The 132,812-nt window shown below is 51.9% G+C and overlaps 5 protein-coding genes and 1 long non-coding RNA gene across 18 annotated transcripts; 2 read left to right on the top strand and 4 right to left on the bottom strand.

The window, feature by feature from the left end:
- Positions 1-14,013: 14,013 nt before the first annotated feature.
- On the bottom strand, positions 14,014-32,956 carry LOC117979516 (forkhead box protein D4-like 3). Of its 7 annotated transcripts, none has more exons than XM_055109336.1 (3): positions 32,827-32,956; positions 26,600-26,740; positions 14,014-16,221 (listed from the first exon to the last, which is right to left on the bottom strand). In XM_055109336.1, the coding sequence occupies exon 3, from the start codon at positions 15,983-15,985 to the stop codon at positions 14,711-14,713; it is 1,275 nt and encodes a 424-aa protein (XP_054965311.1). In that variant the 5' UTR covers positions 15,986-16,221; positions 26,600-26,740; positions 32,827-32,956; the 3' UTR covers positions 14,014-14,710. The 7 variants fall into 7 exon arrangements, with proteins under 7 accessions (XP_054965311.1, XP_054965312.1, XP_054965308.1 ...); XM_055109337.1 differs by having other exon boundaries at positions 14,014-16,101; XM_055109333.2 differs by having other exon boundaries at positions 32,683-32,951.
- Positions 32,957-38,673: 5,717 nt separating this feature from the next.
- On the bottom strand, positions 38,674-88,255 carry LOC117979518 (uncharacterized). Of its 3 annotated transcripts, none has more exons than XR_008624631.2 (3): positions 88,154-88,255; positions 87,033-87,108; positions 38,674-41,056 (listed from the first exon to the last, which is right to left on the bottom strand). It is a non-coding gene; the product is annotated as an uncharacterized LOC117979518 (long non-coding RNA). The 3 variants fall into 3 exon arrangements; XR_008624633.1 differs by lacking the exon at positions 38,674-41,056 and adding an exon at positions 43,397-46,358; XR_008624632.1 differs by lacking the exon at positions 38,674-41,056 and adding an exon at positions 52,227-54,791.
- FAM240C (family with sequence similarity 240 member C) lies at positions 59,260-75,251 on the top strand. Its single transcript, XM_055109339.2, has 3 exons — positions 59,260-60,031; positions 71,163-71,311; positions 74,900-75,251. Exons 1-3 carry the CDS (start codon positions 59,921-59,923, stop codon positions 75,024-75,026), a joined length of 387 nt encoding a protein of 128 aa, XP_054965314.1. The 5' UTR covers positions 59,260-59,920; the 3' UTR covers positions 75,027-75,251.
- A 6,747-nt stretch (positions 88,256-95,002) lies between the features above and the next one.
- RTP5 (receptor transporter protein 5 (putative)) lies at positions 95,003-102,453 on the bottom strand. 2 transcript variants are annotated; one of them, XM_034951222.3, is made up of 2 exons: positions 102,305-102,453; positions 95,003-97,020 (listed from the first exon to the last, which is right to left on the bottom strand). In XM_034951222.3, the coding sequence occupies exons 1-2, from the start codon at positions 102,328-102,330 to the stop codon at positions 95,460-95,462; spliced, it is 1,587 nt and encodes a 528-aa protein (XP_034807113.2). In that variant the 5' UTR covers positions 102,331-102,453; the 3' UTR covers positions 95,003-95,459. The 2 variants fall into 2 exon arrangements, with proteins under 2 accessions (XP_034807113.2, XP_034807112.2); XM_034951221.3 differs by lacking the exon at positions 102,305-102,453 and adding an exon at positions 98,828-99,693.
- A 1,196-nt stretch (positions 102,454-103,649) lies between these two features.
- On the bottom strand, positions 103,650-109,640 carry LOC134728769 (uncharacterized). The gene is made up of 2 exons (XM_063595668.1): positions 108,655-109,640; positions 103,650-107,751 (listed from the first exon to the last, which is right to left on the bottom strand). The coding sequence occupies exon 2, from the start codon at positions 106,376-106,378 to the stop codon at positions 105,176-105,178; it is 1,203 nt and encodes a 400-aa protein (XP_063451738.1). The 5' UTR covers positions 106,379-107,751; positions 108,655-109,640; the 3' UTR covers positions 103,650-105,175.
- PDCD1 (programmed cell death 1) lies at positions 108,348-117,770 on the top strand. Of its 4 annotated transcripts, none has more exons than XM_055109328.2 (5): positions 108,616-108,781; positions 114,674-115,033; positions 115,301-115,456; positions 115,671-115,705; positions 116,357-117,770. In XM_055109328.2, the coding sequence occupies exons 1-5, from the start codon at positions 108,706-108,708 to the stop codon at positions 116,594-116,596; spliced, it is 867 nt and encodes a 288-aa protein (XP_054965303.1). In that variant the 5' UTR covers positions 108,616-108,705; the 3' UTR covers positions 116,597-117,770. The 4 variants fall into 4 exon arrangements, with proteins under 4 accessions (XP_054965306.1, XP_054965303.1, XP_054965304.2 ...); XM_055109329.2 differs by having other exon boundaries at positions 108,629-108,781; positions 116,360-117,770; XM_055109331.2 differs by lacking the exon at positions 115,301-115,456 and having other exon boundaries at positions 108,348-108,781; positions 116,360-117,770.
- Positions 117,771-132,812: the final 15,042 nt, after the last annotated feature.

Below are 132,812 nucleotides of genomic sequence, written 5' to 3'. Positions count from 1 at the left end.
TACTCTGGATCTCGCAGTGGGTGTACACCCCCAAGCCCCCCGGGGTATTGTTCCTAATATCTAGGTGGGAAGACGGTGATATTGCTGACAATATCGAAGGGGTGTACAACTCTTCTGTGATGTGGCTCCTGATATCCAGGGGGTGAGTGGATGATATTACTCTCAATAAAGTAGGAACTGTACACCACCCTGTGATTTTGTCCTCAATAACCACATGGGGAGAGGTGATATTACTCCCAATATTAGAAGGGGTGTACACCTCGTCTGTGATATTTTTTCTTGTATCCAGGAAAGGACAAGATGATATTACGACCAGTATCGAAGACATGTACAGCCCCATGGGATATTGTTCTAAATATACAGCTTGAAAAAGGATCCGATGACTCCCAATATAAGAAGGGGTGCACACCCCGCCTGTGATATGAATCGTAAAATCTAGAAGAAGAGTGAATGACATTGCTTTCAAAAACACACGGGGTGTACACCCCGTCTCTGATGTTGTTCCTATCATGTAAAGGAAGAGATGATGATATTACTCCCAATACCGCAGAAGGTATATACCCCCTGTGATACTGTGCATCACAACTAGTGGGGGAGAGCATGATATTACTTCAAATATGACAGCGGCTTTACACCCCATCTGTGACATTACTCCTAATTTCCAGTAGCAAAAGTAGGATGTGCCTCCGAATAGGCCTGTGATATTTCCCCGACTATTTAGGGAAACACAGGATGATATGACCCCAAATCCCGCAAAAAGTGTACACCCAGTGTGTGATATGGTCCGTACATGCGGAGGTGCAGAGGATATTAGTTTTCATATCGCAGGCTGTGTACACACACTCTGTGAAGTTGTTCCTAATAGCAGGAAAAAAGAGAATGCTCACAATGGACACAGGTCACATCGCAGGGGGTGAGGCACCTCCCGCGGTATGGGGAGTAAGGGCCACCCCCTTTCCCCCCCAGCTATTTATTATGATCCACATTGCAGGGGTGTGAGGCACCCCCTGAGATATGGGGAGTAAGAGCCACCCCCTTTCCCCCCCCCCCGGCTATTTATTACGATCCACATGTCAGGGGGGTGAGGCACCCTCCGCGATATGGGGAGTAACAGCCACCCCTTCTCCCCCCCTCGCTATTATGATCCACCTCGCAGTGGGGTGAGGCACCCCCCGCGATATGGGGAGTAAGAGCCACCTCCTCTCCCCCCCGAGTTATTACGATCCACGGTGGACTCACAGCCTGTTTACTATATTGGGGGTAATATCTCCCCCTCTGGAAATTATGTGCTGTTTGACAGATGGGTGTACACCCTCGGTGTGCAGAGGTTGTACACCCGTCTGTATTGGGAGTAATATCCTCTTCCACCCTGAATATTAAGAACCGTATCACAGCTGTGTTTCTACTCCCTGTGATATTGGGTGTCATATCCTCTCCCACACTGAAATTAGAAACAATATCAGTGAGGGCGTGTACACCTTCTGTCATATTTAAACTAATATCATCCTCTTCTCTCCAGGATCATGGGAACAACATCCCTGGGGGGGGTGTACACTTTCTGCGATAAATGTAGTAATATCAACCCCTCTGCCTTGGAATATTATTAAACCATCTCACACGGGGGTGTACACTTCCTGCGATATTGAGAGTAATATCGACCTCTCTGCCTCTGAATATTAGGAACAGTATCACACGGTGGGTGTACACCTCCTGCTCTGTTATGGGGAGTAATATCTATCTATTACGGGGAGTAATATCATCCTCTCCCTTTCAGGATATTTATAACAATATCACAGGGTGAGTGAACACAGCCTGCGATACTTTAATTATCATCATCCTCTCCCCCGCGGGATACCAGGAACAATGTCACAGAAGAGGTGTACACTCCCTGCGATATTGGGAGTAATATCCTACGCTTCTTCCGTGAATATTAGGAGCAATATCACCGGGTGGCTGTACATTCATTGCTATGTTGGGAGTCATGTCATACTCTACTCCCTGGATATTAGGATCAGTGTCACAGGGTGAGTGTACACCTACTGAGATATTAAAACTAATATCATGCTCTCCATCCCTGGACATTAGGAACAATATCTCGGGTAGGTGTACACCCCCTGCGGTATTAGGAGAAATAATACGATTAATTATTAAGCATCAATCTTAATAATATTATTGTTAAACATGTCTTAATAATTATCAATGGTAATATTAATTAATAGTATAACGTTATTAATCATTAATGATTATTTTAAATATGTTTATGCATGATTAAAATTAATTATTAGTATTGTCATTTTTCAATATTAGTTATTAATCTTAATTGTTTTATTACCAACATCACGTATTGATTTAATTAAGTAACATTAATTACCGATATCATTATGTTATTATTGTGAGGTTGCTATTAATTATTAATAGTAACCATTAATATTTTTAATCCGTATTAACTTTTACTATCTTTAAAGTAATTATTTATATCGATGATTACTATTAATTGTTATATTTATGAATATTAATACTTAATATAATTGTTCCCGATATCCGAGGGGTAGAGGATGTTACTCCCAATATCACAGAAAGTGTACACCCCTCTATGATGTTATTCCTAATTGCCAGGGAGTAGAGGATGACATTATGAAAAATATCGCAGTGGGTATACATCCCTTCGGTCATCTTTTTTCCTAATATCCTGGGTGGGAGAGGATGATATGACTCCCAATATCGCAGGGGGCGTAGACTTCCCCCGTGATATTGTCCCTATCATCCAAAGGTGGAGAGGATGATATTTCTTCCAGTTTCGCAGGGGATGTACACCACCCCTGTGATACTGATCCTAATATCCAGGGGGCGAGAGGATGATGTTAGTCTCAATATTGCAGGAGGTGTACACTCCCTAGGGATATTGTTCCTAATATCCGGGGACAGAGAGGATGATCTCACTCCCAATATAGCAGGGAGTGGACACCCCTTCTGTGACACTGTTCCTAATAGCCAGCGGGGGAGGGGAAGATATTACCCCCAATATCGCAGGGGGTGTACACCCCTTGTGACATTGTTCCTTATATCCTGTGAGGGAGAGGATGATACCCGTGGCAATGTCGCAGCGGCTGTACACACCCACTGTGATATTGTTCCGAATATCTCGAGGGGGAGAAAATGATATTACTCCCAATATCCCAGGGGGTGTACATCCTCCTGTGACATTGTTCCTTATATTCAGGGGGAGAAGACGATATTACTCCCAATATCACAGGGGTTGTACACACCTCCTGCGATATTGTTCCTAATATCCCGAAGGGGAGAGCCAAATATTACTGTCAGTATCGCAGGGGGTGTACACCTCCTTTGGAATATTGTTCTTAATATCCATGATGGGAGAGGATGATATTACTCCCAATATCGTAACAAGTGTACAGCCGCCTGTGATATAGTTCCTAATATCTAGGTGGAGAGAGGATGATATTACTGCCCATATCGCATGAGTTGTAAAACCCCTTCCATATTTTGCCTACAATCCCGAGGGGAGAGGACGATACTACTCCCAATATCGAAGAAGGTGTACACCCCCCTGTGACATTATTCCCAATATCCACGTTGGGAGATGATGACATTACGCCCAATATCGCAGGGGATGTACACCCACCCCGGGATATTGTTCCTTATATCGAGAGGGGGGTAGGGTGATATTATTCACAATATCGCAGGGGCTGTACACCCCTCCTGTGATATTGTTCTTAATATCCTAGGAAAGAGAGGATGATACTACACCCAATATCTCACGGGGTGTACACCCACCTCCTTCAGATATTGTTCTTAATGTACTCCACCTCCCCCGACCAGGGATATTGTTCCTCATATCCAGGGGAAGAGAGGCTAACATTATGCCCAATATCGCAGGGGGTGTACACACCCTCTGTGATGTTGTTCCTAGTATCCAAAGGTAGAGACGATGATATTACTGGCCATATCGCAGGGGGTGTACACCCCTCTTGTGATACTGTTCTTAATATTTAGAGAGGGAGACAATGATAGCACTGTCCATATTGCTGGGGTCACAACACCCCCGTGACGTTGTTTTTAATATTCAGTTTGGGAGAGGATGATAATAATTTCAATATAACAGGGGACACCCCCCGCCCCGTGATGTTGTCCCTAACGTCCAAGGGAAGATAAATGATATGACTCACAATATGTCAAGGGGTGTACATCCCCTGTATAATATTCTTCCTAATATCCAGGGGGGATTAGAATGATATTACTCCCAATATCACAGGGGGTGTACGTGACCCCTTTTATATTGTTTCTAATAACTAGGGAGGGAGAGGATGATATTACTCCCAATATTGTAGGGGTGTACACCCCTCCCGTGACATTGTTTTTAATATTTAGGTAGGGAGTGGATGATATTACTCTCAATATCTCAGAGGGTTTACACTCTTCCTGGGATACGGTTTCTAATATTAAGTGGGAGAGAGGATGATATTATTCCCATTATCGCAGGGGGTGTACATGTCCTGTTATTTTGTTCCTAATATCCAGGTTGGGAGAGGATGATATTACTGCCTATATCGTAGGAGTTGTACACCCCATCAGTGATATTATTCCTCATATTCAGGGGAAAAGAGAATGACATTACTCCCAATAGCGCAGGAGGTGTACACACCCCTTTTGATATTGTTCCTAATACGCAGTGGAGGAGACGATGATATTACGGCCATATCGCGAGGGGTGTACACCTCCTCTGTGATATTGTTTTTCATATCCAGAGGTTAGAGGATGACGTTACTCCCATGATCGTAGTGGGTGTACACCAATTCTGTGGTATTGTTCTTAATATCCAGGGAGGGAGAGGATGATATTACTGTCACTATCGCAAGGGGTAGACACTCCTTCTTTGATATGGTTCCTAATATCCAGGGGGGAGAGTATATTAATCCCAAAATCGCTGTGGGTATACACCCCTTTTTGATATTGTTCCTAGTATGCCGGGGGAGAGTCTATGATATTACTGCCCATATCACAGGGTGTGTACACCAGAACTGCTATATTGTTTCTTATTTCCAGCAATGAAGAAGTTGATATTACTCCCAAAATGGAATGGGCTGTAAACCCCCCATAAGATATTGTTCCTAATATCCAGGGGGAAAAGGATGATATTACTTTCAATGTTGCAGCAGGTGTATAATCTGCCTGTTATATTGTTCCTAATATCTGGGGTGGGGGCGGCGGGGTGAGAACGATATTACTCGCAATATCTCAGAGGGTGTACACTGCCCCTGTGATATTGTTCTAAATATCCACTGGGGTAGAAAATTATATTATTCCCAATATCGCAGGTGGTGTAAATGCCCCCCGATATTTTTTCTAATATCCAGGTGAGGTAGGATGATATTACTCCCAATATCACAAGCGGTGTACACACCTTTGATATTTTTCCTACTATTTACTTGTGGAGAGGATGATATTACTCCCAGTATCGAAAGAAGTGTCCAAGCCCCCTGTGATATTGTTCCTAATATCCAGATTAAAAGAGGATGACATTACCCCCAATATCACAGGGGGTTGGCTGTACACTCCGCCTGTGATATTATTTCTAATATCCAGGGGAAGAGAGAATAATATTACTCCCAATATCGCAGGGGCTGTACACACCTTGTGATATCGTTCCTAATATCAATGAGGGGAGGAGATGATATTACCACAAATATCAGAAGAGGTTTACACCTTTCCTGTGATATTGTTCCTAATCTCCATTTTGGGAGAGGATGATATTACTCCCAATATCTGCTGGGGGTATACACCCCTTCTGTGATATTGTTCCTAATATCCAAGTTGGGAGAGGATGATCTTACTCCCAATATCGCTGGGGGTATACACCCCTTCTGTGATATTGTTCCTAACATCCACAGGGGAAGAGATTAATATTACTCCCAATATCCCAGGGGGTACACGTCCCCACTGTTATATTGTACCTAATATCAAGGGGTGGAGAAAATGATATTACTCCCAATAGCGCCGTGTGTATACACCCCTCCTGTGATATTGTCCCTAGTATCCAGGGGCTAAAAATAGATATTACTCCCAATATCCAGGGGATAGAAGTTGATATTAAACCGAATATCACAGTGGGTGTACACAACTCCTATCATATTGTTCCAAATATCCAGGCAGAGAGAGGATAATATTACTCAAAACATTCCTGGGGGTGTACACAGCCCTCTGTGATATTGTTTCTAATATACAGAAAGGGAGAGGATGATATTACTCTCAATAAACAGAAGGGTACAATTCCCATGTCATGTTGTTCTGAATATCTAGGGTGAGAGAGGATGATATTACTCCCAACATTGCAAAAGTTGTAAACACCTTCTGTGATATTGTTCCTAATATCCGGGGGAAAGAGGATGATGTTACTCCCAGGATCGCAGGGGGGTGTACACCCCCCTGTGATATTGTTTCTAACATCCAGAGGGGGAGAAGTTGATATTACTTCACACATTGCCGGGGGTGTACACCCCACCTGTGATACTGTACTTAATATTTAGCAGGAGAGAGGGGGGTGATATTACCAATAACGTAGGGGAAAGTCAACCCCCTCTCCCCCGCTGGATATTACGAGCCATATGACAGGGAGGTGTCCACCCCCCACCATATGGAGAGTAATATCACCCTGCTCTCCCCCCACCTCCAGCTTCTTTCTGCTAAGGTCCCCTTGCCCCTCCAGGTGGCTTTCTTGGGCAGGGCATAAAAGAAATTACGTGGTTTTCTTGCTCAGATTTGTTCGCAAGTCCACGAGAAATACTCAAGGAGTCTTGCAAAAGTCCGGTGTTACAGCAGCTAAGTCAGCCAGCTAGCCGTGCCCTACAGTTGAGATGGCATGTCATGATTCCCCTCTCTTTTACTTGCTGACTCCTCCTCAGCCTTCCGGACTCTGCTTAGGTGCCTCTTCCTCCAGGTTGTCCGCTCCCGTCCCCACCCTTCCTTACCTGCTCTCCTAATACCATGGGCTGATCCAGCGCAGCATTTGTCACACATCTTACAGCTGCCTGCCTCCAGTCTGTATCCGGACTCCACAACCTGAAGGTAAGGGCTGCATCTGCCTTGATCATCATTGTATCCCTTGCTCCTACAACAGCACCTAACACAGAGTAATTCCTCAGTCAACATTTTCTGGATGGGTGAACAAAAAATAAATCTACACATCAAGTGAAAATTAGGCTGAGCAGAAATGAAGCAAGTGATAAAGTACAAGAGAAGCTTCTACCTGTTATTCTAGGCATGCTAATTCTAATTTTAGAATTGCTGTGGTTACTTCATGTTACTCTGCCAGGCTTCAGTGTTAGGCAAGGGCAATTCTCTGTGTAAGCAGGGATAGCTTTCCTCAAAGGTCCTGTTGGTCCTGGGAAGTGATGGTACATGTGACTCATCCCTCAAACCAGAAGGCTAAGCTAAACTAGCAGGAGAGCTGCAGCAGGAACCTTCTGGCAGGAAAGAAACAGCATGCTCTGTGTACCACCCCTGTGTGACCAGAAATAAAGGATGCCCACCATGTGAAGACTGACCAGGACGCAGAGAGAAGGACGTCAGGCAAGATCCCGCCCGTGCTTCGGAACATAACATGTCTATTAGCATCATTAAGTACTAGCTGACATGCATAGAGCATTGAGTATGTGCCAGGCACTGTGCTAAGCACTTCACATTCACTATTTCATGGAATCCCCACCATGGCCCTATAAGGCGAAACTTATAAATATCACCATTAGATAGATGGGGAAATTGAGGCTTGGAGAGGTTAAGTTGTTTGCCTGAGGTCACAAAGCTGGTAAGCAGCAGAGCTGGAATCCAAACCAACAGAAATTCCATCTAGATACCCAACTCCTCACTGCCGTCTATCCTTGGAAACTAGACTAGTCTCCAAGGAAACATGAATCTACATTTTCTTTCAACTAATAAGAGCTCTTTCCTTACGGTAATTATTTAAATAGTTTTAATAAAAATTTAAAATCTATTTCAAGATTAAAGTTTCAAAGCCATCAAACATCAAATATATATGAAAATACATTTGTATACATTATAAACAGATATATGACGTGACATGAAGTGCTGGATCCAGTGCATCAGAAAATACACGCAAATATAAAATACCCGACAGCATTATGTAAAACATCAGCTGCTTGCCAAATCGGCATTAAATACTTAAGCACTGTGACCTGTTGCTTAAAGTATTACAAATCCAGCCTTATCTAAAAATCTCTATTTGTCCTAGGAAACTAATACTTTTTAAAAACAATAATTTGGTAATTTTAATAATATTTAGATCTATCTAAACTTAAAGCCTATATATTTACCACCCTTTTACATGCTTACCAGTATTACAGACACAATAAATTTTATCAGGTATGTTTGATAATGTGCTAGGAATTGTTTGAAATATAAAGAAGAATAAGATTTCGTTTTCACCATCTCAGAGATTCCAGATAGTGGTGGACACAGAAACCCGTGAAAATAACTGCAGGATGAAATAGATGAAATTATAGAAGCCCTATGTACCATGGAAAAATGGACATGGACATGGAAATTTTATTTCATATGCATACTCGTTAAAGAAAGAAGAAGCCTAAAAAAAGTTAGCTACCTTTGGTTTTTATTACTTATGTCTTACACTCAAGTGAACTTTTTTCTGTCTAATCTAATATCATTCAAATCCTGAGTCCTTTTAATTAAGTTATCCTAAAATGAATTTTCATGAACACAGAATTTGTGCTATTACTCTATCTGCACCTCATGGATATTACCACATTTTAGATTTTATGTTTTAAAACACAAAACAATATAAAACCTAAAGTTTTAACATAAAATGTCTTTGGATCTTCAACTAAAATACTAAAGATATAAAAAACTTTATTCTCCTCAAGATAAAACTAGATTTAAAATTGTCAATGAAATAGTTGATTGATCATTTATATTTCTATAAATATATGGAAAATAATCTATTTTTTAATTGTAAGACATTACAATTTTAGATTGTATTTGCATTTAGGAAAATTTCACATAATCTTTACCAGATCCATGCTTACTCTGATAAAAATTTGTTTTTTCAATAGTTGATTCTTCAAAATATCTTGACTAATCCTTCTCCCTCTACAAACAATATTATTATTTGCCAATATTCAAAAGTCTGAATAAACGACCTTATCCCTGGGAATATCTTGCCAAAAAACTATTACCTGCAGCTACAAAGTCCAGAATGTCAACTTCTTCAGAACAAACAGTTCAGCTTCTCCCATAAAAAATGCAAGGGAAACAAAAAAAAGAGGATTGAGGAAATCTAAAAGAGATATAATAGCCCATATCAACCAAACACAATACGTAACCCTTATTAGCATTCTAATTCAAACCGATCAACTAAACAAAAAGTTTTTAGACAATTGAAGATATTTAAATATTGCCTGGATAAACCGATGCTATTAATGGATTATTTAGGTGTGATAATGGTATTGTGGTTACATTGATGGGAATCTTCTTTTTTATAAATGGGGTCTTGCTATGTTGCTCAGGGTGGTCTTGAACTCCTGGCCTAAAGTGATCCTCCAACCTCTGCCTCCCAAAGAGCTGGGATTACAGGGAGGAGCCACTGCACCCAGTCTCATTGATGGAATTATTATCTTTTAGAGAAATATTCAAAAATACAATACAATGATAGACTATCTGGGATTTGATTCAAAATAATTCAGCGGGGAGGGGACTGTCAGCAGATAAAGAAGACACAAGGTTGGCCCAGAGGAGAAGTACATACAGGTTAATTATACTAATCTCTTTATAAACATTGTTTGAAATATGACATAATGTATCCTATACAACTGATACCTTGAGTAACACAATAATAGTCCCCTTAATTTTAGGAACTACTGGTCATAAATATGCCCTTACATATAGACATCTCCTCTATACATAGCAAAATCACATTATTTGACAAAAAGGAAATCTCTTAGGCTACGTTTAATCTTATTGTTCTCTTTGCCTGGATTTGGGAATAGAAACTGCTTCACTGGCTAAGTAAATCATAACTGTCCCAAAATATTCTTAATTACTGATTTCAATAAACATATCCCTTCGTTCTAAGAACAATTAAGAAAATGAAGTTTATGTTCAGGTAAACCTGACAATGTTAAGGTAGTTGAGTAACAGGGAAGAAATGATTAACTGAATTTCATACTGGATTCTCAAATCCTTTTTCTTTTTCTACTCTAATGTTTCCTTTGGATGGGGCGAATTCTAGTATTGTTAGCGATCACCTATGTAACTTTTTTGCAGGTGGTGTATATGGAATCAATGAATGCTTAAAACCAATTAAAAATAATTTCAGTGATTACATGAAAACGCAGCTAGAAAAACTAAAGTATTTTTGTAGAGATTACGAGAAGGTTACATTAACAATCAGAATAAGGTTACTATTTAGACTGTAATCGGGTGTCAATGTGGAAAGAAATTTCTGAGCGTTTTTCCGGAAGGCTGGGGAGGAATGAGAATCATGACTCTCCACACTTCCAATAAAACGTGGTGAAGCACTGGTGCAAACTCTCAGAAGCCACCATTTGCTAAATCTCCCCGCCAGCCTTGTCAGTCCTTACCGCCGTTGGATTCCATTATTTTTCTCGTGGTTTCTGCTGTTTCTCTCAATTGTCTAACGACCGTTATTAAGTAAAAATGAATGAAACGGGGCCGTGTGATCTAGGCAGCCTGGAGATGAGATTTTGGAATCACAAGCTACCTTCCAATGTATAAACAGACTTTATTCATTCTGGATACTCAATGTACACAGAATCGGCACTGTAGGATGTGACTGCCCTGCCAGAAGGCATCTGCTCGGGACTTGCTGGCAACCGACAGTCCCCTCTGCTTGCAACCCTCGGCCAGCCGCCGGGGACCCCTAGTCCACCGGTTCCTGGGCGTTCTCTCTACTCTCCAGCGGCCACCGCCTCCACTCCCACCCCGATAGTCCCGAGCCTGCCGGCCCGAGGGTTCGCAGAGGGCCAGTCGTTGCGACAGCCCCGCGTCCCGGCCCCCTCGTCTCTTGGACCTTTCCCCCAGGCCAGCGCAGCCCGCGTCCCGGGCAAGGTTCACGCTACCAGGATCCAGTGCGGGGCGACGAAGTGGAGAGCTGCAGCGAGACTCCGAAGAGAGATTCCGGCTTCGCGGGGCGGCGCGGAGCCCGGAGCTGCCCACCTCCGCCGCCCGGGGAAGGCGGCTGGGATTAGAAGGTGGCTTCGGGCCCGCAGGGAGTCCGGGGGAGGGATTCCCGGTACCGCCGGCACCGACGTCGAGGGGTGCCTGGGTTCTTGGGGACCACGAGAGGAAAAAGAACGAAAATCACACCAGGGAGGAAGGACGCGCGGAACGCCCCCCTGTGAAGCAGGTGCTCTGGTCAGGCGTGGGCCGGAGCGCGGTCTGGGGGAGTCTGGCGGCGCCGTTGCCCGCACTCGGCAGAGGCTGGCAAGAAACGCACAGCCCAGGGCGTGGGGAGGGGAACGGACCGCGCGACAAGAAAACGCACAGCCCAGGGCGTGGGGCGGGGAACTGACCGCGCGACAAGAACACGCACAGCCCAGGGCGTGGGGCGGGGAACTGACCGCGCGAGTCTTTCGGCGCGTCTGGGTCTCGGGGAGAGAAAAGCGCTTCCTGGCACCGGGGGCGGTGGCACAGAGGCCAGGAGGAAGAAATCCGGGCCCTGGCCCAGGTCAGGCTTCCACCCCTGTGACCCGCAAGAGGCCCAGGCAGGAAAGGTGGCGCGCGCGAGTGGAGTTAGTGGTTCAGAAAGCAAACCTGGCCAGGTGCTACTGCCTGAGGGTCGTCGGGCGAGTTTCTTAATTTCTCCGAGTTCCTTATTTCTAGTCTGGAAAACGGAGAATTCCATAGTGTCTTCTTCAGTGAGTGCTGGGAGTGCTGAAGGAGGATCCGGTGCCTGGCAGACCAGGAGCAGGGGGGAAACAGTTGGCCCATACTGTTACTATTATCAGCGTTATTAGCGGGCAGGACAGTGTGTGTGTGGGGGGGTCGGGGGTAAGGGGCCTCCCCGCGCCTCCCAGCCCTTCGCGCTCGGCTCCAGCTCTTTGGCTTCCTTCCCTGGGCAGCTCTAGGCTTAGCTCTCAGCCATTTCTCAAGAAGACGATCCCGAGGGTCGAAGACCACCCTTGACCCTTGACCATGGACTCTTCGTGTAACTTGGAAGAGCCGTGATTTTAAAACCCAGCCTCAGGGTTACGGAAGCCCGAGATCTGGGAGGCGTCCGGGACCTCCCTCCCAGAACCGCAGGGACCCGGCCTGGGATCCAGAGTGTGGCCTCTCGCTCTGTGCAGTCAGGAAGGCGGCCAGGTCTGGTCACCGCGCCAAGCACTACGCACCTCTGGGACGCGTCGTTGCGGGGCGGTGGGGGGGCTGGGGCGCCTCCACGACGCCTGGTCTGCCCGGCAAGTGCTTGGTGTCGTTGGTGGGTTCGTAGCTGCGACACGTAAACGTCCGTTCCGCGAGCCGGGCAAGGCAACCCCTGCGGGTCGCACCCGAAGGCCGGACCTCTCCAAGCCGCCTGGGTGCTTCCAAACAGGTGGACCCGAAGCTCCTGTTTGATCGGAGAATAACGTTTAATTTACTCCGCCACTGAATTGATGGTTTAAATATTCATCTTTGGATATGGTTTAACATTAGGCAAAAATTAGGAGCTTGGAGGCAGTTCCGGGAAGGGGTCTGACCCTCAGTCACCCATGTTCGTAGCTGTGTTGGTCTGCCCTCGGGCAAGAGAAGGAAGATAATTGGGAGGGTGCCAAGAAAGCCTAGAGAAAGTCCCTTCTGGGTTCAGCGGCCGGCTGTAGCCGCTCTCCCAGGACGTTTGTTGACAATAAATGAAGGAAGGTCGGCCTGGAGACGTTTTCGCACAACGGACAGAGGGGAGTTGGAACGTAAACCAGCGAGAACCTGGCATGAAATAGGACCCCTCTATTCTCAGTTTGTTTCCAAACTCTTAGACTGCCCCAGCCCTGCCGGATTTGCTAAAAGTGGTCTATTTTGGACGCTGGTGGTGCTATGGGGCTGACGGCTACCCATGCAAAGAAGAGGGAAGAATTGGAAGCTGGGGTCTGGGCAGCTACCAAAGGTGGGGCTTGGGAACTTTTCAGAACGTCCTCAGAACCGCAGGAGCCAAGAGGAAATCTCCCGTAGGGGATCTCAGGTAGGGCATGCCAAGAAATTCCAAGAGACGGGATGGAGAAGAGAAGCGGGAGAAAAATCGGCCAATTAGACTACTGTAAAAATGTGTGTCTCCATGTTTGTCCTCCCTCCTGAAATAAGAAATTCATAGCTGGGGGTGGGGAGTAGATGGGGGCTGGGGGAAAAACTTTCTCACATTCACAGAGCAGCTTCCCTCAAAGCGGCACGGAATCGGGAACCCCACTCAGGACAGGGGAAAACGGCCAAGTTCCTAGAAATTTGTTTTCTTTGTGGGGAGCAATTCATGATGGGCGTTCTTGTCTGGTTTCCCCCCACTCCGTCCCCTGACGCCGAGTAACACTTAAACCTTTCTAGTTGCAAAGTCTTTTCAGAGTTTTTTTTTTTTTAAGAAATAAGTTTTGAAAATTCTAGTGCTTAAAATATATATATATATATATTTATAGCCTTTTATTTTCCCTGAGTACATGTTGGCCACTACATTCCAAATTGATCTCAAATGGTTTTCCAGCTTGTTGGGGGGTGATGAAAAATAAATGGAGAATATATTTACATGCCCTCCTATTCTTTTCTTTTAGAAGTCTCATAAATAGTAAATTTCCTATTTTAAAAGCCAGGACATTTTCAACCTCAAATATTTGGAATTTTTAAAGGCCATATTAAAATGGATTACTTCTGCTATCTATAATAAATATGAATTGTGAAAATAAATTGTTTGAGGGAAAATAATGTAGGTTTTAAAAAGTTCCATTTAGAAAGGGAAGAATGAGACGTAATAGAAAATAAACGATGTAGTGTAGTGACTTAGCATTTTATTTCGTCTATATAACTAGGCTTAATTTTAACACCTTAATTTTAACATTAAAGATGGCACGTCAGACACACAGATAAGAAATCAATGTTCTGAAATTAATATCCTACTTACATTAAACATCCCTATCAGGAAGACACAGAGAGTAGAAGCATTTTGCACTAGACTTAGGAATAATACTTCCAGTTCCAAGGAAGTGAAGAAGGGGGAACATGTTTGGCATCGGAGGCTGTGTTTTTGTTTGCTTGCTTGTTTTTCTTTTAATGCCAGAACAAAATACCCCACTCACGTTCATAGTACCCCAGGAAATGTGCAAATCGGGAAAGCCATAGAAGCCACAACCGAAGGCAAGAAAAGATGACTTGACGCCCTGCGAAGGTTACGTTCAGGTGGTTTTTAGAGGAACGTAATCCAGCTGTTTCTTTCTAACCATTTTGCAGCGAACAGAAGTTCGTGTTTGCTCTCCAGCGGGATTCAGATGCACACGCCCAGTATGGGCCGCGCAAGGTGGAGTGAGCAGCTGCGGGTCGCTCCCCACTCCCACCTGGCTCTAGGAGGGCCCTGCGGAGTTGGCCAGGGAACTGGGCGTGGGCGATACTAAAAAAACTGGTGAGGTCCCCTCTCCGCCCAAAGGGGCAGCCAGCGATGTCAGCCTAGAGCCCTCTGCCACTGCCTGATACCTCAGCAGCGCCGACGCGGCCGACAGGTGCCCGCCCAGCACCGCGCCCTTGGTGGGAGCGCAGCCGTTGGCGCAGTCCTCCTCCTGATGCTGCTGCTATTGCTGCAAAATTGTCCGAGCAGCGGCGGCGGCGGACACTTGCAGCAAAGGGGCAGCGGTTTGGGGATGCAACAGGCTTGATGGTCGCTGGAGCAGGTGGCAGTAGCTCCACGCGGTCGGGGACAAACTCTGCGCAGCCCCTGTACCCACTCCCCTGACCCCTTGCATAATACTCTCAATGCTGAAAGAGATGCATCCGCCTCCCGGTGGCGACGCCAGACCCTTGCCCTCCTCCCAAGGCTGAGGACCAAGTGAGGGCTGCAGCACGGGAAGGGTGCCGGGGTCGCCAGGTCCGCGCCTTCTGCTTTATTCGGTGCCCCGGCATAGACGGGGGCCGAGAGCAGTAGGTAGCGAAGAGGATGCGGGTGCAGCAGAGCGTAAGGGCGTCTCCCGGGGGCGGTGTTGGGGTAGGCCCCCGGGACTGGCTGCGGCGGGGCAGGGGCCCCAAGCAGAGGGCCTGGGCGGGGGTTGTGCAGGGCGGCGTGTGCAGCAGATAGAGGGAAGGGGTGGGGCAGGTGGGCTCCCGGGGTCAGTTGGTGGCGCTTGAAACGCTTCCTACGCCGGAGAAAGCTGCCATTGTCGAACATGTCCTGCGAGGCGGGGTCCAGGCTCCAGTAGTTGCCCTTGCCTGGGTGGCCCGGCTCGCGGGGGATCTTAACGAAGCAGTCGTTCAGCGAGAGGTTGTGGCGGATGCTGTTCTGCCAGGCGGGGAACTTGCGGCGGTAGTAGGGGAAGCGGCCGCTAATGAAGGCGCAGATGCCGCTGAGCGTGAGGCGCTTGTGCGGGTTTTGCAGGATGGCCATGGTGATGAGCGCGATGTACGAGTAGGGAGGCTTTGCCGGCTGCCGGGCATCTTCAGAGGCCGCCGCAGACCTTGGGGGTGCCCTGAACTTGGTGCCAAACTCTGAGGGGTCGCTCGGGCCGCCGCCGCCCTCGATGTGCTCTCGGGGAAGCGCAACCCCGCCCCACCGGGCCACCTGCAGCCCCGGCTGGAGCCACTGCTCTAGGAACTGCTGGCTCGCCTCCTCCTCCTCGTCTTCCACCTCGTCTTCATCTTCCTCCTCTCCCAGGACATCGATTTTACCGTCTCCCCCATCGGAGTCCCGGAGGCTGCGCTGCGGTGTGGCAAGTTCATGGAGGAGCAGGTGCTTCAGTCGCAGGGGATGACACACTTCCATGGCCCCCCATGCCAGAAGAGTTTGTAGTCTCCTCTCATCACCTTGAAGAGTACTGGTCAATTATTTTGTAGAATGTCCTTCAAATTGGGTTTGTCTGCTGTTTTCTCCTGATTCAGCTTAGGGAAAACCACCACAGATGATGTGCCACTCACACAGCACCACATCACAGGTACCTGCTGCCAATATGATGCCACCTTTGAGTTCTTGGTTGGGGCTGTGTCTGCCAGGTTTCTCCACTGTAAAGTATTGTTCCCTTTGTAATGAATAGCTATTTGGGGGGAGACTTGGCAGATATTCTATTTCTCCTAATTCTTTCACCTGTTAGATTTCACCTTGCTGCATCTGTCAAGGGACTGTGCTTATAACAATTATCATGGTGATTTTCTATTTCCCTTATTCCTTCTACATTTATTAACTGGAATTTTACAAGGAAGAACTGTTCCTTATCCCTCACTTATGCATTCATTTATGTATTGATATCAGCCTAAATGGATGGCTATTTCTTTTCTTTTTTAGGTTGTAATCCATTACTACTGTTGTCTATCCTGTGGCTCGAACTGCTCCAGCTTTGGCCAATGCAGCACTTTTTGACGGACATCTACCCTTCTGATATCTGACAGGCTGCCATCACTCACCTTTCGTTTGCCCTACCCCAACCCTGGAACAAACCCCTTCCCTGAGGAGCCCTTAGGATCCACCATCTCAGGCTGGCTCTGGTCACTGATGCAGGTGTCACTGCTCTAAGGCCCTCTGTCGACAGACTTAGAAAACAGATGTGTTACACTAACTCACACATGCATAGACCCACATTTCTCTCTCTCTGAAAAAACCAACAGCCCTAGTTCATGCTGACACCTCCAACCCTGATCCAGAACCACAGGATAACTCTAGCACCATCCTTCCTTATTTGTAACTTCTTCCTAGAATACGTACAGTTTTGAGATTGCTAACCCATGCCCCTATGAGAAACAAGTGCACTAACCAGAGGTTTTATCTTTAGCCTTACAGCATCCTGTCAAAACACTGTTTTCCAAAGTTACTGATAGGTCAGCTAATTCTACATCCATTTCACTATGGTTATGGCAGCATTCCCTAACCGTTTTGGCACCAAGGACCAATTTCTTAGAAGACAGTTTTTCCACAGACTGGGGCGAGGAGGGGGGATGGTTTCAGGATGAAACTGTGCCACCTCAGATCATCACTCTAACATCATAGTTAGAGTCTCAAAAGGAGTGAGTGAGCAACCTAGATCATTCACATGCACAGTTCACAACAGGGTTCATGCTCCTATGAGAATCTAATGCTGCTGCTGACCTGACAGGAGGCAGAGCTCAGGCAGTAATGCTTGCCTGCCCTCTGCTCACCTCCTGCTCTGTGGCCCAGGTCCTAACAGGCTACGGACAGGTACCGATCCGTGGCCTAGGGGTTGGGGACCCCGGATTATGGGATAAGTTTGTAATACCATTTGATTCATCTGTCACAGTTTGTATCACTTGGGCACTCCCCCCAGTAACACACACACAAACATCTTTGTTGATTTTAGTGAAATTTTGTGGTGCACAGTTCCATGGGTTTTGACAGGTGCACAGTCAAATCTAACACAGTCCCATCACTCCCCAAACTGCCTCTCACTCTCTTTGTAATCAACTCCTTTTCCCCAACTCTTAACCCCTGGCAACCACTGATTTGTTCTTCTTCCTTATGGTTGTGCTTTTTCTAGAGCATCCTTTAAATAGAATCATACAATATGGAGGCCTTTTAGGTTTGGTTTCTTTCACTAAACAAAATGAATTTAAGATTCATCCATGTTGTGGGAATTAATAATTTGTTCCTTTTGACTTTTGAGTGGTATTCTGCTGTAGAGATGTTACCACAATTTGTTTATTCATTCACCAGTTGAAGGATATCTGATTTTGAGTGTTGGCAATTACTGAATAAAACTCTATTAACAGTCACATGCAGGTTTTGTGTGAGCATGAATTTTCACTTACCTTGGGTAAACACCTAGGAGTGAGACTGCCAGGTCCTAAGGCAGTGTAACACAGTAAGAAGCTGCCACACTGTTTTCCAGAGTGGCTGTGCCATTCTGCATTCCCAGTAGCAGGGTTGGAGAGCATATTCCTGCCAGCACTTGGCACTGTCCTTGCCAGCACTGGGATGCTTCGTGATTGTTCTTTCATCTTAGCTACTGATGTAGGCCTGTGCTGGTACCTTATGAAGAAGGTGCACAGCCTTCCAAATCACCTAGGCCCACTGTGGCAGTCTCATTCCCCAGAACATACTGTTATATCTCTAGCTGGTCAGCTGCTTGCCCCAAATGGTACTGTGGCCTTAGGCTAGGTGCAGTGTTTACCTTCCGGATTGCTTGCATTTGTTTCCCTAACAATAAATTATGTTGGGCATCACATGCTTATTTTTCTCTGCTTATTTGCATGGGCTTCTCTGCAATCCATGCAAGTTGTTTGGTGAAGTACAGGTTCACCAAAACTATTCCCCAATTTTTTACTGGGTTGTTTTCTTATTGTTGAGTTTTAAGTGTTCTTTATTATTCTGGATACTAACCCTTTGTCAGATATGTGACTTACAAATGTGTTCTCTGAGAGTAGAATTTTAAAATTTTGATAAAATGCAAATTATAGATTTTTTTCTTTTATGGATTGTGCTTTTGGTATCATATCTAAAAACTCTGCCCAAGATCATGCAGACTTTCCTTTGGGTTTCTTCCATAAGTTCTACAGTTTTACATTCTACATTTAGGTATATGATCCATTTTGAGTTCATTTTTGTATAAAATGTGAGCTGTACAGGTTATTTATTTATTTATTTTTGCATATACACTCTAGTTTTCTAGTCCATTTGTTGACAAGATTACACTTTCTCCATGGAATATATTAAGAGGTGCCTTTACACCACTGTCAAAAATAAACCAACCATATCTGTATGGACTTATCTGGGGTCCTCTGTTCTGTTCCACTGACCTGTGTATCTATCTTTTCACCAATACCACATACCACTCTCTTGATTGTGGTGATTTTACATTTTATAGTAAATCTTGTTCTTTTTCCTTTTTCAGATGGAGTTTTGCTCTTGTTGCCCAGGCTGGAGTGCAATGACAGGATCTCTGCTCACCGCAACCTCCACCTCCCAGGTTCAAGTGATTCTCCTGACTCAGCTTCCTGAGTAGCTGGGATTACAGGCACCTGTCACCATGCCCGGCTAATTTTTTTTTTTTTTTTTTTTTTTTTTTTTTTTTGTATTTTTAGTAGAGACAGGTTTTCACCATGTTGGCCGGGCTGGTCTTGAACTCCTGACCTCAGGTGATCTGCCCGCCTTGGCCTCCCAAAGTGTTGGGATTACAGGCCTGAGCCACCACGCCCAGCCGTTGCTCTGCCTTTCTAATGATGACTTTAGGTATCAGTTTTTAATATAAAGTTTATCTTTTTTTTCTTTCACAGCTTGTGGTTTTTGTGTGGTAAGCAATCTGCCTACTTTACATTGTGAAAATATTGTTTTCTTCTTAAAACTTTACAGTTTTAGCCTTTTACAGTTCATTCTACAATCCATCTAAAATTAATGCTATGTCCACAGTAAGAGTGAGTAGCAGAGTTTCATTTTTCCTTGCATGTTTATCCAGTTGAAAAAATCTTTCCCTTCCCAATTGAACTATGTTGGTTGAAAAAACTTTGATTTCTCCTGTTGTTGCACTGTGCATCCTAGTGTTTTGTAAATTAACTATTCTTATCTTCTTAGTTTTTTATAAGTGTAAACAGGGGAAATATAATTATAATTTCTTTTAAAAGAGCTCTCTTACTTAATAAAGAAACAGGCTGGGCATGGTGGCTCACGCATGTAATCCCAGCACTTTGGGAGGCTGAGGCGGGTGCATCACCTGAGGTCAGGAGATCAAGACCATTCTGGTCAATATGCCAAAACCCTGTTTCTACTAAAAATACAAAAATTAGCCAGGTGTGGTGGTGGGTGCCTGTAGTCCCAGCTGCTCAGGAGGCTGAGGCAGGAGAATTGCTTGAACCCAGGAGGCACAGGTTGCAGTGAGCCGAGATCACGCCACTGCACTCCAGCCTGGGTGACAGAGCAAGACTCCATCTTGAAAAAAAAAAAAAAAAAGAACAAACGAACGAACAAAAGAAAGGACAGGAAAGGGAAAGGAAAAGAAATAAAATGTCTAATGTTTTTTGCCCACCAAACTAGTTAAAGTAATTACAAAGACAAGGCTGCTGTAAACACCTTGTGCACTGTCCCCAAAACGCAGATGGCATGGGAGCAGACAGCACCTTTAGATGAAGACACACATGCAGCCTACACAAGGCACACAGATGCATTTCAGCCATTATTCCCTCATGATGAAACCCTCCCCTTGTGCAGTGTGTAACCTGAACTGACACACACACATCTTGGGTGAAGTGTGAAGTAATGGGAATCTGTGTACACTACTATTCAGAGTATAAACTGGTGCAAAATTACAGAAGGTAATGTGGCAATACTACAATTTTAAATATATAATTCTATTAGGAACTTAGATTTCATAAATATTCACACAAGTATGCAAAGAGATATTCACAGATGACCCATGCTATACTACCAGAAATAATGAAAAGTGGGAAATAGCCAAAATGATGTCAGTGGAAGCTTGGACAAATAAGTTATGGTATACCTAAACAATGAAATGCCATCATTAAAATGAATGAGGAACTCAATGCACACTGACATGGAACAACTTCCAGGAAATACAAGTGGAGGAAAAGGATGAACATGCAATGCATTAGGAGAACATGCTGACACCACCTCACTGGAAAGGGAAAGAGGTGCATGACCTGTGACACTGTGGTTCTGTTCCTAGGCACAGACCCAAGGACCCTGTGCAAGGCAATGCAGATTTAGATGCTATTTCAGTTAATGGAACTCTACCTTCCAGCTGCTCAGGCCAAAGTCTTAGTCTCACCCCTCGACCCTCTTACTGCACCATACACATTCCATGTGTCAGTTCCACCTGCAGAATACACCCAGGATTTGAGCCCTTCCTCATCCACCACCTCCTTTCTCTCCAAGCCATGATCATTTCCCATGGGGGTTAACCCAAGCCTCTTAAGAACTGGTCCACTTGCTTCTGTCCTGCCTCTTGGAAGTCTGTTCTTAACACAGTAGCCAGAATAATCCTGTTAAAGCATAGGCCTGAACAAATCACTCCTCTGCTCAAAACCCTGACTCCCTACTTCACTCAGAAAAGCCCAAGTCCTTACTATGACAACAGGTACTTCACAGCTGGGACCCAGTCAGGCTGGGATCTTGTCTCCTACCGGCCCCGCTTCTGGGCTCCCCTTATCCATGCTGGAACCCTGCTGTCCCTGAATATGCCAGATGATGTACTCCTGCCTTGAGGTCTTTGCACTTTTTCTTTCCCTGCCGGGGAGGCCCTGCCCTCAGACATCCATTCATCCTGCTCTCATTGCCTAAGGTTTGCTTCCACAGATGGCTTCTTAGAGGCCACTCTCTGTAGATCTTCCTCTAACACCACCCATCCTTAGCATTTCTTATCTCCCACATACTATCACAATTACTACACTGCGGAACTCATCTTGTCCACTGCCTATCTGTTTCACCAGAATGCAAGCTCCATCAGACATGGGTTTTCATGTTTCATTTATTGCTGTATCCTGACACCATAGCACATAGTAAATCCTTAATATATTGTGGACTAAACAGGTGTAACAGTATGTGTAATAAGACGAGAGACATCTCTAAGTCTGGCTCCTGGGTAGATTTTATCTACCCAACAAAGGAGTAGAGGTAGGACTCCGGCCCATGCCATTTCCAAGGAAACCCTTTCTGGAGGGGTGGGGAAAGCTGTGTCCTTCCCATCAAGAGCAAAGAAAAGCCACTACCACTTATGTAGGAAAAATCCCTATGACTCTACCCCTGGGGGTAATCAACAGGCAAAGGGCAACACACTTACTGTTCCCTGTGAGATAATTAACAAAAATAAGCCTCTGTTCAGAATATCTCAGGTGTTCTGGACAAAAAATAAAGATTCAGGATAAAGTTAATGAAGATGAAAATTTTAAATCAACTTAAGGTTCTGAGAAAAAGTCTGATGGCTCTGGATTTCCTGGTGACACAAGAGATCCGGTTGTTTTGAAAAGATGGAGAAGGAGTATGTAGGGAGCCGAACATCAGAGGAGAGTGAAGGAGTTTGAAATATTGATAACACAAAGAGGAGTAGAGCAGGCCAACCAAGCAAACACAGTGGGGCTGTGGGCCGCATGGGGGCCCTACAGGCACATAGCAGATGACCAAGAAACATCAGTTTACAGAATGAGTGGAAGAATAAATGAGTGAGCAAGTGAAAAGAGCAAATAAATGAGTGGGTGAACAAGGAGGAGCAAGCAATGGGAGAATAAATTCAGAAGAAAGCAAGTGAGTGAATTGATGATGTCCCCACTGTGTTCCCTGGTGTGAATCTTCTTTCTTATATTTCTTAGCTGCTCATGTGTTGGTTCATTTAGGGTTGGGAATATGCCATTTGAGTGTGTTTTTTAAAAAAAGACTGGGATGGAGTTTAGGGTAACGGCAAGAGTGTTACTGAAACAATGGATCATGGAATATAAGCTGGACAAAAGGAGACATGATAAAAAGAAGGTTGATAGGATAGAAAAAATAAGGCAACGGTTGAGGTGGTAGTCAGGAAATCTGGAAGGTGAGAAGATTATGCTTAAGGACTGGGATGCCCGAATTCATGAGTCTGGACCATGGGAGTTGGTGGCTGAGACAGAGAAGAGAAGAGGAGAGGAGAGAAGGAGATCCTAGGAACAAAGAGGACAGTACTAAGGCCAGAGGCTGTGAGTCCCACAGGTGGACACTGAAACCACCAGGCAACAGCAGGGACTGGGGTGGAGAAAATGACCACGATTCTTTGCAGACTCTGACATCTGGTGAGCATGACTATGCAGGAGGTGACTGTGCAGAAAAGGATCTGAGCTAGAAAAGGGGAACTTCACCCTTCATGTTCTATGCTTCAGGACTGCATGAATTTTCTGTTGTTTTTCATTTACAAAGAGGACATGTTGCTTTATAATTGACAAAACCCACAAATTTGGGGAAGAGATAATATTAAAGTCAGAGAAAAGAGTTTACAATCCAGAGAAAATCATTAATTTAAGAAGCACTAACAAATACTGCTTGAAACAGTGCTGAGTCCGACACTGAAATTAATTTTCTTTTTCTTTCCAGTCACTAAAGAAAGGGTATCAGGAAGGCCATCTGGATTTTTGCTGAAACCTGTAACAATACTCTAAAGATCCTAAGGGGAAAATGCCAATGTGCTAACAAGGATATTTACTTAAATGGATACAGGATGTCTTCTCTCCAAGGTACAGTGGCTTTCGAGCCCAGTACACACTTCAAGGGCTAGAAGGATCCCCTGAATTCTCTATCCCTCATGGTAACCAGAGACTATGTTCACATTCTCATAAGGGAACCAAAAATGTAGCTTCTTCTATCTTGTTTCCTTGGGGGATGCACAATTTAAAAATGCTTTTTATAGAATTCCATTATCTTGGGATATCCTGGGAACTACTAGAGTTGAAGATAATTTTGGTAGAACCTTAAAATACGATGGCCCCCATTGCTAAGCCCACTGAGAACCAAATTACCAAAGTAAGTGTTAAGACATTCAAATTTGAATAGAAAATATAATGTTTTATGAGGTATAAAAAAATGCAATAAAAAAGATTTAGAAAATTCAATGCAAAGAACCCAGAAGCATCTCTGCCAAGACTGAGCTGAATGCGTTGTTTGACTACACACTCCCTTGTCAAATGTCAACTTCATAAAAGACAAGGAACAACTTCTTATATATCCTCAACAGTGCCTATACTTATACTGAAATAACTATAGGCAATTACAGTGCCCATAATAACACTGAAATCCGATGGAAAAAGTTAGAAATTCTTAAAGATATATAGTATCTAGACACTCTTCTTCAATATCTTTCCTTTATAGGAATCACACAATTTCTGTCGTCAAACATAAAACTGAGTGGCAGAAACACTATGCTGGACAGAAGACCCAGCCAGATTATTTACTTACACCATTTCCCCAGCTGAACCCTCAGAGTCCTTCTCAGGGCCACCCTTTTGGCTAGTCCAATCAATCTGTGACTCAGTCTTTTACTGATCCTGACCCTCTGTCCAGCTGTGCAGACATCACCATAGGCAGCACTCAACATTTCTCACCTGTCTACTGAAACCCTTAACTGGCTGTCCTCTCTTCAATCTGGACCCCAGCTGATCTACCTTCTATTCTGAATCAACAGCCTAATAAAAGGCTTCCTTAGGTCAGGGTTAAGATGAATCCTCTGTCCATCAAACTATGTTTAAACCTCAGTAATATCATGAATGTTGCTTGAAAGAGCAGCTTAATCAAGGATTCAGAGTATGAACTGGCTGGCTTCCCCCAGATCAACCACGTTGAATTGCTTAATTTCTTCCCTATGTTCTCTAAACTTTGAATACTAAAATGAGTTGAAAAGTAAGCAGAAGGATACTAAAGGCCTATTTTCCCGCACGTTCACAAAAAAGAAAATTAACAAAGTTACGTAGAATCTTGATTACCTAAATTATTTTTACTATAGTTCTTTTTCTAAGCTTTGAAAGCCCACCTTAAATCAAAGAATTAGGGGTACTGTGTTTCTCAAAGACATGTGGGGGAAAGAGAAGGCCATTTATATAGTGATTTTAAATGGTGATTACATATGGTCTTATCTTTTTAAAATCAATTTTAGGTTCAAAGTTAAGTGGTTTTTCCTTCCAGAGAAAGGATATATTAAACATCTGCTGCAGTTTCAGGTCACCAACAGCCTCTACCCACAGGTTTGGATTTGCATTTTTGTAGGAACGGACAGAAGTCCGAGGAAGATGAACGAAAGATGAACGAAATGGCAGAGTAGGAAGCCGGGGCAGTCCCAGTACTGCAAAGCAACTAGGTGGGGTAAAAGGTGGTGCTGACTGGTTCTCGCTCACTGTGCCCCACAGAAGGTAGCCAGGGTTGCTGTCATAAAACCTTTTTGTGCAGGGATGCTTGTGTTAGCAGCCATTGATTCAAAGGGGCGGATCTGTAGGTAAGTTTGGGGGAAGGGGAAAGGGAGACAGAAGGGTAGCCAGTTATGCAAAGAAAACATATCTCGACTGTATTCTCTAATTTTATGTGTGCAGTGCAAAAAAAACCAATTCTCAGACATTTAAAATGTGTTTGAGATGATGGGAAAAAGAATACATGAGGGAAAAAAACAAATTCCCACAAATTCCTCACCGCAGATGCAGCAGTAACACTGTACTTCAAGCATTACAGCTTTTTTTAAATTGACATTCTGTAATATATCTCCCCATCCTAAAATCCACATTTAATAGTGGCTATTGGGAGTAAATGTGAGACACCTAACATTTCTAGATACAGCCAACCAACTTTAAATTTTAAAAAAATTGCCATAATAGTAAAAATGACCTAGAGAATTCATAACTGTATAACATTATGCAATACCAACAGCATAATTACAAGCTTTAAATAAGTTTTACAGCTATCAACATTAAATACATCTTAGTGTGGCAGAGAACTGCTACAATATAAGTTTAACAAATATTATGTATTATCCTCACTGTAACTAAAATAGAAAATTAATTTCTGCTTCAAATACGGCAAAAACCAGTCTCTGGTCTAAAGTTACTAAACTTCTGTCAGAAAAACATATGGCCCATCAAGCACACAGTTGATAATTACACAAATGTAAAATAATATACAATAAATGACTAGACCCATGACATTCTAGAGGAGGCTATCTCAAGACCTTCCTAGCCCTCCAAATTCTCAAACACCACTGTGGTAGACACTGTAGTCATCATACGATAGCCACCTACCCTGGTTCTGTGCTCATGCAGTCTCTGGTTTTTATCTGGACACACGGCTGGGCCACAACCCCCAGCCTCCCTCGCACTAGTGCTCTAGCCAACAAGGTGTGGGCAACGTGATGCATGTAACTTTTGGGCTGTGCCACTGAAACACAGGTTGTATCCCACCAACCCCACCTACCCTTCGGCCTGAGTGCAAATGTGGCAGGTAATACACCGTTTTGGACCATGCAGGTAAGGCTGCACTCTCGGGATGGCAGAGCAACAAGACAGACTGTGCTTGGCCCCTTGACAATGTTACAAGCAAAGTCATCATGCCAACTCAGGCTTTCAAGGGAGAAAAACTGATTTGTCTTGTGTAAGCCACTATTATTACATTTCTGATACATGCCACCAAAACTGTGTATTTTAATTTCCTCAGGTTCCTCAGCTATAATGTGGGATTAATAATAATACCTCTCTCCCAATTATTGTGAGGATTAAATGTTTTAAATTAAAAAAAAAGAAAAAAGCATCTGTGTATGAATATTAGGCAATCTACTAGCCTCATTTTTTAGCTAAATAACTTGTTTCTTCACACCAGCCTTCTGGGTGGGCAAGTCTCAAAAGTTATGGAGCTTTGCAGGGACTTGAAAAATAGGTAAGGCCATACATGCTAAACTGGCAAATGGCATGGTTCTGCTCAGCTGTAACTTACATGCTGTGACTGATGTTACAATGGTTATTCTCTCTTTCAAGTTTCTGACTACAAGATTCACAACTCTTCCAGCCATCTTCTGTCTTAATCCAACTCCATCCAGGAGATCTCCAGTCCTGACCCAAAAATGGCATAGTTCTCCTATGAAAAAGTTAATTTATGTTAAAAAGTATATATAATTCATAAAAGTTTCTTTTCACTTAGAACATTTATTCATTAATTTTAAAGATTAAAGTTCTTAACATTTAAATGTCTGCTCATTAATTAAATGTTGGCTGGACATTGGTGACAGTGACAATAACACAGTACTTTGATTGTACTAAAGTGATAAAATGGGGTAAGTAAACGTAGTTTTACTGGCCTAATACTGCATATCCCACGAAAGGTTTACCAGAGGTGACATTCAAGCTCATACCTGAAAAACAAGCAGGGGTCAGGGAGTGTGGAATAGGGAATATTATCCCAAACAAGTATTCTCTCTTTACCAGAAGTTAGGAGCAACCAAAAATGAAATGTATTCATGTTCAGCAACTCTAAGTAGTTCAGTTTGGTTGAAGCTTAGAATAGATGAGAGGGAGTGGGCCAGAATTAAGGATGGAGAAGTCATTTAAGGCTGGATCAAGTCAGAGGAGTTGGATGCTATTCTGAGGGCAATGAGGGGCCAAAAAAGGGAAGTAAGCAGGTAAGTGATTCAATTAGATTTGTGGTTTACAAAGAACTCAGTATCACACTGGGAGAAGGTATGGGGTGAGGATCACCTGCAGGAAAGTAGTTGGGACTGGAGGCTTCTGAATGTTGATCTTTAAAAGGTGAGAGTGTACAGTGGCAAAAGAAACAGAAGAGCAGAGACTACAGAAACATTTAGGAAACAGAGTCAAACAGTACTTGAAGACTGGCTGGAAACATGAGGAGGAAATCAAGGAAGTTATCTAGATTTTGTTTTGTAGCCCCTGGTTCTGGGATAAGACATACAGAAGGAACAGCAGGGTTTTATTAGGAAAGGAGAGATAAGGGATATTAATTTCAGCTTTGGACATGCCTGTTCAGTTTGAAATACTAGACTCCAGGTATAAAAATTATGACTTAAAAAATGATGCAACTTCATGATTAACTTCATGAAGCTCACAATTTGATAAGAGTGAGACTTCAAATGCTAGTTCTTCCCATTAACTTGATTTCTGCTCCTCTTGATCAGTGATTTTCAACTACTGCTGTGCATTAACATCACAGGAAGGTTTTTAAACATTCAAGTGCTTAGTCCCATTTTAGTTCAGTTAAATATGAATATTTGGGGGTGAAGGCTAAGTTTAAATAGTTTTTAAAGGTCCACAGGTGATTCTCATACACAGTGAGACTGTGCATGAGGCTAAAAACCACCTCAGATGTTCACACTGCTGATTCAAAATGTCACATCCCAGAAAGGCTCCCTGACTCCCTGTCCAAACAGTGCCGTTATGCTGCCTCAACCCCATCCCTACCAGTCTAAGCCATTATCTAGTGCCTTCATAGTTGTAAGGGCTGTCTGAAATGATTAGCGTGTTTATCATCTGTTTTCCTCCAAGAAAATGCAATGTCTTGTTCAGGTCCGTATTCCATTACCTTGAACAATGCCAGGAAAACAACAGGAGCTCTATAAGTATTTATTTACTGAATGAATAAATATATAGATCCATGGTTCAGAAGAGAGTTGGACTAGAGAGAAAGAGGAAAATCATGAGCATTTAGATACTAATCAAGACCACACAAATAATATCACAGAATATGTCGAGAGGGAAATCAAGAGAGCCAAGAAAAAAACCCTAAGAAACATCACCATTTAAGGGACCAGCAGATATAAGCCAAGAAGAAAAACTGAAAAGGAAGAGCCAAAAAGGTACAGGGAGAAGTAGGAAGTCAGGAGAAAAATGTATTTCAAGAAAGAAATGATCGACAGAGACGAAAATGTTATAAAAACGCCAAGCATGGCAAGAGTTGAAAATATACGTTGAATTTAGCTACAGAAAGACAGCTGAATTACTCAAGCAAAAGTGGTTTCTGTAATGTGTTACTTTAATTTCACGTCCCGAACAGACTTGAGTATTTTATAATGTAGAATATTTATATCGTAGAGAATAATGTAGAATATTTACATCATGGAGAATAAATGAGAGATGAACATCTCCAAACACCACCTCCCAACTATATTTAGTATAATTAACAAAAAACAAGTTATTAAATGGGCACTTATACAATCCTAGAAGATACAGGAAAAAAAAGGAAGGAAATTACATAGACTTCAACAATATTCCTGGATCAACCACAAATGCTTAACTCTTGACTGGTGTAGGAAATGTATGATGAAGTAATTATTCTTTACACGAAGAAAATCTCAAACCTTGCTAAACTGACTTATAGTCAGAACATGTCTTTTTCAGTCACATAATGATTAATTTAAATTCTTGCTTTAGAAAATACTTTATTCCTTAAATTTCAGCACAATTTTGATAAACTTTGTCTCACAGAACTGCTTCACAACTACTGAACATCTTAAAATGCAAAACTCAATGCCCATGTTCAGTCGATCTAGAGTTATCTAAAACTGTCTCTAATAGCATAGAGCTGATTTTATGATTTTCAAGAACATTCCCACCAAAGGCAGAAAAGACCATGAAGTAGCAGATGACTGTTTAAGTGGCACCTTGAGTCTCATAAAACACATTCAACAGAAAATGGCTGCTAGGAACATCTCTGATAATTATCAAATTATCTCTCAATATCAACTTGAAACTGTGGATTCAGAAATATATATTTTTAAAAAAAATCAAGTGGATAATCCTGAAAAATACTGCTAACAGATTTTGTTACTGCTAACAAATACAGGATTACTTCAACGACAAACATTTGAGCACCAACTACATGTTATTATGCTAGGTGTTCCTGCCCTCAAAAGTGTGCAATTTAGCTAAGGAACTAAAAAAGAACAATAGCAAAACACACACAAATTCCATACAAGTGTACTATAATAAAGTGTGTTTACATGTAGATATGTGAGTGTGCATGTATACATACATACACATATGTCCACAATCTTGTAACTTGTGGTAAAGAGAGAATAAAGTTAATTTGAGCAGAAAGCAAATCAGCTGGGAAAGCTCTGACGAGAAACTAGGACTTGATCTTGGCCCTAAAGCATGGTTAGATCTTAAATGAATGGAGAGGCAAGGCAAAAAATATCAATCATGGGAATGGTGGGTGCATAAGTATAAAGGTCAAAATGTGTGCCACAGTTTGAGAAAAATAAGCAGAAAAGATTGGATAAAATGGAGAAAGTTTATCAGAGGCCTGGTACATAAGCTGGAAAAGTGACTAGAAGCCAGGTCATAGAAGAATATCAAAGAATATCAAAGGTGTTTAGACTTTATTCTGTCAGTAATTAAACGTTTTTCAGCAACAGATCAGTGTGAGCAGTGGTGTTTTGAGAATAATAATTTTCTAGGGCTTGTAGGATAGATCAAATGAAAAACATGGAGACAGAAAAAAACAACTAGGCAATAAATATCTTGCCAACAGAACCTTATCTGGATGACTGTCCTATGTACATCCCGGTATCCTCAGCTGACAAAATATTTTAAAACGTGATGACACACAAATATTGTACTTACCTATTTAGACACTATGCCCACTCATCATTTAATACACTTATCTTCTAGTTTCACAAACAATCTTTATAACATTTACATAAAGAGCCTGCCTACTGTTTCCATTAATATAACCAATTCTTTTACAACTACCTAAACTCTACAGTTAATTCATTTTGGCAACTCAGTGAGAAATGAATAGTTTGGTCTGAATTTCTCAGCTGCTAAGTTTGATTTTTTTAAGGGTTGAAAGGAGTGAAATGCAGCCATGGAAATAAAAAAATAGTCCATGCCCAAAGGCTTATTTTCAACACAGAGGAAAAGATTTGTTTCTCTGAAGATGTGTGTGCTTCACAGATTTGTTATGGTATGCTCTTTGGATCACAATGAAGTTTTTCTTAAAGCATAATCTATACAGCTCATGAACTAAAGCACAAACTCTGGATGCAGATGAAAAACAACAACAAAAACAAAAAAAGACAAGTTGCAATGTAAAAGGTCTGGGGTCTGGATCTCAAGTTTTCAAAAATACTCCCAAACTGAGGCTTCTGAGTTTGTAAATCAGAAAACAATGCTACTAAAGTTTTATAGAATGATGACAACCCACGGCTTTTAATGAGAATGTATTCGTTCAGCCAAAAAAATGTGAATTGTTAGAGCTTTGTATGCTTATTTTAATTAAAATTACCTTTATTTTGGGATTTGCAAATACAAAAAAAACTAGAAATTACTCCTGAAAATTATTAAACTTTTAAGAGCAAGCACTCAAAGGGTGTAGCTTGTATAATTTGCAAATTTTAAGCACATTTTATGCCAACTTATTTCAGACAGCCTACAATGATTAACTATTTTAAATCTTCCCTTAATTTCTATTTCATGTGGTAGGACATGTGGGTGGGGTACTTCAGTAGAAAAGGACTTCATGAAGTTCATTTGCTGGTGGAAACTCTTGGCATGAGAGACTCAGAACAAAAAAAAAAAAGTCTTTCCTTCAACAAGCATATTTTTTCTTTACAATAATAATGGCAAACATTTATTAGAGCTTACTATAAGCTATGCATTACTCTAAACAATCTACATATGTTGTCTCATTTAATCCTCATGCTGCCCTCCAAGATAGAAAACATTATTCTTGTTTTACAAGTTTCATTATCTATTTTATAGATGAAGACACTGAGGCAAAAGTTCAGTGGAGCTGGGATTCAAAATGATGGAGTCTCACTCCGGGATCCATGCTCCTAACCACTATGTTTATAATAGCAGTTCCTGAAAACCCTATTAAAACAGATGCCATTAAATTATAAGCCTTTTAACTTTTTTTTTACCGTCTATTACAGATCACTAATATGATTTCAAGTAATGATGAATCTAAATATAAAGGCACTAAAACAAGGAAAACAAGACAGGAAAGAAAACTCTAATCCATTTTAAAAGACCACATGTGTTTCCCTATTTGTTTTGCTTAAAAGTGTGGACAAATTTGATCCAGAAAGGACATTTAAAAAAATGGCACACTGAGGGCTGAGAGTCAGAAATAAGATTTACTGTAAGGACTTGCAGATAATCACAGATTCCTCATGGGAAAGGTAAACATGTAAAGACGAGGAGAAAACAGAATATGAAAGAGTAAACATCTTTTTTGATTAGGGCCGGATGGTAAGGATTTGGAGGCAGCAAGAGACAGCTTCATAAGGGAAGAAATGGTTCTCTAGATTCTTTAGTCTTTCACAATGAGTTTGAATAGACCCAAGGACAGAGGTGGAATCTAATTGAGAAAAAGGTCAAATTGAGCTTACTGTGAGGAGAAGGATGCAAAATTAGTGTCTGCTGCAAGAAAAATAAGCATGGAAAGAAATTAAGGGAGGAGACAGAGACAGAGCCAGAGCCACAGACCAGGAGTAGGAAAAAAAGGTAAGCAGCAGACGGGGCAGAGTGGCCTGGAGGAATGAGGGATCACACCTAGCAGGTGTCCACCGGCGAAGAGGCAAGGGCCGAGCCCGGAGGGCAAACGCCGGCAGGAGTCGTCCCCGAAACACCTTGCCCAGCGAGGCGGACACAAGCTCGGGCCTGCAAGACGGCCCAGGAGGGTGGGGGCGGGAAGGGGTCGCAGAAGGTGGGCAGGGGAAGCGGCTGAGGACACGCGATGCACCTGTGGGCGGCCCCCGTTCCCATCTGACTCGCCCGTAGCTCCCTGAATGAACCCTCCACACCCGCCGGCCGTCCCCAGACCCCACCTGACGCGCCCGCGGCCCATCGTCCCTACCTGACGCGCCCGCGGACCCAGACCTCAGCAGACGCGCACGCGGCAATCCCGTCCCCATCTGACGCGCCCGCGACAACCCCGTCCCCACCTGACGCGCCCGAGACCCCCGGTCCCCACCTGACCCTCCCACAGGCCCCGTCCCCACCTGACGCGCCCGCGACCCCATGTCTTCCCCTGACGCGCCCGCCGTCCCCGGTCTTCACCTGACTCGCCCGTGGCCCATCGTCCCCAACTGACGCGCCCGCGATCCCCAATCTTCACCTAAGGCGCCCGCGGCGCCCAGTCTTCACCTGACGCGCCCGCGGCACCCTGTACTACCTAGCGCGCCTGCAGCCCCCAGTCTTCACCTGACGCGCCCGCGTCCCCCAGTGCCCAACGGGCGCGCCTGCCACCTGGGCCGGCACCTGACGGCGACCAGGCGATTATCGCCGGAAGTGGGCCACCGCCTCTCGGCGCGCCTCAGGGAAGCCCCGCCCCTGGCCATGCTGATTGGCCGGCGCGGATTCGCGTGGCAGTGTTGCTGCCCGGTCCTGACGCCCGCAGCGTGCGCCTGCGTAGTAGGCACTGCCCCGCCGTCCGCGCGCGCCCAGAGTGCCGGGGCGCGGGGGCGCGGGGGCGCGGGGGCGCGGGGGCGCGGGGGCGCGGGGGCGCGGGGGCGCGGGGGCGCGGGGGCGCGGGGGCGCGGGGGCGCGGTCAGTGCCCGAGATCCCTGCGATCGCTGGGAGATGACGGTGAAGACCTGAGATTTAGGCCTGCGCGGCGGGTGACGACGCCGGTCCGGGTCTTCACGGGAGGACGCTGGCCGGGGCCTTCAGGTGTTCTCGTGGCCTGAGGACGCGCGTCCCTGAGAATGTGCGTGCCCGCCCCGCGCGGGTCCCACAGGAGCCTGGGCAGCCCCCCCCCCCGCATTTCCACCCTGCGGCCGTATTTCCACCCGCTGGGCGCCAAACCCGGAATGCCTGCACTCTAGGGCATCACTGCGCGCTGACACTCAGCATTCAGGCACAAGCACGTTCTCTTTATAAACAGTTTCGAATCTTGTCGGATCTTTCTAGAAGGTTGAAATGCCCTGGAGGAGCAGCGTGAATAGTTTTTTCCAATTAGGAAAAAAGAATGTGGGGCGGCTGGAGGGAGAGAGGCAGGCCGAGAAGGCCAGGTGCGTCCAGGAGCCGCAGCCCCCGTGCCTCAGTTTCCTCCTAGAAACATGGAGGTGGCGGTGCACGCTACAGGATTTCTGTAAGAACAAATGAGTTAACGTGTGCAAAACATTTAAAACAGTGTCTGGTGTGTAGCAAGCAAATATGAGTATTAGTCTTTTCCTTGTTAAAATGTGTGCATCTACATTTGGTGCACATTACAGGAAGTGTATAGTATGGATTCATATTTTGGAAAAGTAATTTTAGAAGTTATTTCTGATGTGCTTATTGTAATAGTGTTTCTTGACCACATGCTTTTAGATAATGTGAAGGCAATGAAGTAGGCAATATTGCTTGCACATCCCCAATTTAAACACCTGTCTGTCCCTCCTTCCCTCTCTCCTTTCTTTTCTTCCTTTCCCTCTCTCTTTATTCCTTCCTTCATTCCCTTCAAGGTTGCGGATTATTCCATTATATAAATGTATCAATTTATTAGAATAGTTTCTATGATGTCTATGATGGGCTTTAGATTGTTTGCAATAGTTTGCCATTATAAATAATGCCCAGTAGCGCTGTGGTTTGATTTAACTTGTGAAGGTATATTTCCAAATAAATCGCTATGATTGGATTGTTGTGTAAACCAAAAAGTGTCTGAGGCAGATCACAACTGATATAGAGGTTTATTTTGCCAAAATTGTGGATTTGCCTGGGGAAAAAGAAACACAGGTTACAGTAGGATTTTTGGCCTGTACTTTTTTCCAAATATTTAAGGGAAAAGCGCCGGTAGGAGGGGAAAGAGGGGAGAGTAGGCTATGAGGCAAGTGGTCACATTTTTGTGAGGCTCTGATTAGAGTACAGCAAATCTACATTTCACATGTGAAAAGAAAGGTATGGGGGAGGGTTATACATCTGTCTCATACTCAGTAGATCTACATTTCACATAAGATAAAGTAAGCTTTTGGGAACAAAAAGAAGGCTGTGTGTGTGTGTGTGTGTGTGTGTGTGTGTGTGTGTGTGTTGCCAATATTAACTTTTCCCTTTGGCATAGTAAGTTTGGAGGCCTGAGATTTTATTTTTCTTTCACTGATGTGTCAAGATTAACTGCATATGGAATACTAGTAGAAATTGCCAAGCCAAGACCGCACCACCACAATAGGGGACATAGTAATATTAAATTTAGCCCAATTGGCCAGCATCCACACAATTCCTAGTGAAAGAATTCCTGGCTGGATGGTAAAGAGGTAAACTAACTGCAGAAACTCACAAAGTAACAAAAGAAGTCCACAGAATAAGAGCAGGAATTCAGAGAGTAACCACAGAGAGATCCACAGAGTAACAGCAGGAATTCACAGAGTAACAGCAGAACCCACAGTGTAACGTCAGAACCCACAGAGTAACACAAGAGCCCAGAGAGTAAACAGCAGGACACACAGAGAAATAGCAGGAACCCACAGAGTAACATCAGAGTCCATAGAGTAATATCAGAACCCACAGAGTAAAAACAGGACCCACAGTGTAACATCAGAGCCCACAGAGTAACAGCAGGAATTCACAGAGTAACATCAGAACCCATAGTGTAATAGCAGAGCCTACAGAGTAACAGCAGGAACCCACAGAGTAATAGCAGGAACTCAGAGTAACAGCAGAAACCTACAGAACAGGATCAGAAACCCATGGAGTAACAGCAGGAAGCCATGAAGCAGTTCTGTCCAACTTAGGTCAGCATATTCATGGTCTTGGGTCTTCTTTGTGTGTGCTTTCTACCAGGACTGGGCTTAGCTCTGTGCTTGTGAAGAGTAACCCACTCAATGCCCTCTGGAATTTCGCCACTGGAGGAGGAGAAAAACCCCAGAGGGGCGGGGAGAAACGTTTTTCAAAACACATGGTGCAGCTGGAGATCGTGGTGCAGTTGCCCGGGCAGAAGGCTCGGCAGGGGGAAGTAGTGACCAGGAGGGAGGTGCCTCCTTGACCACAGAGATTTTTTGGCAACCAACTTATTGAAAAATCATGTTTTAAAATTTTCTTTAAGTCAAACCCTACAGTATCTAAGGAGCTGGGGAAATTTAAGCCCATTGTTACAGCCACTGTCCAGTCAGAGCTCCTCCTGGCAGGAAGCTGGGAGAGTGCTGGTCACAGTGCACCAGGTGCCCCCTGCCTCACAGGGGCTTAGGGTGGTGGTGAGCACAGGGGCCCCACACTTCTCCAATGCACACCACACAGTCGTCTCCTCTGACCTTCCCAAATGCTGCACAGACAGGTGTATGTAGTTCCTAACTCTCAGGACAATGTAGACTTGGTATACCTTCGGGCACGGGGAATCCCATCCTTCTTCCTGTTCCTGCCGCTCTGAAGCATGTGGCATATGTTTAATGGGGTCTTTACACAATATGGGAAGACCACTTCTGCTTTCTATGCAGTGATAATACTGCAATAAGAAAAAATGAACCAAGCCACCAAAACAAAACAGTACCACCTGATGCGGAACTGGGAGGGAAACACAGCAGTGTCTCAGAGCTAATGCAGCAGCCAGGCACCACGACGGTGTCATGGGTACAAGGAGGAGGTGTCTCAGAGCTAATGCTATGTGCTGACAGCAACCAAGCACCACGACAGTGCCATGGGTACAAGGAGGAGGTGCCCGGTTTTCGGGAGATTGCCATCTGAACAGACCCAAGGTGGCAAATACACAGTGAGAAAATGGGGCCATGAGTGCTGTATTTACCTACAGAATGTTTAGGGGGACTGGGAGCAAAAACAATCCCCTCTTTCAGAAACCAATCCTGGAAGGTGCTGGAAGGTTGTACTAGCTGTGAAAATCAGATGCCAGCAGGCAGCTATCGTGAGGCCAAAGGCAGTACTCAGCTCAGGCAAGCCGGTTTGTTTATTTATGTCAAATTCCTCAGTCTTCGGTCTCCTTATCTTTTAAATAAGGAGTTAGAATAGAATTTGAGGGCTGTTCACTCAGGCATCCATGGCGGCTGCAGCATAAGGAGTGTGTGGTGTCAGGATGGGAAGGGCAACATGGAGACTGCATGGCCATTGACGTCTGAAAGTCTCTGGTTGCCAAAAAGAATCTATCTACAACAGCATTCATCCTGACAGCAGCCAACAGGCAGCCTAGACCTGGCATGCCACAGCTCCTCTAGGCTCTGAACCCCTCTCAGCTGAGCCTGGTAGATGCCAGCTGACCGGCTGCAGCCCCTGAGTAGAGGTTGGCTGTCCTAGCAATAGAGTAGGGCGGGGGCACAGCAGACATGGGACCATCATCTGGATTCCTAGACGTGCAACTTCAAGTGAGTACATAACCTCCTGAGCCCCACCTCTCACCTGAAAGCTGAGTTAGGTGCACACACAGGAAGGCAGAGATGGGTCCAGGGCTGGGCTTCTGGTTCCTCTACTCAAACTCTGCTGCTCCCTGCCCCTCTGCCATCCCTGCAAGCTCCTCACTGACCTCTTGTCTCAAGCGTTCTCTCTTCCTCCTGACCTCCTGGGGACTTCATAAACCCAGTATCTTTTTTAAAAAATCTATTATTTTAGGCTCAGGGCTACATGTACAGGTTTGCTATATAGGTAAACTCATGTCTTGGGGGTTTGTTGTACAGATTATTTCATCACCCAGGTATTAGCCTAGTACCCAATAGATATTCTTTCTGATCCTCTCCCTCCTCCCACCCTCCAGCCTCAAGTAGGCCCCAGTATGTGTTGTTCCCCTCTGTGTGTCCATGTGTTCTCATAATTCAGGATATGAGGATAATGGCCTCCAGTCCCATCTATGTTCCTGCAGAAAACAGGATCTCATTATTTTTTATGGCTGCATAGCATTCCATGGTGTATACGTACCACTTATTTTTTTTGTATCCAGTCTATCATTTTTGGGCAATAGATTGATTCCTTGCCTTTGCTATTATGAACAGAGTAGTGTGGGCTTATAGTCCCAGCTACTCAGGAGGCTGAGGTGGGAGGGTTGCTTGAGCCCATGAGGTGGAGGGTGAAGTGAGCTGCGGATTGCAATGAAAAAACACGTGCATGCATCTTTACCGTAGAACAATTTCTATTCCTCTGTGTATGTACCCGGTAATGGGATTGCTGAGTGGAATGGTAATTCTTTTAGCTCTTTGAGGAATCACGATACTGCTTTCCACAATGGTTGAACTAATTTACGCTCCTATCATCAGCGTATAAGTGTTCCCTTTTCTCTGCAACCTTGCCAGCATCTGTTATTATTTGACTTTTTAGTAATAGCTATTCCGACTGGTGTGAGATGGTATCTCATGATGGTTTCAATTTGCATTTCTCTAATGATCAGTGATATTGAGCTTTTTAAAATGTGCTTGTTAGCCACATGTATGTCTTCTTTTGAAAAGCGTATGTTCATGTCCTTTGCTCACTTTTTAATGGGGTTGTTTGTTTTTTTTCTTGTAAATTTAGTTCCCTAAGGATGCTGGATATTAGACCTTTGTCAGATACATACTTTGCAAATATTTTCTCCCATTCCATAGATGATCTGTTTTCTCTGCTGATAGTTTCTTTTGCTGTGCAGAAGCTCTTAACTTTAATCGGATCCCGTATGTCAATTTTTGCTTTTGTTGCTATTGCTTTTGGTGTGTTCTTCATGAAATATTTGCCCTTTCCAGTGTCCAGGATGGTATTGCCTAGGTTGTCTTCCAGGAAATCAGCACCTTATGACTTGTTTCAGTTATTTAAATCTTAGCCCAGCCCTGCTCTCTACTTAAAACAAAACAAAATGAAACAAACAAACAAACAAAAAACTCAGTTCCCCATGGAGACTGAAAGCCCTCTGAAGGCTGAGATGAAAGTCTTATACTTTTTGGAGCCTTGAGTGTCTACCTCTAACTGTGGAGAAGGAATGGAAAGAGAGGTGCAACACACGGGCTGCACATCTAGCTGGAAATGTGCAATCCAAAGGGCACGACTTTTGCTGAAACCCCAGGAGGGGGCCAAGGCCGCAAAGTCAGTCAGATGTGGTATCAGTGTTTGCCCATTGTGTTAATGATTATTTCCATGGTGACATGGCTTTTTTGTTTCTCTGTTGCCTTACATGAGATCCAAGCAATGAGATGCACACAGCCCAAGCAGGGATGGCAGAACTCAGACCCGGACCAAACTCCTGGCTGCAATTTGTTCATACAACAGGTGGTGTCTGTCTCTGTTGTCATTTGAGCCTGGAATTCCTACAGCCTTCTCCCTATGTCCACCAAATATGAGGCCACTAGTGGCTGGGTGTCCAGGCAGCAGGACCTCTTAGCACTGGCAGGGCTGGCCCTCAGACAGCCTCTGACTTCACTCACCCTGATCTCCTGTCCACCGTGACTGGAGGGGAGAGGCAGCTCTCTGGGGTCTCCTTCTAAGGGCACTAATCCCATTTACAAGAGCTCCCCTCCGTGACCTCATCACCTCCCAAAGACCCTGCCTCCTAACACCGTCACACGGGGATTAGGATTTCAGCACAGGAATCTTGTGGGGGAACCAAACATTCATACCCTGGCCATGGCCCAGGTAGCCAAGTGCATTATGTCCGGGGTGAGCTGAAAACCCAGCTCTTCTGAAGAGGGGCAGGAGTGTGAGGAAGCCCTTACTTGTAGCATTTGCTAATTTCTGTTATGTATAGACTCCAACCATGGCTAATTTCACACTGCCCATGAGACAACACTGAATGAGGAGCCAGGAAGGGGTGCACTTGGTCCACTCCCCCAAGCCGATTCCAGCCACCTCCAGCACCCCACTGGGCCTATGCTATTGTAAACTATGAGAGCTGTTGGTGTTTTCTGTTCGTTAATGAGTCTTAATTCTAGCACATCTTGAGAAGAATGTTTCTATGTGCCAGATTGTCCAGGAGTGGGAATTTTCCAAGTTTCCAGTTAGGGCCACTGGTTGTACAAATGATGACAACTTGCCACAGATGGTTGGTCACCAGGGTTTCAGCAAAGAAGCTAGTAAACTGAAGATAGTAAAAGTGCATGTTAAACAGCATGGGTTTTTCCAAGCAGTTTTGTCAGCAGAAGTTTATTCCTTTTTGATTGAATTTAAAAATACAGAAAAAATAGAAAGGCAATATTTTCTAATGCAACTGGTCATAGCAAATCATTACGGTGATATGCTGCATGTTCTGGAAAATTAATTTGGGTTATAGAAATAATATGATGAAATGGTTAATGGGCATTCTTCCAATAACTTCTGGGAGCAAAAGAAATTAAAGCCAATTTAACTAGCAGAAATCCTTACTAAGTTAGAAGAGAAAGTGGAATTGAATAAGTGAAGATGTCAACACAAATGATTCTTATCTTTTGGAGAAAGTGCCTGATGCACACATGGAAAAGGTAAAATCAGAAGGTAGAAATTTAGCTTCTCTATTTAGGTGAGAACCTCCGCTCCACCGGGAGGGCTGAAGATGGCAAGATGGAAAGGGGGATGGATTCATGCCAGCTGGGGTCTAAGGGGGATGGATTCATGCCAGCTGGGGTCTGGATCTTCAGAACCAAGTTGGTGAAACAACTTGGCTTGAGGAATAAGTCTGTATAAAGGCCAAGGTTTATTTCGGTATATCCCAGGACCCAAGCTTGCCTGGACAGCCAAGTTCAGTGTCTCTGGCTAGTCGTAAATGAGGGAGGCACTTCCCAGCCTAGTAGCAGCCTCTTCTCTATTTGCTAGCCCACATTTTCCCCTTCCCAGATGTCTTTATCCACCTCCGTGGATAGGTGAAGCAAAGAATAGCAAAAATACCCACACTTCTGCCTGTTTTCCTAAAAATTCTCTATACTTTTACTCCAACATAACCAGGGCACTGATGGTGCAGTCCACATGTGCATAAGTTTGTTGTCTAAACTTCTAGGAGGGAGCCCTGCTGAGCAATTAGAACACAATGTAGGGTCTTCTAAAGATGACCTTAAAGGGATGAATAACAGTTAATACTAATGTCTCCACGTGAATCTAAGAGAATTATCAGTGAATTTACACAACAATTTCAAAAGGCAGAGACATTTGGGCACCAACATTGGGGTTTTTGTCTTCAATTAAACTCCAGATGAGCACTTCCTGGTGTCAGGAGTGGGCTCCATTTTCTAGTCCCACCAAAGCACTGGTGGGGATATTTCCTCCTGAGTCACCAGGTTCTTAATCCAATGCCCCTCCCTCTCATATGGGAAGGCGCTTCACATGTTCTGGGCCATGGTCAATACAGGGCTCCCTGTGTAGCTACCTAGGTGGGACTTGGCAATGTCTGGTGTCTTTCTGCTCTCTGATCCATGAGTAATGCATAGGCAGCTACTGATGAAAATTCCAAAGCTCATTGATGGGAGAAGAGCAACTAACGGGGCCACTAGGCGTGAGTGACTTGGTCAAGCTGCTCAAGTGGTGTTGCAAAGACTGAAGACATTAGCTTAATTTCTGTGCATTGATTCTGCTTCCTCATGTTGTACTGTTCCTGTTTGGGAAGAAAAAAAAGGAAAATTTACTCTTTCTTCCACTTTTCATTTCAGCTAAAAAAAAAATCCTACTTCTTTTCAGGGCAATGTGGATGCTGTAGTCAACTAGTGAGTGCAAAGTCATGCAGAAGGAAGTAGAGGAAAGAAACATAAGAATATTATTATTTTGAGATTTTTTTGCCCTACTGGGAGCAAATTACACTAATAGAAAAGATTCTGCTAACATTATGAGCCAGACAGCCTTAGAGGTCCATGACAAATGGCAGGTATTTTAAAGAAAGAGCCTGAGAAGAAAATAAATGACATACTTTGTGTAGATGTTTCTCCTTCCACTGAAGGACAACTGTACAGTCTACAATACTTGTTGAGCTATCAAACTTTAAAAGAGCACTTATAAGAAGGAAACACAGATTTACTGTGATTCTGGCTATGATGTGTGAAGTGCCTTCTGGTTTTACCTTTTATTATCCTGAGATGGAAGGAAAATTGCCCAGTAAGACAGTATCTGTGCAGTATCATACAAAAACTGTATCTTTTAAGTTGAAAAGTTGGCATGAGATGAGGCACTTCTCAACCTGAGGACACCTTGACCTGCAGGTGTCTTTTACAGTGTGAGTGGTTCCTCACCTTGTCAAGGCTTTGCTCAAAAGCCACTTCTTATTAGCTCTACCCTTACTATTTCAGTTAGAGCTGCCACTCCGCACACTCAGGGACCCCTCACATGGGCTTATTTCTCCACCTTTTAACATACTGTGTCTTCTACCTATTTATTCTCTCTGTCTCTACCTGCAGGACATAAGCTTCACCAGGGCAGAAATTTTTGTCTCTTTTGTCACTGCTGCATCCAAGGTCCAGGCACATAGCAGACACTAAACAAATACTTGGTGAATAAATGAATGAATGGACAAATTACAGAACACATTTCTCATATAAGCAGTCTTATCTGTGGATGTTATTGTTCTAGGCCAGAAGAGTCTATTCATTACACGGTGTAACTGAAAGAATGCACAAAGAAGGTTGGTAAATGGAGATGTGCAGATTCTGTTGCTGTTTTACTTACTAAAGTTTGACAGTCTCCTTGCTTGTTTAATACAGCTGTAGAACATTAAGATACTGATTTGCTACCATTGTCAGTACTTTGTACGAAGCTTTTCCTATATTAACTAGAGATTCAAAGCAGGGAAGATGACTAATAAGAGAAATGTGGTTATGAACAATATAAGAGGTTGCAGAAAATAAAAAGATACAGGAAAGGAACCTGAAGAAGAGGAAGCCTCACCCCACACATTTATAAAATAGATGGGTCAACTCAAAGGGAGCAAATAAAATATGTCAGCTTGCTATTGATTAAATAGGCTTTGACAAGCCCCTGGGAAGTGTATATAATGTGATTTCTATGAATGAGGAGGCCAAGAACCAAACTATGGAGGATAAAAATGCCTCTCTAAAATTATTGCTTAGAAAGCAGACAGATTTCTTAGTTGCACTCCTATATTAATTAGTATATTATTACATTATTAATTACTATCATTTTGCTGAAACAATATAGTAGGTGGCATATACTATATGCTTAAGATTTATTGCATCAATAAATGGATAAAGATAGAAAAAAACCCAGAAAGTTCAGACAAACATAAGGAAGACACATTTAGAAACCACTCATCATTCCACCACTCAGAAATATCCACTGTTCTTTTTAAGTGAAGCCCTATTTTTAAGCTTCAAATTGTTATAAGGGAAACCACCATCTGTGGAGCTGAAGCCATCATTTGCAGAACTCCAGCACGGCAGATGTGCTGGTGCTGTGTTCCTGTATTTCAGGGTCCTCTGCACCATGCTTCTCCACCTGTGGTCCCCAGCTGCTTGCACTAGAGTCACCTGCAGTATTGTACTATTTATGTCAAATATGGATGCTCAAGCCCCGTCGTGCCTACACAGATTTTCTGGGGTGGAGTCTGGGCATAAACAAGCAGCTTGTTGCCCTAATGCACAGCACCGCCTTCACCCTGGGTCTAGACACACGGCTCCCAAGTCTGCCAGGCTGTGCACCCAGGCTCACCTGCAGAGCTTGCTAAAGCTCTGGAATGTACCTCCACCAGGTGTCGTTCATTTTAATGGTGGTAAAACCTGTGCCCTCCATTATCAAACATCTTTCCAGCTGATCCTGGGTAGACAGGCTTGGAACCTTGCTACAGATCAGTGCATTCCTACCTGACTTTGAAACGCTCAAACTCTTTGTTCCAGTGACTGACTGGGCTTTCAGTTAACATGTAAAGCAAATAAAGTGTTATTGCTCTATTCAAATCAGAGAATCTGGGCAGACTCAGGCTCCCCAAATCTCCACACTAGTCCTGAGGGGCTCTGGGTGAGAGGCGGTCTTGATGGTGGCCTCACGTGGCTGGGCTGAACTGCAGCCTCTGAAGACAGCACCAAGTCATTTTCATGTATTTGACCTCCCACAGGGGACGTAACAGAGGGTCTGGGTGTGGTCAATATATCATAAACATTTGTGGAATGAATACAGCACAGGAGGAGGAAAGCGTAACGTACTCGGATGTCTGCCAACCTCCAGGCGTGGCCCAGCTGGATGCCAATATTCAATTCACCCTTTGCTCCTCCTGTGCTGAATGGCCAGGTACTGTGTGGCCCAGGCGGGTGCCGGTAAGAAGGACAAATGAAATGCTCCTGGCTCTACCATATAAACCCTGTGTGCCTGGAAAACATTGCTTGATGTCCTATTAAGAATGTTGGATTCCAAGAGCAAATAAGCATTTCCCGCAGATGCTATAAATAACAGAACGACCACAATTTCTGAGGTAAAACTAAATATTAACTATTTCTGTATGCTTGACCCAATGTCAGTTTCCAAGAGCACTTTTCATAGTGGGTACAGGGAAGTGATGAAAATATATTAGACAGCATTTTGGTTGAGAAAATAGGGGGTAGGAAGGATTCTTGGCAGAGCTGTGCCCAGAATTCCCTGTGGTCCTGCAGACGCTTGGGTCCTCATTGTGGTTTGCTGTGGCCTCAACATTCCTCTGGCCTTCTCCCAGGAGGAGGTGAGGGAGAGATCAGTGAAGTTGCAAGTACTTACACCACCCAAATTAAGACAGAGAACAGCAACCACGTGACATGTGTATCTGCCAAAGGGGATGGAAAGAGGTCTATGTTACATTGCTGATCCTCCTGTCCCTTCTCAGGGGTGTCAGTCAGAGTCCCACTAGAGAAGAAACAAAGAAACATTCAAGATGGGATCATTTAAGGAGTGTTTAATAAAAGGACAGTGTACAAAATTGTGAGGAGGGTTTAAGAAAACCACAAGGGGTGGTGCAGACACCAGGCTGGTAACAGTGAGGCCTGATCCCCAAGTTGGCACTTGGAGCAGAAACAATGCCAGGGAGACGTCACCAGGGCACAGGAGAGGCCATTGCACATACACAGGTGTGCAAGGCAAGACTCCCTGAGAACCCTCAACAGCAGGTTTATGAATATTACGGGACAATGGCTGCTTCTCCTTGAGGAGGAGTAGAGAAGCAAGCTTGCTTACTGTTTCTTTTTCTTTTCTTTTTTTTTTTTTTTTGAGACAGGGTTTTACTCCCGCGGCCCACATTGGAGTGGATCGGGGCAATCTCGGCTTACTGCAGCCTTCACCTCTCAGACTCAAGTGATTCTTCTGCCTCAGCCTCCCAAGTAGTCGGGACTGCAGGGATGCACCATCATGCCCAGCTAATTTTTGTAGTTTTTGTGTGGGAGGGCTCTCGCCACGTTGCCCAGGCAGGTCTCGAACTCCTAGGCTCAAGCAATCGGCCCGCCTCCGGCCTCCCAAAGTGCTGGGATTACAGGCGTGAGCCACGGCGCCGGCCTGTTTACTGTTTCTGTGCATGTGAACGTGCGTCCTTTCTGAACTCTCACGGGGTGATGGCTAAATGTGCCACTAAATGATTTAACCCAGGGTTTAGAAGCCAGCCCTCTGACACCTTAACATCAGAAAGGCAGTTCTCCTAGAGTCAGGCCTGAAACAAGCATTCTTCTTGGGAATCACCCGTTATTGCAGAGGGGCCTGTAGACAGGGAACTGTGGTGGTTGGAAGGTGTGCGCACGGCCCTATGATTTAGGACCAGAGTTTCCAGAGCCTGTGCCCTGTGCCATGACCTCACAAAGTGCTGCTGAGTTTGTATCTCCCCTTCCCCCTTGGGTGGGACTGGAAGGCCAGAGGGGGCTGGAGTTGGGGTTTGCTTTTCCCCAAGTAGGTTAGACTGATGAAAAACTTGGGTCTGTTAGACTCTGGTGAAATAATTCCCCCTAAAGCAGCCCTCATGAGAACAGGGTGTATTTCAAAATAATCCTTTTCCCCTGGCTGTAAGTAAAAGGGGATATTTCCTCCCTCCCTTTTTTTTTTTTTTTTTTTTTTTGAGACAAGGTCACCCTCTGTCACCCAGGCTGGAGTGCAGTGGCGCGATCTTGGCTCACTGCAACCTCTGCCTTTGGGTTCAAGCGATTCTCCTGCCTCAGCCTCCTGAGTAGCTGGGACTATAGGCGCGCGCCACCACGCCCGGCTAATTTTTTGTATTTTAGTAGAGATGAGGTTTCACCATGTTGCCCAGGGTAGACTCAAACTCCTGAGCTCAGGCAATTGGCTCACCTCGGCCTCTCAAAGTGAGCTGGGATTACAGGCGTGAGCCACCGCGCCCGGCCGATTTTTCCTCTCTAATGTGGGAACCTGGTCGAGCTCTCAGAGGTAAAATTCACCAAGTGCAGGTCCCCCATGACTGGGTTCCCCTGGAGTTTTTCTCTCACTTGTCCAGGTGGCATCTCCAGAAATTCATGAGGGGCAGCTCAAGTCCCTGGCACTGGCCCCGCAGAGGTTCTGCTCCTGTCAGCTGAGGTTCTTGGAACCCGCTTGTCTGTGTCTCCAGATTTGGGGGCCGTGCTTTGCCTGGTGACTCAGTTCTCCGACGGGTGAAGAAGAGTTGTTGATTTTCAGTTTGTTCATCCTTTTCCTTCCGTGTGGATGGGAGCTGGACTGGACCCTGGAGCCCGGAGCCGAGAAGTCAGGAAGATGATTCCGCAAGTGCTCAGGTGTGTCTGTCGCCTGCACCCATGGTCCCTCCCCAAGAAAGCAGACCCGCGGCCCCTTCGAGTCCCTCCCTCCACGCTGCCCACCCTGCAGCAGGGCCTTCTTCATTCCCCTTCACCAGTGCTCACTGCAGGTAACAGAGGGGCTGGGTGTGGTCATTGTGCTGGACCCTGGAGCATCTGGGCATGCTCATGCTGATCTGGGCATACACCGCTGCAGTGTCCCTGAGAGAAGGAAAATAATCCAATAGAGACAAAATATATGTTTTTTTAAAAAAGAGGATCACGTGAAGGATGTTATCAGCAGCTTCTTAGCAGTGCTCATTTCACCTGCAGAAGCAGCTCTCTGTGTTTTGATTAATTCATTACTGGCTCTGAGATAAGGCTAGGACAGTCTGTATAGCCTGCTTAGAGATTAGGAAAAAACATTTCTTTTGCTGCAAACTCCTTCCTGCTAATCTTCCTTCTGATCTACCGTGGGCAGGGTGCACGGGTGGGAAATGCATGCAGCCATTCCACCCGTGAAGATGAACTAATAGAAATCCAGGCTTCTGAAGAAGGTGCCTCGGGGGCAACAACCCACCTTGCAGCAGGGTTCTTAGTGAATCCCACAACATACAACTGAATTGTGTAGCACAGATTTACAGGCACAATGAGGGTCAATGACAGGGAAGCATGTCGACACCAGCTTAAAAACAATCAGGGGTTTTTGCACAGCAGGACAACACCTGGCTGCTGGGGAGGCTCAGAGTTGGGGTGCTCAAGGGGGTATGGGGCCGTTCTAAATGAGCTCCCATCTTGGAGGCTGCTCTAGAAGCTAAGAACTTGCAGACCTGACTAAGGGCTGTAAACCTCATTTTGGAGTGCAGAGTCCCAGGCTGTGGTCTTGGGACCCCTGGGAACATGTTGAGTTGTCATAAGGGCCCTTCAAGCAACTGTGGTCTGAGACTGACATGTCTCCAGGTGTGGTTTTGGGTCCACCAAGGTGCTTAGATGCTTTTGTGATGAATTAAATACAAATTCAGTAAAATGTTACTAAACAAAGTGCCTTTTTGTCCTTATGCCCTTTCCCAGTAAATATTCTGAGAACAATATCAAGTATGTGTTCGTGAGAAATTTTGAGATAAATGTGTTTCATGCTGGCAGAGTCAGGAGCCACAGCAAAAACAATGTGAAGATGCATTCCGCCAGCTCCTGGGCGGGGAGGTGGTATGGGAGTCGGGCTCTAGCCCACCTGACTTGGCAGCTGGCCCCCAGCAGCCCGCTCAGCCATCATGCCCCGCTGGGCACTGCCCCGTCATGGTCCTCAGTGTCTTCCCTTGGGACACTGGTGTCTTAGAGATGCTGGAGCACACATGGTGTTCACAGCCTCACATTTCAGGAATCAGAATGTATCTTAGTTACATGGCTTGTCATAGTTTAATTGGAAGTGTTTTTCCTCTCTCGGTTCCATGAACGCAATGGTGTGTCTACAGTCTAGAGCATCTTCGTGTGAGTGGAGCACAGTTGATGCTGCTGGAGTCACTGGAGTGCTGGAGCTCAAAGGGTGGCCCAGTCTCAAAGGGCGCACCAGACCCTGTCCTAGGTCCAGGGACAAATGCTCACAGCTCCCTCAGCCACCCCCACATTGCTACGAGAGGAGGACTGCCTTGTCCCTGTTTTACAAAAGAGGAAACTGAGGCACAGGTGGGTGAGGACTGGCCTGCAGGAGAGCCAGGCCTGCTCGCTGCACATCTGCACCGTGAGCCATCTCTACAGAGGGACAGACCGAAGCTGCCCAATTGACCCCCACACACAGTCAGCTGCCGGTCAGCTGCTGCACTGGTGATGTCACTGACAGGGAGAATCTGCTCCCACGGCTGCATCTCCTGCTGTCACCATCTCCTCTAAGCCTCCACTTCACTCAGCTGCATTTAATGGGGGACGTGTTCGTCTGTTCACAAACTCAACAAATGTCAAGTATTTCCTAAGCGTAGGCCCTGGGTTGAAGCCTCAGTGTGGGAATAAACAGGTTCGTGTCCCCATAGGGGTCATGATCTAATGAGAAGAGAGACCAATCTCATCACTTGGCTAATAAATAACAGGTTCTGAGATAGCTGCTGAGAGCGACAAGTATGGGGGCTATGAGAGTCTGTAAACCCGCTCCGGAGCGACAATTATGGGGGCTATGAGAATCTGCAAACCTGCTCCAGATGGAGAGGCCTGGGCTTTTTGTTCACCTCAAGCGTTGCATGAACTCTGAGGTTGAGAGGCACTTGACAGAAATGGCCGTGCTTACAGGAGCAGGGCAGACAGTGGAGAGAAGCAGAGAATGCGACGATCTTTTCCGTGGGAGCCAGGCAGAAACCAGGGAGCAGAAATGAGATTCACAGCAGGCGGGAAGGCGGCGAACTGCTGCCTTCAGGCAGATGCCCATGGTGACAGCCAGGCAGAAACCAGGGAGCAGAAACAAGATTCACAGCAGGCGGGAAGGCGGCGAACTGCTGCCATCAGGCAGATGCCCATGGTGACAGCCAGGCAGAAACCAGGGAGCAGAAACGAGATTCACAGCAGGCGGGAAGGCGGCGAACTGCTGCCTTCAGGCAGATGCCCATGGTGACAGCCAGGCAGAAACCAGGGAGCAGAAACAAGATTCACAGCAGGCGGGAAGGCGGCGAACTGCTGCCATCAGGCAGATGCCCATGGTGACAGCCAGGCAGAAACCAGGGAGCAGAAACGAGATTCACAGCAGGCGGGAAGGCGGGGAACTGCTGCCTTCAGGCAGATGCCCATGGTGACAGCCAGGCAGAAACCAGGGAGCAGAAACGAGATTCACAGCAGGCGGGAAGGCGGGGAACTGCTGCCTTCAGGCAGATGCCCATGGTGACAGCCAGGCAGAAACCAGGGAGCAGAAACGAGATTCACAGCAGGCGGGAAGGCGGCGAACTGCTGCCTTCAGGCAGATGCCCATGGTGACAGCCAGGCAGATGCTGGCACAGGACCCACGTGCCCACGGCGCCCTGCTGGGGCTGGTGGAGCAGCCACCCAGAGATGCACAAACCCTGATCCCCAGAGACTGAGTGTGTTGGGCATGGAGGAAAGGACACCCAGCTGCAGGTGGACTCAGGCTCCAAGCAGCGCCCTTGGGTGGGAGTTACCCAGGGTTACCCTTGGGGTCCTCATGTGGGAAGGACGAGGCCATCACTGCTGTGACCATGGAGGGGCCTAGCCAGGACCAAGGGCCTTGGAGCCTCTGGCAGCTGAAAGAGTGAGAAGCAGGTATATCAATTTTATATGATGCCACTTAATCTTTTTAGAAAGAATATACCTACATGAAGTAAGGAGAGAAAGGAGAAGGGGAATTCATGACCAACTCTGTGACCTGGTGGGGCCCAGGCCTCTGGTCCTCTCCCGACCCCGTGGGATGCAGCTGTGGTCGGTACAGCATCCTCTCTTCACAGTGACCATTAGGTAGCAATTTAGGAATTCTTGACCCCAGTGTGAGGTCCACTGCAGTAACAATACCAAATTGTCACGAACACACAAGCTGTCACTTTAAGAGGAGCAACAGTAAACTTGCTCAATGAAAGTGAACTTATTAAGTCATTGACCTCTGGAAAAGAATGATCCGGAGAGGGGTGTGTGTGTGGCTGATCTTCCCGGGCTTTGTGGCACATCACGGGGCCCTTAGGAGGGAGGGGTCAGAAACCTCAGAACAGTGTCTCCATTTCATCGGAATGGCATGAAATGATTCCAGTTAGAAAAGAACGCTGAAGGTCAAATATGATGCAAGGCACTGGATGTATTTGCTAATTAGCATGTTAAAGAATGAGTCAGCTACGGGAGCAGGAGTGATCGCTAACCCGTAATAATAATCTGACTCTAATTGGAGAGCCGCCCTTTGGAAGCAGAGCTTAGAGAAGCAATTTGCAGAACACATCAAAAGAGAGATTTAATCACATGTCTTTCTATTTGAAAATGTTAGCCTGTCGCTGTGTTGACATACAATCATTAGTCTACCAGGTGAAAGATAAGAAGCTCAGCCCGCCCACTAATTCTTTTCAAAACATATTTTCTCTGATTGCTTGTTTTCTAACCAGGACATTGACTGTGTATGTGGCAGTTATCTTCCTGCTGCTAAACCGTTAATTGTTTAAATGTCCTGAGGTGATAACACGGAAAATCAGATGACTGGGAGCGTCTCAACATAAATTATGCAGACAGATGGAAAACAGAGCCCACATTTTCAGCCTTGAAAGGCAGCTCAGTGCCAGGCGCAGGGCAGAGAGGAGATATGGTGTGACCCAAGCAGGCTCCCTAAGACCCCAGGGTCACAGGCCCCCCCACACCCAAGCTCTCTGTCCCTGGCGCATCTCATGTCCACAGACTCAGCAACGAGCTGGGCAGGGAAGGGAAAGAGCAGATGGACAGAAACAGGCCCAGCCAGGGCAGAGTCCTGCCGCCGATCCCTGCCAGGCCCAACCTTTGTGGGATTCCCAGGAGACCCCCTACCAGAGGTGAAGTTTGGGGCAAACCTGTGTGTCACTCTGCCTGAATGCCCCACCCCATTGACCTACTCTGTGGAGTACTTGTTGCCCCAAAGCCAGGTTCTGCCCCAGTGTTGGGTGCAGATGGGCACCGCAGCTGAGGGGCACTGGGAAGGAGGAATGGAGATGCGGGAGGCGAGAATGCACCTGAGTCCATAAACAGTTTCCATTGTTCATGATCAGGGTTTCGGCCTGTGATGAGGTGGACAGGAGCGAGAGGCCGCCTCCACCCGTTGGTGACCCAGGAAAGCTGAGAAGAGGAGAATGAAGTGAAAGAGGAGGGTAAGAGTGTTGAAGGTGTTCAGGGGAGCAAGCCCAGGTCGATGTGTTCTTTCCACAGCTCACTCCCTCGCCCTGCCTCCTGCCGGGCCTAGGGATGTAGCTGGTTCAGCAGAGCTGCCTCCTTCCCCAGAGGAATGACACCAGCCAGGAACCGCACAGGGCTACGCAGAGACACCAGGAAACAGAGGAACGGCACCAGCCAGGAACCGCACAGGGCTACGCAGAGACACCAGGAAACAGAGGAACGGCACCAGCCAGGAACCGCACAGGGCTACGCAGAGACACCAGGAAAAATCAAACACTTAGGCAGGAAAAAGACGTTAGGCAGATGGAAAGCATACACTGCCCATAAATATCAAGAACACGAAAATGCTGCCAATTATCACTGCTCTTATTCAGCAACACATTGAAATCCCAAGCCATTGCAATACAATTCAAAATTACAAACAAACAAACAAACAAAAAAACCCGAATAACTAGAAGAATAAAAAAGTAAAGCAAAAGATTGACTTTCTTGCGGACGCTATGATTCTATACATATAGAATTCAAGAGAATCTTTGAATAAATTACAGACATCAATACAAGAGTTCGGCAAGAGTGCAGAGAACAAGAGCTGTACTGGGAGTTCTTAGCATTTACTCTGGCAGTCACCAGATGGGGAATAGAACCCTAAATGTGGGCCATTCATGGCCACAGTAAAATCTATGACAGTCAGAGTTGAGCAAAATCCAAAAATATGTGCAAGACCTTCCTGGAGAGAACTACAAACATGTTATTGAAAGGCCCGAAGGAAGAATTTGAGGAGGAGAAGCACCAGTGTTTCGGACAGAAGTATTTGGATAACAGTAAATTCTCCAACATCTTAGCATTCAGTGAACATTCCATCAAGATTCATCAAAATATACGGGGACTTTAACAAACTGATTCCAGAGCACATATGGAAGAATATATGTGAATAAATATCTTCAGAAATGCTCACAGATGACATGGTGTAGTGCCTGTAATTGGTTTTAAAAGAGTCTGGGGGAGGAGGAGAGGCTGGTGGGGGAGCAGAGGCAATGAAATTGGGCCTGATTTGGTGATTTTTTGATGCTGAGGACAGACACATAGGAGCTCACTCTCCTATCCCATCTACTTTTGTTTTTTAACATTTTTAAAAATAACATAACGTTTAAAAGGTTTGAGGAGAAAAAACAGTTAAAACATTTTTTTTGGAAAAAAAAAAGCCAAATTGGAAGAGAAAGCAAATACATACAAAGGTATGGTAATGAAAACAGTGTGGCGTTAATAGGTTGGCAGAAAAGTGCAGAGCTCAGAGACAGACACTCGTGGGAGTCTGTGACCCGATGGAGACAGCTTCCTAAGTTTGGGAACAAGGCACTCAGCACACAGCCCAGGGACTGGGCTTTCATCTGGGGAACAGGGTTCCTGCCTCATTCCACCCTCAAAAGGATACTTTAGATAAATAGAAGCCTAGGTGTGAACAGCCAAAAACTAGTAGAATGAAATAGACCAGATGGATTTTGGGATAACCAGCACTGTGAGAAGAGGAAGGAGCAGAGTCATCAATGCAGGTCAGTGCCCATCACGTCAGTAACATGCTCAAAAGACAGGTTTACGTCACGGATAAATGCAAATATACGGATATGTGAAACTTAAAAAACAGTCATATAAAAATACAAACCAAATACCTCAAACTGGCTGCCCCGGGTGGGAGAGGCTGCAACTGTGTTGCTGTAAGGATCCTTCTACCTTGCCAGAGTCCTTTCCAAAGGACTAGAAACCAACGTGGCAAAATATTTTGTTAATTCTGGTTGTGGGAATATGACTGTTTTATAAAATTATTTGTACTTTTTTTTGTCTTTAAAATGTTTCAAGACTGGGCGCAGTGGCTCACACCTGTAATCCCAGCACTCTGGAAGGCTGAGGCAGGTGGATCACAAGGTCAGGAGATCGAGATCATCCTGGCTAACATGGTGAAACCCCATCTCTACTAAAAATACAAATGATTAGCTGGACGTGGTGGCACACACCTGTAGCCCCAGCTACTCAAGAGGCAGAGGTGGGAGAATCACCTGAACCTGGAAGGCGGAGGTTGCAGTGAGCCGAGATTGTGCCACTACGCTCCAGCCTGGTGACAGACTGAGACTCCATCTCAAAAAACAAACAAACAAACAAAAATCAAAACTGAAAAGGGCAAAGAAGGAAGAAATCCAAAGAAACAACAAAATCGCTCCAAAGTAAGAGTCCAGTTAAGCCCTTCTAGGGAAAAGAACTGAAGGGTGTAAGGGCCCAGGGGCAGGTTGTGGAGTGAGGGAAGAATGAGCTATGATGGCTCAGGAAATAAATGCAAGAGGAAAACCTTCCAGATGTAAACATGTTAGCTGACAGAGAAGCCCAAAGAAGTAGAATAAATTGACGGGAAACAGCCCTTGACGCGTGGAACAGATCTGAGGAAGTCACACAGGATGACACGAAAAATAGCAATGTGACTGCAGTGACCTCAGAGAAGATGGTAGCTGTGGAGACGACGGGAAATAGCATGGGTGCAGTTGGTACTCTTAAAGAAGACTGAAGAAATAAAGAAAATCAAAGAGCTGAGAACACAAAGCGTCTTTTAAAAAATGAAACATTTGTACCTGTTTATCTTCTGTTCCAAGAAAAAAAGTGATAAAGATCGATATCGTAAAATACCTTGACTTGTAACCAGACCTCAAGGACAAAGGCATCTTTTGGTAGCTCGAGGAAAAGAAAATCTATAAAGGCAGGAGAGGTATGGGCCCTGAAAAAGCTTTCTCTTCAGAAAACTCCAACTTAATGTTTCAACTTCATAACATTTACATTCTCTTTATTTATAATGCTCACATTGGTTGAGTCTTAGTTTCTCTGTTGAAGTGAAATTTTTTTTTTTTTTTGAGACGGAGTTTCGCTCGTTGCCCAGGCTGGAGTGCAATGGCTTGATCTCAGCTCACCGCAACTTCTGCCTCTCGGGTTCAAGCGATTCTCTTGCTTCAGCCTCCCGAGTAGCTGGGACTACAGGCATGGGCCACCATGCCCGGCTAATTTTGTATTTTTAGTAGAGACGGGGTTTCTCCATGTTGGTCAGGCTGGTCTCAAACTCCCGCCCTCAGGTGATCCGCCTGTCTTGGCCTCCCAAAGTGCTAGGATTACAGGTGTGAGCCACTGCGCCCAGCCTGTTGAAGTAAATTTTAACTTTGCCACCCTTTTTCTTGGCTTATTTCTTTGGTTGATTTTTGTCGTTATTGTTTGGATGGATTTTCCTTGAGTTTTTGATGACTTGAGAAAGATTGTCAGTTGCCTTTTTACTTAAAGGAAAATGTGGCTAGCTGGAAGAGGACCACATCCGCTTCCCTCGGGACCTCACGGAAGTGGACGTCTCAGGCTTCAGGGAGGCTGAGTCCGAGGCTGGCCCGGCTCTCCTCCACACCCCTGTGCTTATTCTTTCTCAAAGGACGTTGATACGTTTGCTTTTCTGCTAAGTTTCACTTTCAGTGTTCTGTTTCAAATGCAAGAATCTGTGTTTATGGTAGATAAACACGTACCATAGGTGGATCATTGGAACCGCAACCTGAACCCAGCATGTGCCATTTTAAAACGTCTTCAATATTTGATAAAATTAACTATGCTTGCGGCCCAATAAACAGTTCTTGAAATTTGAATGCATTTTTATTTAATAACTCACAAGATAAAACTTTCTATAAGCATCAGCCTCATGAATATATTTCCTATGGAAGAGTCTACAGAATTGTTTGGTTTTAATTAGAGAGTTATTTAAAAAACAACAATAGGGGCTGCTTTTGACTTTCAGCAGAACAAGATGATCTTTACCTGAAAACAAGATAAAAATTCCAAAGTCAGGGATATTGTGATTTACAACAGTGATTTGTGTAATCATTTGAGAGCATGCCTAACAGTCTCAGTTAACCCTTCCAGGCCCCCAGAGAAGCTCCCTCCTATACCTCAGCGCTGCTTCCCGGCTGTGGGAGGCTTCCTGGCAATGTCCCCAGGGATCGCTCTCACCAGCCACATGCAGATTCTGCAGGCTGGAAGCACAGCCCCATGCCAAAGGGGATGTCAGGAACACACGCGTGAACACACACTTGATCGGTGAGAAGAAGACCTGAAGGGCTGGGGGGAGCCGTTGTATTTAAAATGCAGGATGCCGCCTGGCTGGGTCATAGGTGAGGGAGGGCGCACCTGACGCCATGTGCTTCTTGGCTGCTGCTCGTGTGGCTTGTGTGCATGAGTGTGAGCGCGAGTGTGCATGTCTGTCTGAGAGTGTCAGTGAGAGTGTATGTGCATGTGTGGGACAGCCTGTGAATGCCTGTGAGTGTGTGCATGTGTGAAGCTCTCTGCATGCAACTGTATGTATGCAAATGTGTGTGCATATGTGTGTACTTGTAAGTATGCATGCATTGTGTGTATGCATGTGTGGGTGTGTTTCAGCATGTGTGTCAGTGTGTGTATGGGTGAATATGGGTGTGTGTGCATGTGTGTGTGAACATGTGTGTGTATGCGTGTGAGTGTGAATGCATGTGTGATGTGCATTGTGAGTGTGAACATTGTGCGTGTGTGAACATTGTGCGTGAGTGTGAATGTGTATATGCGTGTGAGTGTGCATGCATGTGTGTGAGTGTGCATGTGTGTGAGTGTGCATGAGTATGTTTGTGTTTCTCTGTGTGGAAAGGGTAGGGTGTCAATGTGTTCCCCGCAAATCCGTCCACAGCAGTGCTTTGCTCACAGGTGTTTAACTACACTTGTGCCCCCCGTCCCCACCTAGATTTTCATCTTAGGAGGCCAGGGCAGGGCCTTTTCTGTGTTAAACTCTCCCAGAGGCTGGGCTCAAAGAGCAAGGGCCTGGGTTAAACAGCGCTGTGCACAGCTGGGGACCTGCCCTGGCCTCTGGGCTCTGGGAAGAGTGGGGTTTTCAGGGTGGAGGCTCCAGCAGCGGTGTCCTGATCCTGCCCACTGTGCAGGAAGTGGCTCACAGCAATGCTGTGGGTGTCCTCAGGACCTGCCTGTGGGCCATGAGGCTGGGTCCAGGCCGGGGTTTGTGTAGACGGTGTGCCTCAGGGTAGGGGCTGGGCTATGCGGCCTCCATGTGTGGGTCCTCAGGGCTGCCCAGGAGGTGCTCATTGTTGGTGTCCTCCAAGCTGAGCCTTGGGAGGGGCGGCAGCTCAGGGAGAAAAATTGTTCTGAGATGACTAATTACAGAAAACTGGCTGGCACAACATCCAGTTCCTGAAGACCCTGTAGGAAAGCAAAATATTTCACTCCAAACTATTTTTTTGACCTATGTTGATACGGCCCTGCAAAGCCATCTTTTGTGGGGGAAATTTGCATCTGTAGAGAATCTCCATTAATGCAGCCAGGCCTTCCTTTCTAGGCCTTTCCCGGATCTAAGGGAGATTAAATGAGAGTCTGACACTTTCAAAGTCTGAAAAGAGACATTCACCTTCTATTCTCTCTGAAGACTGCGACCTGGGAGGCTTCATCTGCATAACAAGAACTGTGGTCTCCACAACCCCCTTATCTTAACCCAAGCCTTTCTTTCTAGTGACTTCAAGTCTTTAAAAAATGTTTAGCTCCGCCGGGCGCGGTGGCTCACGCCTGTAATCCCAGCACTTTGGGAGGCCGAGGCGGGCAGATCACGAGGTCAGGAGATCGAGACCATCCTGGCTAACACGGTGAAACCCCGTCTCTACTAAAAAATACAAAAAATTAGCCGGGCGTGGTAGCGGGCGCCTGTAGTCCCAGCTACTCGGGAGGCTGAGGCAGGAGAATGGTGTGAACCCGGGAGGCGGAGCTTGCAGTGAGCCGAGATCGCACCACTGCACTCCAGCCTGGGCAACAGAGTGAGACTCCATCTCAAAAAAAAAAAAAATGTTTAGCTCTTTCACCCAATTGTCAATCAGAAAATCTTTGAATCCACCTGTGACCTGTAAGCACCCCAAGTTGGAGATGTCCCACCTCTTTAGGCAGAACCAATTTACACCTTCCACGTATTGATCTATGTCTTTGCCTGTAACGTCTGTCTCCCTAAAATGTATAAAACCGAGCGGTGACCCAACTCCCTGGGCACACTTTCTCAGGACCTCTTGAGACTGTTCCCAGGGCCATGGTCACTCATATTGGCTCAGAAGACACCTCTTTAAATATTTTACAGAGTTTGGGGGGTTTTTTGGTCAACAATAGTATCAATTTGTGAACAGAAAATAAATTTGGGGGCCGGAAGATCACTAAGCTAAAGGGAAAAGTCAAGTTGGGAATTGCTCAGAGCAAACCTGCCTCCCACTCTAGACAATGTCATCTTTCTGCTCACTGAGACAAAAGCATATCTGATTGCTTCCTTTGCAAAGGCTCATCAGAAACTCAAAAGAATACAACCATTTGTCTCTTACGTTCCTGTGACCTGGAAGCCCCCTCCCTGCTTTGAGTTGTCCCCACCTTTCTGGATGGATCCAATGTACATCTTACATATATGAATTGATGTCTCCTGTCTCCCTAAAATGTACAAAACCAAGCTGTGCCCCGACCACCTTGTGCACACGTTGTCAGGACCTCCTGATGCTGGGTCACAGGCACGTGTCCTCAATCTCGGCAAAATCAACTTTCTAAATGGACTGAGACCTGTCTCAGACATTCGAGGTTCACAAATTGCAAGATACTATTTCCTAGAAGATGTTTAGTGAAATAAATATTGACCATTCCTGATATTTTTACTTTATCATTGTGAATCTACTTATTCTGAAATATAGTAAAACATTTTACTACATTTTCCAATCAATAAATTATCTGGTGCACATTGCCTTAGGACATCATATGAGGCTGAATGTGTTAGAAAAATCATAACTGAAAAATTTAAGAAATGAGGCCAGGTGCAGTGGCTCACACCTGTGTAATCCCAGCACTTTGGGAGGCCAAGGTGGGTGGATCATCTGAGGTCAGGAGTTTGAGATGAGCATGGTGAAACCCTGTCTCTACTAAAATTACAAAATAAAAATTAGTTGGGTGTGGTGGTGCATGCCTGTAATCTCAGCTACTCAGGAGGCTGGGGCAGGAGAATTGCTTGAACCCAGGAGGCAGAGGTTGCAGAATCGCACCATTGCACTACAGCCTGGGTGACAGAGTGAGACTCCATCACACACAGTGGAGTGATCTCGGGTCACTACAACCTCCACCTCCCAGCCGCCTGCCTTGGCGTCCCAAAGTGCCGAGACTGCAGCCTCTGCCGGGCCGCCAACCCGTCTGGGAAGTGAGGAGCCCCTCTGCCTGGCCGCTGTGCAATCTTCCAAGTGTGAAGTGACAGCCTTTCTGCAGGTGTACCCAACAGCTCCGAAGAGACAGTGACCATCGAGAACGGGCCATGATGACGATGGCAGTTTTGTCAAAAACAAAAGGGGGAAATGTGGGGAAAAGAAAGAGAGATCAGATTGTTGCTGTGCCTGTGTAGAAAGAAGTAGACATAGGAGACTCCATTTTGTTCTGTACTAAGAAAAATTCTTCTGCCTTGGGATGCTGTTGATCTATGACCTTATCCCCAACCTGGTGCTCTCTGAAACATGTGCTGTGTCCACTCAGAGTTAAATGGATTAAGGGCGGTGCAAGATGTGCTTTGTTAAACAGATGCTTGAAGGCAGCATGCTCGTTAAGAGTCATCACCACTCCCTAATCTCAAGTACCCAGGGACACAAACACTGCGAAAGGCCGCAGGGTCCTCTGCCTAGGAAAACCAGAGACCTCTGTTCACTTGTTTGTCTGCTGACCTTCTCTCCACTATTATCCTATGACCCTGCCACATCCCCCTCTGCGAGAAACACCCAAGAATTATCAATAAATACTAAAAAATAAAAAATAAAAAAATGAGCCATGCACCCTGGTACTGCACCCCCCATCTGGGTGCCTCTGGGGAGGGTCCTCGTGGCACCCTGGTACTGCACCACCCACCTGGGTGTGTCTGGGGAGGGTCCTTGTGGCACCCTGGTACTGCACCACCCACCTGGGTGTGTCTGGGGAGGGTCCTCGTGGCACCCTCATACTGCACCCCCCACCTTGGTGTGTCTGGGGAGGGTCCTCCTGTTTCTTGTTAATGCACATCATACCCTTCATCCCAGGTAAGAAAAGGAAGATGGGGATGCTGAGAGGAGCCCTCTTCTTTTGTTTTACTATGTTTTCAACTCAAATATTCAAGGCCACTGAGACACAGGATCCATTTCCATGCCTAATCTTCCTTCACCAGTCTCTTGTTAAAGCATCTAAGAAGAGCAGGCCTCCCTTCATGCCATGGAGATCGGGAAATGACGGGCTCACAGGCAATTTGGGTGCACAGAAGAATCTGTCAGCCTCAAACACATCTCCTGGGGTCTTTTTTAAATTATGTTTGGCAGGCTTGATTTTGCCCCGCCTTCCTGTGCAGCTTTACTGCAAGGCTATTAACATTTAAATGAAGCACCCAGGTGAGGGTGTTAATTGTTGAGATTCTAGTAGCTGATCTCCTGTCTGGGATTCTTTGAACTTGTTAATCATTGAAATGAGTCCATTTGGGGCTACTGAGAGGTCGCAGGCCTGACACCAACTCTCTGCTCTGACACAGGTTTGGGATGTGATGGAGAACGAGCTGCACAAGTCTCTGGGCTCCTGTAAAAGGATTGGTTGCAGAAATGTCCTCAGAGTTGTTGGGAGGATTCAATAGAAGATGCATGCAAAGCACCTGGCTGAATGCCCAGAGCCCTGCAGACACTCAGGAATGAGTAACCATGCAGATTTTCTACACCTTTAGACCAGATATTCTAAGAAACTTCCTGCTATAGATTAACTAGATCCTGATTGTGTTTTTCATTTCCAGGCTTAGAAGAAATAAAGGAAATATCCCAGGAGCAAAAACAAAACACACACATGCTCCTCTCAAGAGTCACTGGCATCCCAGCTGAAAAGTCAGCTCTACACCTGTGGGACCTATGGGCCTGTTTCTGAGCTCTGTTCTGTCTCTTTGGTCCGAGTGTCTATCTGAGGCCAATACCACAGTACCAAATGCGGTTGCTTTAGAGGAAGTCTTGAAATCAGATGAGGTAAGCCTTCCAGTTTTGTTCAGCCTGTTGGCTATTTTCTATGAATTTAAGAAGCAGCTGAAAATTGATGTTAATTACAAAACAAAAAACCTACTGAGATTTTATTGGGATTGCTTTCAACAGATTAATTTAAGGAGAGAGACACCATCCAAATATCCAGTCATCTGGTCCATGAACATGGTTTTCCTCTCTGTTTATTTAGGTCTTTTAAAACTTATCTTAGCAATATTTTCTAGTTTTCATTTTACAAGTCTTAAAAATATTTATCAAATATTTCTCAAAATGTTCCATATTTTGATGACTTTATAAATGATATTTAAATGTAAATTCCCAATTGTTCATTGCAAGTTTATAGAAACAGTTGTTCTGTGTATCCTCAGCCTTGGTAACTTCCCTCTTAGTTCTAGGCATTTTTTTGTGTCAATGAAGAGTCAAATTCTGTAAAGTATTTGGAGAGATTTATTCTGAGCCAAAAGAGAGTGGCCAATGTCCTGTGACGCAGCCTCAGGAGATGCCAAGAACATGTGCCTCAGGTGGTCGGGGGCAGCTCGGTTTTCTACCTTTTAGGGAGACATGAGGCATCAATCAAACACATGTAAGATGTACGTTGGTTTCATCTCGAAGGGTGGGACAACTCTAAGTAGGGGACTTCCAGGTCATTTAAGATTTAAAGATTTTCTGATTGGCAATTGGTTATTATCAATAGAAGGGAGTGTCTGGGTTATGATAGGGGATTGTAGAGACCAAGGTTTTATCATGCAAATGAAGCCTCCAGGTATAGACTGTAAATGTTTCTTCTCAGACTTAAGAGATCTGTGTTGATATTAATGCTAGTCAGCTTTTCCTGAATTCCAAATGGGAGAGGGAATAACGAGGCTCGTCGACCCCATTCCCATCATGGGCTGAGCTGTTTTTTCAGGTTAACTGTGGAATGCCCTCGGCCAAGGGGAGGGGTCTGTTTAGATTGTTGGGGGGCTTAGAATTTATTTTTGGTTTACATGTTATGCAGAATTTTCTACAGATGATGATGCCCTCTGTGAGTAATGATAATCTCACTCTTTTCTTTCCAAACGTGATGTGTTTTTTGCTTGTCTGAGTAAGCCGACTAGGATTCCTGGCACCATCGTGAATGGCTCTGGTGAGCACAGGCAGCCCTCTGCTGCTTCCGATCTTAGGTGGGAAACTGTCATATTTCACCACTAATAAAATTTTAAAAGACAATTCTGGCAAAGATCAGAAATGGCAAAGACAGTGGAGGGTGACAGAGGGGTTTGCCTGCAACAGTTCATGTTTTTTATTTTGTTAAAAGACAGTTACAATTATTACAGAATATTATCGGGTAGAAAACAAATGGTATTTGTCTTACATTATTCTTTCTACTTTGCTTTTTGTTTTTAAAAAATATACCAGAGAAATGAAAATAAAGTCAGCCTCTATAAAATTATGAAGAAGAAAGGCAGTATCATAATGATTATGCAGGAACCAAGGACTGGCCTGGAAGATGGGCCCCCAAGCTCACAGGGACACCAGCAGGCACTGCTTCTAGACATGGAGCCTCAGTTCCAGAATGTCCCGTGACATGACCAGGAGTAGGGAACCAGCCCTCCCGACCTCCATGTCTTATTTGCCAGGCAGGGGTAACTGCAGGCTGGCCCTGACCAGGATGACCACTGGCTCCCACTGTGCATGCATTTCGTGCGTGGCCTGCACTGGACATCGGCTCACCCACGTGCTGGGGTGTCCAGGGTCCAGGGGAAGCTCCAGGACACATTTGAGGATCAGGAGAGCAACCTGCATAGTGCAGGACTCTTGTCAGGGAGACCACGACCCGGGAGCCTTTCCTAGAAGACACAGAGTCCCCACAAATACCTGTGACAAGGGTCTCATCACAGCACTGTCTGAGAGTGCTTGGAGAGAGGGAACCTGCCTGCAGCTGTTCCCAGAGCAGTGGGGCGGGGGACACTCCCCTACTGAAGAAGGCATTTCCTTTTGGCGCCTCCAGTTCCTCCTGCCAGGACGTCAGCACCCAGGCTCTGATGTGGGCTGCTGGAGGCCACTGGCCGCAGCACTGCAGTGTGGACTCGGGGCCACGGCACTGCAATGCTGCCCTGGATTGAATGGGGCGGGGGCTATAGATGTATAATACGAGTTGGATTTTAGAGACTTGGTATGTGGCATAGAGTCTCAAATGTCCAAAGATGTGTCGCATTGATTTCAGGGTGAGTGGATAGTTGTTCTGATATACTGAGTTCAGTAAAATACATCGGCAGCAGGAATTTTACCGGTTACTGTTTCGTTTTTGTAAATATGGCTACCACAAAATGTAAGGGCACGCAGGTTCACGCCCTCACCCAGCACTGGCCTCCCCTTCCCAGACAATCAGCCGCATCTTCGCCCGCCAGCATGGCCCCTTGTTCTCAGGGCTCCTGCCCTCATGCTCCTGTGTCCTCCAGTCCCCCTGCCCTCTAGGAAGCCTCGTGGCCGATGGGGCTTTGCTCAACCTGGTCTCGCGCTCACCTCCACCTTTGGCTCTAAGGCTTGTCATCCCTAAATGAGTGCCACCGTCACGGAAGCTTCAGGTCCACAGAGCTGGATGCCCCGGCCAGGCCTGCCAGCCTCATTCCTCGTCCAGAGCACAGTAGCTCCTGCAGGTTCCCCTCCTATTTGACCAAAATAACCCTCCCGATCCCCTAAATTTAAAACTTCAGTGTGGACCCTGCCTGGGGTTCCGGGACCCCAGCCCCTCTGCTTCGCTCTCCACAGCGTTTATCACTCGATCCGTACCAGGCTCCTTACCCGTTTCTCCTATTTCTCTCTCCCTTTAGGAGGGCAAGACTATTGTTCACTGCTATTTCCCCACAGCTAGAACGGTGCTTAGAGATACGCAGGTGTGCACACCCAGGTGCACACACACAGGAATGCACACAGATACACATATACTCACAAATACACACACATCTTGTATGTGTGAAAATAAGTAAATCAAACATCTTCATATTGTTTGAGTACTTTAATATTTTAGCTCTTTAAAAGATTCCACGTTTACATGGTAGTGTTTCCTATTCAGCATTTTTCCCTTGATCACTCTGTCCTATTCGAAAATATTCTAAAACAATTTCTGAAGCCAAACCATCGAACTCTTCAAGACTAGGTCTCTAAGCAAATATGCCAAACAGACCCGATTCAAAGTCAGGCAAACCACAAGGCTGTCAGCCCAGCATGTTCCGTTGAAAGGTGAGTCTGAAGCAACGTCTCAGACCCCTGAGGTGGGCTCCATCCCAGCAGCTCCCCTGGGTCTGTGCAGGGCCCCCTACGCCTCCGAGTCGGAGCCAGCTCTCAACTGGCCAAAAAGAAGATGTGATGACTGTGAGAGCCTCTCCAGGTCCTTCGGGTCGGACCTGTCACCTAATGGGGTGAATTACGGCTGAATAGGTGAGGACTGTTTAACTGCCTTCAGGCATCTTTCAGATTGTGTGGTTAGCTAAGCCAGCTGCTGCAAGAAATGGAAACAAACTCATTCCGGGGTTGCCTCTGGAAGACACAGGTGCCCACGGCCCTCCAGTCCCCCTGAATCCTCATCTTAAAATAAAATAGGTTGGCCCTTTTTCATTACTAAACTTATTCAAATAAAGGTGTCCAGCTTGCACGGAATTACCCTCCATTTTCCATTTTTATGCACTAAATGCATATGCATATTTCTAGACTATTAGTTTCTTCATTTTTTCTTTACAAAAGAGGACTCTTTCTGCTTTTATTAATTTTGACTATCTTCTCTAATATACTGTAAGATTTAATGCATGTTATTTTCTAATTGCTGTATTTAATCCTGGATTAAAGTAACCTCAAAAAATAATCATCAAGAAGAGATGGAAAGAAAAGAGGGGAATGAGAAAAAAAATGAACTTTACCTTTCAACAAATTTATAAAAAGATGTGTTTTTTATTCTTTACAAAAACTAAATTATTGTTCATAGGCTGAAGGCTGTTGAATTATGAGAAAGCGTCATTTGAAGAGATGGATGCCTCTGACCCCGCCAGGCTCTGCAGACCTGGAGGCGGCTCCAGATCTGGGGTGTGCGGCAGCATTGTGTGTCCAACAGGTGATTAACTCTGCTGGTGATATGTGTTTTTAGATATGTGTGTCTTTTCTATGAGAGTAAATCATAAAGCCCACAGGATGTGCGAGCAGCCATTCTCGCTGGCCAGGCGGTGTTAGCGCTTGCAACGCACATAGATTATATCCAGGAGGATGCAGTCAATACTTTCTGGGTCCTTTTTAGGTTTTGGGGGCTTTGCAACACGCTTTACACTGCCCCTCATAAACCCGTCCTAACTGTGCGTTCCAGAAAATGTGCAGTTTCTTAAGTTTAGGAAATTTTTTTACCGCTTTTATTTTGAATGCTTGGATTCTTAACTTCTGGTCCCAGTGCAGGTTCATAAACAGACATGGGGACAGAGGTCTGCCTGGCCAGAGCTTAGTTCTGAGGGACACGCTTCGGCCATCCGGAGAGAGGGCCTGCTCCCCAGGCTGAGGAGACAACGGCCACACCGGGGAGCACCATTCCCAGTCAGGGCCTAAAGGGTGGAGCCTGGGAAGAGGGGGCTTGCTCCTCCGCCTGCTCCTGGCAGCACACCCCAGGTCCCCCCGTTACCTAGGGAATGGTGCTAAGCAGGGCAGGTCCCAGGGCGCCATGGAGAGAAGCATGTCAGCCGCAAAGCCCTTGGGCGACCAGGCCCAGAGCCGCCCACTTGGGACAAGCCGCCAGGAGCAAGGGCACAGCTTTCTTCTGGGTCTCGCAGGCCCCTGGCTCTGCACAAATGGTGGGAGGGACCGATCCTACCCTGGAACCGTAGAACCTCGTCCAGCTCTGAGTCAGGAGCCATGGGGGCCATGGCCTCCCGGGCCTGCTGACCTGAGTAAGGGTCCCAGCACCGCTTCCAAGGCCGGGACAAACACCTGCTCCTAGTGGGTCCCGCGTTGTTCCCGCTTGTTTTCTAAGAGATGCGGTCAGCCCTTCGGAAGCCCTCCGACCCCGCCCAACCCCCACACTTCTCCGGCCGCTGCTCCTCTTCCCCCATTCAAGCCAGTCTGGCCTCCGGCTCTGTTCAGAGCAAGCCCAGCCTCCTTGTCATGGACTGGAAGGACCCCTGGCTCCAGGCTCCCGTCCTGCTCACACCCAGGAGTGTGGGCCATGCACTCCCGGAACCTAACTGTGGGTCAATGCTGGCCCTGGCTCCAGGCTCCCGTCCTGCTCACACCCAGGAGTGTGGGCTGTGCACTCCCGGAACCTAACTGGGGCTGGAGCTCGTCCTTGTCTCCTCTGACATCAGCTGGACGCACCATTTCTCTCCAAACCACAAACTCCCCTGAGCTGCCCTTTCTCTGGGAATGCATAGCTGTCGGGATCCCCACGGGCTATCACCTGCCAGGTTGAGGTCTGGCAGGAGTCTTCCTACCTCATGACAAAGCTTCAACCCTCTCCAGCCAGGAGACACTTAACTCTGCTCATTGCCCCTTTGAAGCTTGTGATGTGAACAGACCCACATCCAGTACCATCTCTGCATCAAAAAGCTTTGGTTACGAGTGAGGGAAATCAGCCAAAACGCACTTATGCAAAAAAGGGACAAAATGAACTCTCATTAACTGGACAGTTCAAAAAGGGGAGGCTTCAGGCATGGCTCGATCCAGAGGTCAAACTCCTGCTGGTTGCTCTTGGTCTCCATCTTACTCTCAGTTGGTGTTCAGGGTCATGCATGTTGCCTCCACATTTTGGCAAACATGTACTCTGGGCCCTGGGGGCTGAAGTCATCCACAGCTCTAGTGACTGCACACCTCAGTGACCTCTGCTTCCTCTGAGGTGAGCCTGGCAGGAGCACGTCCACAGGCAGTCACCAGGAATGAAGCCATTCAGGACTGTCACAGAGCCACATCAAGTGTCCAAGCCAAAAAGTCAAAGTGTAAAAAGGAAGAGGGAGCCCCCTCCACCCCTGCCTGAGGTGTTTAAACATGGCGAGCATGGATAACTAAATGCCATTCAATCAAACCTTACTTTCTATTCCTTCTCTGTCATCGAGGGGCGCAGCTCTGAGGGTAGAACATTTAGCATCTCATTAACAATGGCCGTGTGCTGCTGAAAATCCGAGTGGGAAGCCAAAGTTTGCAGAGAAGCTTCGTGTGTGCTCCAGCCCATCGAGTGCTTGTTTACGGAGCAGGTGACAGGATTGAGGCTTCACCCGCTGCCTCCACATGTACAGCCATCGTGCAGGGCTCCTGCCTCGTTCAAAGGCATTACGTTATCTCTCAAGGGAAAGTCATACTTTTAAAATACAAAATTCTCTTTTATGCAGCAAAATTGCTGTCATACATATTTCAATGGAAAATTAAGCGTTGTAATAAAATATAACAAGGATGATAAAGGCATGTAGTATTTTATGCCATCGAATGCCATTATACCATCCCATACAATAAATTGGTACTGCTCTAAGTAACCTTCAAAACAATTTAGTGCCTCCGCACACACGTCAGAAGGAAGGGGCCTGGAAGGACAAGTTTTGAAGTGTAGGCCGGTGTTGTGATTGCTGGTTGGTTTGGCCTCTCGGCTCCAGAGCAGGTGGGGAATCCCCGGGGCGCTCGCGCACAGGACCTGGGGAGGCCACCACGGGCTTTACAAAAACGCAGTCCTGCTGGAGACGCCTCTCCTGGGGCTATTCCTTTCCGTTTTTAGGTGGCTTCCTCCCATCGGTGCTGCACGCAGCGGTTTTTCTGAAGCAGCTGCTGGTTCTCACCGGCGTCTTCCACCCCCGCTGCCTGAGCGCCGTCTTTCCACCTTGTGCATTCTGTGCGCTGCGGCACGTCCCGGCGCGTCCTGAGGCCTAAGCCCAGTTCGCAGGGAGCCACGGATCAAGGTGTCCTGAGCACACGCCAGGACTCGGGAAATCACGAACAGCTCCCAATCCACTGATGACACCCACAGAACTCCAGTTTAAAAAAAAAAAACTGTGAAGGATAATATAAAAAATAAGTGTACCGTCTGCTTTATGATAGTAAACGAAAATTTCCCAAAAGCTTTCACCTGAAACTATCAATGACTTGGAAACCTCATAAAGAAGCAAGTGACCCGGGAGACTGAAGCGAGATCACGGAGGCTGGCCCTGGGCCGGCCCTGCTGCCGGCTCCCTGAGGCCTGGAGGGATGGAGCCTGGGAGAGGAACCCCGTCCAGGACAAAGCCTGGGGGCTTCACTTTGTGCATCTACCTGATGGCACCAGGGCGGCGGCTGGGACAGCGTTTCTGGGTGCGGCTGGGAGGGTGTTTCCGGACGCGGTGACCCCCGTGTGCTGGGCGTCATCCAATCCTCTGACGGCCTGAAGGGGCCGCGGTGGAGGAAGGAGGAATGGCTCCTGCTCGCCTGCCTTCCTTCCTGCTTGCTCCAGGACGCCTCATCTCACCGTCTCTGGACCAAGGTCTGGAATTTACACCAACCTCCCTCAGAGTCGGGTTGACTGACACCGCAGGCTTTCCTGGGTCCCAGATGGCAGATCCCAAGACCTCTCAGCGCCTGTCACCGCGAGAGCCAGCTCCTCACAATAAATACGTAAACCCATGTATGGGTGGGGCAGAGAGACCCTAAGCATTTCCACACCTGCCTTGAGTGTGTCTGCATCGTCGTTTTGTGATATACATTTCGCCTGCAGTAAGTGCAAAGGCCGCCATTCCTGAGACGCAGGCCTGGGCAAAACCCGGGACTCCTAGGTGCCCCGACGCCCCTCCCCAGACAATGCTCCCTCCCACCCACGAGGTTTCCTGGGAGCAGCCGTCGAAAGAAGAAAAAAACAGTCCCGATGGGGGCTGAGGGCAGAGGAGGCCCAGCTGGCCGTCCTCCAGATTCCCATGCTGCCAACAGCTGCCCTCCGGACGGACAGCTCTGCCAGGGACGGTGCCCAGACAGAGGGCAGCGCGTCTTTCTGGGACTGAACCGACGCCAAGCGTGCGTGTCACTGAGCCCATGTAACAGACAGCGGCAGGCGAGATACAGGCGTGCACCCCGGAGAGGACAGGCTGAGGACCCTCAACAGAGACAGGAAAACCTGCCCGTCACTGAGAAATGGTTGGAAAAGTAAGCTCTTTGTGATGTGACACGCGCTGTCCTTGCTTGAGAGATTGGCGCTGCATTTGGGGGCCCCCAAAAGGTGAACAGAGTATGTGACGTATCTGGCACAAGACGTGAGCCCACTCGCATTTCGCTGGGGGAATTGAACTTTGTAATTTTGTTTTCCCACTGGGATTCCTGCCGTCAACACCTTTGCGGGGGGAGAGTGTCTCCATCACCTGCCTCACAACACGCACCCCTTTGTGTGTCTGTTGTTGTCATTGTTGTTTTGTTTTGTTGCTGTTGTTGTTGTTTATGAGATGGAGTCTCGCTCTGTCCCCCAGGCTGGAGTGCAGTGGCATGATCGCGGCTCACTGCAACCTCCGCCTCCCGGGTTCACGCCATTCTCCTGCCTTAGCCTTCCGAGTAGCTGGGACTACAGGCGCCCACCACGACGCCCGGCTAATTTTTTGTATTTTTAGTGAAGACGGGGTTTCACCGTGTTAGTCAGGCTGGTCTGGATCTCCTGACCTCGTGATCTGCCCGCCTCGGCCTCCCACAGTGCTGGGATTCCAGGCCTGAGTCACCACGCCCGGCCGCGTGTCTGTTTCTTCTGTCTGCTGGTTTGCTGGTTCTCCCTTTTGCTGCTGGTTTGTTTTTGTCCCATGAGGGTTTAAAGGGCTGCCTTTGGGGGCTAAGTGTCCTAAGAGCAAAAGCTCTAACGCCCACGCTGCTCTCTGAAGCCCCTGCCAAGAACAGCCAGGTCTCAGCTGTCAGATGTTTTCCAGCTGTTACTCGGTTTGAATCTGACACCAGCCCCGGCTTCACTCCGGGAGGCATCTGCCCAGACACCAGAGGAGGTGCGAAGTTCCGGGGAAGCAGCTGGGCCCGGCCCTGACTGGTGGGTTCCGTGCATCCCACCCTCCTCATTGGATGAGTTTTCACTCACTGAATTCGCGCCAGCATCCTCAGCACAGGCAGGCGTGGCTGAGTTCAGTCCCTTCATGATCAACTTTGCATGTCTAAGTTTCTGGAACAAAGGGCGTGGCATCGATGGGCGATTTCTGTGGCCCTCCAGGGGCAGCTCCCCAGCAAAGCGCCCAGCACCCACATCACAACAGGCTGTGCAGGCCACAGCGCCCGCGCCTCTGCAGCTGGAAGCCCCCAGCCAGGGGTCACATCAAGCTCCTCGAAGGAGTCCCCAGCACCTGTTCATTGCAACCTGAGCCGAGCTCCAGAAGGCACCCTCACCCTCTCCACCTGAAGCAGGTGACGTGTTTGCAGGAAACGAGCCCGCGGGTCTCAGCTGCCTGGTTTTCCTCTCGGGCCACGCTCCTGCCACCCTGTGTTCTTCCCCAGCAAGAGAGAAGAGCGGGGGGCGGGGAAAGAGAAATGCCTCCAAGGCCAAGCAAGGCCAAGCTGAAGAACAAAGTGCCCCGAGGGAGCCAGCCAGGGCTGCAGAAATGGCTCTGCCCACCCCATAGGCCCCGAGGAGCTCGCCGGACAGCGGCTTAGGGGCTCAGGCAGCCCCAGAACAGTGGATGCCTCATTCATTCCGAGACCCACTGCCTTGCACCCCGAAACGTGGCCCTGGCTCCCTTGTGTAAACCCCATCCTCAAGCACACAGCAGGGCCATCTACGGAGACCTGGAGCCAGGCCAGGACAGGCACAGCCCAGAGACCCAGGCTCCACGCGTCCCAGGGAGAGCTGACCCAGAGCCGGGCTCCCACTGCTCGGTGAAATCCGGAGGAGGGCTCCAGAAAAGGCTGCTGCTGTCGACACTTTCCCTTTGTCACGGACATTCTTTTTTTGTTTGTTTGTTTGTTTGTTTGAGATGGAGTCTGTCACCCAGGCTGGAGTACAGTGCTGCAATCTCATCTCACTGCAACCTCCACCTCCCGGGTTCAAGCGATTCTCCTGCCTCAGCCTCCAAAGTAGCTAGGATTACAGGCACCCACCACCAATCCCGGCTAATTTTTGTATTTTTAGTAGAGACAGGGTTTCACCATGTTGGCCAGGCTGGTCTCTTAACTCCTGAGCTCAAGTGATCTGCCAGCCTTGACCTCCCAAAGTGCTGGGATTACAGGCATGAGCCACCACGCCCGGCCTTGGACATTCTTGATGGCTGTAGATTGATATTCTAAGACTGCTGGTGTCCCGTAGATGCACGAGTCCAAAATAATTGGAAAGTAAACATTTCAGTCAGCCTCACTTTAGCATATTACATCAAATAGCAGAGCTGAAGTTTTTCAGTGTAACCTGCCACATTTAACCCCACTGCTGGGTTTATATATTTCAAACCAAAAGGTACCCAATAACCAGGTGTCGAGAGAGGCCAACTGAGCTGGGCACGCTGGCTCACACCTGTAGTCCCAGCACTTTGGGAGGCTGAGCCAGGAAGATTGCTTAAGCCCAGGAGCTCAAGACCAGCCTGGGCAACATAATAAGACCCAATCTCTACAAGATATACAAAAATTAGCCGGGCATGGTGGTGCACACCTATAGTCCCAGCTACTCAGGAAGCTGAGGTGGGACAATCACTTGAGTCCAGGAGGTCAAGGCTGCAGTGAGGGGAGATCGCACCACTGCACTGCAGCCTGGGCGATGGGAATGAGACCCTGTCTCAAAAACAAGGGATGGACTCACCTGGCACAGAAGCCACAGCCCCATCCAAGAAACACTCACCTCACTGGTGGGACTGCGGATCACCCACACTAACACACAGAGAGTTAGAAGTGCATCATTGCTTAGATTTTAAAATGACTAAAAGCCCAAAATGGAATTTGCCCTCCATTTCTACTTCTGCCAACCCAGGAGACTGCTCCAGAAGGTGGAGCCAGTAGAGCGTTTAGGAGCTGGCCGGGAGCCACCTGAGGCCTGAGTCTCAGAGGGCAGCCTCCGCCATCCCCCACACGCCAGGAAGGCGGGGACCACGACGCTCCAGGCTGAGCCAGCTCCTCTGCCATCCGGGTGCTGGAGCACAAACTCGTCAACGGGAATGGCATAAGGTGGCTGAGCTCTTCTCCACTTTTTATTTTCCAGAACATGAATAAAAGCCTCACTCTTAAGAATCCTGGAAGAGTAGCATACGATTCAGACGGGATAAAGATGTTTTGGGAGAAAAAAATCGAGCATCACGCAAGACACCTGCAGAACGAGGACATGAGGGTTCGCAGAAGCGCTCTGAACAAGTGAGTCGGGGTGTGCAGTGCATCGGGGACCCCTATGCCTGAGCCGCGCTCGCCACCCAGGGGCACAGCCCCGCCACCAGTGTGCCCTGACACAGCCCTGGCCCTCAGCCCACCATGAAACCCCTCAGCTCCAGGCCTGTGAAAGGAGTCAATCCAGGAGCAAACTGACAGCCATTCACTCACCTTAGTGATCACGCTCAGAACAGTAGGTGGGAAATGACAAGACACCACGTTGCTAACTGTGAGACCAGGAGCCCAGATCAAACATCACTATCCAGGCAACACCACACCCCAATGCCCACGGACAATTCACCCACACCCCAACACCCACACCCACACCCCCTTCACCCACTCCCCAACACCCACACCCCCTTCACCCACACCCCAACACCCACACCCCTTCACCCACATCCCAACACCCACACCCACACCCCCTTCACCCACACCCCAACACCCACATCCCAACACCCACACCCACACCCCCTTCACCCACACCCCCTTCACCCACACCCCAACACCCACACCCCCTTCACCCACACCCCAACACCCACACCCCAACACCCACAACCCCTTCACCCACACCCCAACACCCACACCCCCTTCACCCACACCCCAACACACACACCCCCTTCACCCACATCCCAAAACCCACTTCCCTTCACCCAATCCTTTCACCCACATCTCAACACCCACATCCCCTTCATCCACACCCCAACACACACACGCCTTCACCCACACCCCAACACACACACCCCTTCACCCACACCCCAACACACACACCCCTTCACCCACACTCCAACCCACACACCCCCTTCACCCACATCCCAACACCCACACCCCCTTCACCCGCACCCCAACACCCACACCCCCTTCACCCGCACCCCAACACCCACACCCCCTTCACCCGCACCCCAACACACACACCCCCTTCACCCACACCCCAACACACACACCCCCTTCACCCACACCCCAACACCCACACCCCCTTCATCCACACCCCAACACCCACACCCCAACACACACACCCCCTTCACCCACACCCCAACACACACACCCCAACACCCACACCCCAACACACACACCCCAACACCCACACCCCAACACACACACCCCCTTCACCCACACCCCAACACACACACCCCCTTCACCCACACCCCAACACCCACACCCCCTTCACCCGCACCCCAACACCCACACCCCCTTCACCCGCACCCCAACACCCACACCCCCTTCACCCGCACCCCAACACACACACCCCCTTCACCCGCACCCCAACACCCACACCCCCTTCACCCGCACCCCAACACACACACCCCCTTCACCCACACCCCAACACCCACACCCCCTTCACCCACACCCCAACACCCACACCCCCTTCACCCACACCCCAACACACACACCCCCTTCACCCACACTCCAACCCACACACCCCCTTCACCCACACCCCCTTCCCCCGCCATCTCCCTGACACTCCGTCCAGGATCACAGGAACTTTTCCAGGAGGAAATGTCTTTCTCTGGCTTGTTTTTCTGAGGTCACTGCCCTTGAGTGACGTATCTGTACTTGTGCCCTTCCCCCTCCTAGCAGACTTGCTCAGGAAGGCAGATACCAAGCCAGCACGCCTTTCTCTCCTAGGGCCAAGGCCAGGGGTCTATGGGTGCTCAGTGGGTGACCCTGAGCCGACCCAGGGTGTAGCCACTGCTCAGGGACAGCTGGGTGGGGAGCAGAGCTCCTCATTTGCCGCAAGACACTGGCCGGCACACAGCAGGAGCTTCCAGAGGCTCCAGGCAGCCCTCGGTGCTCAGGCCCCGAGCAAGAGAGCCGTGGTACCCCTTCAGCAGCCCGAGGCGGTCCCACAGAGCCTGGGGGTGCCCCTCCCCACTCACCAGCTACCCAACTACAGACATGGACCCAGCACAGAGCCCAGCACCACGCAGGCACTCGGCAGACGATGGTGAAGGAGAGGCCCCCCCAACCACCGAGTGCTTGCCCCACAGGCCCTGCCTCATCCCCGCCCTGTGCTTCCCGGACGTGTGCCTGTGTGTGCCTACGTGTGCCTCCACGTGCCTCTGCGTGTGCCTGCATGTGCCATGTGCCCTGGTGTCCTCTGGCCATTGCCTGGGTGCAGGTCCCAGGAGTGGGCTCAGGCCCCGGGACTGTGTGTCCACGCTGCCTCCTCTGGCCCCTGAGGTGGAGGTTGGTGTCCAAGGCAGGCACCAGCGTTCTCTCAGGGGCCTCCAGTTGCACAACCCCTCTCCATCCACCCACACAGCCCGGTTCTACCCAGGCCACGAGGCCAACCACTGCTTTTAAGGAGGTCACTCTTAGGGTTCCCTTTAGAGAGTAGCCTAACTTTCCTCCCCGCATGAAGCCCAGAGAGCTGAGAGGGTCCCGTGTGCTGGTGTGAGCCCAAGGGCCAGGCCCACCCCAGGAAGCCGCCATGAGAGAGGAGCTGGCCCATGTGGGAGACCGGCCATTCGCAGCCCCTGGCTCGGGACCCCACGGTCCCCTGTAGAGGGACAGGGGCCGCTGCTTCCACCACCATGGGGCTGGCTGTCCTGGCAGCCTCTCTGGGATGGGCGGCCGGCTGTGAGGGCCGAGGACTCCAGGCCCGGAGGCGCCAAGTCTGTGGGACCGCAGCAGCTGCTGACATCCTGCCCAGCTGACCCCCTCATGCATGGAGCTGCCCTGGGCCCCACCAGTCAGCAGCCATGGCCTGGCAAGGGTGAACATAGCTGTTGCTTGGGGACCATCACCGTGGGGCCCAGCCGTCCGGGGTACACTGCCTGCCACTCAGCAGCACCATCGTCATCTGGGTCCTGAGCATCTGGGACAAGTGTCCTCATGGACACAGCTCACCCTTGGCTGGAGCCGGGCACCCACCCCACTCTCCAACTTCTAAAGCCAAAAGCACTTGAGGCTGAAGGAAGCGGCAGCTGCGGGCAGGTGGGGATCTGCCCAGGTCTCGGGGAGCCTGGACCACTCTGACCAGGCCATTCCTGCCGCCAGGTCCGCCCGTGCGTGGGGCTGAGATCACAACATAGCACCGTCCACTGTGGCCAGGCTGGGCAGGTGAGGCGGGCAGGCAAGCGAGAAGGAAGTGGGCACCCACAGGCAGCCAGGCAGGGTGCAGGGAGGCAGGCGGGCCCTAGGCAGCCACAGAGGCCGCCCTGTCCTGCGAGGGCACCTGCCTCTCCGTGAGCAGAGCAGAGACAGAGGCTGCAAGAGCTCAAGCTCAGGCACAGTCTCTCTGGGGCTCAGAAGCTTCCAGAACTGGGGGCCCAGGCTGCTTCCCAGGGAAGGCATTTTTCCTCTCCTGTGAGGAGGGTCCTGAGTGAGACGCGCCCCACCCCCCCCAACCACTGGGCAGCAGCCTGAGCCAAGGCCGGCCACGAGATCCCAGGGCCCTGGGAGACCCAGCAAGGTCACAGCTGCCGGCTGGCCAGGGACGCAGTGACACCCCCACCCCCGGCAGGGAGTGTCATACTCCTGCTCTCACAGGTGCCCAGGTGCTGAGAGACACGGGCTTGGCCGTCACTCAGTCCCGAGAGTTTGACTCACAATGCCGAAATTATCGCCCTGCCCCAGGCTCCGCGTGGGATGGGCTGAGCAGCTGGAGGGGAGGAACAAGATGCTGCAGGGCCCAGGGAGATGCCCAGACAGGGTCCCAGAGGCCACTGAGTCCCTCCACACCAAGGACAAGAAGGCGGCCTGAGGGCCCACGAGCTCCAGACTCTGCATGAGCTTCCGGAGGGTCATGGAGAAGGAACACCACGCGTGGGGTCCAAGCATCCACGCCAGAGTTCACAGGATCTTCATCATGGAAATGGCCCGCACCTCGCTGACCCCGTAATAATCCCACCTCGGGGTCCACGCTGCAGCAGAGTCCCAGGGTTCTCTAGCGCATCTCTGGTGCCCAATAAAACCTAAGTCAATTGGATTGAATGTTTCGTGCTAAATTTCCTTCCTGTCTTTAAGGTTTCTACATAGTAAACACTTGCCATGATGTTACCGACTTGCAACAAGCCATGTAAAGAAACTGCTGCATCTCAAGGACTCTTCAGCTGCCTGACCACCTCCGATTTGCAGATTTAAATGCAATTTTATTTCACCTTTGATCAAAATATGTACATAAGTTTCAACTTCAGGACATTCCTTATACTGCATAAAGCTTTGTCCTTTTCCAAAATTCCTTTAATTATTTCATATTTAGTACCTGAAACATCTCAGAAAATTAAATATCCTCATTTTTACACTTGAAAAAGTTCAGGTTTAGAAAGGGCAGCATCTCCCAAGGCCACGAGGGCTATTGGAGCCGAGATTCACCTCCTGATGCTCAGCATGAGCCCTGGGAGCCCCACTGCAAGCTGCAACCACGCTGGACAGGTCAGAGGGAGGGAGAGGGGCCGCCACACTGCCCAGAGGCCAGACGGTCAAGAACCTGGGGCGGTCTCCTGGACAGAGGACGGTGCTCTCGGCTGCAGCCAAGGCCGGTTCTGACACCTGTACCCGCACCCCACACCTTGTATGCGCTCTTTTATAGCCGCAGGGATCAGCCCTCAGGAACACAGAAGCGCTGGGGCCTCAGCTGGCTGGGGCTGCTGTGGAATCTCACATCATCTCCCCCGTCGTAGATGTTGATGCAGTTCGGTTCTGTTTTGTTTGGACCTTCTGGTCAAGTTGTCAAAGACAAGGAAATTAGCCCCAGCTTTGCAGGTCATGGGTAACCCAACAAAGCACTAACGAGAGGATCGCGTAGCCAGGTCCCTGCTGTGCCACGTGCAGACTCCACGCAGGCCCACGCCATCTCGAGTGCGCATTTCTGGGGCTGACCATGAACTACTGCACAGACAGCACGTGCAGAAAGAAGGATCGGAACCTGACACAAAGCCCGGGTGCCTGGATGCCTGGTCTGCCAGTCAGTGGGCAGAAGCGCAGCCAGGGCCCTCGCAACGCTGGCCATGGAGATGTCCAGGGCTGGGGTCACAGGTCAGCACTGGGCCCCACCCTCACCGCTAGTGACTCAGGGATTTGCAGGGAGTGAGGGAGGCGATTAACAGCCCTGAAGATAGTTCATGAACAGAAACCACTCGCTAATCTTTGCAAAGCCCCAGGCTGCAGAGGAGTGATTTTATCTGATGATATCCTCAGAACACTATTACTGTCAACACCGTAATAAACTGAGGTGTCAGACTGGACTTTTGGGGAGATGGAAGAGCATATTCATGCTGCAATCTTCATCACAGTTTGGCCCTGCAGAACCTTCCAGAACAGCCACCCCCTCCTGCTTGTCTCATGACCCAATTACTCTCCAACGATGCAGTCACCTTCCCATTGACAGCAGAGGTCCCGGCCACAGGGGCAGCGGGCAGTCTGCCAGCCACATCTTCACTCTGTTTTGTCATTAATCCTCAGGGAAAGCTGGGCCCAGCTCCCAAGGCTGGAAGGCGCCCAGTGCAGAAAAGAGACAGGGAGAGAAGGAGACCAGGGAGGGTAGGAGAGGGGCAAGGGGAAGAGGGATGGCTGGGCCGGCTTTCCAGGAGAGGAGAGGGACGCCAGCCCCCAGGGCTCTGAGCCCGGAGTCCCTTCTCACACCTGGCCCCTTTGCAATTCACCTGGTGTACGGAGGGCATTTCTGAAATCTTTGCTCCAGGAGCTGAATTTCAGTGGAATACCCATTGTTTGTATGAGGCACAGACCGGAGGGGACCTTGGTTGAATACCCAGTAATTGCAGGCACTCCCATGATCCACCTGCGAGGCTCGTCAGTTTTCTAAAACAGACACCATTGCTCAAGCCTGTTTACTTTTAAAGCACACAATAATGCTCGCTTGCTAGTTTGTTTTTGTCCTGCTAAATCTTTGAAAGGCTTTCCATAACTTCTGTCAAATGTTGCCAAATTCAACGCAGTTGGCGTTTAAATATAACTTTGGAATCATGCACTGTTCCTTTTTCATAACTGACTGCGACTGGGTTGGGAAGGGAGGAGGGTGCACTCCCGGCCGAGCTGCTTGGGGCTCCGGGGCTGGGCCACATCCTTTGCTGCTGGTGCCTCAGGTCTAGAATCGGGCCCCAGGATTCCTCATCCAAACAAGCTCTGAGACTCAGAATATTCCCAGTTTTAGAGAAGTGCTACAGTGCAGATCCCAGAAGTCTCCTAACACCTGTCACCAAGCATTTTAATGTTTCTGCGGTAAGACTCAGACACGCTCACGCTCAGTTACGCGCGTGAAGACCTGGGCAGACTCAGTCATCTCAGACCAGGTCCTGCTGCCCAGCAACTCCCAGAGAGCTTCCCGTGCTCCAGAACTGCCGGACTTGGGAGCGGCGGGCGAGGGGCTGAGGGAGGAGCTGCTGGTGTGGGCGTGAGGCCGCCAGGCTCCGCCTGTGCCCGCCACAGTGCTTGGCGTTCGTGAGGTGAGGCCCAGGCAGTGGGCCATGGTGCTTCCTGGCCTGGCCTGGGCACCGCAGCTCCTCCCTGCGGAGGCCGGTCTGATGCCGGGGTCTGAGCTCCAGTCACGGAGGTGCCATCAGGAAGGCAGAAACCGAGGCCACAGAACCAATTAAACCAGGAGGACATCGTGGATGTATTTGCTACATGCTGTTTCCTTTTTCTCTAGTGCACATCTTTTTAAAATAAGAGCCTTTCCCTACAGAGCCAAAATCGAATTATCATACTTAACAAAACATATATGCTTCATATCAGCCAATATCTAGTACATTTTCCAGTTTCTCCAGTTGTCCACAATTTCCTCTGAAGGCAGGTTTGTCTAAGGAAGATCAGACATGGAACCAGTTCTGCCACCTGCCTCGCCGAGGAGGCCAGGTGTCCGGGAAAGGTCCCCGCCGGGCCTGTCGGTGCCGCCACCTGCCTCGCCGCTGAGAAGGCTGGGTGTCCGGGAAAGGTTCTCGCCGGGCCTGTCGGTTCCGCCACCTGCCTCGCCACCGAGAAGGCCGGGTGTCCGGGAAAGGTCCCCGCGGGGACTGTCGGTGCTGTCCTGGGGGTTTCTTCCTCATCCCCCCTCATTCCTTAGAAATGGAAATCAGCTCCACAGGTTGCCGGATTCACGGTGAACATTTCGGCTGGGACGTATCCAGGGAATGTGAAGCTCCTGCACTTCTCACCAGGAGATATGCTCCCTGGGTGACCCTCACTGGGAGGCTGAGGCTGATGCCCACACGAGGGGAGGCTCACAGCCTTCCCTGCCACCGATACCAGACAAGGGTCCTGTCCCCAGCAGCTGCTCACCTCACTGGTCTAAACACTCATGGGCTAACCTTGTCCTAGTCCATGATTTCAGTGGTGTTTGGAAAAGATGATTTTTCTAACTCAGTCACTCATTCACATTTATGGGCCGGCATTCCTTTTTGTTGTTGTTTTTTTGAGACCGAGTCTCATTCTGTCGCCCAGGCTGGAGTGCAATGGTGCGATCTCGGCTCACTGCAACCTCTGCCTTCTGAGTTCGAGCAATTCTCCTGCCTCAGCCTCCCAAGTAGCTGGGATTACAGGCGTGGGCCACCACACCTGTCTAAAGTTTGTATTTTTAGTAGAGATGGGGTTTCGCCATGTTGCCAGTCTGGTCTCGAACCCCTGACCTCAGCTGATCCACCCACCTCGGCCTCCCTAACACTGTAATCCAAAGTGCTAGGATTATAGGCATGAGACACCATGCCCGGCCCAACATTCCTTTTTAAAGGTCTTTCCTCATACCTAGTGCCATTTGGTTATACTGGCATCCTCTTTCTAGCACAAAACAAGATAATGTTCGATTTTTCCCTCTGGCTGCCAATATTCAAAATAAAGAGTTGGTTTGAGATCTGCCTGAGATGAGTTTTTCAGGCTTTCTCTTTTCTTAGAGTGTCATTGTGGATTCATGGATGTAAATGGATTAGATGTATCCCAGTTAACTATGGGCCTCATTCTTTTGGATGCTCAGGTTGTCCCAGATTTCACCAATGCCACCTCTTTCAAACTGGCTCCTTGTCTTCTCGACAGGCCCCATTCGTCCTGGAGAGCTCCCTCACTTTCAGGCACAATGAAACGTTCTGGGACCCTTGTGCACGTTGGCTGTCCCCAACCAGACACCTGCCATTTCTCTATTAGAAACCAGGGTTTGTCTTGATTGTCACAATGTAACATTAAAATTGCCTGTTCTTGAAATACTGGAAATAAGGGGGAAGCTGCAAATAACCCTATCCCTATTAAAGAAATTAAAGTTGTACATAAAAACCTTCCCACAAAGAAAACCCCAAGACTACAGTAGCAGGAAAGAAAGATTCAGTAGGTACTTATGACAAAATTCTTAGCAAACCAGAAATAATGGGGACTTTCCACAACCTGATTAAATACATTTATAGAAAACTAACAACTAAAACTAAACTAAAAGTGACCCATACTTAGGGCCACTTTTGACACTTCTGTTCCATACTGTACTGGGGGTCCCAGCCAATGCAATAAGGCAAGAAAAGGAAACAGAGGGCATAAAAATCAGAAAGAAAGATGGGGGGAGGGAGGGGAAAAAGAGAGGAAGAAAGCCATTATTTGCAAGCATGATTATGTGTTGAGAAAACCCTATGTAATCTACAAAACAAACTACTGAAAATGATTCAGTGAATCTAGTCAGGTTGCAGGATATCTGATCAAGTACAAAATTCAATTATCTTCCTATATTTCTATGAACAATTTAAAAATGAAACTGTTAAACAATTCCATATGCAATGGCATAAAAAGGCACCAGACCTGAAGAACAGAAGTAACGGAGCCCCAGCTAGACAGCAGCTGATGCCCCCCGAGAGGTCGCATGCAGCCATCCCCGGGCAGCTGTCCTGGGTGCCCACCCCCCACTCACCAAGAGCCCTGAAAATCAAGGGTCTGAGCCCAGGGGAGCAGACCCAGCTCATGACAACGAATGTACAAGGCCAAATGGAAGGCACCTGCTGCTTCTTGCCTCCCAGCCTGACAGACACTTACACGTGGTGGGGCCAGTGAGAGGGAGGATGGGAGGAAAGAGGCAGGGAGTGAGGGGTAGTGAAGGGAAGGGAGGGAGGAAGCAGGTTGGCAGGGGAGGGGGAGCCAGTGAGAGGGAGGATGGGAGGAAGCAGGTGGGGGGACAGTGAGAGGGAGGATGGGAGGAAGCAGGTGGGGTGGGAGGGGCAGTGAGTGGGAGGATGGGAGGAAGCAGGCAGGGTGGGGGGGCAGCAAGAGGGAGAATGGGAGGAAGCAGGTGGGGGGTGCCAGTGAGAGGGAGGATGGGAGGAAGCAGGTGGGGGGACAGTGAAAGGGAGGATGGGAGGAAGCAGGCACAGGGAGGGGGGCGGGACAGTGAGAGGGAGGATGGGAGGAAGCAGGCAGGGTGGGGGGGCAGCAAGAGGGAGGATGGGAGGAAGCAGGTGGGGTGGGAGGGGCAGTGAGTGGGAGGATGGGAGGAAGCAGGTGGGGTGGGGGGCAGTAAAAGGGAGGATGGGAGGAAGCAGGCACAGGGAGGGGGGCGGGACAGTGAGAGGGAGGATGGGAGGAAGCAGGCAGGGTGGGGGGGCAGCAAGAGGGAGAATGGGAGGAAGCAGGTGGGGGGTGCCAGTGAGAGGGAGGATGGGAGGAAGCAGGTGGGGTGGGGGGGCAGTAAAAGGGAGGATGGGAGGAAGCAGGTGGGGGGACAGTGAGAGGGAGGATGGGAGGAAGCAGGTGGGGTGGGGGGGCAGTAAAAGGGAGGATGGGAGGAAGCAGGCAGGGTGGGGGGGCAGCAAGAGGGAGGATGGGAGGAAGCAGGCGGCGGGGGGGGGCAGTGAGGGGGAGGGAGGGAGGAAGTCCACCCCACCCTCCAGCCTGACCTGAGCTGTGGCTGCCTCTGAGAGGGCAGAAGGGCCGGCCTGCAGGCGATACGCCCCCTGACGCCCACTGAGTGAGACCGAGGGCACCCCCACCTGAATCCCCTCTATGAAGCTTACTGAGCTTCAAGGAGCATTGGAGCTGGGGGAATGGTGGCCCCAAAAGACATGTCCCCCGAGAACGTGTGAGTGACCTCATGGAGAAAGGGTCTTTACTGATGTAATTAAGTTTAGGTTCTCCAGATAGAATCATGGTGGATTAGAGCGGTCCCTGCATCCATCCAATGACAGGTGCCGTTATAAAGGAGAGAACGCAGGGAGACGGATGCCGCGTGAAGAAGAACGGAGCCAGAGTGACGCATCCACAAGCAGAGGAGCACGAAGATGCAGCGAGCCCCAGCACGGCGGAGAGAGGCAGGAAACACATCCCCCTCGGAGCCACCCCCGCCTCCCCCTCAGAGCCCCCCTACATCCCCCTCAGAGCCCCCCTACATCCCCCTCAGAGCCCCCCTACATCCCCCTCAGAGCTCCTGCCTCCCCCTCAGAACCCCGCCCTCCCCGTCAGAGCCCTCGCCTCCCCCTCAGAGCCCCCCACATGCCCCTCAGAGGCCCCGCCACCCCCTCAGAGCCCCCACATCCCCCTCAGAGCCACTGCATCCCCCTCAGAGCCTCCGGAGGGAACCGACCCCATCACCACTTTGTTTCAGACTTCAGGTCTCCAGAACCGTGAGACAGTATCCGCTGTTTTGAGCCATCCGGTTTGTGGTACCTTGTTAACCTTCTTCTACAACCCTAAAAAGCAAATACCAGCATGCACTATTTTAGATTTTAAAACCAGGATTATAAAAGAACCACAGAAACACAGGGAAAGGCGCGATTATCCAGTTTTCTCGGGCAGTCGCTCTGAAGAGGAAACGTTGGAGTGGAATTTGCACAACAGAAGTGGGTTACTGAAGGGCATTGAGGCAGCCTCCTTGTGGGGCACGGGTGGTCGGGTGGGTGGGGGTGAGGGGCAAATGGCAGAGAGAGAGAGAGAGAGAGGTGGGCCCTGCCTGCATCCTTCACTTCAGGGGTTTGCCTTGGCCAAACAGCTAGTTCTAGCCAAGAAACGTGGGCAGGGGTGACGCGGTCCACTCCTGGCCCTGGCTCATAAGACCCTCGCCAACAGCCTCCTCACTTTCCTCCCCGGCCGTGTACTGAACGGAGAGGACGCCAAACCAGAGGACGGCAGCGCCACAGGTGGAAGGGGCTGCTGGATCCCTGAGTGACAGTGTAGAGCCGAGCTCCCTGAGGACTTGCATCACAGCACAGCAGTGCTAAGATATGAGGTGTGCCTCACGGATGCACCTGCTGTGTGCATGGGCCTGGACAGCATCCTACAGAGATCACGAAGCCTCAAAAATGTCCTCACTGGGGCCACAAAGAGATCAACACTGGGCCTCAGGAAGAGCGGTGGTGCAGGTGCGGGGGATGCGTTGCTGTGGGCACAGATCTGCCGCACCGGGAAGGGCAGGGAGGCCACTGAAGCAGCCCAGGCAGGTCTGGATCCCGAGAAGCAGCCTCCTGTCAGGGGCTGTGGAGACCGGAGGAGGCTCCCTGATGCCTCCTCTTTGAAAGACGCTCTGCACCCATGTATTTGTGCTCAATAAGACCCATTTGTTGCACGCAAGCTGGCACAGCTCATAATTCAGGGGCAAAGGAATTGGAAGGACATTTCAGAAAATCTGTAAACAAAAGCAATTATTCTTTTGTGCAGTGGAAAGAAAACACAACCAGCCATTTTTCCTCATTGTCTGCAGTGTCCGTGAGTGTGGCAGCCAAGCCTCAAATGTACTTGCTTCTCAGATTCAGCTCAACCCCCTCCATCAACACAACCACCACAAAACTTGGTATTTTTCCCCTACAAACTTTGCCCAATTTTCCCTTTTCCATCTGAAAAACAAGACTCCAGGCCACGTTCACTATGAGATTACTTAATGACTCTCTGTTGGCCCCGAGGTCTGCCACCTGCCCCCACTGCACTCCCCAAGGAGGAGGCCTGATAAACTCATTCATAGCGAGGCAGAGGACACGGTGATGCAGAAGAACATAAAAGCTGACGCTGGGGCTTTGCCAGGTCCCTGGAGACTGAGGCTACAGGGCGAATGTGCAGTGAAGGGCTCTGGGGTTCCAAAAGCTGTGGGGGGCTTCTGTGGCACAGCCCCTGTGGAGACTCAGGCACCTTCCTGGAGGCAGACCCAGAGCAAAGCTCTGCCTTAATCCTCCAAGATCTTTCTGAGGCCAACTCCAGTTCAACAAGGGACCTGACTTCTGGTTCACGGGGTTGTCCTGAGTGTTACAGAGAACGCGCATGTGAAAGAGAGGTGGAGTGCACACGTGCAACCAGCATGCCCTGCACCCCGCAGCAGCCAGGTCTGTGCAGAGAAGCCTGGAGGACAACGTGGCTGGCATGGGCTGCTCCCAAGATGATAGACAGATGGACTGGAGCCAGGACCCTCACAGAGTATTTAGGGGGGTGGTGGCTGCATGGACAGCAGCTCTTCCAATACAACTCGGAGGCTTCATTTCTGCCTCACATGCGGTTTTGTTGCATCTCTCTGAAGGTCCTCTCATTAAAGACCAGCACCCGTGCAACCCGTCCACAGCCTGCAGCCCTGCACAGAGGCTCAGACTCCTCGAAACCCCGGATGCTCCCCACCACCCGAGCTCCCACCTGCTGCTGTGAGCAGTTAAACCACTCAAACTTCATTTACAGGATTATCCAGCTGAACACCCAGGCTGTACTGCTCAAGGGCTGCAGCCTTGAAAGACACACTCAAAATTACAGCCTCAGAAAGCACGCATTGCAGGGAAAGGCACTCGATAGAACGTGCTGAGTGGTGCAGTCCACCCTGGGGCCCCCAGAGGAGTCTGCATTTCTCTCCCCGTGAGCTCTTTAATGGTGCACGCACAGCAATGCCTCACCCACGCGGCACAGAGGGGCTAATTGATTAGCTGTCTCTGCAGCACATGCTGCTGGCGCCATGGCTCACAGCAATTCCACGTTTACACTCGCAGCCTGTTTCTCTGCTGTCGGAGCTCTGGTGGGCTGCAGGCTTCACTGCCACAACATGCAGGACCCGGTGCCCACCTGCCACCTCCCCGCCTGGGGTGCCTCTGGGCTGCTAGGCTGGTAAGAGGTCACCCCTGCCGTGACAGGGTAGCCAGTGCTGGACCTGCGTTCCTCCAGCAAATGGCTGTGAAACTGGACAAATACGGGGCCACTGTGATGGAGCCAACTGTGAGCCATGCTTCCCACCCTCCCCCTCCCACTCTGCCACCGTAGGAGGCAGAGCTCGGGGAAACAAGGGCGCAGTGAGAGGAGGGCATAGCACCAGGGCTGGGGTTGGCCTGGGACAACAGAGAAGGAGCTGTGTGGGGGCTGGACAGGGGAGATAGGGAGGAAAATGACCATGGCTCACAGCGGCCTCGACCTCCTGGGCTCCAGGGATCCCCCTGCCTCAGCCTCCCGAGCAGCTGAAACTACAGGTGCACACCACCATGCCCGGCTAGTTTCCTTTCTTTTTAATAGACGAGGTATCACTGTGTTTCCGAAAGCAGTCTCGAACTCCTAAGTTCAAGCAATCCTCCTGCCTCTGCCTCCTAAAATTTGGGCATCACAAACATGAGCCACCACACCCAACTGACAGTTAATTTCTTAAAAAATTAACTTTAATTTATTCAAAAGATCGTCTAAAGCAAAAGTAGCATTGTGTTACGGAGTTTGTAATGTAGGTAGAGGTTAAACATATGGCAACTGTAACAGGAAGAACAGGGTTAGAGGAATTACACCGTTACAAGTTTCCCACATTTTGTGTGACGTGAATAGGCTGATAAATTAAGCATTCATTTTGTTGTCTTTAGGATAACTACTAAAAATGGTAATACCAAGAGGCACAGCTAAAAGGCCAACAGAGGTGTAAAACGAAGTACTAAAAAATTTCAATTAACCCAAAAAAGGCAGGAATGGAGGAACAAAGGAACGAAAAAATGACAAATAAAAAACAAATGACAAGATAAGACACTTAGAAAACAAGTAGCAAGGTGGGGGATCTACAGCAACCTCATCAATCATTACTGGAATTGCAAATGGAGAAACTCCATGTGCAAAGCAGGGATTGTCACCAAGACCCAACTCCATCTACGGACACCCACTTAAGATACAAAGACAGGTTGGGTGTCTAAAGGATAGAAAAAGATCCACAGTGGTCCAGAAGTGGTCCCAGCATTGTGGTAGGCACAAGAGTGAGGATCACTTGAGTCTAAGAGTTTGACCTGTAATCCAAGCACTTTGGGAGGCTGAGGCAGGCAGATCACCTGAGGTCAAGAGTTCCAGACCAGCCTGGCCAACACGGTGAAACCCTGTCTCTACTAAAAATACGAAAAAAACTAGCCAGGCATGGTGGTATGTGCCTGTAATCCCAGCTACTGGAGAGGCTGAGGCAGGAGAATTGCCTGAACCCAGGAGGCAGAGGTTGCAGCGAGCCAAGATCGCACCACTGCACTCCAGCCTGGGCAACAAGAGTGAAACTCCGTCTCAAAAAAAAAAAAAGGAGTTTGAAAAATACAAAAAAAAATTAGCCTGGTGTGGTGGTGCATGCCTGTGGTCTCAGCTACTCTGGAGGCTGAGGTGGAAGGATCACTTGAGCCCAGGAGGTCGAGGCTGTGGTGAGCCAAGATGGCACCACTGCACTCCAGCCCGGGCAACAGAGTGAGACCCTGACTCAAAAAAAAAAAAGGAAAAAAGTGGCCGGGCACGGTGGCTCATGCCTGTAATCCCAGCACTTTGGGAGGCCAAGGTGGGCAGGATCACAACGTCAGGATATAAAGACCATCCTGGCTAACACGGTGAAACCCCGTCTCTACTAAAAAAAAATACAAAAAAATTAGCCAGGCGTGGTGGCGGGTGCCTGTGGTCCCAGCTACTCGGGAGGCTAAGGCAGGAGAATGGCGTGAACCCGAGAGGCGGAGCTTGCAGCGAGCCAAGATCGCGCCACTGCACTCCAGCTTGGGCAATGGAGCAAGACTCTGTCTCAAAAAGAAAAAAGAATAGAAAAAGGAAAAGATACACAGCGCCAATTCTGTGCATAAGAAAATAGCCCTGGAACACTCACATTAGACCAGGTAGCACCCCTGAAGATAAAGAGTGACATTCCATGATGACACCATGGTCAGCCACTGTCAGGATCACAGAAAAATCCTAAATGCCTAAAAAGATAATAACAGTTTCAAAAAACACGAAGTAAAAACGGACGGAACTGAAAGAATAGAGAAATTCACTGTCCTAGTTGGAGATGTAACAGCTCTCTCGGGACTGCAAGCACAGCAGGTGGGACAGGAAGGATTCGCCGGTTTAAAGAGCACTGTCAACCAGCTGCACCTCATTAACTCTTGGCGAGCATCCCACCCCACAGCTGCAGAACACAAGTAATTTTTGAGTGTACACGGAGCATTTACGAAGATAGGGCTTATGTTAAACAGTAAGAATAAGTCTCTGTAATTTTAAAAAGTGAGATCCTGCAGTTTGTTCCTTGATCAAAATGGAATTAAATCAGTAATAGCAAGATCCCTTTTAGTCTCTCCACGTATTTGGAAAGTGGGCAATACTCTTCTAAATATGCTTCTCAGAATAGGGGGTTTAAAAAATAAATACATACATAAAGAGATTCTCCTAAATAAAGCATGGGTCAAAGAAGAAATCCAAAGAAAATTAGCACTTATTTCAAATATCCATCAAAATATTACACAAAAATTGTAGCATAGTCTTAGAGGAAGATTTGTGACTTTAAATACTGACGACATTTCAACAAAGAAGGTACACAGTGATCAATACACTCATGAAAGGGTGTTCAACTCACCCGTCACAAGGAAATGCAAACTAACGCCTCACTGAGATCTGCCAAACTTCTGGTGCCGACTGTGACCTGGCCGCGCCTGCGGGGGGCAGAGGAGAGAAGGAGACTGGGGGTGAGGTCCGCGTGTCCCAGGCAGGGGGACAGAGGCCAGAAGAAAGTGGCTGCGGGTGACATCCACATGTCCCAGCCAGGGACGGAGAGGAGGGGGAACCGGACAGCAGCATCTGCTTCCAGCCACGTCACGTGTTTGGAGAGGCGGTGTCACCTCAATGTGAGGAATGGCCACTCAGGACACGTCTGGACTTCCTCCCTGACCCAACTCTCACCAGGGATCAGAATCCCGGCCCCGGGGACCCTCGACCCATAAACATCTTGGGCCTACAGCACCACCAAGCACGCCACAGCCTTGGCCTGGGGCTGCCTCAGAGACACCGCACGGAGGGCTTCTCACTTCCCCAGCCAGGAGCCACCCACGCTGCACCCAGGGAGGCCCCAGTTGCATCTGTCCCACCTTTCAGACCGAGCCAGCCAGAGGCGCCCAGAAAGACTATGCCAGGCCTCAGCTGTGTTGAAACCCAGGTTGGGGACAGTGGCAGGACCTGTGCCAGCGTCTGCCCTTGCTCCTGGCTGGATTCAGTTACTTGGCTGGGCCCCAGTGAAGGCGCAGAGGGCACCACCACCTGCACAGGAAGGGAAGGAAGCCCACAGCAGAGCCAGCACACGTGTGGCCACGCCCCGGCCCAGCCCCCCTTCACACGTGGCCACACCCCCTGCCCAGCCCCCTCACATGTGGCCACACCTCCGATCAGCCCCCTTCCGCACGTGGTCACGCCCCCTGTTCAGCCTCCTCGCACATGACCACGCCCCCGTCCAGCCCCCGCGCACAGGGCCACTCCTCTAGCCCAGCCCCTCACACGCGTGACCACGCCCCTTCTCAGTCTCCTCGCTCGTGGCCACGGCCCCCTCGCGCGTGGCCACACCCCTGTCCAGCCCCACACACACACACGCTGGGCCACGCCCCTACCCAGCCCCCTCACACGTATGGGCACGCCCCTGCTCCGCGCCCTCACACGCATGGCCACCCCCCGTCCAGCCCCTTAACGCGTGCTGCCCCCTGTGCCCACCTACAGCGGCCTCCTCCGCACCAGGGCTGACCCAGTGTGGGGTCCAGGTGGGCTCTGGTAGGCCCCCGGGCAGAGCTGTGCCCCGCGTCACGGAGGATGCACAGAGAAAAAGGAAGGGGCGGAGGAAGCCGAAACCCGACCAGCGCTGCCTGGGCGTGGCAAGCCCGCTAGTTTTCCCGCCCGCTCATCTGCTTTCCCTCCCTCCATAATACGTGTGGCACCTGGAGTGTGTGAATTTCATGATTTTCTTTTAGGAGAAACATAACGCAGTCCTCTGTCCCGCCCCTCCTGCCGGGAATGGTCATGGGGGCGTAGTTAACCCCATGCGTGCGGAGGTACACCTTGGAGCCCAGCGCCGACACACGTCAGGAGAGTGTTAGCCACTGCTGAATGACTCCTGTTGTGTGCAAAATTGTTTTGACTTTTAAAGACTACACACAACCCATTCTGCCATTATTTAGGGTGAATTATACTGCTGGGTCACAAGAAGAAGACGTGGCTCCTCTTGATGCTGAGGGAGGCCTGGAAGTCATTGCTGGGAGCTTGGGAAGAGGGCTCCCCGAGGCAGAGCCTCCCAGGGGACAGAGGCGGCCCAGCGATGACCTGGGAGGTGGGCACAGGTGTGCGGGGCCCCTCGGGGCCCACCATAAGGCCCCACAGCAGGTCCTAACCTCCCCCATGTGTCCTAAGGCAGTTCCATTTGCATTGGCAATGGTCATTTCACTACTTCTGACCTGGAAGCGAGGTATATGTTTGGGGGTGACACGAGGCTCCCAAAGGGGTGCTATAGGGCGCCTTTTCTTATTTTATAAAACTTACATCGAAATGAGCCGCACCCTGAGGGGCAGCCCACCTGCTCACCCCTGGAGGGACTCTCCCAGGTCTGAGGGTCTTCCCCAGATGCTTCACCCGGGCTCCTCCAAGTGTGGGGTGGCCTTCAGTCTGCTGCGAAGAGGATGTGGGGTGTCTGGCAGCCACTCTGCTCTGGATTTGTGGGAACCTCTGCTGCCTCCCTGGTGCCCCTTGATTGGCGCTGGGTCTAGGAACCCCCTCTGGGTTGGAACTGGACTTGAAAAGGTCATTTTCTGCCTGCACCCACCAAGGCCACCTGGGGCTGTGGAGCCAGGAAACCCCTGTCACTCTCCTCAGATGCTGGCCCGAGGGCACCCTCAGTCTCCCTGAGTCCAAATCACCTTTTCTTCCCAAATGACCCAGCAGCCTAGGCCAGCCCCAGCTGGAAAGACTGCTCCCCTCTCCCCTCCGCTCTGCTCCCCTGCCCTCTCTTCCCCTCCCCTCCCTTCCTTTCTTCTGCTGGCGGAAGTCCTGTGCCAATCCCACATCCACATCCGTCACTGCACTCCTGGATCACACCTGGACAGACACAGAACTAGTCCTGGGAGTGATCCCAGGGCCAGGACCCTAGTAATGAGTTATCTAAATGTCTCTGGGTGTCTGGAATTGGTTCTCTGCTCCAACTAGCTTTAAAGGCATTCACGCTCTGTTCCCAGGGGTACCAGGGTGCTAGCTGCCCACAGGAGTAGCATACAGGCACTCAGATTGCCACCTGCAGACATCTGTAATCAAATGGCCATAGGATGCCTGGCCCTGGGCATCAAGGGAAAAATTTAGGGGTGTAGCTGGGTGGGCGGATGCTTCTAAGTGTGCTGGAGAACTTGGGGAAAAAGAGAAAGGCCTCCAATTTAGCCCCCAAAGTCCCAGGCAAACAGGGACACTTGCCATAACAGGTGGAGACATTCCCCAAAGGCTGGGAGGCAGAGTGGAGGCATCGCCAGGACCCCAGCTCTCTGCTGCCTCTCCTGTACAGAGGTACAAAGTCCCAGGCCCCAGAAGGAAAGGGAAGGAGATCCCCGAACCTCTGCTCCAGCTAGGACCTCACTGAGGCCCAGGTGGTGTGACCCTCCACCTGCCAGCCAGCCCGGGGCCCGGATCACAGCGTGGCCACTCCTCCTGGGGACTTCCCTGGCCTCCCGCTCCCCTCGCCAAAGCTGCGGGTGAAGCAGCTCTAGCCCACCCTAGCTAGCCATTGTCCAAGGCCAAGGCCCGCCTGTCCACCTGAATACCCAGGGTCCAGGGTAACCAACCTGATCCTAACCCAACCCTGCAACAGGTAGCTACATAAATCAGCACAGACCCTACCCCACCCCCAGACACTTAGAGAGGCATTCGCTTTATCCACCACAGGGTGATGGGAGCTGCTGTCAGAGTTCTCGCCAGACCCTCCCAGGGAACCCCAAGCCTGTGCTCAGCCTCACATGCTCTGGGTGGACTTGATTTCAGCGGGAACCACATCTGACCCTGGATGAGCTGACCCCCATCACTAGGAAATGTACCTTAGCTCCCATTTTTACTAGTGAATGTAACAATTAATTAAATAAATACAATTACTAATGAAACCAATGGTAACAATGCTGATGATGGGTAGTTTTAACAACTCATCTGATTAAGCCGAGAAGCAGTTCAACAGCAATGAGGGCAAGGGAGCGGCCCCAGAGATCCATGCCCTCCCAGGCCTCCCTCGACAACAAGGTCTGCTCTTCCCCCACAGCGGCCACACGGGGGCGCCGCAGGACAGCGCGGAGTGGGCCGGGAGAGGCAGGGGAGCGAGGAGAGGGATGGGGGTGGGGAGGCCGGGAGAGGGAGGGGAGCGAGGAGAGGGATGGGGTGGGGGGGCGGCCAGGAGAGGGAGGGGAGCGAGGAGAGGGATGGGGTTGGGGGGCGGCCAGGAGAGGGAGGGGAGCAGAGAGAGGGACAGGTTGGGGGGGCTGGAAGGGGGAAGGGGGAAAGAGGAAGGGGAGGGGAGGGGAAGAGAGAAAGAGGGGCGCTGGACAGGTACACGAGGAGGGGAGAGGGACGGGAAGGGGGCTGGGAGGACCGAGAAAGGAGGGTCGGGGGAGGGGTAGGAAAGAAGGACCAGGAAGGGGGTGGGAAGGGGGTGGGGAGTGAGGAGCATGGGGGGTGGGGGGCGAAGGGTGGGGTACGGGCCCTGGGGAGGTCGGGGAGGGGGGTAGGGGGCAGTTGAGGTCAAGCAGGCCAGGGAGCTGAGCGTTGGCCAGGGAGCTGAGTGGTGGCCGGGGAGCTGGGGGATCCCGGGTGCCTTTGGAAGCCCTGAGGGTGTTCTTCCAGGATGGGCGGGAACCTGCAAACTTCAGGGCCCCCTGGCAGGGTGCGGAAGGACCCCGAGGGCAGGAGTGTCTGGGCAGCCCTGAGGCAGACAAAAGGAAGCCCCTTGGGAGAGGTGGGGGTCTCCCACCGTTGCTGAGGCTGCCCCCCCTGCCCCCACGGCCTGCAGGGAAGGGGGTCCCAGGTGACAGTCGTGTCCTGTGTCCTGACAGGGTCAGATGCTGGGAGCTGCCCGATGGCAGGGGTGGGCTGGGAGCCATCCTGAAGTCTGAGCTGGGTGGGTTGTAGCGAAGGTGCCAGCCTTCCCTTCTTCCTCTTCGGTGGCCACATTTTAGTAGCCATGCGACCAAGCAAGGTCACTGCAGGGTGGCCCCTCTTGTGTCATATGGGGACACCTGTGCACAGGCTCCTGGGGTGGGTGGCACTGAGGGCAGGGGCGTGGATCCAGAACACAGAGCCTCCCTGCGACCTCCCTTCCCTGGGCCCCAGAACTCACCCACCCTCTGGGCCCCAGCAAGCTCCCAGCCAGAGGTGGCCTGGCAGGCGATGGGAGAAGGGCAAGGTCAGGGCCTTGTGCCCCCTGCCTGGGGCCTCAGGTGCTCCTGTGATTCCCCCACCCACAGCGCCTGAGACCACCGCCCCATAGTGCTGGGCAGAAGGGGTGGGGAGGGGCACCTGCTGTCGGCCTGAGGCGGCCAGGCTGCCCACCCAGGAGGCCCCCAGAGCCCCTGCCCCACTAGAGGAAAGCAGATTCCCCAAACCCATCCCAGGACGAGGCAGGCTTGGGCCCTCTGAGTCGGCGTGTGGGGCTCCTGCCACCCTGCAGTTGCGCCCCCGGGGCCCTGGATTCCAGTTTCTCCTGGGACCCTCGTCCCTGCAGTTGGCCCCTGAGGCCCTGGATTGGGGTTTCTCCTGGGACCCCCGTCCCTGCATTTCGGCCCCTGGGACCCTGGATTCCAGTTTCTCCTGGGACCCTCGTCCCTGCAGTTGGGACCCTGAGACCTGGATTGAGGTTTCTCCTGGGATCCTCGTCCCTGCAGTTGGGCCCCTGAGACCTGGATTGGGGTTTCCCCTGGGACCCTCGTCCCTGCAGTTGGGCCCCTGAGACCTGGATTGAGGTTTCCCCTGGGATCCTCGTCCCTGCCGTTGGGCCCCTGAGACCTGGATTGGGGTTTCCCCTGGGATCCTCGTCCCTGCAGTTGGGCCCCTGAGGCCCTGGATTGGGGTTTCTCCTGGGACCCTCGTCCCTGAAGTTGGCCCCTGAGACCTGGATTCAGGTTTTCCCTGTGTGGGCAGCAAGCCACCCAGGCACCGAGGCAAGACACCAAGGACATGAGCTGTTCCAGTATAATAAAATATAAAACAAGAATAGTTATACCAGATATAGATCTTAGATATGATTATATATGAATATCATTAATCATTAGCTGCTAGTAATTACTCTTTATTCCAATATTATAATAATCCTCGCTCTACAATCATAACCTAGGAAAAACCAGGCCATACAGAGATAGGAGCTGAGGGGACATAGTGAGGAGTGACCAGAAGACAAGAGTGCGAGCCTTCTGTTATGCCCAGACAGGGCCACCAGGGGGCTCCTTGGTCTAGCGGTGACGCCAGCGTCTGGGAAGACGCCCGTTACCTAGCGGACCGTGGTCTAGCGGTAGCGAAAAGTGTCAAGAAACAACACCCGCTACTTAGCAGACCGGAAAAGGGAGTCTCCCTTTCCCCGGGGGAGTTTAGAGAAGACTCTGCTCCTCCACCTCTTGTGGAGGACCTGACATCAGTCAGGCTCGCCCGCAGTTATCCGGAGGCCTAACCGTCTCCCTGTGATGCTGTGCTTCAGTGGTCACGCTCCCAGTCCGCCTTCATGTTCCATCCTGTACACCTGGCTCTGCCTTCTAGATAGCAGTAGTCAAATTGGTGAAAGTACTAAAAGTCTCTGATATGCAGAAATAATGGCGTGAGCTGTCTTTCTCTTTGTCTCCTCTCTCTCTCTGCCTCGGCTGCCAGTCAGGGAAGGGCCCCCTGTCCAGTGGACACGTGACCCACATGACCTTACCTATCATTGGAGATGACTCACACTCTTTACCCTGCCCCTTTTGCCTTGTATCCAATAAATAACAGCGCAGCCAGACATTCGGGGCCACTACCAGTCTCCGCACATTGGTGGTAGTGGTCCGCAGGGCCCAGCTCTCTTTTCTTTTATCTCTTTGTCTTGTGTCTTTATTTCTACACTTTCTCGTCGCCACACACAGGGAGAAGCCCACCGACCCTGTGGGGCTGGTACCTGCACCCCTGGGACCCTCGTCCCTGCAGTTGGGCCCCCGAGGCCTGGATTCTGGTTTCTCCTGGACCCTCATCCCTGCAGTTGGGCCCCCGAGGCCTGGATTCTGGTTTCTCCTGGACCCTTGTCCCTGCAGTTGGCCCCCGAGGTCCTGGATTGGGGTTTCCCCTGGGACCCTCGTCCCTGCAGTTGGGCCCTGAGACCTGGATTGGGGTTTCTCCTGGGACCCCCGTCCCTGCATTTTGGCCCCTGAGACCTGGATTGGGGTTTCTCCTGGGACCCCCGTCCCTGCATTTCGGCCCCTGAGACCTGGATTGGGGTTTCTCCTGGGACCCCTGTCCCTGCAGTTGGCCCCCGAGGCCCTGGATTGGGGTTTCTCCTGGGACCCCTGTCCCTGCAGTTGGGCCCTGAGACCTGGATTGGGGTTTCTCCTGGACCCTCATCCGTGTCACCTGCAGGCTGGCTGCTGTCTCCAGCCTCTGTGCAGGGTGGAGCCTCCTAGGGCCGCTGGGGTCTCCATCGGTGCCCGGTAAGCAGAGGGTGCCAGGTTGGGACAAGAGGTTCTGCTGCTTCCCCTTGAAGCCCCCGCACCACCTGCATCCGAGCCCACCACAGCTGTGTGGGAGAACGCCCCCCCTGCCATTCCTCCCCCGCACACCCCAGGGGTCCAGGCCAGCCTGGCAGGCAGAATCTCTGGGCTGGCCCCCCTCCCCACCAGGGGCCCTGGACACAGTTTCCCCTTTCTACAGGGCAGGGCTTCCCCAGTCACAGACCCCAGGGTCTCCCCAGGCAGTTCCCAACCTTCCAGGACCCTCAGGGCTGACCCTGCCTGAGAGGCCGGACAGTCGGACCCAGACACTGCCACTGTCAGGCCCCCACCTGGCTGGGACAGCCGGAAATCCCAACACCCCCGCCCCTAGGAAATGGAAACTGGACTCTTTTAAAATGAAAATCCAGTGTGTGGCTTTGAGTAACAGGAGAGTTTTCTGTCATCTGCAATGGATAGAATTTCTCAAACCCAGACAGGCTCAGAGCCCCACCGTGGCCTCCCACCCTCTGGATGAGAGGTGCCAAGATCCCTCCAGAGGCTACACTGAGGCTGGAGGGAAGAGGGAGGGCGTGACAAGCCAGTCTCAGTGGGGGCTTGAGTCTTTCCTGGAGAGAGGTAAGTGGCCTCTTCCACAAGACCCCTGGGTCCACACAGGAGGGAGGTTAATTTGCACCTGACACGGAGCCGGAGCCAAAGCTTCCTCTCCTATCCCAGGAGCCACACATGGCCAGGAATTCGGAATCCCCAAGAGGGAGCTCTCCCCAGGGGAAGAAGTGGTGGGCGTGAGGGGCTCCTGCAGGGTGGAGGGACAGAAGGACCAGCCCAGGTTTCTCTCACCTGGAAACCTCCCCTGGGTGGAGGGCTGCGTGGCTGGCTTTGCTTGGTTTTATTGGAGTTACACACATAGGAAGAGGCTGGAGCACACAGGCACAGCTCAGGGCAGACCCACAAAACCAGGGGCAAGAGACAGGAGGGGCTGAGCTGCTGGCGGGGGCGGGGTCTCAGAGGCAGGGCGGGGTCTCAGAGGTGAGGCGGGGTCTCGGAGGCGTGAGGCGGGGTCTCGGAGGCGTGAGGCGGGGTCTCGGAGGCGGGGGGCGGGGTCTCGGAGGCGGGGGCGGGGTCTCGGAGGCGGGGGGCGGGGCCTCGGAGGTGAGGCGGGGTCTCGGAGGCGGGGGGCGGGGCCTCAGAGGCGGGGGTCTCAGAAGCAGGGGTCTCGGAGGTGGAGGCGGGGCCACGGAGGAGGGGCGGGCATCTCAAAGGCGGGGTTGGGGGGTGTCTCAGAGGCGAGGCGGGGTCCCAGAGGCGAGGGTTGCCTGAACTTTGGGGCGTCACACTTGCTGCGGGTAGATCCCGGGGTTCAGCCGACACATGCACATCAGCCAGAAGACGCACACGGTCATGGACACCCAGATCCAGAAGTCCTCGTAGGGCTTGGCGTGCGGCCTACGGCAGGCACGGCCAGGGCGCTCGTCTTCCTCCCGGCGGCACCCACAGCGGGCCTTGTGGAACCTGGACCTCAGCTGCCTCTTCTGGTAATAGCCTTGGGAGACGCAGCCATTGCCCTGGGGGCCGTAGGCAACGTGGCCACCGCCCTTGCGCTTTATGATATCGAAGACTGAGACGGGGATGGTGATGGAGCCCTCACTAACCGTGATGGGGCCCTCGGCATTGGCCTCCAGAGGGGCGTCGTGACCCGCGGTGACCAGGCCACCTTCCTTCTCTTTGCCTTCAGTGATGTCAGTAAAGGCATCTTTGCCTTGGACATCAGCAGGGAAGGAGAGGGCAAGGGAGCCCTTGACCTGGGAGGGGAGGCCACCAGCATTGGTCTCTGGCAGGGCGTCGTGACCCACTGGGACCAGGCCCTGGCCGCCTCCTTCCTTCCCATTGCCTTCAGCCACCTCAGCAACGGCATCCTTGACATCAGTAAAGATGAAGGGGAAGGTGATGGAGGCCTCTCTAGTGGCCACAGGGCCATCGGTGGGCTCCGAGAGGGTGTTGGTGAAGATGCTGGTGAGGGAGGAGGGGAAGGTGAGGGAGCCCTCCCCGCTGGCCGAGAGGCCCACACAGTAGAACACGGTTGGCGTGTGTTTCCCCACAGGGACGAGGCCATTGTTGAGGGAGATGGGGCCCCAGCCCTGGGCCACGCCAACCGGGCTGCAGAGGGAGCCCCGGCCTTTGAAGAGGAAGCCCTTGAGCTCGAAGGTCTGGATGCTGCTGCCGAGGAGGCCGGGGCCGTGGAAGAGGGGGTCTCCAATGGCCACCGGGAAGCCTTTGCCCCCAGGCATGGCCACAGAATCCCCAGACAGGAAGATGGAGCCCTGGCCGATGACCAGGGCCCCACGGCTGCCGGTCACAGGGAGAGAGGCCCCCGCAGGGGGGGCAGGGCCCTCAGCGATGGGCACCTGGTCATTGCTGGTGCCCACAAGGGAGAAGGGGATGGCGATATCACCGCCACCCTTGCCAAGGTCGTCGCCAGGGGTGGACAGCGGTTTGCCCCTGGAGACGGTGCCAGTGCCACCCCAGGCCGTGGCGGGGAAGTTGCCTTTTGTGGCGTTGGCGCTCCAGGCAGGGTCTGGGGCTTTCTGGAGGAAGCAGACCCCCAGCTCACAGGCCTCACAGCAGCCCTCATAGGCCTCCCTGGGGTGCCGGGCTGGGCCGGGGCCATCCCCGTAGCAGTCCTGCAGGATGTGCAAGACCAGCCTGCTGAGGAAGGGCTGCTCGCCCGGGGGCCTCACCTGGCAGTCCCCAGGTGCGGGGCACAGCCTGCACCGCTGGCCCCAGATGCGCATCTTCACCAGCCCCCGGTGGCCGGCCCTGTCCCACCACAGGTGGAAGAGGACGTGCACATGGGCCGAGTCCCAGGTCCCCGGACAGTGACCGCACTGGAGCCTGCGGGGGGGGAAAGAAGTGTGTGTGAGTGCAGGAGAAAGAGGCCCCACGCCCAGCCCTCGCACTCTGCTCTGCGGCCTCCTTGCCCATCTGACGCCAGCGCCTCGCTGCCCCCTGCCTCACATCCCACACTCAAACCTCAAACCTCAAACCTCACCCCCCAGCCACCCAGGGCCGCGGCCAAGGCAGCCTAGCACCTGCTCCTGCCTGTGCCGAGGCTCTGAAACCACCAGCCCCTCGGCCACACACAGGCAAAAGCAGGCCCGTGCACACTAGCCCGCAGCCCCCTCATGTGCAGCGCTGAGAAGCAAAGCAAACCTCCTCTCAGCAGTTTTTCAACAAAACCCGCTCCAGCCTGGCCTCCGTGAGGCGTCGGCAGCCTGCCACCTGCGTGGCTCTGCTGGTGTTTTGTGAGTTGGGGTTAACACAGGAAGAGGCAGGCCTGCCGACACACTTAGGAGGGGAAAAGCATGCATGTGGGGGCTGTCCCTGGGGGCTCAGCAAGTGGGGGTCCCTGTCCTGACTGAGAGGAGACGATCCAGGAGGTCGCCTGCCAGCTGAGGGGAAGGATGTCGCGGAGGCCTGCGGTCATGGTCCGGGCAGCCCTGCTGGGCGTCACCAGGCGAGGGGAGATTTGGGGAGAGCACTGGGAGGGATTGGCTTGTCCACGGCGGCCATCAGACCGGTGACCATTTGCTAGCCACACAAGCAGCTGTGAGCTTCAGGGAACCCTGCACGAGTGAGAGGCTGTGATTCAGTTCCAGGCAGTGGAAGTTTCTGGATGACAGAATGTTCTATAGCCACATTGCCCTGCCTGCAGCCTCCAACCACACTGGCCACAGAGCCCGTGGACACGTTCATGCTGGAGGAACTGAACTGCTGACTTTATTTAAATGGGACTGAGGAGCCAAAGCCACGGGCGCTGGGGCTGCATGTTGGGGCAGCCATCCTCAGTTCTCTCCCGCCAGCTGGGAGCCGCTCAGAGCCATCTCCACCTGGCTGTGGGAACAGTGATGTGCTTCCCAGCACTTCTCAGACCCCAACACGGGTTATTACTTTCCCAGCTTCTGAAAAAGCTGGGATTCTGCACACACCTGGCCCCAGGGGTCTCAGGCACTGAGGAGCTGTGTCAAAGGGCAGGACGACTCCCCCTTTGCCCAGGGTGTCTCCACAGAGGGACGGACCAGCCAGCAGCCTGGGGGCCTGTCAGGCCGGGCATCTGCGAGGATGTGGAGCTGCCCCGCGCCCCTCCCGGCTGGCACCCGGCAGAGCTGTGGATGCCTTGCCAGTTGGAGAAGCACATGGCGCCCGCCCTGCTGCGCTGACGGCACCACAACCGTGACGACGGCCTGTGAGGCTCACTTGTGACCCACAGCCACCCCGGGCCCCCGATCAGGGCCGAGCACCCCGCTGTGTGCAACACAGGGCCAGATGGTGACCACAGGCTCCGGCACGCCCCAGGGCCCACCTGTCAGCACTGATGGCTGCGAGACCACGGCAGTGCCATGGAAGCAGGAGATGAGCCTGTGTCCAAGGGCAGCGCTGGCCCAAGGAGCCGAGTGAGGGAAACCAAACTCTCCATGAGGCACCCGCCATGTCTTCCCCGGGACCCCTGCGTCAGCAGCCATGTGCCCAGCATGGCGAGGCAGGGGCTCCGGCGGGAGAAGGAGCACCCAGCCCCACCCTCCCGTCTCGGGGACAAGACGAGGCCCGACAGCCCCACCCAGGCTCTGGGACCACACAAGGTCCCGTGGAAAAGCACCTTCAGCCCCCTGCCTCTCCCAGGGTCCCCAGCCTCTGGCCGCACCTCGAGAGCCCCACCAGCAGGTACTGGACACCACCGCCGTCCAGGCATCCCGGGACCAGGCTGTGCTCAGGTAGCAGAACCCAGACGTCCTGGGGCTTCCTCTCGGCCATGGCCAGGGTGAAGGTGCTGGCCCACATGTCTGCCCCAGCCCGGTCCATGCTGCCGCCTGGCTCCGCAGTGCGGGCTGAGGGCTGCGCCCGCCGGGGGCCCAAGGAAACGTCCCCGCATCCCGCGCCGGCCAATCAGCCACCTTGACAACAGCATGGTCTCCATGGCAACCAGATTTGTCTCCGAGAAATGGGAAGCAGAAAGGAAAAATACAATACAATGCAATCTCCCATGACCCCGCCCCCCAGAGAGCATCCCTGTGGCAGCACCGTGGTGGTGGTGGTGGGCGTGGGCCCGTGGACACGCAGGGGCCTCCCCAGACCCATGCATGTAGAGGCCCGGGTGTTTTCACACATCACACCAAGGAATCATCCGCAGCCCTCTCTTTCTAGTGCACATCAGGAGCGGTGGCCCACACTCATCCCTTGCTGAACACTTGGTATTTTTCCAGCTTGTGGCTATCATGTAACTTATTCACTCAGCTTCTCTCTGCAAACAGCACTAATGCTTTTCACACAAACAAAGCTGAGAAGAACTTTATAGAACGTGTATCATTGCAGATTGTCCCGTGGGTGTATTCTCTTAAACTTTTTACTAGTGAGAAATATAAAATATTTACATAAAATGCCTAAAACATAAATGCAGAGCTTCACAAATTATTCTAAAGTCTTAAGTCACCACGTCCTATAGGAAGAAACAAAACCTCGCTCTGCCAGCCTCCAGAGCTGGCTGCCTGTTCCCTCCTGATCTCAGCCCGCGGCCCCACCCCCACCCCCTGCCCTCCTGGCAGAGGTGCCACCAGCCTGGCCGTGCCTGCACAGACAACGTTGAGGCTTCAACACCTATGATGCCTCCCTCACCGAGCCCTTTAGCTGTGCAGCTTCTGAGCTTTACATAAACAATTCATGCGTGTGCCCAGCTTCTCACGCCTTTTCAGGTTAATTTGTGAGATTCAACAGCATTGCTGTGCATGGCAGCCACCTGTCATGGCACAACAAGAAAGGGTGAGCTGAGAAGGAGCCGGGACGTGCAGGGGCGGAGACAGCCAGCCGATCCCTGCAAAACCTCAGCACAGATCTGCCCCCGGGAGGCTCCCGGCCACCCGGCTCTCCTCACAGCTCCCATCTCGCCATCTCTCTGCCCTGCACACTGAACAATCTCTTCTCATTTTTCTACCACTTCACACATTATCTCCTCGTCTCTGTCCACTCTGCAGCTAATGCTGGCAAGCGCCTTGTCATAGTTTTCATTTCAGAACCTTCTTTTCGGCCCTTTCAAACCTGTGACATCTTCCCGCCTTGCAGCTAGGTGTGGCTGCAAGATAGAAGAGGAAGCCAGTGGACGCACTCTGGGAAGGGGCCTCCATACAGGGCCAGACTGCCAGGGAAAGCCCCGCGTTTCTCATCCCAGCTTCATTTTTTTCTATCCATCAGTGCTGGGATGATGGCCGCACTCCAGCCTGTCTTAGACCTGCCTCAAGCACAGAGCCGCGAGCCCAAGGAGCAGGAAGGCGGGACCCCGGGGCTGTGGTGACAGATGGAGTCGTCACACCACTGGAGGGTCGCCCACCTCTGGGTTTCCTGTTCACACGAGAAGTAAGCCAGCTGCCACTGTGGTCTCGAGGCACTGTTCTCTGGCACTGTGGGTGATCACACAGCTAGCCGGAGCAATCCTAACTCACTCGCCAGGCTGCATCTAAGGTCCTGGGGTTTGCTGGTTGGCTCCGGGCCACTGTGCGTGTGTGGGCCCCTTGTGGTCCTGGTCGTGTGCCCCTGCAGGGGTCTAAGAGACACCTACTGTCCACTTGCCTCCAAAAGCCTCGGTCCACAGAGGACCTCCTCCCACCACAGCCCCCCAGAGCCAGTGTTTCCTGGCTGCTTCCGTGCCACGCTGGGGCCACAGCCCTGCCTGCCAGTCCCACCTCTCAGGCTCCTCAGCCCTGGAGGCCACACCTGGCTCTGAGTTTAGGGAAAAGCTTTGGAATGATGACTGACCACAGTCACCCAAAATAACCTTTTGGATGGCAATTCCGGCCCTTATGAAATGCAGGGAGCTGGTTGCCCGGGCATTATTTGCTCAAGAATTGTTGAGTTTTCCTTAGACCCATCCCAGAATACCTCCAGAGGCCTGGGCGGCAGACAGCAAAGAGAGCATCCTGTCCACGCCTCTGTCTGACTGCCCATTTGTCTGTCTCCCAAACCCACAAGCCACGCCCTGCAAGAGCTGCTTACGTGGCCCCCTCACAAACCAGCCAGCCATGAGCACCCCCTCTTCTTCGCCAGGGATGGATGAGGCAGGGTGTGCACAGCACCCACGGGTCCCTGCAACATGTGGCAGGGTCCTCCTTGGGCCTTCTGCATCAGCGCCCACCTGGAGCCGGCCACGGGAGCCTCTCTCCAGGCATGTGTGGTCCCTCCAAGGACAGGCCCTAGGACCCAGGCCTGGGGCAGACGCCTTCTGACCCCGCTCCCTGCCCAGCCTCCCCGAAGGCTGGCTCCAGGACAGGGTGAGATGGGGGTGGGAGATCAGGCCACAGGGAAAAGAAACGATCAGGGGAAGCCGGGTGCCCCTTCAGCACTGCTGCCCAGCTGGTGTGGTGGCTTAGCGCTCCCTCTCCCCGCAGACACGCGCTCCTTCTGGGGCCCCTTCCTCACACGCTGGTACCCGTCTTCCTGAGCTCAGCTTCTGGGGAGGGCAGCTGGCAGGCCGGGGACAGCCCTCCCTTGGGAAGCAGAACTTGCAGCTCAGGTGAGTCCCACCACAGTCTCCTGCCAGAACGGATGCACTGCCTGGGCCTGGAGGAGCAGAGGCAGCAGCTCCCGGCGAGGGAGGAGCAAACGCCAAGGCCCGGTGGGGCCAGAGGACCGGTCGGCTGACGGGATGGTGGTCCTTGCTCAGAGGGAGAAAGAGACGGGCAGGAAAAGGAGCCGGGCAGAGAACGGTGGCCGTTCGCAGGTGCTGGGGCTCACCCTCCCCCCACAGACCTCAGCTGGGGCTCACCCTCCCAACACAGACCTCAGCTCATGGCTGCAGCGGCAGGGACAAGGCCGCCTCCCAGACCCCAGGCCCTGCAGTCCCACAGGCCCCACCGGCAAGGGGTCGTTCCTGGCCCAAGGCTCCGTGTGGCTGTGCCCCAGCGCTGCCCAGGCGGGCAGGGATCCCAGGACCGGCAGCTGCGCGGGGGACGCAGCCTCTGTCCAGCCATTCTGTTGCTGAAAGCGCTTCCACTGTCCAAGAGGCCCCTTGCTCTCCCCTCCAACCCGCGGTCCTGCTGGGGCCGGGGAGGCCATTCCGAAGGAGGAATGCAAGGGACCTCCTGCACTCGCCCTCACCCTCGGGGCATCCCTCCCTGGGGGACCGCTCACTCACGCTGCGCAGCCCCTGCAGCTCAGCATCCCCCGCAGCTCAGCATCCCCCGCAGCTCAGCCTGGCTTCTTCGGCTTTGGAGCCCAGCAGGGGGACCAGCAGGGGGACCAGCAGCGGGACCAGCAAGGGGCCTGAGTGATACCCACTGCCCTGGAGTGAGAAGGCAGGGGCGCCACACACACACAAGACACCACACACCACACACACTACACACGCCACACACACACAGGACACCACACACCACACACCACACACAAACACACTACACACACCACACACTACACACACCACACAACCAAACACCACACATGCCACACATGCCACACAAACCACACACCACACCACACACCACACACACCACACACACCAAACACCACACATGCCACACACACACACCACACACTACACCACACACCACACACACTACACATACCACACACACACCACACAGCACGACACTACACACACCACACATACAACACACCACACACTACACCACACACCACACACACAACACACACCACACACAACACATACTGCACACACCACACACACACTACACCCACCACACACCACGTACACACTACACACACCACACACAAACGCACACTACACACACCAAACACCACACTACACCACACACCACGCACACTACACACACACTACACACATCACACCACACACAAACGCACACTACACACACCACACACTACACCACACACCACACATTATGCACATCACAGCTCACACACAACACAGCACACATACCACACACACTACACACAACAAACACATCACACAAACCACACACACAACACACTACACACACACCACACTCTACACACATCACACACAGCTCACACACAACACACACCACACACAGCACACACATATCACACACAAACACACACAGTACACACAGCACACATGCTACACACACAACACACACTACAACCACACACACTACACAGACACCACACACTACACACACCACACACCACGTACACTACACACAACACACATAACACATACTACATACAACACACAATATACATGAACAGAGATACACACCAACACACACAATACACATACCACATACAGTACACATAAACACACACACCTACACACACACATATACATGTACACACTGGGAGATTTAAAACATAAATTGACATTTAAACTACTAACCACATTCTAGAAAGTTTAGAAAACAGCAGGGGGGGGCTAGAAATCACCTGCCACCCCCCCCTTAACAAACAGCCCAACGATTTTTTTGTGTGTGTATAATAAATTGTGGAAATATCTCATTCAATTTTTAAAAAGTTTATTCTTAAATTGGGCAGATAAATTGGGTGTTATTTTTTAACTTCTGGGAAATGTTTCGAAAACAGGATAGAACAGAGAGTTTTTATTTGCAAACACTATTAACCATTTCCTGTTCCAACCTCAGAAATTGCTGTGAATCAGGCGCTGCCTCCCCACCGCGGTGCCCTTGGCCCGGCGGCTGCAGCATGGTTTCCACCCGGCCAGCCGGGCGCCGGGCGCCTCTCACTGCAGAAGCAGTTTCGGGATGGTCCTGCTGTTTCCAGCGCTTCCCCGGACCGTCCCTGCGCGGATGGAAACTTCCCACTGGCCCGAGCGAGCACGGGGATTCCCCTCCCCTCGCCACTTTCCATCGCTGCTGGCTCATGTTCCAGCACACGGGGCCCATCTCACCACTGCCGTGCGCCGGGCGCCATGCGTCATGACGTGCAGGCTCCTTGGAAACTGTAGGGTTTCTCTTCTCAGTCCAGGAGCATGGGAGGGCCCCCAGCGAGGGGAACCTTCTCCAGGCCCCTGAGAGCAAGGCCCCAGTCTCGGAAAGCAGTCCTAGATCCCCTGGCCTCCTGGGCGCCCTGGCCCACAGAGGGCTTCCGGGGCCTTTAGTCATAGTCACCAAGAACTGGAGTCCACCCAGACTCACTTAAACTGAAGAATGGCTGACTAAATTGTGGTGTGGTACGTACATCCACACCACAGCCTGGATGGCTCGGCACAGAGAGGAACGGGCTGCTGAAACACACGCGCTGGAGGCATCTCCAGGGAATCCCGGAAGGATGCGTACTGCACCTTCCCACGGCTGTCGCTGGAATGAAACAGTGATGGGGGTGGAGGACAGGCTCGTGGCCACCAGCAGGGAGGTGGGTGTATTGCCAAGGACACCCGGAGGACCCCGTGGTGATGGGGACGTTCTGCAGCTTCGCTGTCAGGGGACGCAGGAGCCTTCGCTTGTGCCCACATTGTGCAGCCTTTGATAGGCACACATTAGCCAGAAACGGGGACTCAGGATGGGATCGAGGTGTCACATCAAAGTCATTAACCTGGTTGTGATGTTGTACTGTGGTTTTCCAAACTGTTATCATTCAGAGAGCCTGAGCAGAGTGTATGAGGAAACATCTGTGTAATTTCTTACAACTGCAGGTAAATCTACAATTATCTCAATTGTAAATGATACAATACTCAACCAAAACATACAACCATCAGCCAGGTGTGGTGGCTCACGCCTGTAATCCCAACTCTTTGGGAGTCCAAGGTGGGAGAATTGCTGGAGGCCCGGAGTTTGAGACCAGCCTGGGTAACATAAAGAGACCTCCTCTGCCCCCACCCCAAATTCTACAAAAAAAAAAAATGTTAGATATGAGCTGGCCACGGGGTGCACGCCTGTGGTCCCAGCTACTCAGGAGGCTGAGGTCGGAGGATCACTTGAGCCCAGGAGGTCGAGGCTGCAGTGAGCCAAGATCACACCACTGCACTCCAGCCTGGGTGCAGAGCAAGACCCTGTCTCTAAAAGAAAATAAACAGACAAAAACCACATACAACTTTGCTTGTTGTAAATTATCTTTTAACTGAATGCCCTGGATTGAATCTGGCTGCTGCCATCCCAGGGCCAGTGATTTGGAGGGGGTATGACCCTCTGTGAGGAAGGAGCAGGCGGTGGGGGAAGGGCCTGGGTGTCCAGGTTCCCTGGGAAGGAAGGCTGAGAAAAGGAGATGGGGGAGGGGTGGGCAGGGGTGGGCAGGGCCGGCCAGCCAAGGGCCCCTTAGCCCCATCTACCCTGCTCCCCGGACTCCGCCTGCCTTTCCTCCTCGTGACAGAAGACAGTGGAAGCCTACTGGGTGGAAGGCACGGGCTTAGGATGTGTGTGGGAGGAAAGTGTGTGTGCTGGGGAGCATGTATGGGCGTTGTGTGTGTTGGAAATCGTGTGTTGGGGATTGTGTGTATATTGCAGATTTTGTATGTGTGTTGGGGATTGTGGTGTGTGGGTGTTGTAGATTGCGTGTTGGGGATTGTGTTGGGGATTGTGTATGTGTTGGGGATTGTGTGTGGGGGAGATTCTGTGTGTGTGCTGGGGATTGGGTGTGTTGGGGATTGTGTGTGTATTGGGAATTGTGTGTGTGTTGAGGATTGTGTGTGTTGGGGATTTTGTGTGTGTGTTGGGGATTCTGTGCATGTTGGGAGTTGTGTGTGAGTTGGGGACAATGTGTACAGAGGATTGTGTGTTGGAAATTTTGTGTGTGTGTTGGAAATTTTGTGTGTGTGTTGGGAATTTTGTGTATGTGTTGAGGACTGCGTGTATGTTGGGGATTGTGCATGTTGGGAATTTTGTGTGTGTGTTGAGAATTGTGTGTGAGGGAATTGTGTGTGTTTGAGATTGTGTGTGTATTGGGAATTGTGTTGAGGATTGTGTGTGTGTTGAGGATTGTGTGTGTTCTGAGGATTGTATGTGTTGGGAATTTTGTGTGTGTGTTGAGGATTGTGTGCAGGGGGATTGTGTGTGTTGGAGATTGTATGTGTTGGGAATTTTGTGTGTGTTGGGGACTGTGTATGTTTTGGGGATTGTGTGTGTTGGGAATTTTGTGTGTGTGTTGAGGATTGTGTGCGGGGGAATTGTGTGTGTTGGAGATTGTGTTGGGAATTTTGTGTGTGTGTTGAAGATTGTGTGCGGGGGGATTGTGTGTGTTGGAGATTGTGTGTGTGTTGGGGACTGTGTGTGTGTTGGGGACTGTGTGTGTTGGGGTGTGGTGTGTTGGAAATCATGTGTGTTGGGGACACTGTATGTGTTTGGGGGAGGGTGTCAATAAGTGGCCTGGAGTGTGATATTGGGGTGCAGGCTCCATGAGTCCCCACCCCACACCTGAGCCCTGGGACCGCCTATCTGCTTCGGGGTGGGGTCCCAGGACACTGTAGGTTCAGCCTACTAGTCCAGGCCCAATGCCCAATGCCTGCATCCCTGCAGGCCCTGTGCTCTCCAGGCTCAGACCCCTCGCAGCCTTGCAGACCCTCCCTGGGTCCACGTGTCTCTTTGCAGGTGCTCCAGCGAGTAGCAATGTGGAGAGACCATCAGGCAGCCCTGGCCTCAGGGGCCACAGTCCCCTGGCTCCACGCTGGGCCCACCCCACCAGGTCTCCTCTCCCATGGCCCAGGGGCCTTCAGTGGGACTGAGGGGAGGAGGGAAGGAGAGCGGGTGACAGGGAAGAACTGCAGGGAGAGAGGAGAGGGGTGGGAGAAGGAGAAGGAAGGAAGGGGCAGGATGGAAGCTGGGTTTCTCCCTGTGCCCACCCCCTACTCCAGGACACGTGTCCAAGCCCTGGCAGGTGGAATTTTGGGGGCAGGGCCTTGGTGGTGAGGAGACCTTCCAGGGGTCTGATAGCATCTCCCATCTCAGAGCCCACCTCCTGGGCCCAGCCTCCCCTCCAGCCCACACAGTGGCATTCCCAGTCCTCAGAGGACAGCTTCGTCCCACAAAGCTCAGAGCCTTGAGGAAGGCCCACTGCTGTCCTGGAACAGAGACAGCATTCAACAGAGGTTGGAACAAGGCTCTACAGGGCTGGGGGCAGAGGGAGGTTCTGTCCAGAATCTGCCTTCAGGACAAGTACAGCCAGCAGGGGCAGCTTAGCCACTTATCCACTGCCTGGGCGAGGCGCAGGGCTATGGAGGCACCTACCAACCAACAGTTCTCCAGCCCCAGAGCCCCAGCCCCTGGGGCACGAGGGTGGGCGTGCCAGGAGACAGTTGCTGCGGGCCACCTTAGCTGTCTGGCAGCACAGTGGGTGCTGCCAGGCTCCCTGGGGGCCCCCGCCAAGCCCACCTGGCCAGCTGGGCCCCCCCCACCTCCCCACCAAGCCACCCACACAGCCTCACATCTCTGAGACCCGGGAGTGGCCCTTTGTTCATAAACGAGAGCTTCCTCGCCGTGGCCGCGCCTCGCAGACATCATCTTTGATGCTCTTTTTCCACTGTTTCGGTGCTTTAATGTTTTCCCTTCAGAGCCGGGCCGAGTGTCTCTCGGAGCCAGGCAGCCGCGCCAGCTGTCAGGCGGTTTCTAGCCTCGCTTCGGTTATTTTAAGCTGATGAGCCTGACGCATCTCATCACTAATATCAGCAGTTTCATTTCTCCTGTTTTCCATTCGCTGTAATAAAATGCTCAGCACAGAATACAAGGAGATAAGCAAGCCGTTTCACAAACGCCGGGCCGCCAGCCAGGCCCAGGCACTGGACCCCCTGAACCACCCTACCCTGGCACGAGTGGGCTGGAGGGCAGGGCCCCGGGGAAGAAGGTCAAGGCTGGAAGGGGAGGTCAGCCTCACAGCCAGCCCCTGCCACCGCCCCGGCCCCCCGTCAGGCTGTTGCAGGCATCACACGGTGGAAAGATCTGGAACTGTGGCCATGGTGTGGGGCCATCCACAAGGTGGAAGCTTTGAGGGGGAGCCGATTGGCCATGGACAGTTGTCATTCAGTAGGGTCACCTGTGCCCCAGCGAAAGGGGATGGGCCAGGCACCTGCCCCCAGCAGGGGCAGAGGCTGTGGGCAGCCGGGAGGCTCCCAGAGGCTCCGACAGAATGGGAGTGGGGTCGAGCCCACCCCTCACTGCAGCCCAGGAACCTGAGCCCAGAGGGGGCCACCCACCTTCCCCAGGCAGGGAGGCCCGGCCCCCAGGGTGATGGGGGGACGGGGGAGGAGAAGGGCCTGCCCCCACCCGGCAGCCTCAGGAGGGGCAGCTCGGGCGGGATATGGAAAGAGGCCACAGCAGTGAGCAGAGACACAGAGGAGGAAGGGGCCCTGAGCTGGGGAGACCCCCACGGGGTAGGGCGTGGGGGCCATGGGCCCACCTCCTCCCCATCTCCTCTGTCTCCCTGTCTCTGTCTCTCTCTCCCTCCCCCACCCTCTCCCCAGTCCTACCCCCTCCTCACCCCTCCTCCCCCAGCACTGCTTCTGTCACTCCCGCCCACGTGGATGTGGAGGAAGAAGGGGCGGGAGCAAGGGGCGGGCACCCTCCCTTCAGCCTGACCTGGGACAGTTTCCCTTCCGCTCACCTCCGCCTGAGCAGTGGAGAAGGCGGCAGCTCTGGTGGGGCTGCTCCAGGCATGCAGATCCCACAGGCGCCCTGGCCAGTCGTCTGGGCGGTGCTACAACTGGGCTGGCGGCCAGGATGGTTCTTAGGTAGGTGGGGTCGGTGGTCAGGGGTCCCGGAGCCAGGGGTCTGGAGGGACCTTCCACCCTCAGTCCCTGGCAGGTCGGGGGGTGCTGAGGCAGGCCTGGCCCTGGCAGCCCAGGGGTCCCGGAGCCAGGGGTCTGGAGGGACCTTCCACCCTCAGTCCCTGGCAGGTCGGGGGGTGCTGAGGCGGGCCTGGCCCTGGCAGCCCAGGGGTCCCGGAGCCAGGGGTCTGGAGGAACCTTTCACTCTCAGTCCCTGGCAGGTCTGGGGGTGCTGTGGCGGGCCCAGCCTTGGCCCCCAGCTCTGCCCCTTACCCTGAGCTGTGTGGCTTTGGGCAGGTGACTGCCCAAAGTTTGGGCAGCTCGAACTCCTGGGTTCCTCTCTAGGCCCCAACTCCTCCCCTGGCCCAAGTCCCCTCTTTGCTCCTGGGCAGGCAGGACCTCTGTCCCCTCTCAGCCGGTCCTTGGGGCTGCGTGTTTCTGTAGAATGACGGGTCAGGCTGGCCAGAACCCCAAACCTTGGCCGTGGGGAGTCTGCGTGGCGGCTCTGCCTTGCCCAGGCATCCTTGGTCCTCACTCGAGTTTTCCTAAGGATGGGATGAGCCCCATGTGGGACTAACCTTGGCTTTACGACGTCAAAGTTTAGATGAGCTGGTGATATTTTTCTCATTATATCCAAAGTGTACCTGTTCGAGTAAGGACAGTTCTTCTGTCTCCAGGATCCCTCCTGGGTGGGGATTGTGCCCGCCTGGGTCTCTGCCCAGATTCCAGGGCTCTCCCCGAGCCCTGTTCAGACCATCCATGGGGGAGGCCTTGGCCTCACTCTCCCGGATCGAGGAGAGAGGGAGCCTCTTCCTGGGCTGCCCGTGACCCTGGGGCCTCTGTGTCCACTGTGACCACAGCCCACTCCTGGACCCTCTGTGCCCGGCTGGCTCTCTGTGCCCAGCCAGCCTGCACCTGGGGATGCCAAGGCCTGGGGAGGGTGGTTTCACCCAGGCCAAGCCTAAGACAGTCCCTCTGGGCCCTGCTGGGTACCGGGGTGTGACACCACTGGGAGGACAAGATGAGGAGCACCCCTGGGGCCGCCCTGACACCCCCTCGAGGCTCCTGTTCTGGGGGTCCTGGTGCCCCTTCACTGTGGCAGGCGACTGGGGGTTCCCCACCTCGGCCCCTCTCCTGGGGCCTGCTCCCCGGCACCTGAGGCAGCATCCTTGTCGAGGCCCTGCCTTTCTGCCTCAGCGCCACCTCTTAAGGGAGGCCCGTGGGTCACTCAGGACTCAGAACTGGAGATGCTGGACAAAAGGCAAAGAGCAAAGGGCCAAAAGGCATCCCAGGGAGACGACTGCAGGGGAACCAGAGGGCAGAGGGGCGCTCGTCACAGGGGAGGAGGAGCTGAGTGAGGCAGGAGGGGAGCCGAGCCTCTCCCCCGTGTCCCGGCTCTTCAGGCACGTCCTTGAGACACCACCCTCCCCGACCCAGGCGGGAAAGATAAGAGCAAGGTGTCTGCAGCCAGACACTCATGCCTCAGGTGCCCGCGCTTGTGCCGGACAAGACTCTCACAGGTGGCATAACTCGGTTTCCCCACCGGTAACACTCAGCACAGGGCACTCAGCAAGGCGCAGTGGGCATGACTGGGGTCCTGTGTGTCCTGACCCAGATGTGGCCACCCCGGCTGCAGTGGTCTCCATTCCAGGATGCCTCTTTTCCCTCCTGATCTATTCACTGCGTTTGCCAATCGGTCATTCCCGGGGTCACCACTCCCACCTCAGGTGTGTGTTTCCCTTGTGTTTTATGGGATATCCCCAACCCGGCTGCTTATTGGCCCCGTCCGAGGGCAGGAGCATAAATAAGAGCCTCTGCTTTGGCGTGGGACCACTGTGAGCTCCAGTCAGCGCTGCCACTGCTGAGCTCTGGGCCTTTGACAGGACTTGGCCCCTTACTGACTTCTCCGTGTGCTTTGCGTCATGGGTGAGGACGCCTCCTGGCAAGGCTGCGTCCTGAGGATTAAATCGGGTCATCTGTGAAAACTGCCCAGCCCAGCCCCTGACACTTTTTTGTTTGTTTCTTTTAGTGACAGGGTCTTGCTCTGTCACCCAGGCTGGAGTGCAGTGGTGTGATCTCGGCTCACTCGACCTCCGGGGCTCAAGCAATTCTCCCACCTCTGCCTCCAGAGTAGCTGGGACTATAGGCACGTGCCACCCTGCCAGGCTGATTTCTTCCATTCTTTTTAGAGACAGGGTCTCGCTATGTTCCCCAGGCTGGGCTCAAATGGTCCTCCCACCTCAGCCTCCCCAAGTACTGGGATTACAGGCATAAGCCACTGCATCTGGCCTCCATGACACATATTTTTAAAGTCTGATTTTTAAAGTCAAACTTTTGAAGTCAGATTTTAAACCGACTATTTTGAAAAATATACAAAAAAGTTTAAAAACAATGAATATCCCTCACCTAGGATCAATAACTAAGAATATTGACACATTTGCTTTGGGGACTGGGCGGCTGGAGCTGCCATAACAAAGCTCCGCCGACCGAGTGGCTTTTAAACAGAGCCTGCCCTCTCGCCGACCGAGGGCTGGACGTGCAGGATAGAGCTCCGCAGGGTCGGCTCCCCTGTGCTCTGAGGGGCTCTGCTCAGCCTCTCCCGGCTGTGGCTTAAAAACAGAGCCTGTCCTCCCGCCGTGGGGGGCTGGACATGCAGGACCGAGGGGCCACAGGGTCGGCTCCCTGTGCTCCGAGAGGGCTCTGCTCAGCTTCTCCTGGCTGGGGGGTTTTGTGGCCACCCTCTGTGTTCCTGGGTTCAGAAGCATCCCCCAGGCTCTGCCTTCATCTCTGCACGGGTGACTCTGTACAGGAAGCCAGGCCTGCTGGTCAATGCCCACCCAGCCCTCTGCCCTCATCTTACCTAGTCCCAGCTGCCGTCACCCTATTCCTAATAAGGCCGCCTTCTGAGGTCACGGGGTTAGGACTTCCGCACAGGAATTTGTGGGGACACGGTTCGGCCCACAGCCCTTCCCACCTCCACACACACACACGACTGTGAGGAGTTGGAAGATCCCACTCCTCACCCCTGCCAGGTCCTCTAGGGACAAGCTCGCTGTCCTCATCCCAGCACAGCCCGTGGGACGGTTTCCTTGTCCCTAATGGGACCACGGTCAGAGATGCCGGGTCTGGTCTGGGCCAGCAGGTTCCTCCGCCCGGGGCAGGCAGCCTTCTTCTGTGCGCTTCTGGAAAGCAATGTCCTGTAATGCGGTCTCTCTGCGGGAGCACCCCCACCGCCACCTCACAGGCCTGTTCCACAGCCCCGGGATGGGCTCTGTCTCCCTCCTGACCCTGCATAGGGCACAGCCCTCTCTCATCAACCCACGATCCTACGTGGATCCAAGAGGGAGCACCTGGGGAAACAATGGAATCCCATAGAAACACCCCAAATCTAACTTGACCCAGGACCAGCCAGTGGTCACTTCTGAATATTCACATTCCTAGTAGACACTACCAGCCAAGGGAGGCCAGGAAGCCTTCCTGGAGGAGGTGGCCTGAGGACTGGGGTGAGGCAGGCCCTGCGTGGGGGTCGCCACCCAGCACCCCCACACTGGGTGGGAGCCAGTCTCTGAGACTGGCTGGGGGAAGTAGGAGAGGGGGCTGCTTGAACTGCAGACACCGAGGTCTAGCCCCCACCCCACCCAGCCAGTTGGTGGAGGCAGGGGAGGCCGAGGGGCCCAGCTGGACCTGCTCCCCGGGGTGGATTCCAAAATAGGGGGGTTGGGGGGGTGCGGCACAGGAGCCCAGGGTCCTGGCTTGAGGCCCAGTGGCTGAGGGCTGGTGCAAGCCAGACAGGAAAAGGGTTGAGCCTGTCAGCGCCAGCACAGATCAAGTCAGGAGCAGGTCCCTCCACCAATGTGTGCAAATAAATAGCAGCTAAGTTTCTAGTTACAAGAACAATGCACAGATGGTCCCAGGGACATTGCGGTGTGGACACGCAGCGGCCATTGTCCTGTCGCCAGCACCTCGCCCTACAGCTGGGGGGTCCCTTAGCACTTCCTAGCCATGCAGGGTCCTTGCTCACAGTACCCGTGATGACTTCTGTTCCTCACCTGCCTGTCTGTCCCGACAGCTGCATGCAGCCCTGGCCTGGGAGATGGAGACCCCGAGGGGCTGCCTGCGGTGGTGGGGTCCCTGGGTCCCCACTGCATTCCCAGAAACCCAGAGGGCAGGGCATTTCCCCTGCTCTGTGCCGACTCCACCCAGCCCCAGCCTAGGCCCAGTAAGGGCTGCAGCCCACCCTGTCCCAGGCTGCCTCCCAGGAGCCCTCTTGGCCCTGATGCCAGAAGCCCATCTTCTTCCATTCAGGCAGGTCTCTGAGTGCCCTGGCCTGGCTGCCCGCTGGCCCTGAGAGTCACACTACCCCACAGCCCTCCTTGGTCAAAATCCACTCTGGAGTGGCTGGAAGATTCCCAGGGCCCACCCTGCACACGCCTATGCAGGGAGCTTCCCCTGGCCGGCCGGCAGACAAGGGCGGTCTCAGAGAGGGGGCTCACCTCAGCAGCCCCTTGTGTAGCTGGCCCTCGCCCCTGCCACCTCTGGGAACACCACCAGGAAGCTGGGGGACAGGCACGCAGGTGAAGGAGGCGAGCGCTTGTCAGCCGGGAGGCCATGGGCACAGAGGGAACAGGGACACCCTGGGTGGCCTCAAGGTCACTTCAAACCCCTCACTCGTCCCCTGGGAGGGTGCCCAGTGAGGTTGGCACTAGGAGTTGGTCCTGGTCACATGACAGACCCACCCACCTCTGGTGTCCAGCCAGCACGCCGTGGGCCAGCCTGGCTGCAGGGACACGAGGGCAGCAGCCCCCTCCTCCTCTGAGCTGGTTGCTCCTCGAGTCATCACCACCGCCTGCCACGGAGGCCGCCCGTCCCAGGAAGCAGAGGGACCGCAGCTGTGGCAACCAGGGCCTGGTCTCTGTATCACCTCGCTGGGGGGCCGTGCCCAGGCCTGAGACGGAACTGAGTGACAGTGCACTGGGTCTGACAGTGCGGGGCTGGCGCCATGTTTGGGGAACCCTGTGGCATGGGACATGTGAGTGAGCCGGGAAAATCACCCCGTTGCATGGCATCTCGGGCCTGGATCTTAAGCGCCTGTGTTGGTGCCTCTGCCTGGCGGAAGAGCCGCGACCTCCACGTTGCCATGCGGGTGTCCCAGGCCCTGGCCCTGGCAGGCATATGTTTCAGGAGGTCCTTGTCTTGGGAGCCCAGGGTCGGGGGCCCCGTGTCTGTGCACATCCGAGTCAATGGCCCATCTCGTCTCTGAAGCATCTTTGCTGTGAGCTCTAGTCCCCACTGTCTTGCTGGAAAATGTGGAGGCCCCACTGCCCAGGGCAGCAATGCCCATACCGCGTGGTCCCAGCTCCGAGCTTGTCCTGAAAAGGGGGCAAAGACTGGACCCTGAGCCTGCCAAGGGGCCACACTCCTCCCAGGGCTGGGGTCTCCATGGGCAGCCCCCCACCCACCCAGACCAGTTACACTCCCCTGTGCCAGAGCAGTGCAGACAGGACCAGGCCAGGATGCCCAAGGGTCAGGGGCTGGGGATGGGTAGCCCCCAAACAGCCCTTTCTGGGGGACTGGCCTCAACGGGGAAGGGGGTGAAGGCTCTTAGTAGGAAATCAGGGAGACCCAAGTCAGAGCCAGGCGCTGTGCAGAAGCTGCAGCCTCACGTAGAGGGAAGAGGCTCTGCAGTGGAGGCCAGTGCCCATCCCCAGGTGGCAGAGGCCCCAGCAGAGACTTCTCAACGACATTCCAGCTGGGGTGGCCCTTCCAGAGCCCTTGCTGCCCAAGGGATGTGAGCAGGTGGCCGGGGAGGCTTTGTGGGGCCGCCCAGCCCCTTCATCACCTCTCTCCATCTCTCAGATTCCCCGGACAGGCCCTGGAACCCCCCCACCTTCTCCCCAGCCCTGCTCGTGGTGGCCGAAGGGGACAACGCCACCTTCACCTGCAGCTTCTCCAACACATCGGAGAGCTTCGTGCTAAACTGGTACCGCATGAGCCCCAGCAACCAGACGGACAAGCTGGCCGCCTTCCCCGAGGACCGCAGCCAGCCCGGCCAGGACTGCCGCTTCCGCGTCACACAACTGCCCAACGGGCGTGACTTCCACATGAGCGTGGTCAGGGCCCGGCGCAATGACAGCGGCACCTACCTCTGCGGGGCCATCTCCCTGGCCCCCAAGGCGCAGATCAAAGAGAGCCTGCGGGCAGAGCTCAGGGTGACAGGTGCGGCCTCGGAGGCCCCGGGGCAGGGGTGAGCTGAGCCGGTCCTGGGGTGGGTGTCCCCTCCTGCACAGGATCAGAAGCTCCAGGGTCGTAGGGCAGGGACCCCCCAGCTCCAGTCCAGGGCTCTGTCCTGCACCTGGGGAATGGTGACCGGCATCTCTGTCCTCTCGCTCTGGAAGCACCCTAGCCCCTCTAGTCTGCCCTCACCCCTGCCCCTGACCCTCCACCCTGACCCCGTCCTAACCCCTGACCTTTGTGCCCTTCCAGAGAGAAGGGCAGAAGTGCCCACAGCCCACCCCAGCCCCTCACCCAGGCCAGCCGGCCAGTTCCAAACCCTGGTGGTTGGTGTCGTGGGCGGCCTGCTGGGCAGCCTGGTGCTGCTAGTCTGGGTCCTGGCCATCATCTGCTCCCGGGCCTCACGAGGTAACGTCATCCCAGCCCCTCGGCCTGCCCTGCCCTAACCCTGCTGGCGGCCCTCACTCCCGCCTCCCCTCCCTCCACCCTTCCCACACCCCACCCCACCTCCCCCCATCTCCCCCCCAGGCTAAGTCCCTGATGAAGGCCCCTGGACTAAGACCCCCCACCTGGGAGCACGGCTCAGGGTCGGCCTGGTGACCCCAAGTGTGTTTCTCTGCAGGGACAATAGGAGCCAGGCGCACCGGCCAGCCCCTGGTGAGTCTCACTCTTTTCCTGCATGATCCACTGTGCCTTCCTTCCTGGGTGGGCAGAGGTGGAAGGACAGGCTGGGACCACATGGCCTGCGGGACTCACATTCTATTATAGCCAGGACCCTACCTCCCCAGCCCCCAGGCAGCAACCTCAATCCCTAAAGCCACGATCTGGGGCCCCAGCCCACCTGCAGTCTCCGGGGGTGACTGGCCCACATGTGTGCCTGCCTGCGGTCTCCAGGGGTGCCTGGCCCACGCGTGTGCCCGCCTGCGGTCTCTGGGGGTGCCCGGCCCACATATGTGCCTGCCTGCGGTCTCCAGGGGTGCCAGACCCATGCGTGTGCCTGCCTGCGAGGGCGTGGGGTGGGCTTGGTCATTTCTTATCTTACATTGGAGACAGGAGAGCTTGAAAAGTCACATTTTGGAATCCTAAATATGCAAGAATGCCAGGGACATTTCAGAGGGGGACATTGAGCCAGAGAGGAGGGGTGGTGTCCCCAGATCACACAGAGGGCAGTGGTGGGACAGCTCAGGGTAAGCGGCTCTTAGTGGGGGGCCCAGGTTCGGTGCCGGTACTGCAGCCAGGCTGTGGAGCCGCGGGCCTCCTTCCTGCGGTGGGCCGTGGGGCTGACTCCCTCTCCCTTTCTCCTGAAAGAAGGAGGACCCCTCAGCCGTGCCTGTGTTCTCTGTGGACTATGGGGAGCTGGATTTCCAGTGGCGAGAGAAGACCCCGGAGCCCCCCGTGCCCTGTGTCCCTGAGCAGACGGAGTATGCCACCATCGTCTTTCCTAGCGGAATGGGCACCTCATCCCCCGCCCGCAGGGGCTCAGCCGACGGCCCTCGGAGTCCCCGGCCACTGAGGCCTGAGGATGGACACTGCTCTTGGCCCCTCTGACCGGCTTCCTTGGCCACCAGTGTTCTGCAGACCCTCCACCATGAGCCCGGGTCAGCGCTTTTCCTCAGGAGAAGCAGGCAGGGTGCAGGCCATTGCAGGCCGTCCAGGGGCTGAGCTGCCTGGGGGCGACGGGGGCTCCAGCCTGCACCTGCACCAGGCACAGCCCCACCACAGGACTCATGTCTCAATGCCCTCAGTGAGCCCAGGCAGCAGGTGTCACCGTCCCCTACAGGGAGGGCCAGATGCAGTCACTGCTTCAGGTCCTGCCGGCACAGAGCTGCCTGCGTCCAGCTCCCTGAATCTCTGCTGCTGCTGCTGCTGCTGCTGCTGCTGCCTGCGGCCCGGGGCTGAAGGCGCCGTGGCCCTGCCTGACGCCCTGGATCCTCCCGCCTGAACTTGGAGGCTGGTTGGAGACGGCCTTGGAGCAGCCAAGGTGCCCCTGGCAGTGGCATCCCGAGACACCCTGGACGCAGGGCCCAAGACTGGGCACAGGGGTGGGAGGTGCATGGGGCTGGGGACTCCCCAGGAGTTATCTGCTCCCCGCAGGCCTAGAGAAGTTTCAGGGAAGGTCAGAAGAGCTCCTGGCTGTGGTGGGCAGGGCAGGAAACCCCTCCACCTTTACACATGCCCAAGCAGCACCTCAGGCCCTTTGTGGGGCAGGGAAGCTGAGGCAGTAAGAGGGCAGGCAGAGCTGGAGGCCTTTCAGGCCCAGCCAGCACTCTGGCCTCCTGCCGCCGCATTCCACCCCAGCCCCTCACACCACTCAGGAGAGGGACATCCTACGGTCCCAAGGTCAGGAGGGCAGGGCTGGGGCTGACTCAGGCCCCTCCCAGCTGTGGCCACCTGGGTGTTGAGAGGGCAGAAGTGCAGGCACCTAGGGCCCCCCATTTGCCCACCCTGGGAGCTCTCCTTGGAACCCATTCCTGAAATTATTTAAAGGGGTTGGCCGGGCTCCCACCAGGGCCTGGGTGGGAAGGTACAGGCGTTCCCCCGGGGCCTAGTACCCCCGCCGCGGCCTATCCACTCCTCACATCCACACACTGCACCCCCACTCCTGGGGCAGGGCCACCAGCATCCAGGCGGCCAGCAGGCACCTGAGTGGCTGGGACAAGGGAGCCCCCTTCCCTGTGGTTCTATTATATTATAATTATAATTAAATATGAGAGCATGCTAAGGAGTTCTGTCCTGTCCGGTGGCTGTGGGGGCAGTGGGCAGGAGGGAGGGAGGCCTCCAGGGAGGGGCAAGGCTGCAGCCAGGCTGAGGCTGCGTGTGGAGGGTGCTGGCGGCTCCCCTGGATCCTGGCCTGAGTCAGGCCTTTCCCTCGCTGTCCCAGAAACACGCAGGCCCTCCTCGCCCTGTTTGCCCCACTCACACATAGAGCCCTCCGGTGAAAAATTCCTCCAACATCACGGGGCTGGGGACACCATCTTCCCCAAGCCCAGGCCTTTTAGGGGGGTCCCACGGCCCCCTGGCCCCAGGCTTCCTGGCCAGGCATGGGTGTCCCTGAGTGACTGTACCTGCTCCATAGCCCCCATGTCCCCATGCCTACCAGTCCCTCCGGGCAGGGGTGGTACCTGGTGCCAGGGCGTCCACAGCGGGGTGGGAGGGCTGCCCTGGGCTATGAGGGACACAGCATCTGCGGGTCCCTCCCCAAGTACACAGGGTGGGGGCAGCGGGGGAGGCGGGGTCACGTCTGCTGGAGCCCTATCACCCTGCTGGGGTCCTTGGCAGCTAGCAGCAGGGACGGTGCAGGGAACGGAGCCCTGCCAGGCCCTCGGGCGCCGCAGCCACACACCCACTGACACCCCGGGGCTCATTCTCTGCTTGCCATCCTGGAGCCCAGTCCTGGACCCCATGCCTGTGTCAGGGACAGGCACAGAGACCTCGCAGCTCTGGGAACTCCCGGTGAGATCCGGCAGATCAGGCCTGGCAGGGAACGCTGCCCGGGGGCTCTGCACATGATGTGGGTTTCCATCCGCAAAACCTGATAGGTCCCAGGGAAAATGACCACAGGCAATGAGAAAGCCGTAGAGTGCTGCCTGTGAGATCAGCGTCCAGAACTCACGGCTCTCAAACACCCACTCACAGCGCAGCGCGCCAGCATCCAGAACTCACGGCTCTCATACACCCATTCACAGCACAGCACGCCAGCGTCCAGAATTCACGGCTCTCATACACCCATTCACCCCATTCACAGCGCAGTGCGCCAGCATCCAGAACTCACGGCTCTCATTCATCCATTGACAGCGCAGCGCGCCAGCATCCAGAACTCAAGGCTCTCAAACACCCACTCACAGCGCAGCGCGCCAGCATCCAGAACTCAAGGCTCTCATACACCCATTCACAGCGCAGCGCGCCAGCGTCCAGAATTCACGGCTCTCATACACCCATTCACCCCATTCACAGCACAGTGCGCTAGGAGATGGAGTGGCGGGCGATGTTTCATCTAGGACAGCAAGAGAGAAGATGCTCCCGGCATAAACCTAGCCAGAAACGTGGGAAAGCTGCCGCAGAGGCTGAACTCAATCAAAGGCACCCTGACCCCCAGGCCCCGAAGAGGTGCCACAGCTGCAAACATGCACGTTCTTCCGATACAATTTGTAAATTTAATACGATCCCAGTAAAAACCACAGTTCTGGAACTACCATGCTCACATGGAAAAATTAACAAGCAAGTAACAGCCAAAAAAAACCATGAAAAGAAAGTGAAAGAGGACCAGCTTTATGAGCTCAGGGGAAACTTACTGTAATGAAAACAGGGTGGGATAAGCACCAGAAGACACAGGAACAGGCCCAGTCCCTGCGACCCAAATCAGTGAGGGAAAAACGACTTTTTAACCAACTGCCCAGGGATAGGGATAGCCATCTGGAAAAGTATTAAGTTAGACTCATATGCACAAAATCCCAAATGCAGCAGAGAGAAAAGCATAAAAAAAGAACCCTGGCCGGGCGTGGTGGCTCACGCCTGTGATCCCAGCACTTTGGGAGGTCGAGGCGGGTGGATCACAAGGTCAGGAGATTGAGACCATCCTGGCTAACACGGTGAAACCCTGTCTCTACTAAAAATACAAAAAATTAGCCCGGCATGGTGGCGGGCACCTGTGGTCCCAGCTACTCAGGAGGCTGAGGCAGGAGAATGGCGTGAACCCGGGAGGCGGAGCTTGCAGTGAGCCGAGATCATGCCACTGCACTCCAGCCTGGGCGACAGAGCAAGACTCCGTCTCAAAAAAGAAAAAAAAAAGGAACCCTACAAGAAACAAGAAACCGTGGGTGCATTCTTACAGTGTGGGAGGGGAAGGCATTCCCAATGAATAAAGGACATCAGGCAACAATTAAAGAGAAGACTGATACACTGAACTCCATATATTGGAAAACAAAAAACTTTAGCTTGGCAAAAAAAATCATAAACAAACTGAGGGAAAATGTTTGCACCACCACAAAAGAGCGAATATGCCAGTCGTAGGAAGATCTAAGAGTCTGGAAAAAGCAAGGTCAAAAGTACACGAGAAAGTGCAGGAGACATAACCCAACAGCTCAGAGAAAATGTGTGTGCGTGAGCCTGTGTGTGCACGTGTCTACACGTGTGTGGACATATGTGTGCATACAAATGTGTGTATGTACATACACAGGGGTATGTGTGTGGGTGTGTGTGTACAGGTGTGCGGACGTGTGTATCTACAATATATGTATATACGGCAGTGCATGCGTGCATACCCATATCCCTTAAACAATGAAAGGTTGTTCAGTTTCTCTCAACAAGATACAAGTTGAAACTACATCCACCAGGCTGACAGAGCTCTGACAACGGTGCGGCTGTTGGCGAGGCAGCAGGGAGCAGGCCTGAGGGGCTGGCGGGGAAGCCGAGCTGGAGACGCACCGGTGCTGTCTGGTAAGCGGTGGGCACCTGCCCTTTGCCCCCTCAACCCCCGTCCTCATAGAAACACTTCCCAGAGGTCACCGGCAAACATGTGCAGACGCAGAGCCCACGAGCTCAGGGCGCTGGCTCGGCAACGGCAAAGCCGTCCAAAGCCGGCCGGGGGCTTGAGCCCGCCCTGGAGTCTCCATCAGCTGAGAGCTGGGGCAGCGGGAGCCGGGAGGAGGCTCAGGGCTCCCCACAGAGGGTCAGGTCACTCAAGACCATGAGGGGACACACGCGCAGGACAGAACAACTCGCTGTCCCCAACTTGCTGTCGTGTGAAAATGACAGGGCAGCAGTCTGAGCATCAAACGATGCCAAATTAAAATTAAAAACCTAACTGAGGCTTGGCACGGTGGCACTTTGGGAGGCCGAGGCGGGAGGGTCGCTTGAGCCCAGGAGTTTGAGACCAGCCTGGGCAGCAAAGTGAGATCCTGTCTCTACAGAAAAAATTTAAAATTAGCCAGGTGCGGTGGTCCCAGCTCCTCGGGAGGCTGAGGCGGGAGGATCCCTGGAGTCCCGGAGGTGGAGGCCGCAGTGAGCCACGATGGTGCCACTGACTCCAGCCTGGGCGACAGAGCAAGACCCTGTCAAAAAAAAAAAAAAAAAAAAAGCCTAATTGATTGACACACTTTGAGTATGTTAAAAAGAACATGAGCTCAGATCGATACTCACAAAAAGAGACAAGGCGGGCGGGGAGGGAGGAAGCGGTCGCTGTCCCCGGGCGGGCCAGGCGGGCGTCCGCGGTGTGTTGGCGGCTGAGAGAACGCGGCGCAGTCAGCACTTCGCCTCCCGCCTTCCCGGCAGGCCGCCCCGCGCCGCCGCGCACTCACTTTTTCCGTCCCTGGCTGGCCCCGGGCCTGTGTCGCCGCCTGGCTGCGGCTGCGCTCCCGCCCCACCCACGCGCCCCAGGCGGGTCGTCCCGGCCTCGCACAGCAGCGGCGGCGGCTTCAGGAGCGCCCTGGGTGTGGCCGGGCCTCGGGGCTCCCGGGGGACAGTGCTGGGAGGAGGCCAGGGCGCGTGGGATCCAGAGCGACAGAGGCGCGGCCCCGCCCCGTGTCCCAGGGCCCTGAGCCCGGCCAGCTCCACCCACCCCCGCGCCCCCGCGCCCCCGCGCGCCGCCCCCACTCCTGCGCCCCACCCCACCCCCGCCCACACCGGCCGGGTCTACGGAGTGCGTGGGCGTTGGACGCCTTACTCTGCACGGGGGACCGCGGGTCCTGTGGGCCTGGTGGATGGAGCCCAGTGTCCTTGGAATTGGGCGGGGTGGGGGGAGTCTGCCCAGGGCTTCCAGCAGGAGCGAAGGTGAGCAGGGGGGCCTCTGAAAGGGAACCCACCCTCGGGCTACAGGAGACAGGGCTGGCGATCTGGGTGCAGCGCCAAGGCCCTGGGGGCTGGTGGGGCCGCACGAGGGGCTGCGGTGTGAGTCCTGGTGGTCTCTGCCCTCGTGCCTCAGGGCTCCAGTGTGGACAAACCTCGCTCTGAGTCTGGGTGAGGCTCCTCAGATTCTGGAGAGTTCAGGATGTGGAGGTTCCTCTGGAGGGTGACCGAGGCCGTGTGACCACACCATCGCCGTGGCCCCCTCGACTGTGGCACAATCGCTCCCCTTCTTGGGTGGATCTCCACGTGTTCTCCCCATACCTCTGACCCCAGTCAGTCTGCCGCACCCACCAGTGGGGGCCCCTGTGTTTGTCCAGCCTTAGAAAACCTGGCCGGGGTGTGGCCGGAGGGGCACTGCCGGGGCCACTGGCCAGGGCTGTGAGAGCGCAGGACGCCTGTCCCGGGCACGGGGGCACCATCGTCCCCAACTACTTAGCCACAGAATCCAAGATTGGTTTGGGGTCTTAAGTTTTTATCTCAATTCAACCTGCAAAACCAAGTTATTACATACATGGAGTAGTATTCAGCCTTAAAAAGATGGAAGTCAGTGCACCCCATTCACAGCAGCGCAATTCACAATCAGCGGCCATGTGGAAGCAGCAGCTCCGTGTCCACCGCCGGAGGAAGGAACGGACAGCACGGTGATTCCGCACAGAGGGAGTCACCTCAGGAAGGAAGGGCTCCCACACCCGCCGCGGCGTGGAGGAACCTCGAGGACGTCACACCGAGGGGCACAAGCCACAAAAGGACAAACACTGTGTGACTCCACACACACGAGGTCCCCAGAGTGGGCCGGTTCATAGGCAGAAAAAGCAGACGGTGGGGCCCGGGGTCGGGGGAGCCAGCGGGAAGTGAGTGTTTAATGGGGACACTTTCTGTTTTGCAAGAGAAAAAGAGTTTCTGTTTCTGGGCTGGGAGGTCAGCCGCTGAACCGCTGAACCACAGTGGCTGGGCGGGGAAAGTGGGCCTCGGCCACTGCCTGGCCTATGCAGGCTGCCCCGGAATCAGGGGCAGGGGCAGGAGGGCCGGGTGTGAGCCCTCAGCCCATGGCAGCCTTCAGCCTCGCTGATGGACAGAAGGGGAAACTGAGGCCCAGGGAGGTGTAGATGTAGTAGTGAGAGTTCTCTAGAGAAATAGAACCAATGGGCCGGGAGTGGTGGCTCATGCCTGTAATCCCAGCACTTTGGGAGGTCAAGACGGGCAGATCACTTGAGGTCAGGAGTTCGAGACCAGCCTGACCAACATGGAGAAACCCCATCTATACTAAAAATACAAAATTAGCCGTGGGTGGTGGCGCATGCCTGTAATCTCAGGTACTTGGGAGGTTGAGGCAGGAGCATTGCTTGAACCCAGGAGATGGAAGTTGCAGTGAGCCGAGATCGCGCCATGGCACTCCAGCCTGGGCAACAAGAACAAAACTCCGTCTCAAAAAAAGAAGAAAAAAAAAAGAACCAATAGAATGTGGAGACAGAGAGAGAGAAACTTACTTGGAGAAACTGGCTCACATGACTGTGGCAGGCAAGCAGGCTGGGGACGCAGGAGGAGCCGAAGTAGCCACTCAAATCCAAAGATGCCTGCAGGCAGGATTCCATCCTCCTTTCTCTCCTTTCTCTCCGGCCTTCATAGACTGGATGAGACTCCTGTGTCGCGGAGGCTGACCTGCTGATTCAAAGTCTACTGATCTCAGCGGCAATTTTATCTTCGAAAAATACCTTCACTGAAACTTCTGGACTGCTGTTTGACCAACATCAGAGTCCTGCGGCCTGGCCAAGCTGACACAGAATGAACCATTGCAGGCCGAAGGAGGCGGAGCAGGTGGCACGCAGGACCCCAGCTCTTCCAGGACGTCTGGGCTCGTGGGGGGAATGGCCGGTGCGGCAGGGGGTCCCTCAGCCAAGGCGGGCCTGCAGCTGATCACGTTTTCACGAGTCCATTGGCCACGTGGATGCCCTCAAGATTATACCGATTGTCATCCACTTTCTTCCTTCTCTTTTCTTGGAATTTTTATAGCTACCCTTTTTTAAAAATTAATAGGCTCTACTATCTAAAGCAGTTTGGGGTTTATGGAAAAGCTGAGTGGAAAGTAGACGGAGCACCCATGTGCCCCTCGCCTCGCCTCTCACACAGACCCTGCACCCCTGTTGTTAGCGCCTTGCCTTGGTGCTGGGTCCTTGCTGTGCGACGAATCTGCGCTGACCTGACCCCATCACGCAGGGTCCACAGCTCGAATTGGGGGCCAGTCTTGGCGTCTTGCATTCCGGGAGTCCTGGCAAGTGCATGAGGTCAGGTATCCACCATGATGGTGTCAGGAGAGGCTTCCCTGCCCCGAAATTCCCCCGAGCTCCACTATTCACCCCTCCCTTCCCTGGCAACCACTGAGGATTCTTACTGTCTGCGTAGATTGCCTCTCCCGGAATGTTGTATAGTTGGAATCATACAGCATGCAGCCTTTTCAGATTAGCTTTGAGAACTAAAAATAAAATTCTAAGCTCCCAGTCAACTAAAAGGACACCTGTTAGCCAAGGAGACCCCAGAGAAACCTTAACACCTGAGTTCCCAGCTAGGACGGGACAGGAGGACATATACACCTCGTTAGAGCCCCTCCCTTTTGTGGTTTAGACACAAATGCCCAGAGTGAATGTTGAAATAGAGACCATAAGATTGGCAGGACTGGGCCAGGCGTGGTGGTTCACGCCTGTAATCCCAGCACTTTGGGAGGATGAGGTGGGTGGATCACTTGAGGTCAGGAGTTCAAGACCAGCCTGGCCAACGTGGTGAAACCCCATCTTTACTAAAAATAAAAAAATTAGCTGGCCATGGTCGTGGGCGCCTATAATCCCAGCTACTCGGGAGGCTGAGGCAGGAGAATCGCTTGAACTTGGGAGGCGGAGGTTTCAGTGAGCCGAGATCGCACCACTGCACTCCAGCCTGGAAGACAGAGTGAGACTCTGTCTCAAAAAAAAAAAAAAAAAAAAAAAAAAAAAAAAAAAAAAAAAAATTGGCAGGGCTGAATACAGCAGTAAGATGCCAAATTATCAACAGGACCTGAGGCTGCACCAGGCAGGGTGAAGTCACACACGCTGCGCTGACTTATGGCCTGCCTGCCATGAGGTTTTCTTTTTTCTTTTTTTCTGAGGTGGAGTCTCACTCCGTTGCCCAGGCTGGAGTGCAGTGGGGCCATCCCGGCTCACTGCAACCTCTGCCTCCCAGATTCATGCCATTCTCCTGCCTCAGCCTCCTGAGTAGCTGGGATTACAGGCATGCACCACCACACCCGGCTAATTTTTGTATTTTTAGTAGACAGGGTTTCACCATGTTGGTCAGGCTGGTCTTGATCTGACCTCGTATTCTGCCAGCCTCGGCCTCCCAAAGTGCTGGGATTACAGGCGTGAACCACTGTGCCCTGCTGAGGTTTTCTTTTTCTCTAGCAGCTAAACAAGCACCAGCCTCTAGGGAAGCCACATTCACACAGCTGCATCTCACCTGCCGCCAGACGCTGGCTCATGACTCGCTCCCCTCGGCCACCAGCCCTAATGACCACTTTGATTGGACAAGAGACTGATTTCTGTAACTTTTCAATGAAAAGGAATCTTGTGTGGTAAATTTTTGTCCTAAAGTAAAATGACTGGTTATTTAAGAAAGAGAGAGCACAGGACAAACCATTAAGTCCCAGCATGTTGTAAACAGTCTGTATAAGTTGTGATAAGGTTCATTAAAAAAATGTACACCTGTAATCCTAGCACTTTGAGAGGCCAAGGTGGGCAGATTACTTGAGCCCAGGAGTTCAAGACCAGCCTGGGCAACATGGTGAAACTCTATCTCTACTAAATTACAAAAATTAGCCTGGTGTGGTTGTGCATGCTTGTAATCCCAGCTACTCGGGAGTCTGAGGCAGGAGAATGGCGTGAACCCGGGAGGCAGAGGCTGCAGTAAGCTGAGATGGCACCACTGCACTCCAGCCTGGGACACAGAGAAAGACCCTGTCTCAAAAAAAAATTTTTTTTTAAGTATGAAAGGAATTTTGTATATGTTTAAGTTGGCTATTACTAAAAGGAAATTGCTTATAGCAGTCTTTCTAAAGATTGAACTTTGATATTAAAAGTACACTAATTGGTCCAGGTGCAGTGGCTCACACCTGTAATCCCAGCACTCAGGAGGCCTAGGCGGGCGGATCATAAGGTCAGGAGTTTGAGACCAGCCTGGCCAACATGGTGAAACCCCATCTCTACTAAAAATACAAAAATTAGCCGGGCGTAGTGGCAGATGCCTGTAATCCCAGCTACTCAGGAGGCTACAGCAGGAGAATCGCTTGAGCCCGGGAGGTGGAGGTTGCAGTGAGCAGATATCACACCACGGCACTCCAGCCTGGAAGACAGAGACTCTATCTCAAAAAAAAAAAAAGAAGTAGTCAGGATTCAAGTATTGAAAGATGTCGATGTCATTGGTCAAGCTCCCAGGGTGGGGGTTTGCAGGAGGGAAGCCGGCTGGGGATGCCTTGGGAACCTGAAGAAGCAGGAACAGCTGAGCACCAGGGTCAGACAACGCCGGGGGCCGAAGCCTCGGGCTGAAGGGACCGGGCCTGGTCCCCGCATCGCTGTGCAGTAATAGCAGCTGACGGTCTCGCTTTGGGAGAAACGGGAGATAGATACACACACATTGACATTTACATTTCACTTGTGTGCGTTTGGGGAAAGCTGCGGAATGAATGGGACGGAACGACACTCTGGTCTGAGCAGGTAAAGCAGGTGCTTGGGGCCACGAGAACTTTTTTAATCACATCAAGTGGAACACGCTTGAGAGAATGGTTTCGGAAGCCACGCAGGTGCGCTGCGAGATCGTTTCTACCACCTGAGAACCGTCAACAACAGAGGACTTGCCGGGCCTTGATCTTCACATCTGGAAAACAGACACGTTCTCCACCCCGCGGGGCTTCATTTCATACTAAACGGAACGACGCGCTTGAAGCACGTGGCCTGGAGCGAGCCTTCTGCGCATGCGCAAATGCTTCCTCCTCACCCCTCTGCGCACGCGGCAGGAGCAGAAAGTCAGACCAAGAGAACGTCGTGGAGAAGAACAGAAAGGGAGACAGAGACACAGAGAAAGAGAGAGACAGAGACACAGGGAGACAGAGACACAGAGAGAGAGAGAGACAGAGACACAGGGAGACAGAGACACAGAGAGAGAGAGAGACAGAGACACAGAGAGACAGAGACACAGAGAGAGAGAGAGACACAGAGAGACAGAGACACAGAGTCAGAGACAGAGAGACAGAGATACAGAGACAGAGAGTCAGAGAGACAGAGACACAGAGAAAGAGAGACAGAGACACAGAGAGAGAGACACAGAGACAGAGACACAGAGACAGACACACAGACAGAGACACAGAGAGAGACAGAGACGAGACACAGAGAGAGACACAGAGAGACAGAGACACAGAGAGACAGAGACACAGAGTCAGAGACAGAGAGACAGAGATACAGAGACAGAGAGAGAGACAGAGACACAGAGAAAGAGAGAGACAGAGACACAGAGAGAGAGACACAGAGAAAGAGAGAGACAGAGACACAGAGAGAGAGACACAGACACAGAGACAGACACACAGAGAGACAGAGACACAGAGTCAGGGACAGAGATACAGAGACACAGAGACAGAGACACAGAGAAAGAGAGACAGAGACACAGAGACAGACTCAGACACAGAGCGAGACAGAGACACGGAGTCAGAGACATAGAGAGACAGAGATACAGAGACAGAGACACAGAGACAGAGACACAGAGAAAGGGACAGAAAGCGTCAGAGACACAAAGAGACAGAGACAGACTCAGAGACACAGAGAAAGAGAGACAGAGACACAGAGACAGACTCAGAGACACAGAGAGAGAAGAGACACGGAGTCAGAGACACAGAGAGACAGAGACACAGAGTCAGAGACACAGAGAGACAGAGACACAGAGTCAGAGACACAGAGGGAGACAGAGTCACGGAAAGAGACAGACACAAACACAAAGAGAGACAGTCCGAGACACAGAGACAGAGAGAGACACAAACACAAAGAGAAACAGACACAGAGACAGAGAGACAAGGACAGAGAAAGGATGGGGGAGGGAGAGAGGGAGCAAGAGAGTAACTCCCAGCTGATTAAACACAGCAAAGAGAATTCGTGAACTAGAAAAAAAAAAAAAGCCAAGGAAAACCAACCAGAATGCAGCACAGACACAAACGAGAAGGAGAGTGCACAGCAGAGGGCCATGCGGATGGTGAGGGGTCCCACACCTGCGTCCTGGAGCCCAGAAGGCGGGAGCAGGGTGGGACCCTGGTGGCCACACAGCTGTTTCCCGAGGCTGCGTAGCAAATCACACAGACCTGGAGCTTGAAATGACACAAATGCATCCCCAGAAGTTCTGGGGGCCGGGGGTCTGACATGGCCTCCCCGGGCTAACATCAAGGGGTCCGCAAGGCTGGTTCCTCTGCAGGCTGTCAGGGCTTCGCTTCCCGTCTTTTCCAGCTTCCAGAGGCCACCGGCTCCTCAGCTGTGGCCCCTCCTCCATCTTCAAACCCAGCTCCAAGGCCTCTTCCCTCCTCTCCCACCCTTTGTCCCCTCCCATAAGGACCCTGGTGAGACCCTGGACCCACCCAGATGACCAGGATGATTTCTCACCTCAAGACCCTCAGCCGGCCCTTCGCCATGACGTCGTGGTGCAGGCCCCGGAGTGAGGACGCAGACGGCTTCCGGGCCCTTGTTTGGCCTATCAGACATCAAGGCTGTTTAACATCTTCCTGGAGGTCCTTGCCAGCCCAGTAAGCCAGGACAAGAGGTAAAAGGATGAGGGTTAGGAAGGAACCACAGAGACATCCTGCCTCCACGACAGAGCCCTGACCCCAGCACTGGCACCGTGTTCCCCGCCACGTTCCTGAGCCACTGCCCGGCCCGGCCTGGGCACAGCAGCAGGGGTTGCCCCTAAGGCTCAGGGTGTGCGTTCGCCCCCCTCACCCTACTGTGAAGGAACACCGGAGGCTGGGTGATTCTTAAAGAAAAGAAGCTTAATCGGCTCCCGGTTCTGTAGGCTCTACAGGAAGCGTGGTGCTGGCATCTGCTCGGCTTCCGAGGAGGCCCCAGGAAACCCACAATCCTGGTGGAAGAGAAGGGGGAGCAGGCGCGTCACATGGCAAAAGCAGCAGCAAGGTGGGGAGGTGCCGCACACCTTTAAACAGCCAGGTCTCGGGGGAACTCGCTGTCATGAAGACAGCACCGAGGCGATAGCAGTAAACCCTTCCTGAGAGTCCACCCCATGATCCAGTCACCTCCCACCAGGCCCCACCTCCAACACTGGGAATTACAATTCGACATAAGATTTGGGAGGGGACACAGATCGAAACCATACAGGGGTGGAAGGAAGGAAAAGAGGCTGGGAGAGCAGCCGTCGGGAATGTGGAGGTGGGGCAGGGGCTCAGGAGCCGGTTGGGTGCCGGGGAGCCGCCCGTGGTGGGAGGAATCTAGGGGGCTGGTCTCTCTCGAGGCACAGGCCTCCCAGGATGCCAGAGGAACTCCCAGTGCAGCAGGGGGGAAGGACTGTCCCCAGGCACAGCGACCCCCCCCACCAGCAGACACCAGATGTCCTGAGCCTGCCACAACTGGGGCAGTGGCAGGAGGGCAGGAGGAAGGGCTCAACCTGCCCTGAGCCAGGCAGCCCCCCCGCCACACCCTCTCCCAGCCTGGGGCATCACACCTGGCAGAGCCTTCCCCGGTCCTGAGCAGCTGCCCAGACCTGGAGGAGTCAGGGCCTCGGAGCCCTGGGCCCCACCTGAGGAGGCCACGGCTGCTAGGAGGGGCCCTTGGCAGGGCCAGCTCCGGCCCCTTCTTCAGACCTGACCCAACCCCAGCTCAGAGGGTGCTCCAGCCGCAGACACCCCGGGACGTCCAGAGGCTCCACCACAGCGACCAGAGCTCCTGGGGACCTCGAGCCCAAGTCTGTCTGACACAGGCCGAGGCTGCACACGACCGGGCAGTGACGGCCAGGACCCCCCGGGGTCTGAGGCCCACGTGGACAGACGGACGGACGGACAGACGGCAAAGGCAGGAAGGTGTGCTGCTTCCCAGGCTGCCGCAACAAATCTCACCGACTGGCGGCTGAAGCGATGCAAATGCGTCCTCTCGCGGCTCTGGAGGCCGTCTGAAGCCAAGGGTGACAGGCCCGCACCCTCTCTGAAGGCTCCAGCGCAGGGTCCTTCAGCCTCTTCCAGCTCTGAGCAGCCCCCGTGGCTGGTGGCGGCATCACTGCAGCCTCTGCCTCCGCCTTCACATGGCTTCTCCCTGCGTCTGTGACTCACGAGGACGGTCGTCACTGGGCTAAACCCACTGCAATCCACTATGACCTCCTCCTACCTCCATCACGTCTGCAGAGGCCCTGCTTGCAAATAAGGTAGCAAAGTCTGAGCTTCCAGGGGGACATGAAGCTGGGGACGCCGCTCACCCCAGTATAGAAGAGAATGACGAAGAATGGGCCATGCAGAGCTGCAGTGGCTCCACGGCTTCCAGAACCCCAGAGAGGCCTGTGGCTCCTTTGCTTCAGATCTGAAGGCAGAAGAGTGGACTGTGATGACCCTGCTAGCCATGAGCCAGGACACACGCATGACAGGATGCACCCAGCACACGACCTACACACGGTCCACGAGCCAGGACACACGCATGAGAGGATGCACCCAGCACACGACCTACACACGGGCCACGAGCCAGGACACACGCATGACAGGATGCACCCAGCACACGACCTACACACACACCACGAGCCAGGACACACGCATGAGAGGATGCACCCAGCACGCGACCTACACACGGGCCACGAGCCAGGACACACGCATGACAGGATGCACCCAGCACACAACCTACACACGGGCCACGAGGCAGGACACACGCATCACAGGATGCACCCAGCACACGACCTACACACACACCACGAGGCAGGACACACACATGACAGGATGCACCCAGCACGCGACCTACACACACACCACAAGGCAGGACACACGCAGACAGGATGCACCCAGCACGTGACCTACACACACATCACAAGGCAGGACACACGCATGACAGGATGCACCCAGCACACGACCTACACACGGGCCACGAGCCAGGACACACGCATGACAGCATGCACCCAGCACGCAACCTACACACGGGCCACGAGCCAGGACACACGCATGACAGGATGCACCCAGCACGCGACCTACACACACACCACAAGGCAGGACACACGCATGACAGGATGCACCCAGCACGTGACCTACACACACACCACGAGCCAGGACACACACATGACAGGATGCACCCAGCACACAACCAACACACACACCACAAGGCAGGACACACGCATGACAGGATGCACCCAGCACGCGACCTACACACACACCACGAGCCAGGACACACGCATGACAGGATGCACCCAGCACACGACCTACACACGGTCCACGAGCCAGGACACACGCATGAGAGGATGCACCCAGCACACGACCTACACACGGGCCACGAGCCAGGACACACGCATGACAGGATGCACCCAGCACACGACCTACACACACACCACGAGCCAGGACACACGCATGAGAGGATGCACCCAGCACGCGACCTACACACGGGCCACGAGCCAGGACACACGCATGACAGGATGCACCCAGCACACAACCTACACACGGGCCACGAGGCAGGACACACGCATCACAGGATGCACCCAGCACACGACCTACACACACACCACGAGGCAGGACACACACATGACAGGATGCACCCAGCACGCGACCTACACACACACCACAAGGCAGGACACACGCAGACAGGATGCACCCAGCACGTGACCTACACACACATCACAAGGCAGGACACACGCATGACAGGATGCACCCAGCACACGACCTACACACGGGCCACGAGCCAGGACACACGCATGACAGCATGCACCCAGCACGCAACCTACACACGGGCCACGAGCCAGGACACACGCATGACAGGATGCACCCAGCACGCGACCTACACACACACCACAAGGCAGGACACACGCATGACAGGATGCACCCAGCACGTGACCTACACACACACCACGAGCCAGGACACACACATGACAGGATGCACCCAGCACACAACCAACACACACACCACAAGGCAGGACACACGCATGACAGGATGCACCCAGCACGCGACCTACACACACACCACGAGCCAGGACACACGCATGACAGGATGCACCCAGCACGCGACCTACACACACACCACGAGGCAGGACACACGCATGACAGGATGCACCCAGCACACGACCTACACACACACCACGAGGCAGGACACACGCATGACAGGATGCACCCAGCACGTGACCTACACACACACCACGAGGCAGGACACACGCATGACAGGATGCACCCAGCACGTGACCTACACACACACCACGAGGCAGGACACACGCATGACAGGATGCACCCAGCACACGACCTACACACACACCACGAGGCAGGACACACGCATGACAGGATGCACCCAGCACACGACCTACACACACACCACGAGGCAGGACACACGCATGACAGGATGCACCCAGCACACGACCTACACACACACCACGAGGCAGGACACACGCATGACAGGATGCACCCAGCACGTGACCTACACACACACCACGAGGCAGGACACACGCATGACAGGATGCACCCAGCACACGACCTACACACACACCACGAGGCAGGACACACGCATGACAGGATGCACCCAGCACGTGACCTACACACACACCACGAGGCAGGACACACGCATGACAGGATGCACCCAGCACACGACCTACACACACACCACGAGGCAGGACACACGCATGACAGGATGCACCCAGCACGTGATCTACACACACACCACGAGGCAGGACACATGCATGACAGGATGCA

The sequence above is a fragment of the Pan paniscus genome, chromosome 13, assembly GCF_029289425.2.
Source record: "Pan paniscus chromosome 13, NHGRI_mPanPan1-v2.0_pri, whole genome shotgun sequence".
Taxonomy (NCBI): Eukaryota; Metazoa; Chordata; class Mammalia; order Primates; family Hominidae; genus Pan; species Pan paniscus.
Note: the sequence above shows the minus strand (reverse complement) of the source record. Positions and strands in the feature narration are given on the sequence as shown.

What these genes read in the sequence shown, in the direction of transcription:
- PDCD1 (XM_055109331.2), top strand. Translation starts at nt 108,352, where the DNA reads ATGGAAAGAGGCCACAGCAGTGAGCAGAGACACAGAGGAGGAAGGGGC. An exon ending in GGCAGAGCTCAGGGTGACAG is followed by an intron (nt 115,034 to 115,670) that starts GTGCGGCCTCGG and finishes GTTTCTCTGCAG; the next exon opens with GGACAATAGGAGCCAGGCGC. An exon ending in GGCGCACCGGCCAGCCCCTG is followed by an intron (nt 115,706 to 116,359) that starts GTGAGTCTCACT and finishes TCCTGAAAGAAG; the next exon opens with GAGGACCCCTCAGCCGTGCC.
- FAM240C (XM_055109339.2), top strand. Translation starts at nt 59,921, where the DNA reads ATGGGCCTGTTTCTGAGCTCTGTTCTGTCTCTTTGGTCCGAGTGTCTA. An exon ending in AAGTCTTGAAATCAGATGAG is followed by an intron (nt 60,032 to 71,162) that starts GTAAGCCTTCCA and finishes TTTATTTTCCAG; the next exon opens with AACATGAATAAAAGCCTCAC. An exon ending in CGCAGAAGCGCTCTGAACAA is followed by an intron (nt 71,312 to 74,899) that starts GTGAGTCGGGGT and finishes GCCCTGCCCCAG; the next exon opens with GCTCCGCGTGGGATGGGCTG.
- LOC134728769 (XM_063595668.1), bottom strand. Translation starts at nt 106,378, where the DNA reads ATGATTTCCAACACACCACACCCCAACACACACAGTCCCCAACACACA.
- RTP5 (XM_034951221.3), bottom strand. Translation starts at nt 98,985, where the DNA reads ATGGACCGGGCTGGGGCAGACATGTGGGCCAGCACCTTCACCCTGGCC. An exon ending in CTGCTGGTGGGGCTCTCGAG is followed by an intron (nt 97,021 to 98,827) that starts GTGCGGCCAGAG and finishes CCCCCCCCGCAG; the next exon opens with GCTCCAGTGCGGTCACTGTC.
- LOC117979516 (XM_063595670.1), bottom strand. Translation starts at nt 26,675, where the DNA reads ATGGCTGGAAGAGTTGTGAATCTTGTAGTCAGAAACTTGAAAGAGAGA. An exon ending in TGTAACATCAGTCACAGCAT is followed by an intron (nt 16,027 to 26,599) that starts GTAAGTTACAGC and finishes GTACTCTTCAAG; the next exon opens with GTGATGAGAGGAGACTACAA.